Source organism: Centrocercus urophasianus, unplaced genomic scaffold (genome assembly GCF_019232065.1).
Source record: "Centrocercus urophasianus isolate 14NV4802_14NV808 unplaced genomic scaffold, USGS_Curo_1.0 seq_10, whole genome shotgun sequence".
In the NCBI taxonomy this organism is placed as follows: domain Eukaryota; kingdom Metazoa; phylum Chordata; class Aves; order Galliformes; family Phasianidae; genus Centrocercus; species Centrocercus urophasianus.
In genome coordinates this window covers 93673238-93812189 of record NW_024884142.1, presented here as the reverse complement: position 1 = coordinate 93812189, position 138952 = coordinate 93673238, and the positions used below count along the sequence as shown (strand labels likewise).

General features: G+C 45.5%; 2 protein-coding genes across 4 annotated transcripts; both read right to left on the bottom strand.

Annotated features, from left to right (window-relative positions):
• Nucleotides 1-9465: 9465 nt before the first annotated feature.
• LOC122155787 (calpain-13-like) lies at nt 9466-44211 on the bottom strand. 3 transcript variants are annotated; one of them, XM_042810002.1, is made up of 22 exons: nt 44111-44208; nt 41254-41502; nt 38078-38147; nt 37127-37245; nt 34487-34620; nt 32726-32900; nt 31694-31762; nt 30613-30698; nt 29906-29980; nt 28915-29081; nt 27512-27657; nt 25175-25335; nt 23534-23570; nt 22108-22170; nt 21067-21124; nt 20545-20612; nt 19054-19122; nt 18016-18094; nt 16056-16172; nt 13199-13254; nt 12250-12301; nt 9466-10339 (listed from the first exon to the last, which is right to left on the bottom strand). In XM_042810002.1, exons 2-21 carry the CDS (start codon nt 41488-41490, stop codon nt 12275-12277), a joined length of 2013 nt encoding a protein of 670 aa, XP_042665936.1. In that variant the 5' UTR covers nt 41491-41502; nt 44111-44208; the 3' UTR covers nt 9466-10339; nt 12250-12274. The 3 variants fall into 3 exon arrangements, with proteins under 3 accessions (XP_042665936.1, XP_042665928.1, XP_042665944.1); XM_042809994.1 differs by having other exon boundaries at nt 27512-27660; nt 44111-44206; XM_042810010.1 differs by lacking the exon at nt 16056-16172 and having other exon boundaries at nt 27512-27660; nt 44111-44211.
• Nucleotides 44212-66987: 22776 nt separating this feature from the next.
• Nucleotides 66988-131308, bottom strand: GALNT14 (polypeptide N-acetylgalactosaminyltransferase 14). The gene is made up of 15 exons (XM_042820718.1): nt 131180-131308; nt 108855-109024; nt 96299-96397; nt 88530-88597; nt 86748-86813; nt 84733-84854; nt 80653-80740; nt 79920-80004; nt 78997-79100; nt 76518-76644; nt 74531-74623; nt 73214-73297; nt 72186-72330; nt 68555-68674; nt 66988-67980 (listed from the first exon to the last, which is right to left on the bottom strand). The coding sequence occupies exons 1-15, from the start codon at nt 131306-131308 to the stop codon at nt 67819-67821; spliced, it is 1662 nt and encodes a 553-aa protein (XP_042676652.1). The 3' UTR covers nt 66988-67818.
• Nucleotides 131309-138952: the final 7644 nt, after the last annotated feature.

Sequence of the window (138952 nt, the reverse complement as noted above, 5' to 3'; positions counted from 1 at the left end):
AATTTAAATAAATTCCCCTTCCTTCTCAGTAATCAAAATGTTTCTCCCCTAAGAGCCCCTTGATTAATCGATCTCGCAACTGACAAATCGAGGCTGGGAATTCAAAATCCAATTGAAATGGAGGAAAACAACATTATGCACCATCTGATGCAGTCAGCGATGTCACAGAATGAAATGACTGCAGAAAAATAAGGCCTTGTGCTGGAGGAGCCGTCATTAAGATGTGGCGAGGGTATTATTAAGTAAAAGAACATTGATTTTGTTTGAAGGATTTGGCCGTCCATGTTAAATATCATCTCAGTAATGTGAGCTCAGTAGTTGCTTGAAATGTCAGACTGATTTGGCTACATCTGTTTGCTGGGGCTGCTGCCGGAAAATGGAAATGAAATTTTTTTTCTTTATCAGCCATTGGTCTGCATTAGCAACTCGATTGGCTTCACCCATTTGGGGCTGAATTAGCATATGAGCTCACTGCAGGGAATCTAGGTGTGCCAGGAACGCTGGTGTCTATCAAACATGTGTGATGGTAACAAGATGAGTATTTTCTGCAGGCAGAAGCAGCCACCACAGCGGGGTATTCCAAAGCCAGGATCCTCTGTGAGCTCTGGGCTTTCATGTGACGTGCACTACGGATCCATAGCCGGTCCAGGTCTTCTGCTGCACGACTACACGCAGTGCTGCTGGCTTCAGCTCCACGTTCCTGCTTTGGGGGAGCACGGAGCCTGCATCTCTGCACCCACGGACACTGCTTCTGTCAGGTACCCAAATGCCAGTGCCCTTGGTACTGAGGGAGGTAGAAACACATCGGTGTTCTGTGTGAGTCCTGCTGAAGGCAGCCCTTGGCTGGGGCAGCCTACGAGGCCACCCGTCACTGCTGGGGACGTCTGTCTGTGTCTCTGGGAGAGGTGCTCAGCCCTGCCACCAGCTCAACCTGCCAAGAGGAAAGCAGCAGCCATGTCCCAGCCTGGGCAGGGGTTGGGACCGGGTGGGCTGTTGCGTCCCTACCAACTCAAGCCATTCTATGATATTTTCTACAGAAAAAAAAAAAAAAAAAAGAAATAGGAGAAGAAAATGGAAAGAGGATAATTCTGTGTTTGTTGGGTGAGCCTGGTAGCCACAGAGCACAAAGGGGAAAATATACATGGAAAGCAAAACACAGAAGCTTTTGTGTGATGCCAGCAACTTTTCTTTCCTTTTCTGAGAAAGGAGCTGTGTGAATGTGAGGTGTGAGATTCTGCTCTTTTAAATGGCTGAGTCAAACACTATCTCAATTACAAAGAGCAGTGCAGGAACATGAAGGACACAGAATGACTGTGTTTTGTCATTCCTCCTGCAGACTCAACACGTGTAGCGAGCGGGAAGGAGGGAAAAGATTGTGAGAGAATTTGGACAGGATTTGGATAGCAGTTTTCAAATGAAATTTAAAGGTGGTTCTTGGGCTCAAATGCAGGGTGCTGCTCCAAGCATGAGCAGACTGGCAAACGATCTGCCTTTTTCCACTTAATATTACTTCTAGGGATGTGTTTACCACATAAGCAGAAAGAATTACAAATGTTATACTGGGTACATTGTCAAAATACCAAGAGAGCAATGGCTGGAATTTATAGATTTTCTTAACCTAAGGATTTTCTTCTCTATAACTGACCACTGATGCTATTTTTTATTTTGCAAATGAGCAGTAGTCCGTGTGGCAAAAGCCAAATGTGGAGGAGGATCCTAAGGAGTGGTTGTTGGCCACAGTGACTGTTTTCCTTAGGGGTTTGGCGACCACTGGAGATGGACCACTAGCATCCCTAGCCGAGTGCTGCAATATGGGGTTGGTTTGGAGCTTTGCTGCCCTTGCATTCACTCCCCCTCGCAAGCTTCCCCAGATGCTGCCCTTCCTTCCAAGCAGCAAAGGGCGAAGGACGCTGCCACCCTCCACACTCCCCTTTGAGGCCACGTTCTGCTGTCCTGGCATGTGCGCATTGCCTCCACCGCCGCCCTCCGTTGAGCTGTGCACTGAATGATGATGAAGTGACATCGTCATGGCAACACGTGTTGACTTCCCCGTTGCATAGCAACCTGATGCAGGCTGATGTAAGAGGTGTGCTTGTTTCCTCTGCTGGCTGCGCTCCTTTGATGTGTCTACGAGATTCGGGCTTGTTTTAGTCTATTTTCTTTCATTTTCTGGACATGTTGTGACATCAGCGTGATGCTGTGTGTGTGCACAGAGGAAAAGAGATAAAACTTATCTCCTTCAAACGTCCTCCTTGGGGCACTAAGATACACAGCTCGTTTTCAGAGGCTCAATAGTATTCAATCTTGTCATTGTTTTGTGCAATATAGACTCGAGGAGACCGGAAGACACCGTTAAGTGATTTTGTCTCCAGCTTCCCTCTTGATTTTGCATAATCTTTTCCAAATGCCCAATATCTTTGCGTGTGGGGCAGGTCTGCTTTTCATGGTATCACAGCTCAGTGCCACAGTGAAGCTGCAGGTCTGATTTTTGTGCATTGTCGGCTGGGTTTGCTGTTTCATGGGGCATCTGCAGTGAAGGAAGACTACTAAATCTTTGTTTACAGTCATCAGATTGAATTTTTGCACCCGACAGGAAATGATAGAAATCTGCAATGTCCTTCTTGTTGTAGGCTGTGTTTCTTTATACTGAAGCAGAAGAAAGTTTGTCCGTGTAGATCAATGGAAGATGGAGAAGCACTTCTGGTAAGGTCACGCGTGGCCCAGGGAGAGAATTAGAATATCCTGAGTTGGATCACCGAGCCCAACTCCTGAAGCAGCAGGTTGTGAGACAGTCTGGAAGGGGAAAGGGCAACATGCCCTTGTAGACCAGACTCTGCTTTAGGGTACCATAGACGTAGGGCACCATGGGAATGCCAGGACCTCCTCTGTCAGGCACCTCAACTCAGAGAGGGGTGAAAGTGGAGATAAGGGCCTCCTGCATACAGATCTGTGCCAATATCTTCTTGTACTATGTGAGGTGGTAAGACTGGGCACCTGGGGATGGCACCTGTGCCATCATTCATGAGCAGGTATTGCCCTAACTGGTTTTGGAGAGAGACTGCTTAGCATGGGAACCTGCTGGTGTCCATTAAGGGGAAAAAGTCCCCACCCCTGTTGGAAAATCTGTGTATGCCCTGATAACTCCAAGATCTAAATTCTGATCACGGTAAATACACAGTAAATAAATTTAAAAAATGCTGTCAGGTTTCATCAGTGTGCCATCACCAGTGCTGTAATGTAGTGGTTTCAGAGTCAAAGCACACCTGTAACCAAATTTTCCTATCATCAGGTCCAGGAGATGTAGATGCAGAAATCTGAAAGGAGAAATTGATCATTTATTGTGCCAAAGACAGACTGAATCTCTGTATACATCACTCCTCAAATGTGTGGGGTGTTATTTAGTGATGGCAGCCTCCAAACAGCTCTTCCACATGACTGATGGCAACAGAAAATCATCTGTCACTGCTTGGCTTCAGGCTCTTCCAGCAAAACCATGTGTTTGTCAAAGAAGAAAAATACTTTGACAAAATCTGTGGGAGGCTGTGAGTGCTCAAACCCAAAAAAGTTATTGTTGGCTTTTGACATGTGCTTGGGAGAGGCAGTGGCAGCCTTTAAAAGACCTCTTCAGTGTCACAGAGATGACTAACTGGCTAGCACAGCTCTCCCACCTCTCACCCCATGCCCTTCACCCCTCCTCTGTAACGAGCAGAGAATCTCTCTCATTTCTTCTCTCAAAGTTCTTCTACCTCTGTAGGGGCATTAACAAATTGCATTTATGATTTCTTTCCTGTCCCATCCCAATCCATTTGGCCTTGTCATTTCTTGGAGGAACACAAATAGTTGTTAAGTATCCCTTTGTTTTCACACTTATTCCTGGGAACTAAATCTCAGCTCTGAACAGAGGAACGCGTGGACGCGTGGCACATCGTTCTGCTCACAGCCTTGGTGCTGCTGTCAGATGAGATGAACAATCAAAGCCCCACAGAGGTGGGAGCGCTGACCTTGCTTGCAACAGCTCTTCTGCTGACTACTGTGCTTGGATGGACCACTTATTCTTGTCTGTCTGATTGCTTTGCTTTGCAGCCCATTCACAGGAAAACGGGGAGCACTGGGTCTGCTTCCCGACCAGGAGTGAAAACAGCCATGCTGGTGGATGATGCTTGCTGTTTACTTTTCAGGGAATGCAATTGCTGCTTTTTTTTTTCCATCAAAGACTGAGACTACCACTCTGTTTATAGATTGATCTGTTTGCTTCAGTTTTGTCTCCTTTGATTGATTTTCTGGAAGAAAATTCAGACATGAGTGGTTTGGTGGAGAAGAATGCTCTCCCATGCGTTTGGCACTACGCTTGTCCAGGAAACAAAGGAAAATGATTTTTTTTCTGAGCAACTCCATGTCGTTGCAGCCTTTTTGGCTGCAGGCAAAAATGTTCTGTGACTTTCATACTGGGGCTTTCATTGTACTTCCCAGTGCACAAATGAGGCAGCAGGAAAAGCATCTGGGTGATGTAAGACTGAGCAGTCAATCTGCCAAGAGAGACAATTGCCTGTGTTATATATCTCTGTGGACAGGTATTGTCTGACCAACTCCTGGACAGATCTGCTGGAGAGATCTCCAACCAGTCTAGTATGGCCTTCACTGAATGCTGGAGAGGTCTTTCTAATATTCAGTTTCTATCTTTCTTCAAACAGTTGGCATCTTTTCTAATCCCAGCTCAACCTATCTTTCCCCATCAGTCATGTTTGGAAGAGCCACAGTTATTCTCATTGCCCTGCAATGGGCAGCACAATAGGACCCTGCCCTGGCTCCTACATCTTCTCTTGGTCCAGGGAAGCCCATGGCCCTTTGCTGGGCTCCTGGCTCTACACTGAGCACCACAGCCAAGGTATCACGTTCCAGGTGCTCCCAAGAGGATTTCACCTCATGCAGGTTTCAGGATGGGGACCACACTGGGCTCCAGCATTTTGCAGCACCGTGATGCTCTGGTGGCTGCCTCTCACAGCTCCGAGGGCAGGGCTGGTGTCAGGGCAGATGCTGTGTGGGCTGTTATGGCTCAGAGATGCAACAGCTGTCAGAGATGTGTCATGCTGCAAGAGGAAATAAGGAAATAAAAGCCCAATACCAAAGACAAAAACAAGCGGTAGCACTTTGCCTCCAAAGTCGCTCATTCCAACCGTGCTTGAGAACTGCCTCTGCATAACATGTAGTGCTATATTTGTCTGCGAGGCAGGAAGAGAGGGAGAGAAAATATTTTTCCATCGAGGTCATTCTTGCTCACTTTTTCCTCTAAGAAAACCAACATGCTCCCTCACCCTTGCTGTTGCCCACCATGCTGCAGGCTCACAGCCCTGGGTTCTCCTTGATAACAGCAGACAGAGTCTTCAGAGCTCCAGTTTTCACATCTCTTTGCAATTTCTGTCCCAGTAGTCATTTCTACCCCCACATCAATCCCTCTTACACCTCCAACCTCACTCCCATCTGAAAGTCCAAGCAAGAAGAGGCAGCGAGAAGCCTCTGCCTGTGGCCAGTTCCCCATGGTCCAGAGCAGTTGTAAGGGAAATGCATCAAAAAGGCTGTGCTGAAAAGAAAAATGGACTGAAGTAGGAACATGAAAATGATGTATATTGAGCAGACTTCAGCTGGAACACCTCTTCTTCCCCTGCCCAGGGAGATGTCTGATCCCACAACGAAAGAGTTTGTCTAACACTATCCTTGAAACACCTTTAATGTTTTAGTGTAGGCAAGGTTGGTTTTTCCTATAGGGGAATCACAGGATCACAAAACTGGGCTTCAACTCTTTCATTTGCTTGTTTTTGGCTTGAAATTACCCCCACAGCTGGAAGACTTTAGTATTACCATAGGAAAAACTAAATGGAACTACTGACATTTCTAATTCCCTGGGTACCAAACTCAAAAATGCAAAACGGCAGCTGTGCAATTCAAGGAGAGCTGTTGTGTCTTTCTTGCCGGGTTGTGGCTGTCAGAAATGAAGATTACTTCATTTGAAGAGCCTTTAAGCTGTGCTTGAAACAAAGCAGGAAGAGCTGGCAACCTGCAAGTGCTGCTGATGGCTTCCTGCGCTGAGAAAGGGGCAGCACAGAGGAGCTGTGGGAATGAGCTCCCTACAAGGCACTTGTTTGCAGAGCCCGCTCATTGGCCAGTTTTCACAGAATCACAGAGTCATTAAGGTTGGAAAGGACCACTAAGATCATCATGTCCAACCACCAACCCATCCCTACCATGCCCACTGACCATGTCCCTCAGTGCCACATCTCCATGGTTCTTGAACACCTCCGGGATGGAGTCACACTCCATCGCTTTTCATGGATTTACCAAGTGGAGACAAATGAGGTGCCAGAATTCTGCTTCCTTATCTGAATTTCTTCATGCAGCAAAGCATGTAAAAAAACTGTAAAACTGTAATCTCTATTTCCAAGTGTAAGAATGTTATTATGTTTATTGTCTATTTCATAGAATGGTTTGAGTTGGAAGAGACCCTTAAAGGCCATGTGGTCCAACTGCCCTGCAGTAAGCAGGGACACCCACAGCTCCATCAGGTGCTCAGAGCCCCATGCAGCCTTACATTGGATGTCTCCAAGGATGGGGCATCCACCACCTCTCTGCGCAGCCTGTGCGGTGCCTCACCACTCTTTAGTGTAAAAATCTTTTTCCCTATACCCAACCTCGATGTCCCCTCTTTTACTTTGAAACCATTTCCCCTTTTCCTATCACAGCAGACCCCACTGTAGAGCATGCCCTCTTCTTTCTTCTAGCCACATGTTAGATACGTTGACAGGCTGCTCTCAGGCCTGCCCGTACCCTTCCCTTCTCCAGGCTGCACAGCCCCAGCTCTCTCAGCCTGTCCTCACAGGGAGGTGTTCCATCCCTTGGCCCATTTTTGTGGCCCTCTTCTGGACACACTCCAAAAGAATACAAGATGGTGAGAGGAGAGGAAGTTCCCACAGTGGATAAAGGTTGTGATTCAGCTCCCTTTCCTGAAGAAAAGGGGGCAAGATGTTACATGAGCGCCTTGTAGGTATGATGCTGGTGTTGCAGCAAGCAGATGGTTCCTGCTGATGCCACATTGGCTCTATTGAAGTGGAGTGGGATGAGACAGCTGGGACACAAGCATCCCTGGACCCCCCCCCCCCCCGCCCCCCCCACCCCCCCCCCCTCCCCCCCCCCAGTCCTGCAGATTTGGTCCCTTCCTGCATATGCAGCTGTAAGTGGATTCAGCAGGATTGGTAGGGATTTGGGGAGAGGCAGATTAGAGGGCTAGCTGTGGGCAAATGCAATTATGGGAAAGTAGTTCATTGACTAGAATTACATGCCCCCACCCCAACACAGAATTATACCCAGGATTTGAGCAAATTTAGGATAAACAGACATTGAACACGAGATGTGGAAATTACAAAGGATCTGGAGAGAAGCCAGTGCCTGCTGCTGAAGGAACAGTCCTAATATTCTTGTCATCAACCAGAGCCTTTGCATGGACCCTGCCCTGGGCCAGACTGCCCTTCTCCATGGGCAAAAGCCAAAGCCCCTCCTCCCCTTTCAGCTCTTCAGTCTCTTTTCCTTTGCTCAAGTGAAGTTCCAGGTGGTGGAGGCCCACAGAATGCCACCACTGACAGCAAGTACCTCACCCAGGTGTGTCAGGCTGAGATTGCCACACTTCTATCAGAAAGCTGCAGTCTTGACTCTAAGAGCCATGAAGCCACTATTGTCTTAATTATGTGTCACCTCTGCGTGTATTTTATCTGAAATATTGAATCATCCTTTGGTCATATTTCTGGCAAGCTGGATAAGCCAGCAAACTGAACACCCAGACATCCAGTCTGCAAGGGTAGCACACAAGGTTCTTTGAGCGATGCTGAGAAGCCAATGGGCCTGAACTACAGATGATTTCCTATTATTCCACCACTAACCACCAAGCTGTCGTCATTTTGGGAAACTCCAACCATCCTGTGTAACCTGCTGGTCAGCTTCTCTGCTCAGTGCAGTATGAGATCCTCTGCTTCCTCCTCTGTAGCTTCAGCAGCATCTGCTCTCCTCACTCTTGTCATGCTGATGGCAGAACATGAGCCGGTATTTAAACAGGGAAGGAAGAATCTAGCATTGCCACATCAAGCTGCGAATTGGGTTTGTTTCCAAACTGCCATTTAAGCCATTAAAAAAGCCTCAAAGGGAAGAGAGGTGTTGAGAAAAGCGCTACATCAAATGCTTTTACTCCTAAAAGGTACCTGAGAGGTGGTGGAGCCCCCAGGTTTGTCCTCAGCTGAAGCTTTTCAGCTCTTTTCTCCACACCCCGCATCCCGAGGTCCACCTGCTGGATGCTCCACGGAACGGCTCGGCTCTGCTGCTTCGGAGAGCCTCGAAACGAGTCCGCAGATCAAGCGTGCCACCTGCAGCCCGCGTCTGGGACTGCGGGAGGCTCTGCTGCTGCGCCTACAGCAGGGGTGGGCAAGCAGCCCCTTCCTTAAGTAGCCCCTTCCTTCTCAGCTAAACTGTCGGTGCTTAAACTTCCCGGAGGTGAGAACAGGAGAAACGGGTTTTTAAGAGGAATTGAAGAGACTGAATGAGAGATATTTCCCTAATAATTGAGTCGTTAAAACACACCTCTTAAATTACAAATTAAAATGAGGTAAGGCTCATGGGTGTGCTGCCCTATCAAGAGTGCAGAGGGTTTACTGCTGTGCTCTTTCTCAAGGGTTCTTCTCCAACCCATCCATTTCACAAGTGAAAGGGAGAAAAAGTTTCATTCAGGTGCTTTGGCCGAGCGGCTCCAACTGGCTGAAGCTCTGAATGTCTTTGGTTGTGGGGTTTTGCCCAGGAAGACAGTGAGGAGTTTGCCTGTTTCTCCAAGGAGTGGATCATAGAATCATTGAGGCTGGAAAGGATCTCTAAGATCACAATGTCCATCCCTACTAACTGTGCCCCTCCCTGGTTGAGCCTAGGCCTTTCTAAAGGCTCTCCGGTCGTTCAGTCAAAATTAAACGGGGGTTTCAGCAATCCTGCCCTTCTCTTACTCTTTTTTTGCTCTGCTATTGACTTAGAGAAATAAAGAACTCTTCTACACCTCAGTTCCCCCACCAAGACAACAACAGAACCAATTCACCCACAAAGTATCTTGAAAGCCACGAATGCCTAATGGCAGTGATTTCTGGTTAGTGGTATGGCAGAAACGCATTATTATACTGAAATATCCACATGCTCGTGCTTAACATCTCACACAAAATCACCATCTCAGTCCATTCATCAGGTAAATTATGCAATTTATGAGCAACTCTTGAATGCTGCTAATACAGGTCACTGGGAATGTGGCCACTGTTGGCCCAGCAGCACTGCAGGCACGTCCTGGAGAGCCTGCATGGACAGCAAACTGCGTCTTGAGCTGTTCCCAACAGCACGACCTCCCCCCCATCCCCCAAAGCTGTAACAAATGAAACTGCACCAGAAATACAGAAGTGATTTTTCCAGATGTGATTTAATGGAAACTGAATTCCTTTATCCCATACTCTGAACTTTGGCTTTAGAAAGTGTCTGCTATCTATGAAGAAGTGTCTGCAACGTTGTGCTTCCACCTCCGGGCAGCAGAGATGAGTGAGTGCTGACATCTGCCTTCTCTAGCACTTGCTTCTATTAAACGGACATTAAGAGAGGGCTGGAGCTGTGGCCTGCTGTATGCCTTGAGGTACAGATGTTCACAGGAAGATGCCTTCATCCCCTGAACGGTCAAACAGTTCCTCCCAAAGAGATCCCCATCTCCTTTCCCAAACGCATTCCTTTTAAACACATATTGCTATTTGCACAGCAGTCTTTCTTCTCACACAACCAGCTTGGTTTCAGAGGTGTTTCTGTGTCAGCTTGGCATGTGGTGAATAGCACTGAATCTAATATATGGCATATTAAACAAGGAAATGCTATTTCCTAAAGTGGATGGCTATGTTCTTTGTTTAATGAGCATCAGCCTCACGTGGAAGTTAGTCTCATGTGGAAGGGAGCCGGGTAGGTGCCCTGAAACTGTAGCATATAACATTTCCTCAGGGTGCTACAAAAGGTGATACCCCCACCACTAAAAAAAAAATGCCAGGCTGGCCCCAGTAGATGAGTAGAATGGAACATCAGATCACTTTTATCATCGTGCTTAAAGAATGGAGGTGAAGTTTCTGTGCAGGTTACTGAGAAGTTACAGACATTTTTCAGTTTTAAGTACCGTGACATGTAAGCAAATAAGAAAACTCAGCTTCATGCCTGCAGCGTTTGTTTTTTCTAGAGCCCCATGGATGGCTGTTAATGGGATAACCTGGAGGTGCCTCATACCAAATTGGAGAAAAGCCACCTGAAAGAGAGGTAAAGAGACTTGCTCAGAACACAGACATCTGGAGGTCAGGCTTTGGAAATCATTGAGGCTATTTTGCACATCAGAATTTTGCAACACAATCCGTGTGTTCTTCCACACTACTCATGATTTGTCTGGCTGTAGTTTGAAGAGTTTCTGTCCTCTGAGGGGCCCATGCTGTTGCTGCCCAACCACCATTTGCAAGCAAGTGGGGAACTGCTGAAGTGAAAGCTTACAAACACCCTACAGGCAAAATTTCATTCAAAACTGGTAAGTGAAAATTATGATTAATGATCTATTTGCAGAAGTTATGATCGGTTTATGAATGATTCATGAAAGGAGAAAAGGAGACTAAATAGACTATGAATATCATTTGCAGGCAGTAATTTAAGCAACTTAATCCCCAAAGTGAGATCCTTCTAGTCTCATATTTACCTAATAACACCATGTGGTGCAAGGGGTGGGTGCTGTGTTGTTAATAACCTGCTTCTACACAGCATGAATACACCAAAATACAGCTTTGTTGTGACAAAGGGAAGGTGTGCTGTCCGAGGCAAGTCTGCAAAGGGCAAACCTTCAGGTAAATAACTACAAACACACTTGGAAGGGTGAAAGCATCACAGTGTTGAGCAGTGAGGCCCAGCTCCTGCAGCAGCTGAGCACAGCAGCTGCAATTAGCAGCCAAGTCAGGGGAGCAGCTGGGCATGAACACTGTTCTGGAGCCAAGGGTGAAAGGCACAGAGCCTTGGGTCTGAATCCACCTCTCTGTCTCCCTGGGATTGGGATTTATTATCTATTTTCCCTTCTAACTTCTCATTGAAGCTGGCATTCAATGTCAACTGCCTTCAGAAACAGGACGTGAGATACCAGACGTTCTGTTTATGTATTATTTATGATCACAAAATCTGTCTATAGAAAGCCTCACATGGATGCAGTCTCTGAATTCCAATGAAGACCCTGAGTTTGGTTTTGTTTTTTTTTTTTTCCACTCAGATTTTGAACAGGGTTGATAAGGCAAGCCTGTGACTTTGCCCAAAGGTGCACAGTGAGTTTCTGGGTCCAATCTCAGCACATCAGCCGGGCACTTCTGGTTCTTCACCATGTCCTTTCTCTAAGGATCGGTTATCAACTCTGTTCTCTCCTCAGCGCCAGCTGTTTGGAACCAGCACTAATGCCTTAGCACTGCAACTGGGAACAGCTGCATCCCAGTGGATTAACCAAAGTAGGAGGCTGAGGTGGTTTATTAATGGGACAAGTTTTGTAGGAAAGGTACAGTCCTTCTCTAGAACCAATTAGCAAAGCCGGGAGATTTAAGTAAACTTTGGGGGCACTTAATGCTTCTCTCCAGGCCTGGCATGGAGGTAGCAAGCATCGAATGAAACACAAGGTGGGGATTGTTGTTCAAAAGTAAGCTAAATTATGTAATGCAGTTAAAAATGGGCTATCAAACTGACAAAAAGATCACATCTCCACCCTCTAGTTGGTTTTAAATTTGCCACTTCTAGGTCACATGTGCAGGAGTAGTTTCACACCTCAGAGGCAGACAAAAAAGCTAAGTTCTATTAATTGATCTACTGTAAATGTGTCACCTCACGTGGAGAGAGGGCGAGTGGCAAACTGAGCCACTGGCAGTCTGAGCACCCTGTAGTGCCATCAGCAATTCCCCAAGGAAAAAATGCCAGAAGTCCAGTTGCTGTCCATTTCCCTTTGCAGCCCTCAGATGCCATTGCAGTCCCTTTCCCTCACACTGCAGCACCCCCACACTGCAGCTCTCACCTTTTTTCTTCCTTTCTAATCCAACCATAGCCCAGGGTGAGCTGTCTGTAAAGCCCTCCAACTCGTGTTCCCTATGGCCAATGTAAGGGCACCTACCCCTTCTCTGTTTGTACAGTACTAAGGAGATTTCTCACCAGCACGTCGAGCTCTGACAACTCTTCAGGTGTACATGACAAGAGTCAGCCACTGGAAAAAGGAAAAGGCATATTTAGATAGTGATGTTGCACTAAGTCTTCAGCCTTGTGTCTCAGTACCTTCAGGCTGGGACTCAGTCACTGTGGTCCTTTTGTCCTGCACAGAACAGTTAAGGAGTTTTGAAGCTGTCTTTTTCTCTTACTACAATTCAGACCCAGAAACACCTTCCATATGTTACTTTCCATGATAAATTACTGCAGCAGCTGCAGTGGGAGCAATTGCTGGGAAAGGATGGCACCTGCATGGCTGCAAGCAGAAGAGGTAGCAGGCTCCAGGAATGTGGTGATCCTTTTAATAAAAGCTTTTAAACACTGTTTTGTCAGAAAAAAAATAGCTTCCAGACTGATAAAATACAGCTCTCAGGCACATCAGTATGGAGCACAGCAGGATTTTTGCTTCAGATTGGCTCAATGAAAAGCTCAATATATCCCCATTCTAGGCTGTGCTTTGTAAGACAAACAGCAACAGCAAGCACTTGTCTGCTCTTTCTTTCATAAAAACAAGCTGTTTTGCAGTCCAGAACTAACAGATGGGGCAGTATGAAATGAGGGTATGGATTTTTTTTGTTTGTTTTTGTCACTTCCTCAAAGGCACAATAAGTAACATTTCCACCAGTGACACAAGTGGCAGCGCACGGGAAGGGACAGTGTTTTAGATAGGGATGGCCACCACTGAGCTGTCCTCATACTAGTAAGGCTGTGTGAGTAGAGATCCCTAGGTAATATCTCTTGAGGACCATTATGCACACCCAGCCAGGTAAAACCCACACTGCAGCAAAGCTCCTGGCAACACCCACAGCACTGACACAGCACCCTTGGCATCGTCATCCTGCTAACTTAACTCTATGGTCCTGCTGTGGAGCTGGGGAGAAGGAAGGAGCATCCTTACCTCCATCACCGTCATCAAAACTTGTGGTCCACCTTTGGCTAAGTTTTGAAACGCATCTAGGAGTAGAACAAAGAAAAGCTTTTTACAGGAGAAGGAAGCAAGAATGCAACACAAGCCGCAAAATAAGCCCTGGAGCAGAGCTGTGGTCCCCGTGTTGGAGCGCTGTGCCTCACTCAGGTGTCCACATGCACTGTGCTGCCTGGCCACATCGTATTTCTGTGCTGGGCACCCCCTGTGCCTCAGCCCTAGCATCACAGCAAGTAAAGCATCCCAACTGCACATCCAGAGTTAAGCAAAAATATAGGAACAGGAGCGCTCCACGTGACTGCTTCCATCTCCTCCCCTGATTTGTTTCAGTGGTTCCTCCTGCCTGAAGGATGACGGAGAACAGCAGACTAATGAAACATCTTCCCCCAGGGAAACTTGCCTTGGTCCTTTTCTATCCTCCCTTTCAGTGAGTGATTACAGTGTGCCCTGAGGAAAATGATTCTCTTGATGTCATTAGTATGCCTTACGAGGTTTTTCCAGGGAATAGAAATGCAGATGCTGCTGTTATTCATCTCGAGTTTGAAATTAACGTTGCTTAACATTTTCTGACAGAACCCTTTGCCATCAGAAAATTTGAATTCATTCAAACACTGATATTCTAAAAGCACGTTTCTATTTCAGCTTGTCTAGAAGCAGCGCTAGCAAACCTAAGTGTTTGGATGAAACAAAAACACGGCATTATGAGCTCCTATTTATTTCGAAATTACTTTTCTCCTAGAAATGTGCTGCTATAGACAGTAATGAAAAGTTAAAACAAATCTAAGTTTGTCTGTCCTTGAATGAAACATTGCTCTAGGAGCCTGTTTCAAAACCTACCCAGCTTTAGAGAAATAGAAGGCTGCTGGGAGAGCATAGGAATAGGGCACAAGGCCCCACTGCTCATCAGCCCCTTAGGACAAGGTTTCCTGGGCTCACAGGCAACCAAGAGCTACCTATATGACCCAGAGCAGAGAGCAGGGAGGGAGGAAAACCAACATAATGAAGAACAGCCACCCTATACTGCTTTGAAGAAAGTGCATAGAACAAAGAAATGCCCGCATTGCACCCAGCTCCTTAGCAAGGCTGCATTTGCAGGCCAGCTTATGTTCAGCAGTCTTTCTAGGAAAAAAACACAGTGCTGAAGTTGCCTCCTCTGAGCAGAAGTGCCCCTTTACTGCTTCATTACCTCCAGTTAAATAGAATTTGCAAAGAAGCTGTTGCTTTTGGTTTGGGTCTCATCTCTGGCGATCCTGAAAGGATGAGTAATGATTCAGTGAGACAGATTTGTCTCCACTGCTGCATTCACATCCCCATAAAGGTGGAATGTCTCTTCTTTCCACTTGGCTCAACATCCATTCCACTTGGCTCCTGTATGCACTCCTCTAAAAATCTTACAGTGAATTGAAAAGATTGGGAAATGCATTACACATTAAACCCTCTGTAAAGCAGTAACTGAAAGGCTCAAAGAACATCTTTAGACACTCATTACAGGAGGCACTGAAATTTTTAAAGATTCTTGTCCAAATGGATTTAAAGGAGTTGTCTTTACGCTGGCACTTAAAATTTAAAAGGACATTTTTTATGATGAAAAAATTGCTATGCTACTGCATTAGGCATAAGAATTCCCATCCATGGTAAGTGACATAATCACAGAAATAAAGATATCTAAAAGTTGTGGTTTTAGTGAAAGTATTAAGATCTGGACCTGCTCTATCTGAGCTGCTTCTGTGTTCTGCTGAAATGGAATTTTAGGCAGCCTCATCACCCAGGCAGATCTGCTGACAACTGGCGATTCCTAAAACATCAGTGCTAAAACATGGGCAAAAAATAACCCCCCAACTCCACGTGCTGCTGAAACACAGCTTGTTCCAAAGACGAACCAAATTGCTGTAGCAGTGTTCTAGCATGTGGGCTACAATTGCTGGATTTCTTTAACTACTGCTATTTCCAGTCAAAATGCTTATAATTATAGCAGTAAAAACTATGCTTTTATAAAACAGAATTAGGCACTTTCGTTTACAGTCACTCCCTTCCTTGCCAGACAATACAAGGACACAACAGAGGAAACGCATTTGTTTTCCCACTGAAAGGGTCTCACGCCTTCTCCTTACCAAAACTTTGGAAGAACTGTGCAGAAGACAGAGGGAATATCTCTCCAGTTAAAGAAATAGAAATAAAAAAGAGAGAGAAAGCCTTCCATTTCATAGGAGTCTCATAGGAGACTGTATGGCTCTCCACAGCTGCCTGACAGGAGGTCGTAGGAAGGTGGGAGTTGGGCTCTTCTCCCAGGTAAGAGTGATATGATGAGAGATAGTGGCCTCAACAGGGGAGGTTCAGGTTGGGTATTAGGAACAAATTTGTCTCAGAAAGAGCAGTGAAGTACTGGAACATGGGCTGCCCAGGGTGGTGGTGGAGTTCAAGGACCATGGAGATATGGCTCTGAGGGATGTGGTCTGGAGTGGTCACAGGCATGGGCTGATGGTTGGACTAGATGATCTTAGAGGTCTTTCCAACCTTAACGGACATGAGTTCACTGGACATGAGTGAACACAGTCTCCCTCCTGTGGTACGGGCAGTGCCACCCTGGAGGAAGATCTAATGCAGAACAGGATGCTCAAGCTTTTGTGAAAAGCCACCAGTGCAGGAAAATTAGTCTGTCTTAGTGCATGGGAGCTCTCAGGATAAGCCTAAGTCCAAAGGGACATCTGGGCCTAGATTTTTACCCCATGCAGTTCCATAAGCCTGTACTGTGGTGTCTGGCAGTTTTTCCCTTGCCTCCTTCTGTCAGCCTGGCTTCGCAGGCACCCTGTGATAAAGCTCCAGGACTCACAGGTCATGGTTTCAAGGCGCATCATGCAGCTCACGAAGTCAGCAAAGCCCATTCTCCTGTACACATCGCCGTAGCGCAGGGCCATCAGGTGCAGGATCTGCTCATTGACGGGCAGTCCTGTGGGGGAGAGCAGAAGGACAGCACTGGGGATCACTGCAGGGTGACAGACTGGCCCTGCTGGCCTCGTGCTCTTACAGATAAACCCTCCTCCTTGTCAGACTGGGTGCCCTCTGGTCCCCCACACAGCAGCATGCCTTCTCCCAGCTGTGGGAAGAAGAGCTGGGGCAGGGTAGTAGAGAATCCAAGCCCTTCTCATCACATGAGCTGTGGTTATTGCAGAATTACAGATTCTAGTCTTACTTTGCACTTTTCGCTTTTATTTTCTCTAATAAATGATGATTTTCTTTTCTATGGTGCATAACTGCTGCAGTCTGAGCGCAGCACTCACAATACCACCGGCGTTTTCTGCTAAGCAGGAATAGGACCTACTGCTATTATGCAGTACAGCATGCCCAGGATTCCTAATTTTTACATTTTCTCTTATATCAGAAAATGGTGAAAGGTGCATTTCGTTTCTTATTAGCTGATTATTCAGTATTTGTGTCACAGTCTATTTGGATGGAAATTGGTATTCAACTGAATGAACAAAAGTTGCCTATTAGAATGATTCTTTTATAAGTTAAATAAAACTACCCTAAATATGCTGGCTACCTAAGACATGATTTAAATATTTTTTGCTCTAAAAGCTGATTTACTAAATAAAAGAGAAATGTTATGCACTGATAGCTTCAGGCTAACGCATTCTTTGTGACTCCAGAAAGTCTCATTTGCTCATCCCCAGTTTTCAGCAGCTCAATGGCAAGTGAAGTGCCTTTCTCCCTTTTACCAACCAATTCTAGACTTACTGGTTTTAAATGAATTCATAATGAAGCCAAATTAGTTTGAAAAGAAGGGAATGGTTTCTCTACAGCTTTTTGGGGAGAGATGCAACTATTGGAGATGGGTTAGCACGATGACAAACCCTGTTTGCACAAGCCTACCAGGAGAAGGTCTCCAGCAGGAATCTCACACACAATGTGCAATAGTTATGTAATGGAAATACATTTATGCTTAGCCCTTCCAATAGCTGCACCATTTTAGCTGCTGCTTCACCCAGTTCACGCTGTAGCAGAAGTGGCCTGGCAGCTTCTTCACTGCCATTTGGCACATTAGCACTGCACTGCTCAGGTTATGCAGATGCTCTGCTTACCTCTCAGCAACAAAAAAGTTACACACCTGTTCTGAGCTGATGATTCCCATCAACAGTTCTTCTTCACCGTGTTCCTCCCAGAGACAGCACCCACTCCAAGCTCCAGGTATACAAATGGGAGTTTCACTACTTTACGATTACCAGCAGGTTTGCTATCTGTGAGCTATATTTCATGCACAAAGTCTCTGGAGAGATAACCCAGCAATAATGCCTCCTTTGTGCAAAGGGACACTATGCACTCACTGCAAGTTTCAGCATTCGTGTAGCCAATAGAGGTCAGTGCAAACTAAATAAATGCCTGTCACTGTGGCTTTCCATAATAGACTTAGTTACTGCCTCCCTGAGAAACTGCAGGAATTGGATTATATGCAAGCTCCTCGCTCCTTTCCCTGGCTGTGTGTTTTGTCTATGACTTAGAGAAACCCTGCAGCCTGTGCTTCTCTGCATCTCTGCTGTTTCCCTTGCTGTGATTCAAAGGGTGGATGCTCCTGTATGGGAGGGGGCAGGTGGGCACAGCGCCATGCAGCAAAGAAAAGGTTTCTGTGCAAAATGAGCTTTCTGTCTCAGTGCCCTGAAACAATGCAGTGTTCTGAGCAGAGCTGTGATCCAACTGGCACTTTTGTGCATTCCAAACTGCTTTACTCCTAAAGCCCTTTATTTTTTTCATCCTTTTCTGCAGGGACAGGAGCTGCTCAGCACACCTGGACATACCTGCTGTCTGTATTGCACTCTTCAGTTCAGATACATCAAGAAATCCAGAACGATTTCTGTCTTCTCTCTTGAAGAGATCCTGAAAAACAGCAGAAAAGCAGCTTTTAGGCCTTCATCACTGCTCTTCAAAGGTATTGCTACATCTAATTAGGTAGGATGCTTCCCTTCCTTAATAAATTCACTGCAAGGAAGTCAACAGATAAGATAGGGTGACCATGACAGGACAGACCATTTCCAGAAGGCTCAGTCACTATATTATACCATAAAAAATTCCACTTTGGGGTGGGTTAAAGCCTTTTTGCTCACTTTCCTGGTTTATGTGCACAGACAACAGGAATACTCATACTTCCACTGACAAAAACACATTGTCTGTAATACATTAAATCTGCCAGGAGTCCCTGTGTCCCAGAATGTCATCTTTCCCAACAAACCTGAGGTGCTGTCAGTGGGAAGGCACTGCTGCTTAGCAGGGAATCGGCACCCCACTGTCCTAGGTGGCCACGGACTGTCTTGAGAGGGACAGAACAAAGCACAGTCTGCCCATCTCGGAGGCTTCAAGGAATCTTCCCCTTCTGCAGTAAGACTGGAGGAAGAAGGACCTGACTCAGGGAAGCTGCCTGAACTTAGGTGAGGCCCTAAATACCAAGCTGGCATCCACGCTGTTTCCGAATCTAATGCTTTTCTCAGAGCAGAGACTTTAAGAAAAAAAAAAAAAAGAAAAAAAAAAAAAAAAAAAGGCTTTAAAAAGTGTACCCAGCAGTGGCCACAGATTTGCATCAAATCCTGAGACTAACTGGCCTTCCTACATTTTCCCATTTCAGAAAGCCCCTGATTGCTCGCTTACAGCATTTCACACGCTCCTGCTTCCTGCCCTCAGCCTTTGCATGAGTGGATGGAAATCTGACCTACTAAAGATGCAATCTTGGCAACATCTACTTTGGTATTGCAGTGTCTGCACCTTGGTGATAAAAAAAAAACAAAACAAAACAAAACAGGAGTATGGTTGTAGCAGAGAAGAGAGAGAGCAACCCCATATACCATGTACTTGGTGACATTTCGCCAGAGGCTCCCAAACTCCTGCAGCGTGAGTTGTCCATTTGAATTGAGCTGTGCATTTAGTTAAGAATCAAGCAGTAAATGAGCTAAACCTGGTGATGCCTTCATTGCTGAGGATGCTGCCTTCATGTAAAGGGAGCCTTAAGATGCAGCCTTTTCTGTTTGTTGCTTTGTGTTCAGAAGATCTTTTCTGGTCCCGGTTACGCTCAGAGTTAAATATGCCTTTTCTGGCAATTTGTGCAGCTGCTCATATCTATGCTCACAAACAACAAAAGGTTTCTATTTCTATGGTGTCTTTAACCACAAGGGTTCCTGAGGCAATCTCTGCAGCTGACATTGGGCCCTTGAGCACAGCAGCCACTGAGGAGGAGCAGAACCTCATGCTCCAGCCCACATGTGCTCTTGTGCATGGGACAGCATGAGATCAGCTCTGGCTGGATCCTTCTGGGAGAAGAGGCAGTGAAGGAGCCAAGAACACACAGAGCTGATGCTGATGCCTGTTCTTAGAAGCCACTGCAAGCAAGAAAACACTTCACTACAAGCTACATGAGCCCACAAGTGAAACCTGACTGAAAAAAAGCTGCTATCATTTTTGCAGGCCAGGATAGGTCACACTGTATGTGGGCTGTATGCAGCCCAGAGAATGAAAATCCACCTTGAATCAAAGGAGAGCAGTGGCTTTGTCAGCCAGGTGCTTGCACGTGCCATGCATTCACAGTGCCCACTTAGCCTAGCAGTTGCTTTGGAAAGGGGGGAAACTTCTTTTGCTTGCAAGATGGAGAAACCTGGAAAGAGAGGGATTGCACAGCACTTTTATTCATTCCCTGTCAGCTTCTAAAAATCTGAAAATGTCTCAAAATTATTGCAAGGCATGGAAGGAAAGAGATGGCGAGCCAGCAAATGGGAGAAAACACACAAGGGAGGATTTATGTTTTCATCAAGGAGTCTTCTTGTTCTACAATGGCCGGCAATGTATTTCCAGCATTGTTAACAATAAAATGACTGTGGATCCAACTAAATAGGAAAGGCACATTGGGAAGGATGAATGGCCTGCCAGTCTCGGACACATGGCTGTGAGTGGGCAGAGACAGTGTTTTCCCTTACCGCAGCTCTGCTGGCAAGCTCTGAGAGCTGACATTCCGGGTTTCTGTGGCCGCACCAACCTGTGCCTGGGGCCTGCATCTGAGAGTGAAGCTTAGCAAAGCCTTGGGCCCCACAGAATAGAAAATGAGACCAAAGGAATTTGTTGCTGGCAGAAGGTATGAATGTACAGGTTGACTCTCACCTTTCAGCAGAGATGCTCCCAGAGCCAGGCCATGCATAGCAAAGTCCTGCATATAGGCTGTGGCAGCTATTTACTGAGGAATATGGCTAATCTTTGCAGGTTCTCACACTGGGACGCTCAGCTCAGCCATAACTCAAGGCAAGGATGAGCAACACTGGGGAACTTTATTGCTTTTGCTGAAAGGATACATCCATCAGAGCTAAAATGGCTCGACATGAATCAAAGCTGAACTCTCCTCCCAGGCTGGTCATTTCATCTGCAAGGATTGACATAACAGACAGAATCAGCAAAAGCAAACCCTACATTCAGACCACCACTGGGGGGGAAGGACACCAGTCTGAAGGCATGTAAAACTACACAGCCCCAGATCTAGCTTAAAGTTCTCAGGCAGCAACAAGAGGTGAGGTCCACTGAAGGAGTGTGATCCTTCTTGAAAACCTCCACTACTTCTTTTCCCATTTGGTGCTCACAGGTGGCTGTTCTGCACTGTCTTGACCCATCTACTCACCCTCCTGGAAGCAGAAGGCTCTTGGGATAAGGATCAGTGAAATAGCAGTGATGAGGAAGGCTGTCCCAGTACTGAACTGGGAGGGGAAGTGTGTATATAGACACACACACACACACGCACATACATACATAATACATACAGATATTACTGAATCTTCTAATTTACACTAAGAATAGGGAAGCACCAGAGGCAAAAACCTTACCTTGCAGGACCATGTCATTAAGAAGTTGTTGCAACTGCAAAGCATCAATAGCTGAGCCCTAATGCAGAATAAAGAGAGGTCTGTGAGAGCAAAGTTTACTCCTGCCTCACTTTTGCCCCAAATACCTTTATTCATGCACCATGGCAACTAAGAAGGACCTCTATCAGATGGATGCATGACCGTGCCTGCACAGAAGCATGCCACAGCCCTACTTGCTGCTGGGCCATTCTCTGTCCTTCCCTGTGAGGGTCTGCAGGGCAGCCACAGGTTCCATTGCCATGGAGTGTTTTCAGTGGTGATGGGAGCAGTTACTCCTTTCATCCACATTCTCTTCACCAAACCCTCAGCAACTGCCTGCTCCTCTCTGAGCCACCCAAACCATCAGCAAACCAGAATGCCTCCCTGCCTGAAACACCGCCAGGGCTTTCAGCAGGGCAGCCCTGTTCATTTTCACCTCAGTGCGCTGATACAACTATTAACTGCAAGAGATCCATTGTGCAAAAATTTTCAGCACTGATATGTATATATTTTTTTGTTCTCCTAAGTCAAGCAGTTTTGTTATAATGGTTTATTAAGCCATTAAACGCATCTCCTGTGAATGCACACAGTTTGGCTCAGAAAAAGCAGGAATCAATTACTCAAACACTCACTGATGTTTGGTTTCCAGCTGCTGCAAAAGCAAATGGAAAATGATGCTGATGAGAGGAGGGAATACCCAAAGCTTTCTAATTGCTTTCTGTACATAAACAAACCAAAGCCAAAAAAAGTACACATGCAAGTCCAACATCTCCAATCCTCCTCTGAAATATGGGGATAGCCAATCTGTCCCAGCTAAATTCCTGTTTTTCTGAGGGGTTTGGGCAAGTAAATCAATACCATTTTCAGGGTGCCTCTTTAAGGATGAAGCTACATTTCCAAAAGAACATTTTAATAAATGGGTCAAGTATGACCACTGGAGATTAGTTTTCTTTTTGCAAGTCCACGTGCCTTTTTTATATATATGTATTATTTTTTTTCAGCAAGATGCTTTAGACAGCGTACCTGCTTTGCATATTTTAGGAAGATAGCCTTATAGGAGCTGTCCTGTTTCTGTCTTGGTACATCCTGGATCAAATAAGAAATGCACACATAAATAATTCAGTTACAAAACAATTGGAAGAAGCAGTCTGCAGATCAAACAATGCTTCAGAGAGGGCTGGAGAATCAACAGTAGAAATTCAGTTTTAACATCCCTAAAATGGACTAGGAGTAAGAAAGCTACTGCAGTGAAGGAAGAAACATTGTTAGGATGCTATCACTTAGCACAGCTGGGAGGGAGCTTGGGGAAAACAACTTTAACATCTTGGAGTGGAATTCAGCAAGTCAATACATGAGAATACAAATACCAGGACTGATCCTTATTGATGGCCTTTGGTTGAAACCACTGGCTCAGAGCATGGAAGATGCACCAGGAAGGGCATGTACCAAGAGAATAGAACAAGGTGTTGACTTTTCCCTTCTCTCTTACCCCAGTGCAGGCTTGACAGTATCTGAACAACTGCAGCTCTCTATGGAGCCAGTATGGAGAAATATCCTTAACTTCATAAAGTTTCAAAAAAAAAAAATTGAGCTTAATCCCTAATGCCTTCCGTTTTATTCATACTAGTGAAGTCCAACTGCCTGAATAAGATCAGAAACTGTGGGTACCATAATTTGTCAAAGTCAAAACATTGGCTAATGACAACAGCCAAGTAAACTGACAGCTTGTCGGTGGGAAGAGATAATAAGCCACCATTTATGTTACCTCTCTAATGGGGCTTAATTGCAGGCTGGCAAATGAATCACAAGGGAAGGACTCCATTTCCCATTCTCATGGAGCACCGTTGGCTTCATCAACCCACATAGAGTTTACACTGCTGTAAATAACAGCCTGCTCAGTGGCAGGGGTTTGCAAATGACCACTGAGGCAGCAGCATGGACTGGACCAGCTCTGGCAATGTGCACAGTTTACAGGAAGGAAGTCCAGCAATAGATTACAGAACCATAGAATCACCACTCTCACTGAGAAGAATTTTTTTCTAATATCCAGTGGTATCTGGATGGTAACTGGGCTGGACAGGCTGAAATGTGGGTTGAACTTGAGGTGCACCCAGATTTAAAGTGCAGTTTCCCTTACATCTGTGAAGATACCTAGGCGAAACACTGCAGAAATCTGCTTTGTGTCTCACCTCAATGAACTCCTGTTCTTTATACAATGCAAACACTAAGAGAAGCCATTCCTCTGGGGAGAGCGTGCACAACTCTGCTCTCAGCTGTGAAGTTTTTTGAAAAATGGCTATACTGAGCTGTGGAGTTTCAATCAGTTTCTCCCTCTCTCCTCCTTGCACACATACCCATTTTACAGACACTGCAGGAATCAACTGTCTTTGAAATGCTTCCCCCCCTGCTTATCACACCGGTATCAGTAGCAGTTTTCCAGGACTCTTACCATTGGCAGCATTGGGTTGAGCTGAGAGTTTGCGTTCCTAGAAAAGAGTTGAGTCACATCACACTGGGAGAAAATGTGCCTTTCCAAGAGCACTGTTCTGCAGGCACTGCAGGAGGTAGGCAGCGACCAGTTTGTTTGCCCAGCCTACAGCCCAGCACTCACATCTCCTGGTCTGCCCCAGCTCAGCCAGTTCTGTTGTGCTGGTCGCAGACCTCCCTGTGCAACTAAATATGAGCAGACCAAGTGCGTGCTCTGGGGCTGTTGCCCTCCCTCATCTGGGCCTGCGGGCAGCAGCAGAGAAAGGATAACTGGACTCATGCAGAGCATGTCAGGACTAATCTCCCCACACAGAAGCCAGGGCTGTCCTTCCTTGAGCCACGCAAAAAAGCTTAATAGTCAGGGATAAACATAGCATCCAGGCTATAAAAAGGCAACATTGATTTGGAGATCATCATTCCTTTTGAGGCTCACTTAGTAGCAGTTAACATTTAACACTGAAGGTGTGCTTTCAGTAGAGAAATCAGGTAAGCCAGTTGTCTATGACAAAGCTTGCGTGGCCTCACAAGGAAGTACCTGTCCCCAGACAGTGAGCACAGAGCCCAGCTAGTGCCCTCTGATCACATGGCGCTGATGCTCCCTTCTCCTTGAACAAACCTTAATGCTGTGGGTGCTGCAAGACCCATGGGAAGGGCATGCCCATGCATTGCCTAGCTTAGTAAGGTAAGGGTCACAAGCTCTTCTGGAAAGAGCTACATCCAAGGGCTGAACCTTCTTGTGCATGAATCATCACACTGAAAGCAGACTAGCCTGTGGCACAGACTACTCATGTTTGTTGTCCATAACTAAGGAGTTGCCTTATTTGGTTCTGAGCCATTTTAACTGAAAGGCCAAAACCTAGAGAACAATCTCATTATGAAGATATGGACTTGTGACATAAGAGCTGCAGTCATCTATACTGCAGAACTTACTGAAGGAAAGGCATTGCACATCTGATCCCTAAGGGTTATTTGGTAATGCTGAGCTGTAGGGTTTGCTCTTTAAATAAAGCACACCCAGATATTTATACGCAAATGCAACAGAAGCTGCCTTTGCAGGAACTGTGATATACTATTTTTCTACCATGCTTATTCTTCACGACCCCTGTCTTACTGAGGGGAGCCCTGTTGACCTGTGTATTTGATGACTAGTTGAAGGGTTCCAAGTCTTCCAATGCTTTTTGCTTCATTGCCAACAACCTGATCCATGCAGGGTCCAGCTGGCACAACATACAAAACTGCATAGTGGCTGCTAGGAAAAAGAAGCTTGCAGTCCTTCTTCTATTAAAGAGAGATTTCTTTGCAGGCTGGCAGGGCATATTCCACAATTATTGCTCATCGTATTGCTCTTCGTACCAAAGCTAGGATCCTTGATGGCTACTGCTGAGCTATTGCCCTATATTGCCCTGGCAATGGCCACCTATGCATCTGGCAGTACACAAACGATCCCCCTTAACATGGTCCTTAACACTCAGCTGTGCTGTCCCAGCACATTTATAGAGTACATTGCAAGCAAATTGCTACATCAGTTGTCTCAACATTAAATTGTTAAATCCTGGCATACAGCAAATCTGGGGCCTATACGGAGTACTTGTCATTATCTTACTCATTGTAGTCTTGATTCTTTACAAAAATTCGTAAGACAAATTCAAATTCTCGGTCCTCTGTTGTAGCAGGAATGACAGCATAAGTTCCTGGGCTCAAATTAAAGCAGCTGCTCACATCTCGTGTAAGGGAGAAAACTTGTTTCAGAACTTTGGAGTTCTCCTAAAAGAAAAACAAAGCTGGTTATCTCACCTTCCATGCCAGGAATCAAAGTAAATCAGTAAGCGTACCCAGAGCAGCCTTATGCTCCCACTGCTCTCTGGATCTACGCTGCCTCTGATATGCCTTAACCTTCCCAGAGGCATGGAAGACTTGACCAGGAGACAAACTTTGTCCAAGCACACATCAATAATACAAAAAGTTGGAAGAAGTGGGTAAAAAAGGAAAATAAGAAAATATATTTCAGTGAAGAGAACTTCAATTAACAGTAAGGATGCCCTTACTAAAACCTTCCTGAGACCTAGCATAACCCAGGGAATTCACTAAGCATCTCACTTTCATGACAATGCTTTAAGGATCACAACTCAAACCTTCCAGCAAGTGTCACAAGGAAACAGAACGTTCTCATCTTTCTTCTATTATTCCAGTATGTTTGCTGAGATGAAACTAATATTATGCAACAGCTATTATTATGATGACATGTAAAGATAGCATAATAAAAAACCCTTACTAAACACATTCCCCCAAATACTTCAGCATGTATAAATTCCATTTAGAATGGTTGTACAGCGTGGCAGGGTTATTTATGAGCCATGCCTTTGGGAGAAAAATAGCATAAAACTGCTATTCTGGGAGGGAGAAAAAAGATGACTACTGTTACAGAGGGCTGGGAGGTATGCAGACTGCCAAATATTATGGGTCAGATATTGAGCAGATAGAAATGGGCAGCACTGTGAAGAAATAAATGGCACAATCCTTTTTTACTTTTGTGTCTCATTCTACATTCCTTCTGGTAAAAAGCAGAAGCAGATTAATATCTCAAAGAAGTCAAAACTGGTGTGAGATAAGAATCAGACTCTATACACTGCTCAGCTCTAACACACAACATTAAACTTCCCTCACAGCTATGTATTAGTTCTCCACATCAATACCTAATTAAAGGCTTCATAGAGCTATCAGCTACATCCATTCTGGCTTGCATCTTTGCCTGTGCTGCATTCCCCTCTCATCCTGCCAGTGGATGACACCCTTACCAATGACAGTGTGATGCGCCTCAAATGATACCGAACAGCGAATAATGCTGATGATGAATAATGGAAGTAAAAGCAGTTGAGGGGGAAGAATGAACCACATGAATCTTAGCAATTGCACTTTCCTTTTGAAAAGAGCCCCCTCTTAAACTTTTTACATGAAGATGCCACTTCCGACTACTCTCAGGCACTGAGAGTAGACACTGTGAATAATCTGAGGGAGTACAGCACTAAGGTCATCTTTCCTTCATTACCAAGGTGTTCCACAGAAATCCTATTGCCCCGGCGATCAGCTGCTCTGACTTTGCCCTTCATCTCCTGCATGGGAGCATCTTGGAGCCAAAGTCAACTTCAGCCTGAGGCGAGCCATGGGCTGACACCTTACAGAGGTCACATCAGCCAGAAGTGACACACATCAAATTTCATCTGACCTTGAGAACAAAACAAAATGAAAACAGTCCAAACCTTTTGCCTGGACAGCTTCCTGATTAAACAGAAACCTCTTTCCAGTGGTCTATAGAACTATGCCATGACAACCCACCCAAGGTCCTTTTTATCAAAATGAGTGACTAATCAAGATGGGCGTGCACCAAACTAGCGCACGCAGGGATCTCCATGTCTGGTGACTGTTGGGGGACAGCTGATGAGGGTGCTGGAAGGACTGGGTTTCCCATTTACCAGGAGTGGCAGATCTAGTTGAGCAGCATGGCTGGTCTCTTGGCACCCTGAGGGCTGACAGATCCACACAGAGGATGCCCTTGAGTACAGATAGTGAGTTCCAGGCACTGAAGAAAACCCTCCCCAGCCTTCCTGTAGGCTCCCTTCAGGTATTAGAAAACCTCTATAAGGTCCACCTGGAATTTTCTCTTCTCTAGACTGAAAAGCCCCAACTCTTTCAGCCTGTCCTTGTAGGGGAGTTTCTCCAGCCCTCTGTTCAACTTTGTGGCCCTCCTCTGGACCTGCTCCAACAGCTCCACATCCTTCTTGTGTTGGGTCTGTCTTAATATGGAAGACATCCAGAAACTTGCTCCAAATAGATTTCTCTCCAAAAGACAGTCCAAAGACAATTAAATCCTTCATTTACATGTGCAGGTATAATAAGCCATGTAGCAAACAACAAGATCTACATAATATCTAACTGTGCTTACCGTGGTGATAAAAAAGCCAATCTTCAATGTTTGTGCATCCTGCATACCCTCTGCATTTTTTTGTATGAGTGAAATGACCACATTGTAGGATCTGGGGTCATAATTTGTTACTTTGAAGAAATACTGAGGGTTCTTTGAAACTGCACCTGCTGAGGAAGCGTTATTAGATTAGCAATAGCCACTTAGATATCCCAGTAGTAGCCTCTTGTGTTAGATCATGCTTATGAAGACTCAGAAGAGCTAATTACTTCTCCAAAACGCTTTTGATGCAACAAAGCACTGTAGTCCCTTTATTAGCAGGGGTTGAGGAATCTAGAGTTAAACTAATTGCCCATTAATCATTTTAGAAATCTCTGGCAAAGTCATAAATGTCAGGCAGATTTCTCACCCACCCATCTCTGTTTCACCTACATGGCACACTTTCCCCAGGCAGGAAAGCAGTGATTTTCAATCCCCTGGCTGACCCTGTGGCTGAGCTGAAAAAGTACTGCGTTTTGGAGACCATAAGCACATAAATGAAAAACACAAAATGATCCAAAGATATCCTCCTCTTCCTACCTATTACTGTTTGTGATGCAGAAGACAGTCCTGAGGGCCAGAACAAAAAGTCCAAAGGTTTAATAAATAAGAAGCATCCCTGACAAGACGTGAAACTGGAGGAAAAGGTCTGAGGTGTCAGCATCTGCTTAAGTCAGCCTAGACATGAAGCCATGTTTTGAGAGGCCTTGAAAGTTTCTCCAGACCAGTCCTCTGCCTCTCCTCACATGACATGTCTTCCAGCCCTGTTACCAGCTTCGTTGCCTTCCTCTGGGCTCTTTCAAGGACCTTAACATCCCTTCTGTATTGTGGAGTCCAGAACTGCACACAGCATTCAAAGTGAGGCTGCACCAGCACTAAGGGGAGAATCGCCTCTTTTGATCAGATGGTTATGCTGTGCTTCAGGCTCTCCAGTAAAATGCACGGTTTTATCTGGTCAAAAGACCTTGTTCAAATTGAGCTTTGCAGCACAATTCTTTCATTCCATATCCATTTAATTGCAGAGTACCTCTTTCTCTGGGGGACCGGTCACATATTTGCCAGACCAGACTTTCTGATGAGGTCCCCTGTAGCACCTACTTCAACAGGCTGAAAGAACATAGACAAGCACATTTTGATTTTAGGCAGCCTAGAATCTCTAAATCACAAGCCCTCTTCTCTTTTTTTTTTTTTTTTCCCCCCCCAACTCAGCAGCCAGTGCCACTGCTTTCTATCTGTTTCCCTAGCTGATAGGTGCTGTAATGAGAAAGAGCAGGCATTAACAACTACCAATCGATATTTCTGCTAACTGGTGCTCACGGCGAATGTTTCAGTGTAAGCCCTGGTGTAGAGGAGAGGATTGGGTGACTGCAAGTAGCATTTATTACCAGAGGACCAGTCATTCCTGCCAGTAGCAAGCAATGGGCTCCACAGGTTGATGTATCTGTCCACAGACCATCCTGTGTGGTGCTGATCTCCAAAGTCCAGAAACGTTGGGGTGCAGTTACAAACACACAGCCAGGAAAACTGCTCCCGAAAGTTTTCATAGGACATCCTGCAAAGGAGAAAGGCACACCTTTCAGTCTGAGACACCAGTTGGATATTCCTGTTCAACCCCTCAGTGTCTTCAAAACAGGGTTACACAGCAGTGGCACAGGGTGCAGACAAGCTTGGCTGACACTTAGCAGTACAAGTTAGCTCTCAGAGCATTTAGGATGACCCAAATGCACGTAGAGCCCCAGCAAAATTAAAGGGCATGTTCAGTAGTGCCTTGATGGAGTCCTGCTATCCCCAGCACATCCCTGCCATAGTGCCTTGTACTATCCCACTGCAGTGTCCTGTCCTGCCTTCCATGCTTTGCTCAAGCCTGCAGTGTCCATCCCACACCCATTTGTTGTTCATTCCTGTTTTCCTCAGGGAAAGGGTGCACTTTCTGAAGAATAAGAGCTTTTATAGAGAATAGCTAATCCATGGCTAACTGGATCTGAGAGTAACCAGAGGCTTTGAAAAGCCACAAGCACCTGCAGAGCAGTCAGGTGCACGAGCCCTAGGAGCTCAACTACTTATTCCTCTGAGCAGTCTGAAGTTCAAGCTAGTCACTTGGAGAGAGTGACAAAATCACTAGGTCTCACGAAGCTGGATTTTCACTACTACTACTTCTTTTTTTCCCATCAGCTTGTTGCATAGTATTGGCCAGTTTCACTTCTTCAAGCCTTGTTTCCTCTGATACCATTGCAACAATTTGCTGTTTGCCCACAACTAACACAGGCGTGCTTTGAACCATTACTAAGATAGAGAAAAGAAATGCCCAAATGACCCTTCTTTTACAATGAACACACAGAGAAAGCCTGATAGACAAAAGGATCAGTTGGGAAATACCAGAATTCTCCATCATTTTTCTTTCTGTAGAGCTCTTCCTTAATTTCAGGCTCCACATAGTCCCATTCTGGAGAGCTGCAAACAGGAACAAACAGCTGTGAGAGGTACAAGTTTCCATCTTTCCAGCCAGTCTATTCCTCTACCCAGTTCATCAAGTTGAGAGGGATGAAGAGGGGTAAGATAACTGCACATGGGAACAGATTTGTGTTAATATGCTCATAACCAAGACTAGCAAATAGGGCATCTTTGCTCTGCTTAGGGTTACCCACCCTTGAATGGGAAATCCTGCGTCTGCCCCCTGCCCCTAATGCTTCTCAGTGCTGACAGCACGTCAATGTGCAGAGGGCACATTAGCCAGTCGGATGTATTGTTTCTAAGCAGCATGTTTATAATTAAGGGAGGATTGTACTTTCTGTTGAATGCAAAATAAACATAATCAATAACTCAATCTATGCAGCTTACCCACTGAGAAAAATGCACACATCAACAAAAAGGTATACCTGAGCTAGGCTTAGCAATGAGTACCTATGAAAGCAATGCTTCATGAGTTTTCTCAGCTGGATTTCTTTGCAACTGGAATCAAGGCTATTAGGCTTCTTGATTTAGAAGCGTTTGTTTCATTACAATGGGTGTGAGGTAGAGATACTTTTAAAATTAGCCTATACAAGAGTGATTTGCCTTAGGAGATGGAAGTTTTGAGGCCATACCCATCACTCCAGGGCCCCTTCCACTCCCCATGGCCCCATGGATTCCAGACTCTGATGATATGTTCCCAGTGGTTCTTGAATCGTATCTGTAAAGATGGAAAAAAAAGCAAAACAAATCTCAGTCACAGCTTTTCATAAGCGTGATATTCAGTGATAATATGGGAAATAAAATACATCTGTACTATGGAAGCCTGGCTTAACTGCAGCTAAAAAGACAGTGCCTTTTCCTGCTAGTAAAGGAGTGATGATGGAGAGGCCCTTGCTTTCCCAAGGACAGCAAATAGCAGAAAGTTGACACAGAAATGGCAGCCTTGCTGCCGTGCCACAACTTCAACAGCTCTGGGAAAGTCCAATGCGAGTTCTGCACATCTAACACTGTGTCCTAGCAAAGACTCTGGGAGAGGAGGCCACTTGACTGCATCGTGCGAATGTTGACAGTCAGCATGGAGAGGTGATGATAAATAAAACCTGTCTCTCTGTTTCTACAATATCATGGCTTCCATATCTTGAGTTTCTGGTGTCACTGTTTGAAGACAGAAGAAACACACCTTCAGAGTGAAAATGAAATGGCAGAAGTGGAAAGGAGAAGTATACTTTTGCTTCTGGCCTCCTTACGCACACTGACAGTGCTGGAAAAAAAAATGCCACGACACTCTCTTCCCATATGCAAAGATCCAACGGCCTGGGCAATCTCCTGACCACATCCCTGCAGCACATGGGATGCCTTGACTCACTGTAAATGAGACATACGTTTTCTCCTTTCTGCACATATCATGAGCAGCAGGAAGCTAGAAGAGACCGCTCCTTTCTCCAACAGGATTTGGAATCTAGTCCCAACCAGGGGAGGGCCAGCCAGAAACTTCTCATCAGGAAAAATTACAGGATTCTGATGCCCTCTTCTCATTGTGCTAGAACATCTGTATCTCCCAAAATTTGAACTAAATACTTTCAGAAATCTCTCCTAATGGTGGAGAGTTAATTACAATTACTCAGAATGGAACAGCAGTATGGCTGCCTTCCACATCCCTGTGGTGGACAACCAGTATGAGACTGCTAGGCAGGAACAACTCCACAATCTCACCTTCACGGCTCCTGTGACAGTGTATGCATGACCTTGCACAATCCCATTCCTTAATACTGTGTTTCTCATCTGCAAAAGAGTGAAAATACAGCTTATATCTCTCTGCCATACTGCAAAGGAATGGTCGTTGCCTCCCAGAACTGGCATGGGAGAAAGAGACTCAGTTTTAATTTCAGCATTATCTGAGATGTACCAGCTCCAAAGAAACGTGACTGCAGCTATGAGCTGTTCAGGAAATATAACAGAAGTACACGTCTTCCCACAGTTGAAAATTTTTAATGGTACAGAGCTGGTGCAACTACAACATGATGTGAATTGGGCTGCTAGGAGGATGAGAGCCTCAACATCTCACTACAGCCCAATGTTATGCACCTGACCTGAGGGGTCTGTCTTTCACCAGCTTGCAATAGCCAAGCTTTCTGTCCTGACAAACCAGACAATACAGAAGCAATGGAACATGCCTTGCAGTTTTCCTTGACATGCTGTATAAGCCCTTGTCAAGTCTTTTAATGAAAGTACTTAATACATCACAAAATATTTTCCAGCTTCACAGCATTAATATCAGTGGCCTGCAAATCATGACATGATAACAGTATCCCCTTACAGAAGACAGGAACATTTTGGCTTTTCTAGAATCAGTCACAAAGCTATAAGACCAAAATCAGCCCTGCTGCAGGAAGATAGCACTCAGTCACGGTGGAATTAGCTAGGAGACACACAAAGCTCAGAGACAGCTGAGTAATTGATTCTATCAAGGTCAAAATGGGAAGAAGGCCCCTCAGAGAGGGATGTGAGTCTTCCTTCCATCCACAACTGTTATCCACATCCGCATTCAAACCATCTACATCTACCCAAAAGCCTTTACGTTCCACATTGCATAACCTTATTTACTTTCTGCTGCCAAGATCTCACCAGGCATCCATGAGCTGTGGCCATGAAACAGAGTGATTATGGATGTCCTTTTTTCACTCAAATGAGTAAACTTGCTGCAAACATAGCAAACCAAGATGTGCTTCTGGCCTTGTGACTCACCCGGCCTGAGGTGCTACATCCCATCAGACACTGAGATTTGCTAGCAGCTTTCAGTATATCCTCCAGATCAGGAGGGGGGTCCTTTAATGAGAACTGCATTTGGACTCCACCTGTGAAGTCTACTAAAGCATCAGAAATGTAGCCCCCGTGCAAGTTCTGGTAGGAGCCCTGCAGCCTGAGAACAGAAAAAATTTCAGTAGTCCTCACACCATGGTTTTATTAAACAGTGGACAATGATGGCTTCTGAAATGAACACAGGTACTGAGACAGTGAAAATGGGAGAGCCAGAGACGTTAGGGCCAGGTCATGAGGTCAGGTAATGAAAGGCAACACGACTGAAATAAATACCCAGACAAACACATATCCTCTGGGATGAATGAGGCAGGGGGACTTCCTTCAGTGTATTCACCCAGACCTGGAGCACCTGTCTGGAGTCATTATGGATAGTGGGAAATACGTAAGGTGCATCTTGTGCCAACAGACACGCTTTAGGGGGATGAGTTGAGTCTCATCCTCAAGTATTCAGTTTCTTTCTTCTGAACCAGAAGGGAGCCAAACACGATTAGTTTAAATGGTTGCTTCAGCTAAATGAAGGTGAGCTGTTAATTCCTACGTAATACTTTGTCATGGCTCTTCACAGAAACAACCAGAATTCCTTTTGCAATTGGAAAATAGAGGTCACTTCTCTGTATTTCCAATGCAAAACAGAAAAAAGTTTTCAACACTGTTCCCAAATTACTCTGCTAGAGTGCAAGAGGGCAATAATTTAACGTTGTCAACACAGTTCTTCTGTCTTTATCATGCGCTTTTTATAGAGGCAGCAAATAAGCTGGAACACGTTGTATTTAGAAGAGGTAGATCATGCTGTTAAAGCTCACTACGCACACTGTATTTAATGTACATAATCAAATGAAGTCTGTGGCTAACTGTATTTTGAAGAATTGTCCCTGTCCTCCACGGATGAAAAGAATTAGTCACGGGCACTGGGGAGAAGCTTCTCAAGTGGGAATCTCATAAAGAGCATCTCCTGCAAATTTAATTTAGTAGAGGTTTGCTTTGCTTTGTAAATAAAATCTTATGCAGCAAACTGCTACCAGCTCCTCTGAAATATCTCAGGGCAAAAAAAGAATCCTGTTCTTGAGTTACTCAGATGCTGCTTTAGCATTTGCTGATTCTCAACCGGATTTGCTGAAATAATTAGCTCTCATTACCAGTTTGTACTTCACAACAGTTTGTTCCAGGAAACGTCTGCCAAGCCCCAGCCCTTCAGACTTCACTCTAGCATGGGAATTTCTCTTCAGAGTATTTAATAACAGGCAGCATTACAAATGCTAAAGAATAACATCCTGATCTCATTGTCTCCACCCAACATCTGCATGGTCTCTTGGTGACTACAGAGGTAATCCCTGCACAGTCTGCAGTTTTAAACAGAAAAATATAGAAAGGAACACAGAAGTGAAGAAGTTTGCTTAAAATAATGAAGGGAAGCATAACCCCTTTGTGTAGCTAGTCATTATCTTCTTCATTTTACTTCTCAGACACTAACATCCCAGAGTTGGATAGAGTACATTTAGGTCCTCAGCACGAGACCTACATCTCCAGGTTATATTGATCCTGTGCTTGCACACAGCCAGTTTCTTACAAAAGCACAGGACAACACGCACAGCTGTGAGCCTCAGTTTCTCCCTTTGTGATCTCTGTAAAGCAGGGGGTGAAGCCACCCCATAAAGCACTCAGCACTGGGTAGGAGAACTGACTTACTTGGCATATGCTTTTTCCAACAAGGATGGCCAGAATTCATTTGATGTTCGAGGGTGTACAGACAGGTAATTCCCATTTAGGAAAGGCAGCCGGTCATCTATCACTACATCCACCCAGTCTCCAAATTGCCAGAACTGAAGGGGAAAAAAAAAAAAAAAAAAGGGAAAGAAAAGAATGAGCCCTTTTTAAGAGCTTATATTCATGCCAAGCAACTGCCAAGCAACTGTCTCCTGAAGCAGCACAGGAATTAATCTAAAGCATGGATACGTGCATATTCTCTCCCAAACTACTTCAGGCTAATGGTCTAACTTGTGGACCAAGCTACCACGTGACTGTATTTCCCATGGCAGAGGATATCATTTGGAAACAAACAGTCCTGCAGTCAGTGGGAGGAAAAGATTCAATATGGGAAATATGCTAATATTATTGGGTGACAGCAGGAGCTTCAGTTGATAAACAATTGAGCAGACAGTTTGGTGAGCCTCACACTTGGATTTCCCTTGCAACACAGCCTTGTCCAGAGAGTCTCTGTCAAGATCAGGTCCCTAGATTTTCCTTTCTCCATATTTCAATTAAGACTCAGATATGTGCAGTTGTGCAGAGGGACAGTGTAGTGACTAAAGATCGTTTTGAGGTGTTATCCATCTCCTCGATAGATGAGGAGGATGCAGGTAGTGGACAGAGCAGATGTTTCCAGCTGATGGAACCCTTTAATGGAGAAGGCTGGAAAGGATGTCCGTGGGGATGGCCTAAAGGAGCCATTTCCAGAGTCATTAGCAGATTAATGTACCTTAGCATGATTCACAGTCATAAGAGGCCAAGTTCTTATTTGCAGTAATGCTAAGGCCTCCAGTGGAAGTATGCCAGCAATAGATTTAGTCTACCATTTTATTTCACCAGCTTTGGCCAGTGAAAAATCTCAAAGTGAGCTGTTCTTTTAGAAAAGGACAAGACCAGATCAGGTCAGATTCCCATTTTAAGTTGATGCACTCTGCCATAAGCCCTTGGAGTCCCTGAGGAATATTTTTGTTTCTTTTCCCAGGCTGAACAAGGAGTACCTTGCTCACATGTGGCAGACCCTGCCTCAGAGGTATCAGTTTATGTAGCAGAAAAAGGGATTCCTGTAAAAACACAAGACTAACTTAATCCACGTAGGTCCTTTAAGTTTTTGGAGGTTACGTGGAGCCTGACGTCCCAGTTGCATAGTTTACATAGCTCTTTAAACATCCCTGGTGAAATAAAATCATTGTAAGTATTCTCTAGACAAAAATGCTATTCATCTTAACTACTGCTGATGAAAAGCTTAACACCCTTAATTCTTGCTGATGAGCAGCCGGCACTGTGGAGGAAGCCTGGAGCAACCCCTCGTACTGCTGAGAGGCAATGCACTCCAGACCCAGAAAGGAAAACATTATTCTAATACAAAAATTGGAGCTTATATGATTTGTCTTGAGATTCTTCACTGAACTGAGGTCTGGTGGCTTTGCCTGTGGATGGCAGTAAAACGTCTGTGATGGAGTAATTGAAAGACATTGCCGAGAAGTCATTTCCATTCCCAGTAGCTTTCTCAGGGGTTTATCACTTGAGGAAAGCCAGAAACAGTTGTATTGATTTGCAGATGAGATGTCAGGAAAAACATTTTCAAATACAAAAGGTATTTATATTGCTTAAGATTTAAGGATTGTTCCTAACTAATCCTTTCAGAGCTCTCATGAGAGAAAATTTAGCTTGCATCTTTTTCATTTAAGTGGTCTAGAATCCCTTCAGCTGGGTTGCCTCACATAATGCACCTCTGCATGTTGGAAAAGGGCCAAGGCAGGAACATCTGATATTCAGAGGAGCAAAGGAGCAGAAATTTATCCTGCCTATGAGATAATCTTCCTGGTGCTGATCCATGAGAGCTCCAAGGGGTAAAAGAAGTGTCACTGCCAGAGCTCTTTGTGTATAGCAAAACAGACTTCTGAAAAAAGGAAAATGATGAGTGGCCAAGTAATATACAGATTCTCTCTAGTTCCCATTTAGCTTTCAGAGCTTAATGGTATGGCAAATGCTTCTAATCCCATAAGATATTTGATTGACTCAGATGCAAGCAAGCAGGGCCTGACAGTCACTCACATCTCCCTGTCTCTTACCTGAGAGATTCAGAGGATATCAAGAGTTGGTAGGAAGTGAAATTTACTACAGGACTTTGCTCCTCTCTCTGAATCCGTTCCTCTGACCTGTCTCCCAGGATTTGCAATTTCAAGTAAATACTACCCAGCTAATAGGGAAAGTTGAAACATACTGGAAAACAGAAAATGAGTCCAAGTAGATAAAAACCATAAGTGCACTGACAGCCACAACAAATCAAAGCAGAAACCAGAACATCATCTAGACTATCTGTGTACACAGATCCATCCAAACAACTGGTACCTATACCTCTGGAGTGGGGACAAGTCATAACTTTCAGAAAGAGCTTCAAATTCCCAGGAGTTTGATTGTACCACCTGGAAAAGGAAGACCCACTAGAAAATTTGGGATTTACCACAGAGTTCTTAATTGGTTCTCAGAACAAAAGCACTCGAGGATGTTGAGATTTTCGGATCCCCAAATAATCCAACCAGCCAAGCCTGAGCAGTACAAATATGGCAGATTACTTACCCGAAAATGGAAAATCCCAGCATAATCACTCTGGAATCCTTGGTCCTTTGGTAAAACATTTTCCAAAAATCGCTTCTGCATTGTCAGGGAGCCCAGGGCAGCCAGCATCCAGCAGTCACCTCGAGGAAGGGAAAAATCCAGACCATTCAGTAAGTTATTCACTGTTGCAGACAATAACTGGCTCATCAGAAGAATAGACTTAGACATCTAAGAAGCAGCTTATTAACAGAACCCAGTATTCTTCTGTCTTCCTTCTGTTCTTCAAAAACATTGAAAAGCAACCTAGCATTCACCAGTAATGCCCCATGAGAGCCCTGATGCCACTTAACAATCCTTGGCTACTTTCATACTTATCTTTTGTGGTCATGTTGAGATCTGCAGTCTAGAAAGTACCATAGAAAACCTTCACAGCTCCCAGTGAGGTGAGAAAAAGGAAGACAGCTCTTACAGTACGGGAGCTGCTCTCAAAGACAAAGATGATTATAAGCTGGAAGGAAAAGATGGAACTGATATAAGATGTAGACACACATCTGTCTGAGTAGTGTAGAAGATGGACAGAAGTATTATAGGAAAAGAAAAAAACACAAAACAGTAAGAGTGACCAGATGGAGATGTTAGGATGAAATACATATCAGAGCTGTACCTACTTACTCAATAATTATATTTAACCCTTGTATTCAAAGTTTCTACCTGGACTTATTTAGACCTTGTCCTTATATAGAGAGAGAGGGTGCCATATATGCTAAAGTAGCAGGGATTAGAGCTCCTGCATTTGGTAATCCTGTTAAATATCTCCAATAAATTGCACGCAGACTTGCAGCAGTCTGGAGTGAACTACACTGTTTACCGAAGTTACCATGATTCATGCCTTCCCACCAAGAACTCAGAATCACAAAGCAAGCACAGGTTATTGTTCCCTGTCAATCTTTTCCAAAACAGGAATAAGCTTACCTATTTCTCCTTGAATAATATCAAATCTGCTAACTCCATCCATTACAAAAAAGGGGTTTCTCAGAAGCTCCTGAAAGAAAGAAAATGCCAAGAGAAGTGTAGGGACCCAGCCTCTGCCAACCACAAGTTCCTGCCCCTTTCTGAGTCCCTAACTGGCTTCTCATTTGGGTTTGTCCAATGCTACAAACACCTTTCAGAGGGCTCTGTGCCCAGCTGTCAAACCATAAAGTTTTCATGGAATTGGATTCCTAGTGAGGTGGTGAATTCCCCATGGCTGTCAGTGATCAAGAGGCGTTTGGATCACAGAATCACAGAATTGTAGGGGTTGGAAGGGACCTCCAGAGATCTTCGAGTCCAACCCCCCTGCCAAAGCAGATAATGTCCTCATTAACATGCTTTAACTTTTGGTTAGCCCCGAGGCGGTCAGGCGGCTGGACCTAATGACATCTGTATGTCCCTTTCATCTCAACCGTTCTTCTATTCTAGTCTACTCTATGTTTGTGATGGGAGCAGCACTTTAGAAACCTAGCCCTTTTCCAGCAGAAGGAAAGGGAGGAAAGGAAGTCTCCAATTAGCTCCTCATTCTTCCAAGGAAATACAGTGGGCATAAAGCATCAGGAACTACTGGCTGTTATTGAAAGCATAGCTATGTGCCTAGTTACTTTGCACATTGGTATGCAGACTTCACAATCCATTAGCACTCAAATTGCATGATAAACACAGGAGCTAGATTTACGTTTCTTGAAAGTTTGCTGTGTTTCACAAGAAACCATTATGAGGCTTTGTAGTATTTTCCCCTGGGTTCTTCCATTTCTGTGTTTGGTACACTACCTGTATAATAGAATGCTGTATAGATCCTGCTTAGCACTAGTAGCTAAATTAGCAGAAGCCTAAGACTGATGAACTTTTACACATCTGCAAGTAAGGAGGGCTACAGAGCCAGCTCCAACTGGAAAATAAGAAATTAAGAAAAACTGCATTGACAGACCACAGCCATCAGCAGTCATAAATCCTGCAGACAGGAGAAAACAGCTCACCTAGAGACAATGAATGGAACCAATCCAAAGCAGAAAGACTTCCAGATATTGGTACTATTGGACTGCCAGGTGAGGGCTTGGGAATGTAGAGTGTAAGGGCAAAACTGCCTAGGGATTTCTTTGCTTGCAGTCCTTCCTCAGAAACACCCAGCTTGAGCTGTTGCTGTAACTTTAACTCTGAAGAAGATATATTTTTGTTTGTGGCTTATTAGTGTCCTGGAAGCGAAGAATAATAAAAAGATTGGTGTTGTTTGGAAGCTAAACTGTCGTCGCAGCTAGACAAATCTTAATTCAGCAACACTGCTGTGCCTGTTACAGCATTGCTCTGGATTAAGAGGCAAAGCCGCTACCGCTGTTCTCCATGCTGAGGGAATTTCCTAGCTCTGTGCTGAGGATGAATCAGGCTACACTGATGTTGCACACCCGAATCCACAGGAAACCTCCACAGAGTAGCCAGCACAGAAGTGAATCAGTCAGACTAACAAGGGAAGGAAGAACAAGGAATGTGCAGCGCTGGCTCAGACCAAAGGTCTGCCCGTTGCAATGCTGTCTGATAGGGTGGTGAAAAGTAAGCTCTGCTGCTCCTCCTGCATACATCCATATATATTCCATCCACTGGGGGTCAAAGGACTTTCTTGTCTCGAGGCTCTATCAACAGTTAGATGTGAAAAAACAGGCTATTCTTAAGGGGTTTTGCCTGCACCACCAGAACTCAATTTCTTGCTTTGCAGCAGGATAACTCAATTCCCGTTCACATCTTTTCAGCACAAATACCTCAGTGCCTTCAAAACCTGCCCCAACTCTCTGTCGCAGCTGGGACAGAGGTGCTTGGACTGCACAGAAGGGAGCCCACCAGCCTGAGAGGAAAGCCCTGCTGGAGAACAGCCATCACTGGAGGCAGAAACCCATTCAGATTGCACCTGCAACTCCTTTGTGTGGTTCAGCCTAAAACACAATGGCAACTACAAACAAAGGAGGTAAATAGGGGACAAACCTCAAGACTTTGAAAGGAGAAATACTGAACAGGATATAAGGGAGCCTCACATTTCCATAGTTTGCTTAAGGCAGCTTACACGACTATGTACATTTGTTTTCTCTATTTTTATTTCTTTGTATTTGATAGGTGTTTCTGCATTCCTCCCCCATGCCATTAAAGCTAAGTTTTTAGGTTAACTCCAAGCTACCATCTGCTTTATTGTCTGAATAGAAGTTGTCTGTTTCTCCCCTCTGGCTACAGATAAGCCAAGACTGATGCAGCAGGAACTGCAGCTCAGCTTAGCTGTGTGCAAAGATCCTAATTCCAAAACCCTTTTTTTTTTTTTAACGGCTCGGTTCTGTTTATTCAGTTTCTGTGTTCAGATTTCTTTAATGTTGATGCTGTTTCCGGGAAATCTCTGGGAATTAAAGAAAGTGTCAATAAACAAAGCATCACCCAAAGAAGTGTAGAATTAGGATAAGCATTCTGTTCCTGAAATACCTGCACCTACTTTGCAAAGGGCAGAGGAGGAGGAGAGGTCAAATGTGAGAAAGCCCTTCTGCAAAATGACTGTATCAAATAATGAAACTTCTATGACTTAAATAAGTAGTGAGTCCCACAAGACAAGCATTGTCTGAAATTTTACTGTTTTCCCCAATATGTTTTAGATACTAAGTGCAGTAGCAGATGTTCCACAAGTCTTCACTAAGGGACGATTAATGCTTGAAGCACCACATGCAAAAATCTCTACCATGAGGGCTTGGTGTTGAAAAACAGGTCTGGAGCAATTCCCATCTAATGGAAAGCCACAGCTACTGCACAGTTAGGAAAAGGGACATTTCAGATGACTGACCTACCCCTCCAGGAACTCCCATCCCAAATCAGCTCACTTTTCAGGTCGAAACAGATGTTTACAGCATCCCTCTCCTTGCTCCCCTGGTCTGCAAAAGGCAGTTCACACACTAGACATGGCAGAAGAAGATACTGTCAATAGGTCAACTTCCTCCCACATGTCCCACAACAAAGGATGCCTTCTTTCAGTGCTGCATGCCCAGTGTTCCCCTTGGGTTACATTTCCCTGCTTAGCACAGACCTCAAGATGAAGGCATCAGCACTCACATCCAGCAGCAGTTACACGAAACACTTTGGCTAGCAAAACTCACCCTTGGCCTCTTCCACATTATGTGCTGCAGCTCATCCTTTGGGAGCAGGTTAGGACCAATGGAGCTGATATCAGCAGGGAAGGTGTCATCCTTGAACAACAGACCTTGGCTCAGACACAGGGATCGCAGGTGCTCAAAGTCCTGATTATTAAATTTCCTCAGGTTCTGGAGGCCTCCTGTTGTCCCTGCTGTTTGCATGCCTTGCTCCAACCTCAGAGCTGAGCTGAGATTGAGCATTGTGCCCCTTTCCTGTGAAGGAGGAGGGACACAGACAGCCATTAGCTATCCAATCTGAAGTGGTGCCCTGAAGTATGAACCCCTCTTTTTTAAAATGCTTCAACTTATACAATTCACAAGGCAAGGTACAATTCGCTTAGGAGAAGGCATTTATTCATATATATGGTGAAATTCTACACCAGCCAGATTTAACAGTTAGCACTGGAAAATCTACCACATGCCGTGGGCGAGGCATCCTCCTCCTTTAATTAACTTTGCTGTGCTAATATCTAGCCTGCTGTTTAGCTTCACTTTCAAGTCACTGGATGCCATTGCTTTAAAAATTTCTTTTAGTAGGTAAAAAGTCTTTCCTATCAAGCAAATAGATTGCTGGATCTGGAGCAAAAGGCTCCAATAAGAGCTAAGCCTTGGATTTCTTGAGCCCAGAACAGCCCCAGTGTAGGTATGACCCAGGCACTTTGCCCCACATTTAGTGCTACCACCCATCTCGGTGCTTCAAGTCCCTTGGCTATCTTGCATTGTAACTACAGCACAGAAAAACAAGGAGATTTTGTGTTCTATTATCTTAATTAAAAGCCCCACCAAAAAAAAAAAAAAAAAAAAAAAAAAAGAGAGAGAGAAAAAGAAGAAAAAAAAATAATTCCTATAGATTTCAGAAATCACCCTTAGCCAACAAGATGAGAGAACATTCCCCTTGGGCTTGCAGTTTTTAATACAATGGAAATAAATCTCATGTAATGTACCATAACATGACAAGGGAATGGCTTCTTCTTAACAAATACTCATTTGAAACTGTGCCCAAGCCCCATGCATGCGAAGATCTATTTCTTGCAACAGTGTTCCAGCAAAACTGATTACTAATTCCAAAACTCAAATTAAAACTAACAGAGCTTGAAGGCTGGAGCTGACACGCGCTCCCTCTCTTCTGACAAAGAACACGAGCTTTTAGCGCATGTCTGTGTGCGTTTAATTACGTTGCTTAACATATCCGAAATAATTTGGCAACCAGATTGAAGAAAATAATACGTTTAACTACTTCTGGTCTTCCAAGAATCACTTTGTTGGTGTTTGAGCGTACATGTGCACAGAGACACAAGCTCTGTCTCTGATGGGGTCAGTGCTCCCCAGCTAGCACTGTGCCCCCACTTGGCCACCCCTTTCAGAGCAGCCCTGGCCATATGTCCTCTTCACTTGGCTCCCAGAGGTGCAACAGAGACAGGGAGATCACAACAGCTTTTAAAACAGAATGTTGCCTGCCTGGCTGGGGAGAACCTTACAGTTAGTGAACTCTGAGGCAGAAAGGCTACAAAGGGACAAAACTGTAATGGAATGCTTGGCCTTTGGACTGTTCCCAGTCGTGAGACATGTGGAGGGCGGAAACTGACTGGGTAACCCCAAGCACCCACTGTTTTCTGCATTAAACAACTTAAAAGCCACCAGCAAAGGATAAGTCTCTTCACTCTCCTGGATTCATTCACAAAAGATGTCAAACCACTGTTATAATCAGATACTCAGCGGTGGCAAATGCTACTGACAGCTAATTATACTTTGCACAAAGATTTATGTCAGAGTACACGCATTATTTCCTTCAGTGGCTTCTGATAGTTTTCACTGAGTAGGAAGTGGAAATAAGCAATTAGCTTCATCACTGAGCTATCCACCTTCTCCTCTCCATCCACTTTGTTCAGAACATTTCTGATACATGTTGGCTCGGCTGGGTTTCTGTACTTTAAGATTGCTGTATTTGCATTCAAGAACGAAGAAGAATCCCAGGAAGGCTAAAAGGCCATCAGCCGTTCTTCTCCTGTTCCCTCTCAAGCACACCAAAACGTCAGTGTATAATTTAATCTCACACAGTATTCGATACATGCTACAGTAATGCAAGCCCTCTTTTCCTGTAAGACCCTGTCACTCATGTACCTGGAGTACTGTAAAAACTGCGAGGAATCAGTTCCAAAATGGCCTTATAATGAAGGAAAGTGGGAGTTCATTAGCTCTCCTTGCACTCAGGGAAAAACAAATGAGAGCATGCTGGATCTCGGCAGACTGCCCTCAGTGACAGCCAACTGTACAGGAAGAGCAGGGACCTGAACTTGGGTGTCCCAAACCCTCCGACAGACAGACAACATACAGCATAAAAAAGCCATGAGCACCACCCCACCTCCCCCAGAAAATTCAAGCCCAAAGCTAGGCACTTTGGCAACCCTCCTAGAGATTGCTTTCCCTGTAGTATCTGATACAACCTTCTGTTCCAACTAGTCTATGAAGTACTTCTTTCTGGCTATTTATTTTCCTACATAGCATAAGGACATTCCAGTTACCTTTTTTTCTGCCTCATTTAGCAGCAGCACACAGTAACCATAGAGTCCTCCTCCTCTGAGGATCTCTGCTCCCACCTGATCTGATTACTTCTGACAACTTGCTGTTTTACTGTTAGGCATTTTGTAGGATGGCAAATTTTTTTCTTTCCCTCCATGCAACATTAAAGACAGGGACTCTAATTTATTCTGTCTCCCCAAGACGAATCCTTCTCAGTGTTACTGTGGTACTTTCCAGCACTACTCCTTGCGTTTTGCCTGCTTTATCTCACACTAAGTAAAATAGCAAAGTGATGTTTTACCTGCAGTGCCTCCAGTGGAACCCTTCAGCCAAATCCAAGAAGGCGACAGATGGGCTGCTGTTATCCTAGTGCTCCTTTATAGGGCAGCTTTTGCCCTGCCCTTAGCAAACACAATCAGGTTGAATTCAAGTTCAAGGCCAAAACCAAACAATACGACGCAGGTGTTTCATACAGATACCATATGTATACACACACAAATGCATTTCTTCTGCCAGACACAGTTAAATCTCTGTATGTATAAAAGTTGATAGTCTAGTTTCCCACGGCTTACTGTGGTTTCAGATGCAGCCATTTTTACAGGAAAACAAGATTCATTTGCATACACGACAATTCCAGGCTATCCTTCTCGTACCAGGAAATGCAGCAGTGACACTGGGCATAGGTTGGGAGGACTCACCAAGAAACACGCTATCAGAGCTGAGGGTGATGATATGTGGAGCCCAGAGTCGAACTCCAGGATCCAACTCAGGATATTCTATGATCCTATGAATTATGTGGGAAGAGGGAATGTTCTTCATTTTGGGAAGGTGAAACAGAACCTAAACAAGCCCAAAAGCAGTGGGAATGGCATGCAGAATATCCTCTGAGATGCAGTGCTTGGCAGCAATTCTAAATGTATTCCTACATCCTATAAACCCATTTTTGAAGAAAAAGCCTGTGACATCCTGGTAGACAGCATGTTAAAAGTGAGCCAGCAACGTATTCTTGCAGTAAAGAAAGCCAAGTGCATCCTGAGCTACATGAGCTGGCGCATAGCCAGGGATCAAGGGGATCCTTACCCACTGCACAGCCCTTTTGTGTCCATTCCTGCAGTAACATGTCCAGTTTGGTGCTACCCAATATAAGACTGGCCCTGAAAGCACTGTAAATCCAGCAGAAGCTCACCGGAATGGTCAGAGTGCAGGAGCACATGGCATCAGAAGAGAGGCTAAAAGTTAAGCTGTTCAACTGGGAGAAAGAAACCTCATTGCAGTCAGCTCTCCACAAAGGGCTCCCAAGAAACCAGACTCTTCTTAAAGGGGCAGCAGAAGAGCTGAGAAATGACACCAGCAACAGCAAAGGAAACAACACGTGATAAGAAAGAAACAAAACAAAACAAAACAACTTTGGGATGGTTCAGCCCTGGAAAAGCTGCATGAGGAGGCTGGAGCATCTCCAACCCACGGAGACATTCAGGTAGATGAGGCCATCAGCAATATCTTCCAAATCAGACCTGATTTTGAGCAGAGATGGGACTTGAAGGTCCCTTCTCACATGAATATCCCTCTGTTTCTTCTTCTGAAGCTACAGCTGATGCAATAGCAATGAGACTGGCTTCGGGTCTGCTTGGTTACCTCCACAAGGAACATAACAGTCCACAGTGGCTGCGAAGGCCACCTAAGGGCCTGCACGATTAGCTCACTGCAAGCACTGTGTTAAGGCATAGCTGAGCCAGCAAGCCCAGGTAATGGCCCAGGTGTATGCACAGCAGGTTAGATAATAAAACCAAGAAATTACCCTCTCTTTTTCAAGCTACCACCACCAATTTGTCAAGAGCAGTTCCTCTGCAGGGAATGTTCCCAAAGCTTAGCTTGGGGCTTAACAGCAAAACATATCAGTATATCATTCCTTCCATAACAACGTCTTGAGTTCAGAAATGCCTTCTGCTTGGACTGCAGTCTCTTTGGGCTGGGATGCCAGCACTTCCTGTAGCAGCTGGTCCACAGGAGCTTGGGAAAAGGAGAAGATGAAAACACTCATGTAAAAGGCTGCACAGCCTCTTCATCAATGCTTCATCAAGGTCTGTGGGTCTCCAGGCTTGGATTTTAAACGCTGGGCACTGCATCCTGCTTACTTTCATTTTAGGACTCTCATTTCCACGCGAGAGTTCAGCATTCAGCATATTCCAGCAGGAAATGCATCTGTGTAGATCAGAATAAAACTGCTCCTGAGAGTGCAGCTTCACTTTCCCTTTAAGAGCTGCTTTCCACAACAACATAAATAAAAGCTGATTGCAACAGAAGCAGAGTGTGAAGATTCTTTTAGTTGCAGGAAACAAGCTTGGGGTGATAAATGCTGGTGTTGCCAGCTCATCTGACATCACTTGCACTGCTAATTGCCTCCTCTCTGGGGAAGCAGCAGGTATGTTCCCCTCCAGGTATGGTGCTTTATTGTCTGGAACCGCTATCTCTGCTTAAATGGTGGATTAACATGATTTAAGAAATATTCATTGCAAAGTTGATTAGAAAGCACCATCACCAAGCTGGCAGGGGGTTTCAGTTATTGCAGCATGGCACCGATTTGAGAGTGTCAGCTTTCCCGCAGAAGGCTGTATTGATGTGTCCATTCTCACAGTGGCTTCAGAGGAAGAGATCCAGAAGGCACAGAGATTTCTGCATGGCAATAAGCCTTTAGATTAGTTGCTCTCCTCCCAAGTGTTTGTGCAGTCCTGCAATAAAATACAGGCATTTGACTGAAAAGCACAGGGCTGTGTGCTGGGAGAGGAGGGGTGTTTTCTGCCAGTGCTACCCTGTTTGATTCTGGCAGATGCAACATTGTGCTGACTTAAGGTTTGCTCTTGCAGAGCAGGGCTGTTAATCCACCTCACGGTGGCTGTGCAGCTTACTCCATGCATGAGCAGAAGATGGTGAGAGAAACTGGAAACTCAAAGTGCTTCTATATGGACAGTTACTACCCCAGGGCTGCTCAACACACACACACACACACACACACACACACACACTCCATGGCCTCAGTGTCCTTCTTGTAGCGAGGAGCTCAAACTGAATACAGCACTAAAGGTGCAGCCTCACCAAAGCTGAGTACAGAGGGCTGATCACCTCCCTGCTCCTCTGGCTGCTCTATTTCTGACACAACCCAGGATGCCATTGGCCTTCTTGCTCACCTGGGCACACTACTAGCTCACGTTCAGCCAGCTGTCAGCTAACACCCCTAGGTCCTTACTCTCCATGTAGCTTTCCAGCCACTCTGCCCCAAGCATGTACCAATGCCTGGGGTTGTCGTGACCAAAGCACCTGGCCCATGGCCTTCTCAAAGCTCATACAATTGCCCTCAGCCCAGCAATCCAACTTAGCCACATCCCTCTGTAGGGCCTCCCTACCCACAGGCAGATCAACACTTCCTCCCAACTTGGTGCCATCTGCAAATTCACTGAGGGTGCACTTAAAATATTATTCGCAGCCTCTCTGAATCTCTGTGTTTTCTGTCGTCTTTCCAAGGGGAAAAAAAGAACAGAATAACTTTGCCCAAGTAATCCTGGAAGCGTTAAGGAAAGCAGCTCTCCTCACACCACCCACACAGCTTACATACTGAAGGTTTGGTTGCTGTCTTCTGCAACACTTCAGACATATGTTTTCAATTCCCATTTCCATTGTTTTTACCCCATGAAGATCACATTTGTTTTTGCAGAAGTGCTCCTAATTGACTCCATGGTAAATAAAAAGGAGACAGGAGGTATTTCCAGGTATTTCCAACTACTTCTTTTTCCTTCAACACTTTGCATTTGTTGCACTCACTTTGATCAGGTGTTCTGCTGCTTCTGTCTGATGGGACTAATGGAAAAATCAATCAGTTTCTTTTATTCATTCAAATAATTTTGTATATTAGTCAAATGTTATCATAATTTGCTTCTCCTAGCTAGAAGGCTAGGAAAAATATTATTTATAGAAGATCTTGTTCACTTCTCCCCATTCACAAGCACAAGCTTTTAGAACTGTAAAATTATCAGTTAAATCATAATTACCAACTTCTGCATCTTCTTATACCCAGCCCTCACCCACAAGCTGCCCCTTAGTGGAAATTAGCCATGAGCTGCATTATTTTTCCATATTTTTCATATTCACAGATGAATCATTTTGCTTATAAATGAAGTACAACTGCTGCTGAAGTGAAATGTGGTAGCTGTATACCAGTACACAACGAATCGGCACAGTACCACTGCCACTTGGGGAGGGGGATTTGGTGTCAAAAGCCTCTCTCTCTGGAGCCATGTTTTCAGGAGAAACATCCATTGACTTGGGAAGTACAGTAGGAGTTCTTGAAGAATGAAAATAACAAACAAAGAAACAGAAAACAAGCAGCCTGCTACAAATTCTGATGTTAGCTCTACAATTGGTTAGATAATTCCTAGTGGACTGTTCTTCCTTCAGAAAATGCCAGTCTGTCAAGCACAAAAGCCACTACCGATGAGTTTTCACCACGAGCAAGGCAAAATACATTTCCTTAACACCACCAGGCTCCAGTTTGATTTTGGAATGGTCTCATTTTTTGGTTTATGGAAAAAAAAACCACATCACTTTATCATTATTATGCAACAGATTCAACGTTTTGCAGTGTAAAAATCTGTTAGAACCAGACCTTTGTGGAGGGCCATCAACATGAAGTTCTTGTTTCCAGCAGCACATTAGCCCTTATTGGGCAGTTCTGCATCCAGCCCTTCTAAAAGCCCTGTTGGCATCAGATAATGTGTTCTACACTTTGTTTGTGTCTTGGTGTGAACTGACTGCAATGGTTTCTGAAAAACAAACAAATGTGAAACATTTCTGCCACGCTCTAATGAAAAATCCTTGATCTACAGATAATAAACAGATAGCTCACTAGAGGCTTTGTGGTTCACAGTCTTTGCCTCAAGTCTTTGCTGATGAGATGGGCATATTGCACAGCAGAGCTCCTTCTTACTTGGCACCTTGCCATCTGTCATGTCAGCAAGGACGTGCTGTCTGCATTTTAGGTAGGCAACTTGCTGTTTACCATTCCTCCTTGCTCCCACAAGAAATCCCATGCCTGCAGATAGAGAAGGCTGCAATTTGAGGAGAGCCAGATAGCCGTCCCTGTATTCTGTGTTCTTCAGCAAACACCCCAAACCCGACATTGTGCTTAGTATCCAAACCAGAGCAGGAGAAAGGGAGGGAGCTAGAGCTAACCGGGGGAAAATCTTAATACTGTCAACCCTGAAATTAAGACCATGATGTGTCTGGAAGTCAGACATACAGTCATTTCCTTGTTCTGCTGCTACTACAACCTTCTGAAAATGAAGGAGTGCTTGCTTTGGACCTGCTTTCACTAAAGACCTATTGAGCCTTCAAGAACAATCTTGGCCGTGAAAAGAGCCACCTCATGACTTTCTTAACAACATGATGACTTTCAGCATCATAGGGTTGGGCAGTCTTAAAAATAAACAAATAAATATTACTGGCCTGGGTATAGTCACACTTTCTCATCTGGCTACAAAGTCATAAGGATATCTCTGAGCTTACTCATCTGATACTAAAAAAAAAACAAGATCCCACCCACAAAAAAGGCAACTCTACTTATTCTTCATAGAATCACAGAATGGCTTGGGTTGGAGGGATCCTAAAGTCCACCCAGCCCCAACCCTAACCATGGGCAGGGCTGCCCCCCACCAGCTCAGGCTGGCCAGAGCCCATCCAACCTGGCCTTGGGCACCTCCAGGGATGGGGCACCACAGCTCTGGGCAGCAGTGCAGGGCCTCACCACCCTTTGAGTAAAGACTTTCTTTGCTGAATTTTCCCTCTGCTCAGTAGCTTTACTTCAGATCAAAACAATGGAGAATTTCACCCCTTATCTGAAATTCAAAAGGAAAAGGGAAAAAAAGCTCCAGAAAAGTGGGTTCCTCTAGCAAAATAAACAGGGTTTTTAATTTTGTTTTTTGTTTTTATTTTTTTGGCTGAGGGCTTTGAAAAGGAAAGGTTTGTGTGTTCACTCTTATTTTCCAGCCTGTTGCCACACGCCTGGTTGACGTGCCAGTTCCCATGCCAGCTCATTACTGAAACGCCTTTCCTGCACACTACATGCAAGAGCGGCTTTGGAGCAGCTCCAGCTCCGAGCTCTTTTTTTCAGGTCAAAAGCCTCTTCTTAGAGCTGTGCAGCATACTTTGATAACACAGGTCTGCACTCTTGGCTCTGCTCTATCAGCAAAGAACAATGAGGACTGGTACTGTATCCGAGTTATTAATTAAATACCTTAAATAAATAGATAAGCCATTTAACTAGGGCTCAGCACGATAGATAAGCCATTTAACTAGGGCTTAATGCATGTAAAGAGAACAGGATTCCACTACAGAGAACAACGTATGGTCCCTAGTGAACACTTCTGATACTTTTCATTGACATTTCAACTGATTCTCCTTCTTGGTTACCTATATTACGTAGTGGATTAAGGAAACTCACCACAGATTACATTGATCTTTTCCAACCTAACCATTGTATTTCTAAACACCCACTTCCTCTCTGTGAAGGAGAATGGGGAGGACTAAAGCCTATTAAAGTCACAGTCAAGCATGTGGGTAAGTCAGAAATAGAAACAGGGTGAAAATACAGTACACTGATATAAAAGAGGGCTGAAGATGGAGCAAGAGCTGGGTGAGGAGCCGTTCCTCACAGCCCAACCTGAGGAGAAGGCCTTATTTCTCCCACTTGTCTCATTTCTGCCAGCTACTCTAATGCTAGTAAGCCACGCAGAGATGCAGAAAGGGAACGAATATGGAGCAGAACTCAACAAAGCAGTTATTCTCACTCTCCAATGGAAAAGAAGAGGCAGCTCCATCACAGCACTTCCCAGGGTCAAATCAAGGACAAACTTACTACAGTGGACCAAAAAAGTTTTGAACCAAAGAGTTTCCTCCCTGGAGCCAGAAAGCTGAGATACTGTATTTAGATGCCAACTGGTGCTGAGATCTGTACGTGTTGTCAGGTTTTATTCCTTAATGTGGGATGAGACCATAAGGCAATACTGATCTCCTCATTTACTGCATCGAAGAGGAAACTCTGTATAGGCATGTGTGATGTACTGAAAGGGAGACTAAGCTATTTCTCTCCCACAGCCTGTATTCCAGTTGCTGTGCTTGTTGCAGGCCTCTGTCGTCATTAGCTGGAGAATCAAAATATAATATACTAGACCCAATATATCCTAGTGAGTAACAGAGAAAGGTACTGGGGAGAAAATACTGCAGGCTGTGATGGATTGAATTCCTGAAACAAAGAATTACCTTCCCCTTCTCTCCTCCCTTTCCATATTCCTGCCAAAGCACTGGGGATGTTCCTATTAACCGTACAACAGAGAGCATTGCAGCATCACACAAGTCAAGAAGATGGGTTTCATACTGAATAACCAGACTGCCACAGAGAAAGAAGAGACTTTGCTAGGAGAAACATATTGAAAGTGATATAGTACAGCAAGCCCATCCTGCAGTTTATTTGGGGCTGCAGGCTTCTATTTATTATGTGTGTACTGTACCTCATGCAATAAGACTTTGATCCCTGAGTAGAGCTTCTAGGTACTCTGTAATCCAAACAGTAATAACAAATAATTACTCCATGTCAGAGTGATGAATGATTAAGAACATTTACTGTGTTTTAACAATCAGGTATGTAAGAAACACAGGGAAATTGCAGAACTGTTAATCTTTAATTGTTTGTTTTTTGTTTTTTGGGGTTTTTTTTGCTTTTCTTTTTTTATTAAACTGAGCTGGCTTAATAAATCTCTAGGAATTTCATTAATGTTTGCAGCTCTGAGGAGAAAAGCCAAGTCATTATCATAAAAAATGCTTTATGCAGATTTCTATGTACTTTGTTGTACTTGCTGTGTTATCAGGCCTGCAAAACATGCCTCAGAGCTACAGTGCAGGTATACCGTCATATTTATTCACTTATTTCTACTTTCCCTACTTTCAAGCATGCACCCTTTGCCCTTTTTGCCACTGGTGGTGGTTTGGAGGTGAGTTAGACACTGTAATGGCATTCATCAGTGAGCAATAAGTGAAAAGCAGAGAGCAATGACTGTTCCCCACCAGTTGACACCTTTGCTTTGCCAGGAGTTTGAGCTGCGTGCTTCATGCCTGTTGTGCATTTGTGCTCCACAAAGCGACAAAAAGAGAGAATTTTGCCAGAGGAAACATTCACAGAGAGACTATTTAAAGTGAAATTGGAAACCATTTTGCTGGAAAATGAATTCCAATCTATGTATCAAGAGTCCGCCTCAAATATCTGCAAGTTTTGCTTCTCTAATCAGGGAGGAGTGCGAGGCCTGGATTTCCAAACAAAACCATGCGCAACTGCCTCTGCTCCTCAGGATCTAACCCAAAGGCCACAAACGTGGCTAATTCAACAACTCCAGTGGACCTTGAAGAACATCTCTGGGGTGACACAGAGGCTAGTGTGCCTGGGGCCAAACCTCATGCAAGCACCAAGCCTTCATCCCTGCTATTGAATACAACAGGAGACATCAGGGGCCTAAGTCTGTTCCTAATGCAAAGTAACAAGGCACAGTTTGAGCCCACACCACAAAGCTTTCTCCCCATCCCCACCTCAAAAAGGCATTTTGATCCAGGCTGCCAGGGTACAGGCAAACTATCATCTGGTAAATAATAATGTTTCTTCACTAACCAGGAAAAAGGATCTTTTTGGATAGGTCAACTTCTGTTTCAGACCCCAAGAAAGCCCAAAATGCCTGAAAGTTTCCCCATTTGCTTTCTTCAACCATACAAATAAAAACCTACTGAGAAGGGCTTTGTTGGCTTAACTACTACTGGGCTCTAACGCAGCATCTCTCAGTCTCAGAGCCATGGAGGTTGGAAGGGACCTCTGGGGAAGGCAGGGGTTGGACTTATTGATCCTTGTGTTCCCTTCCAAGTAAGGGTATTCTATGATTAAGTCCATATTAACAAGTCTAGCACAAGTTGTCTCCCTGCCAGCCTGGCATTGCTTTTTCCACTTTCTCTACTTCCGTCTGACTCCTCCCTAATGCCTGCCTTCCCTCTTGTATCTGTGCAAAGCCACAGAATCATAACATCCTTGAAGTTGGAAAAGACCATCAAGATCACCAAGTCCTATGTCCAACTGAGTCCCAGCACTAAACCATTTAGCTCTATATCCAAGCATCTCTTCCATGCCTTCAGGCATGGAAGACTCTACTACTTCCCTAGGCAGCCCACTGCAATGCTTGACCACTTCTCTGTGAATAAATTTTTCCTAATACCTAATCTAAGCCTCCCCTGGCACAGTGAGACCATTTCCTCACATCTAATCTCTTATTACTTGAGAAAAGAGGGCACTCACCTCACTACAACCTCCTTTCAGGCAGTTGTAGAGAGCAATGAGGTCTTTCCTCAGCCTCTTCTCCTGACTAAACAGCCCAGACCCATCAGCCTATCTTTACAAGTCATCTTTTCCAGTCCCTTAACCAGCGCACTGCTCTTGTCTCCATATACTCAAGCAACTCAATATCTTCCTTCCAGTGAGGGGTCCCAAAACGAACACACTACTCAAGATGTGGTGTCACCAGTGCCAATTACAGAGGGACAACCGCCTCCCTGCTCCTGCTTACTGCACTGTTGCTGATACAAGCCAGGATGCTTTTCTGGCCACCTGAGCACACTGCTGGCTCATGTTCAGCCAGCTGTATCAAAAGTGCTCAAAGAGCAAATATTTGCTAAGACTGGGTCCACTGAGTCTACCTGCTTATTATTATCAGGTGTTGTGTTCCTCCTCTACAGCATCCATATTATCGTGTCTGGTTGTCACGAAAGCACAGAGAAGTCAACAGGTTTTGCTGTGAACCTTTACTGTAGGTATCAAAGACTAAGCTCTGTTCCCAAGAAGGAACTACTGCAAAACTCAGAAAGCCTCATTAGCACTGAAATCAAATGCCAGGCTTGAGCTTGAGAGTGGATTTGACTCACACACAGATCTGTTTAACCTTAATACAGTAAAACACTTGACAAATACCTCCAAGCAGCCTTGTGGCCGTGCCCTGCTCTCTAGCTTATGGGACATATTGCCCCAAAGTCACACCAGCACATGAGATTTCACTATAAGCTCTGAATTCCTTTCTTGCAAATAACCAGGCATTTCCCATTGATTTTGCTATCCCTTTCCTCAGTGAGTAAGAGGACGTAACACCCAGAGTCTACGAGTATTTGTTGCAATGGCAACAGCAGGACAATTCAGGAAGTATCCTGGTTTGAAAGACAGGTGAATGGGAAAAAGCTTGTTTTTTTCCAGGTTCAGGCTACTTTCCCATTACTTTTCTACAAATATACTTCTAAATAATTTTACTGGAAGGAATACATTCAGAAATAGCATTCTGGACTAACCTTGCAGTTACAGAAAACAGACTTATCACTGTGTAATAATGAATTTCTACAACTTTGAGGGAAAAAAAAGAAAAATCACACAGTTTTCCTGCACAAACAGACCATGTTCTACCCAGTGCTGTGTCTGGTCTGTTAGCCTGCTAACCAGATGCAGAAAACTTCAGCAGTAATGGTACTTACTGAAAAAGGCATCAATCTCAAAACAAATCATCCCACTCCATCCAATTAATTTTCTGGGAAAAGCAAAGAAATAACGTAACAGATGCCAATGACTTGGTGTAGGACAATTCTGCAAGATATTCAGATATAGATGGGCAGTGAGCGAATTAAAAAACTACCTGTGTGATAAGAAGCTGAAGAAAAGTCTATTGCTACAGTTTGACAATAAGCAGCCCACAAATGTTTCTTCCTAATTTTGGATTGTATTCTTCAGGCACAGGCCAACTACCAAGGATTTTAATGACTTCTTATTTTCAGTAGCACAAAACATTTACAGGTCAAACTTGTTTCAGTCAGAAAATGGAAGCATATTGAGTGGCTTAATGCATTTGGACCAGCTAATCAATGCATCAGCACAACTAAGATTTTGAATCTCAAATACCTTCCTCGGAGCTGCTCATGGACTGAAAAATTCATAAATCAGAAACGAGTAATGGCTGTATTCAGCAAATAATTTCAGACAGCAAATACAGCGGAGAAGCACTCAATCTGTCTGTAGGAAGATCAGAAATGATGCAACATGACTTTGGCTGTCCTCTGGGGAATGATTTGTGCTCATGAGAAACCCCAGCTATTTGTCTCTCAAGACGTCAGCCCTGAGCAGCTGTGTAAGCCTGGTCCAATCCAAACTGCTAAGAGTCATAGCAGTCATAGCAGTTGCCCTACAGAAACATACTTGAGAAAAGGCAAAATAGCATGAAGACACAGAGGGGTGAGGAAAGTGTGTGGAACAGGTCTGCAAACAGTGAGGAGGGGAAAAGGCTGCAGGTGCAAAAGCAGAGATTGCCCTGCATCCCTTGGGAAGGGAACCACAATGGAGCAAAGAGGAAAGAGTAGGAGGCAGGAGCAGCAGAGAGGAGCAGCTATGGGCCCACCACAACACCCCTCTTGGCACCCCATGACATTTCAGCGCCCCCAGCACAGAACTGACCCATAAACACAAGGCAGCTCTGCCTCCCAAACACATGCCAAAATGAACTTGCTTTCTTCCCTGCACTGGTCCAATTAAAATGAAAATAACCTGTCACTTGCTGCTGGCACATCAGCCCCAGCCAGTGGACCAGTTCAGGCCTTACTGTCAGATGCTCTCTGGTTAGTTGAGTTCTACTTTGCTGACTTCTTGTTGCTGTTGCTCCTGTTTTGTTCATGGCTTTGCTGCACTGAGTTCTGCTCGTCTCCCAAGGAGATAACACACTGCAGTCAGTGAATGCCACGGACAGAGCATTTTCACTGGAGTCCAATGTCTTCTCCAGCATTTATCACTTCAGTAGCCTAATGAAGGTGAGATGTAATTAGAAAGGCATCAACTGGACTATAGAGTTTGTTTTGCAATTACCTGTACAGCGGGTAACCACTGACACAGAACAGCACCTTCTCCAAAGCTGGCAAGACGTAGCATAAATGTTCATCATTGGATGACTTAAAGTGACCCTATGCCGCGTTCTGTAATTGCTGCCTTTCTTCCTAAGCACTTGAAAGCAAACACAAAATGATTGAGCTCGTCCCAAGGCAGCTTTTCCAACCAATGGAGATGGTTTGTATCTATGCAACTAAGCCCATATAACTGTCACCTTAATATCTTTCCCACTTGCACGGTGATCAGCAGTGATTTCGCTTGAGTGATTTTTGTCTGTGTAAGCAACCTCAAATGAATGTAACAATAATAAGAAATCCCAGCAGAGCAATTGCCATTGCAAAAAAATAATAATAATACTAAAAATCTCCAAAGCACACACAGAGCATTTTTGATTACACACACACAAAAAGAAAAACAAAATGACTGAGAGTTAAAAGCCATTTCTGAAGTCTCATTTCTTCTGCTCATACTCAAAATCAGCATTTGTATTTAGGGTAAAGTTATTTTAGGCAGTTGCCAGGATGGCTGACCCTTATTTAAGGCTGAATGTCTGAAGGCACAAAGAACACTGTTACTAGATAATGACCTCCTGCTGCTAAATACACACCATGGTTTATTGCTTGATAGACATCATGCAGTAACGATAGCTAATGGTGCTGTTAAAAGACAGCTTAATGCTGACTAGAAGAGAAGGTTCATTCAGAAGCCTCCTGAGCCCAAGCACCACAATACAAAACATGACGCTCTCTTAAAGATCCCAGATTGCTGCCAGGTGCCAGAGAGTAGTTTTAATTTGTTTAATCCCTGACTTCTAGCCAGATTAGCAATTACTTCCAAGAAACAAGACCATTCTTCAGCAGGATGAAAGCATGGACTTTGGTATCTGGCTAACATCATGAATGTACTCCAGTCTAGGTAGCTTTCAATAACCTGTTGTACTTGCATCCTTCTGACATATCCTAAGATGGATTTTAGTTTCGTGCAGAAGACTGACAAGAGGTAACACTGAAAACTGTACCTCAGAAAGTCAGAAACAGAGAAGATGCAGTCTCCAGACATAAAAGTTCGGGCTTTGCTCAGGCTTGCTGTAAAGTAAAAAGGATCTTGTGCCAGAATGAATGAGATGCTTCCATTTGGTTCATCACAATAGTCTTCCCAAGTTCTTACAAAGCCAAGGCCAGCACCCATGACTAGACCAGCATGTTCAGCTTCCCATATGCAGATGCAGCACTGATGAATTTCACCACTTCCAAGTGAGACTTACTGACATCTCATGAGCGGACATGGTGACATCTGAATTCAGACTATGGCGCTCCTTAAATTTCAGTATTGGAGATCCAATTCTCGCTTCCCTGTACCTTGTGTAGGAGTCCCAACTGCATGAAGAGGACATGAACAAGGAATATTTCAGAGAAGTGGGGTTTTGTTTTTTGTTGTTGTTGTTTGGTTGTTTTTTTTTTTTTTACATTTCCCTTGCAGGATTTTAGGTGCCATCAAAGAATTAAGTTTAGGTTCTCTCTTCCTCTTGGTTAGTTGAACACAGTTACCTGTTATCCTCTAATCTTTCCTCTTAATCTTCCTACTTACACTGAAATAGATAGTGCCATTTGGAGATAGCATATTTTATTTCCTATACAGACATCTCATAAGAAAGGCAATACAGATTGCCCCTACAGGTGATAGCTTGTCTGCAGAAGTGAGAGTTTGCTGTAATGCCATATGATGACAGTGAAGGCTCAGTGAAAGCAATGTTGTTAATTGCAGCAATGAAACAGTTACGATATAATTAATGTAAAAATCATGCATGGCTAAAACCAAAGGTATTTTTAATTCCTGTTAAGATGATATCAAATCTGCTGTTATGATGTGATAATGGCTACAGGGAATCCAGGGAACAGTGACAGGCTGTTGAGTGATGGGAGGACCTAATGGGAATGGCAAGGAAACAGAAAAGGACTTTAACAGGACAAATTGAGCACTACAAATACAGAAAACCGAAAGAAGTTGTGCTATAGGAAAACCGTATCAGTAGCAGATCTTATGCCTCACAGAGCCTGTTGCAAGGACTGGCATCAGCTTTCAGCACAGTAAAGTGGATATTCAATGTTTCCCCGTTCCAAATACACAACAAGAAACAAGAATAGAAAAGTCAACTCGTTCATTTTATTTTTGATAAAGAGCAACTTCTGGTGAAGAGTAAGATTTAAGACGTTCGTAAACTTTGCTTAACCTACATTTTGCATTGCCAGTTTAGTGTATTAACAAATGTCTAACTTGAGAGATTAAAGAAACAAATTGAAATTGATATTATTGATAGTTAGGAAATCTGTATAATATTGAAGAAACTTCAGAAATATGGTATTCCTAGATTTAAAAACTAATTTTAAAAAAGGGCTGAGAGGCAAATAAGTAAATGTAGTCTGTCATACCTGCTCCATGGCTGCCTCAGCTCTCAGCTTATTCTGTAGCTTGGCTTCTAAATGTCAAAAATCTGTCTTGTCATATTTCAAGCTTTCTTTCATCAGGGCAGTTATAAGTACACGCTAAAAATACGCTGAGAAAATCTGTTGATTTTTTTGTGTGATGCTCAAAGTCAATTTTGTCAGCCCACGAATGCAGACAGCCACATCAATCAGACAGCCATGCCCAGTAACTCTTCCCCATACCCAGAACAAAAGACTGTTACCATGATTGCCATTGCAATGCACAGCAATAGCAGAACTGCAAAACCAATTCATAGGGTTGTATGGGTGTGCCACAGGCCAAGAGGGTTGTGTGTTCATTGGACCTACAAAAATACTTCGGTTTTGCAAAACTGCACTGAAGACATGGCCAGTCCACAAGCCTTCCCCACAAATCCAGCTTGAAATACTGCTATGCTGAGTACTGATCTTCTAGATCTACATTATTTATGCTTCCTGTAGGGTAACTTAATGTAGTGATAAATGAAACCGTGTTGCTTGCTGTGTATTAACATATGATTTACTGATTGGTCTTCTTATAGAGATAGACTGCAGTCTCAAGGAAAAAGGAAGAAATGAGCAGTCTCTAGACTAAAAATACAGAGTACACTTTAGAAGACAGTCTGTGTTTCTAGCACAGTTTTATTGAACGTTTTTCATACCCTGGCCCATGGGCTACCTCTTTTAACCAATCTCTCTGTTCTGTACTCAGAATCCTGTCTCTAGTTTCTTATCAGGTCACTAAGGTGGAACCACTGGGGAGCTTTATGATTCGAACTAACTATGCAGTATACAACTTCATCCTCCATCACTTCAGTGTTTTTGGTTTATTTGTCTCTGCCTAAACACAGAAAGTCCTGCGGTCCAGCAAAATGGACCCAGAATTTGCATTCATGCAAGCACGCAACATTACAGCCATCTGACGTAATGGACATACCTTGTTTGGTGTCCAAAGAGGAGTAATGGTTTTCCATTTAGATTCTGTTTAATAATAAATAGACTCCTGACATTGTTAAATGATAGCCTGCTCATAATAAACCCCATGCTGATCCGCTTGTTTGTTGAAGTGAGTAATTCATCTTCCTGGGCTGCTAAAACATTAGCTGGGATTGTAGAGACAACATGAATCAGACACAACCAACATGTCCCCTGTTGGTTTGCTCATTTCCTCTCAGAGAGAGACCAGAGAGACTTCTCTTCAAATTACAGATCTTGTCATTAATTGATTTCATTATTAATTGCTCTTAAGGCTTGGTGGGCCACATACATAAGAAACACACATGGACTTCCACTCGTGCACTTCTCCCAGGCTACGTGGTACCAAGCTGTAATCCCTTTGTGTTACTGAATGAAGTGCCTCTGGCCACACTGAATCCACCACAACAAGCTGAGTAATATAATTTTTGCTTTTGATTTTCTATCAGAAAGAAGGCTGGAGAGGGGGGTGATGAAGGATCATGTTATCCTCAAATCTAATTATGATCTCAGTAGCTCCCGAGGATTTGGTTTATGAAGTGGCTCATAAATTCGTTATCATTACATCCATGAATACCCATTGGTCTTGTGCACTCATAAGGGCTTGTTTGAGTAGTTTTAAATTAGTTTATAATACAAATAGATTTCAGGATGCTCCTGACAGCCAAGCACCGTGGAAAGAGCAGCCTCCATGGAATAACTGCCTCAACAGATCTGACTTCTCACTCCATCAGAGCATCACTGAGAGGAAATAGGCTCTCACCAGCTCTGCTGAGGCTGACATGTGTTTCCCCTGAAGCAGTCTCATCACATCAGGAAGGTATAACAGACACGGCATGTGCACAGCTTACCTCCAGGAATCCTGGAATCCTCCAAAAGTTTTTACCAGAAGCCCAGGAAGACCCTGAGAACCTTGCAGGCACCCTGCACATCTCCCCGGGCCCCAGCACAGCTGTGAACAGAGCAGTGCACATTTGAACACATGGAACACAAGATTTAGAAAACAGAGCTTTTAACTCACCATTGCCTCACATCAAAATAACTGAGGGCTGGCCAGATCACTTAGCAAGCAGACTCTTCACCTACATCCATCCATTCACCTGCAGCTGCTGCCATTGTTACTTGCCACAGAAAGCTGAAATCAGGTTAAGGTCACATTCCCTTTCCTTTCCCAGTCCAATTACTACAGTCCAGTGGTCACACAGCACCCACGAAACATGCAGTCTTGACACAGCTGAGGTTGGCAGCACTGTGCTGAGGGAACAAAGGGAGTGATACTACACAGGAGTTTTACTGCAAATGCACTCCTATCTCCAGCACCAAAGTACCATCCTAAGGCCTGCTACATTTTGAATACCTAAAAATTGGATGTTACTAGATACCAGTACACTATTGCACCAGCAGGTACTATTACAAAAGGCAAAGTGGCCTGGGGGCAGTTACTGTGGTGTTTTCTTCCTTGCTGCTTTTCCCTCTAAAACATACATTCAATTTCACTGCTCTCTGTAGGTTAACTGCCAGAGAACCTAAACCAAGGTGGCTGGAATACTGTTTCAAAATGGAAGGCTCTAAGGGTGGAAGAATCTATACAAAAAGAATGGGCTCTAAGGACAGAATTATTAGCTCATGGCAAGAGGAAGGGAGAAGACATACAAGATACTAAGTCTAGCCAAGAGAGAAAAGCAGGGTACACCTGCAATTCTCCAAAGACAACACTTACCATCAGGTGGAATCTCACAGACCAACTCCCTGCTTCCTCCTGAGAGCACTAGGAGCAGGCTAGCATCTAACTCACAAAGCAAGCCCCTCAAAGCAGTCAGAGCTGCTTCACTTACCTTAGCAGAATGCTCTGGGTTACACTACCAGGCCTCGTGAGTCTCTGTAATGTCTTTGGGAAATAAGATACACCTATCCTGAATCAGAACAGATAGGCTTATCTGATTTCCAAGCCAACTCACAGTTGAGTAGAGATTAGATTGGCTGTAAGAAATTCTTGTTATTGTGCAACTTGTTATTCATGGTAGGGTGAAAATGGCTTCAAAGGTGATCTTATGTACTCTGAAGGATATCTTCTTATATCTAATGTACTTTATACAAACCAAATTGGTTTTTGCTTCAAGCATCTCTCTGCAGAAGAAAATCAATTTCAAGTTGCAGCAGCTGTGATCTTTCAAGCTAAAGATCCATTGCAAACTTACTAAGTGTTTGGCAGTGCAAAACTGCAGAGACATGACAAGTAATGCCCATGTCAATGTATGCACTGTGTCCAAATCAAGGTTTGACCTCCAAGATATGTAGCAATCCTCTGCCACTCCAACAATGTTCCTAACAGAAATGAAAATACGGTGTAAGCAGATACACAATTTGTTTTAACCCTTACAACATTCTAGGGCAGCAATTTTAAGCCACTGGATCAGTTGTCCTTGAAAATAAAAAACCCTCTAAGTGCAGAATGCTGACCCAAGGCACCTACCAGGCCTTCCTCATCCCCAGGAGTAGGTGATTTCATGCTCAGATGATTTGTGACATCCTTCATTACTCCATAGACTAACATGGCCTGCTGCAGCAGGTCTCACAGCTCCACAACTCGCTGTGCATCTTCTGAACTCACCATGTTTGCCCTCTAGCTGCTCTTGTGTCTACAGACCACCTGCAGGTGCCTCCCATCAGTGCCAAACCTGCTGTTCACCCCAGCTTGTTCACAGCCTTTCTAACTCCACTCTCCAAGGACTGCTAAGGAGGTGAACGCAACTTTAGGAGAGGATCAGGAGCACTTTCTACAGAAAATAGGCTGGATGTTCACGGGGGAGATCCAGAAATTGTCAACAGAATCACAGTTTATGAAAACTGCTTGAAGTACTTCTAGCACAGGCTTATCTAAAAACATTTCAAATGCAACAACAGCATTACGCTACCAGGATGATGACCACCAGTAAAATGGGCTCAGGCAACTTCTCCAAAGCGATGAGAAGGAATGGGACTGGATATCTCTCCTGCAGAGACACGCAAAAAGTGATATGGGTTGTTGTGTGTCTCCATGGTGACAGCTAGCTTGCACCCTGTAGTGCACGTTCAGTGCACTATACAAACACAGCCACTCTGCAGGACCACTGCAGAGTCACGTGCACTCTCTTTTTAATAAGAGAATCGAGGATTGAGGGGACTTTGCTGTGGTGCTCTGTTACAAACCGTGGCGCAGCACTGAGTCTCTGGGGCTGGATGTGCAGCTCACTCAGACAAAGCACAGCCACTCTGGCCCATGGCTGGATCACGTTCCCAATTTGTAGACAACCATACCTGAGTGCTAAGGTGCCCTGTGTACTCTGAGCATTGCAACAGAGACATCTGCTACCCTACTGCAACGCAACCATTTTTTTGTACACTTCTCTTAGAAATATGCTTAAACTCATTTCTACTTGACTCCCACACAGTCCTGATTTTGCCATATCCTTTTATTACATGCATCAAGTTGCATGTAAGCTTTCAATCCTCTTGTTGCCTTTTTTTCCTCCAGGATGGGTTGGTTGGTTTCACAAGCAAGTTTAACTCTGTACACTGGCAAAGTATTGCCTATGCACTACTTCAACATAAATCACAGAAAAATCAGTCACTGCAGTCAGGCTTTTATTCTTTCAGGGTCCTTAGGCACTTCCAGTGAGGAATGGGACAGTGGACATTTGCGGAACATCGGTAAGCCTGGAATAGTTCTACTGGATTTGAGCCCTTACATCTCAAAGTAAGCTGGCCACTCATACCAGACTTCCTTAAACTCTTCGGCCGCTTAAAGCAACCACATCATATTACAACTGGGGCTGGGCTGACCATTCGAATGAATTAACTTAGCCTGAAAATTAATGACCTACATTTTCTTCTACCACAAATATTCATTATTAGCAGATTACAATCTGCTTGATTTTTGCTTCCTTTACTGCCTTACAAAAATCCAAGCCCACAGCTGTTCACTACAGCTTTTGAGATGTGAAGCTTGAGCAGCACAGGTCCTACTGCACAGCTGTAGTCAGAGTCACATGAAGGAGACAAGTCTACAGACTTGGGTCACCTAGTACAGCCAAGGGCTCCACCCCATTTCTCACTTGCTCCAATTACCTTGAGGAAGGAGAGAATCAGATGGGCAAAAGTGACAAAAACGTGTGAGTTAAGATAAATATAGCTTAATTATTGAAGGAAAAGGGGAAAAACAAAACAAAACAGGTAATGCAAAGGCGACCAATCACTTGACACCTGCAGAAATAAAGCCCAGCCAGTTTCTACTTTGGAAAATTGTCTTCCCAGTTCTTTCCAGTTTTATTGCTGTCTGTAACATTATGGTAGGGGATATCCCTTGAGTCAGTTTAGGGCAGTCCCAGCTGTGTCCCCACCCAACCTCCTGCCCATCCCAGCCTCCTCCCTGGAACAGCAGTGAGACCAAGAATGCCCTGAGGCAGTGCAAGCACAGCAATCACAGAAACATTGCTGCCTGTTATCGACATTGCTTTGGTCACTACAACACAGCACTGTACAGGCTGCTGTGATGAAAATTAACTTCACTCCCACCAGATTCTGTACAGACAGATAAAAAAGATAATAGGGCTGTCAGTCCATTGCTAGCCCAGTACTGCTACTGCTATGCATGGCAAAAACTAATACGTAGATATCTCTCTGTTCAAAACATTCAGCCTTCAACAAAAGTTTGAGAAATTGAGGTGGGAGAAGGAATCCAAGTCACTCCAAGAAGCAGTGGAAGGGTTCAGCGCTCAGGACTTCAAGCACAGTCCTCCAAGCCTTCATTCACTGGCCCCACTTTCCTGTTGCCACATTATGTGATCAAAGACGTCTGAATTCATTTTCCTTCTCTTTACTACTGAATTATTTCACCGTTATGTTTTAAGACATTAATGCTTTATGTTGTTATTTTATGGTACTTTGCTGGCACGGAGAGAGGATGAGTACAAAGTATCTGGAAATCAGATCAACGACAAGGTAGGATATGTAAGACCACCCCAGCCCAACGACGACTATGTAGATTTGATCCCACTGGAAGATGGATCGTCTCTGGGAAGGGAAGTCTAGGGTGCTTTGTGTTGTGTTTGCATAACCTCACTGGGCTCTTAGAAAGGCAGTGGTAGTTCCAGCCCTGAGTTTCCTGTTCTGTTTTTCCCAAGGGTTTTCCTCGAGGTAGAAGAAGTGACTCATAAGAGCTTGTGATAATAAAAAAGAACAAAGCATTTCACAAAGCCTAACATCCAGGATTAGAACCATGTTTCCTACTTTATCTCACGTTGGTTCAAGTAAATGCAACATGTTACCAAAAGCATTACCACCAAATGACATTAGGGATAAAAAGGCATCACGGTGTGATAATAAATGTCTAGGGAGTGAACAAATATAAAGCAAAAACATTCATCTGTCTCCAGTGTGTTTTAATAAGTTTTTTAATAAGTTAAATAAACTAAAAGGGTGAGTTAGATTTCAGCAGCAGTTAATCTTTCCCCTGACACAATGCAGGGTCTCTTTTTAGGGAAGCTAAGCAGAAGATTTGCTAAATGCCATATTGTGGCTAATCTGGGAGCCTGCCAGTTCATTGCCTGCTTATATTAAGTTTCCCAGGTGATACTCCAGGCTTCTCTGGAAACCTTTCTGATCCATAGGGCTAATTTCATTTCCTAGAGCATAAAACATGTTATATTCTAAGGTTATGGCCAACAGATGTGTAAGACTATCACCTGCAGCTCCCTGGGTCTAGTGTTAACCAAACAGTGCAGCTCTTACTGGTAGGAGATATTGTGCCTGATGTCACCTTCTCCACTGCTTGCCTTCCACTATCACATAGAACTTATCACCATAATGCAGTTTTAGAATAGAAGGGGTCATAGACTCATAGAATCATAGAATATCTTGGGTTGGAAAGAACCTCAAGGATCATTAATCTCCAACCACCCCTGCCACAGGCAGGGCCACCAACCTCCCCATTTAATACTAGACCAGGCTGCCCAGGGCCCCATCCAACCTGGCCTTGAACACCTCCAAGGATGGGGCATCCACAACCTCTCTGGGCAGCTTGTTCCAGCACCTCACCACTCTCTCTGTAAAGAATTTCCCCCTGATATCCAACCTAAATCTTCCCTCCTTCAATTCAAAACCATTTCCCCTATTTATTATCTACTCTTTCAACTATTTGAAAGGGGTTTAGTATAGCATTCAGGTTTCACAAAATGTGAGATAGTTCAAATAGTTTCTTCCTGGAACATATCCCTGCAGCATGGGTCTGAGTGTTCAAGCATGCTAGTCTAGTAACGTAGCTGTTTCTGCTGAGGCAAAAAGGAGCATTACCTGTTTAGACAGTTTTGGCTGTCAGCTGGGGTGTTTCTGTCCCATGTGTACAATCATAAAACTAGACAGGTCAAAGCTTTGCGTCAGGCTGTACCCACAGGGTGCTGGACTTCAAAACTGAAGCCATACAGTTCAGCTAAAGCTGGGTCAGCTGCAAGGCAGCAAGCAGCATTTTGGCATCAGCAGCTTGGCGAACCCAGGCTGCAGGCCTGCACAGGTGTGAACACATTAAGCTGCAAGCTCTTGGAAAGTGCTTCTCCTTGCAACTGCGAGATGGGGAATTATTACAGCTTGGCTGTCACCACCAGTGTGAAAAGTAGGTGTGATATTTCCTGGTTCAATTAAGTAGGAACCCTCGTGGAATGAGTCCATTCCATTTTAAGTGCTTCCCCTTTCCTTTGCAAATTGGTGACACGGAAACAATGCAATCTACTACTGTGAAATGACAGCTTACTCCAGCCCTTCCGTTACAGAAGCCCTTGAGGCTCACACCAAGGGAGCTTGATTAGGTTAGTAATCACTGCAGCACATAAAAAGCACTTATACCCTGAGACACGTTGTAAATAAAGACTTACGCTGGTTCTGCCCTTAAAGCTAGAGAGATTTAAGAAATATGGCTTTTTTCCAGTGCTGAGGGAGGAGAAACTGAGGCAGTAAAATCCTGAAAGCCAGCAATTATTCAAGAGGGGATGCTGAAGGCACTTGAGGGCTCAAAGCTTGCGATATTTTACCCAGAGTTTGTAGCATGGGACCAAAGGACAGGATTTTCATTAAACCCAAGAGCTCTTAGGGGCACAAACTGTATTTTTCTCAAGTGATGCTGACAGTCCTATGCAAATTCTCTCCAAGAGCTGTTTCCACACAAGGGCTGCGTGTGCTGTTGGTGCTTCACTGCCCACCTCCTGCTGCTGTGAGGGATCAGCAGGTTTTCTCATAGTGGGGAGGCCCTTTCTGAGGTCTTCAGTACTTTTCTCCTTTGGCAGTCCCAGCACTTAACATGACCACTAGTTAATAACTTATCTAATCACTCATTTATCAAAACCCGAAGAAATAATCTCTGCCAAATCATTTCAGTTGAAAGAACTGGGGTGAGAGTTACTTTGTGATCCAGGGCTCTCTGCTCACAGGTACAACTGTGAGAGCCCTAAATCCTTTCTTCTCTACTTTACATCTGGTGCTATGAGATATCTAAGAAACAAAACCAGGTAATTCCTTCACCTGTCCCTTCTTTCTCTGAGCAATCTCTAGTTTTAGTTGCCCCCTCCATTCTTTTGGCAGTAGGACATCACAGGAGTTCCTTCCAATACAGACAGGAAATTGGGAAACATAAATATGACACAATTACCTTAAATTACCAAAAATTACCAAATATTTTTATGGAAGAAGACTTAAAATTTGACTTATTCCAGACATGAAGCAGCGAGAGATACATAGTGAGATAATAGGGGAGTTTCAATAACTGAGGTTCACCCATGGCCTTCAGAGAGCAGGAATAATTCTGCTCCCAGCTTCACAGTGGTTTGTATACTTTCATCTCACACACACTGAACCCTCTGTTTGCTTGGACTTTGGAGATTCAGTCACCCCAGTTAGCACAGAGTTAGGACAACTCTGCTACCTGCTAGTTTGCTCCTGGCCGTAGCCACAAATGACTGTCCTGTGCGTGCCTATACATATCCGTGAATCAAATGCACATCTGAATGTACAACACAGCTCCACTCAGACTGCTATCAGAAGACAAACTCAATCACAGCAATAAAAAGTGCAAGATAACTCAACATTTTCCACTTGTTCCCAAGTGACATATTTTAGCAGCCCTTGACGCATCCCTCCTCATGCACTTGTCTCACTCCCCAAAGCTATGAAGATGCTTGTGTTGCTGAGTCCAAGTCTCCTTTGGGTATCCAAGGCTCTTCTATCTGTTATTCCAGTGAGATTAATAAATACTATACACACTGAACTTCGGCAGGGCCCATCCCAGGGGCCCCAGTGTCCCTCTAAAACATGTCATTTTGGTTTCTTGCCATCCCTTTTGGAACACATGATTGCCAACAGACCAATAACACCTACGTGCCTTGCAATCAACATCTGTTCTTCAACCTGCAGCACCGTGCTTTTATTTGATCGATTCCTCTCCTGACCCATAATACATAAGGCTCCCCAGTGGTTTTGCATTTGAGCTCTATCTGGTGCATATCGGCTGTGTGTAGCAAGTCTCGGCACCCAGCCCAGCTGGGTAAGTTCTCAAGCAGGTCAAGACATCACCATGTCCCAGCGCTGACTCATGGCTGTGCTCTCACAAGGGTTGATGACGAGTTCTTTGGTGCTCTCGTTCGTGTCCCCAATGGTCTCAGTGTCCAAACAGAAGCGTGAAGCTATGTGCTCAAGGTGTGACCCAACTTTACCCCATTGCTGCTGAAAAACACAAGAGAGGAGAAACAGAGGTAAATAAATTTCCTCCTCCTCAATACGCTTTTATTATGCTGCTCAGCATCCAGAGACACTTGTCACTAAGACTTTTTGGCCTGACACAGGGAAGCACAGGTCTGCCCAGCCTATGCCAAGCAGATGACATGCTGAGCCCTTCTCCCATCTGAAGCACTCATTTAAGCTCAGCCTCTGCTTGGTGTTAGAAAGATAATGTATTGCTAATGGCTTTTTCTCCAGGTCACTGGTTCAAATGCCAGCTCAATGATTAACTGCAGAGAAACGTTAGCCTATTCTGGCTGACTGACAGCCCATGTGGACTAAATTGCCAGTTTCAGTTTGACTTCTGCAGATAAGTATCCAGATCACCACCTGCACTAATAGACATCCTTATCAACGCACTCATTTAAGAGGTAAAGGGCTGAACAGGGTAAAGTCTGTGCCCCCAGACTGACTGTACTTCCCTGAAGTCAGAGCATATCACAGTGATTTGATGTGCAGTGATATTATGCTGCAAGAAAGGGAGCTTCAAAGAAAATAGGGGGTCAGTGAAAGGGCTCACCTGCTTGTTGTCACTTTCTTTGCAAGGTGACAGGAGCACTGGGGAGCCAGGGAACAGGGTATACACAGACAAGCACAGCTGCTGCTGACGGACTTGGTGGTTGTATGTGTACGTCCACTCCTGCAAAGAGAGATAAGAGAGAAAGGAGATGAGAAATCAAGGTTGACTGTTGGAGTTCTTCAACCTGGAAAGCAAACACTATGGCCTGGATCCTGCCCCTTCTGAAACCGATCAGAAAACTCATTGGCTTCAAGAGGCACCAGGAATTGTCACTAGGGATGCTCCAAGTCTCTCTAAATCTGCAGCTGTCACTGGCAGATTGCTGTACCAAAGCAAATGTCCCTGAAAGTGGCTAGAAGAAAACTTTTCACAAGGTAAAGATAGGCAGAACTGGGCTGCAGTTAGGATTAGGTTATTCCTGGAAGCTGAGAGATCCCTTTCCCTGATGTTCACAGCAAGGTAAGCAACACTCCTATATGCCTGTAGCATTTTGTACAAATCAAGATAGTTCAGTTATTAAACATGTAGTAAGCAGGAGAGGGTTTGACCACCAGGAAACTATCACAGATTGCTTTATCACCATTTCTAGTTTAATTGTTGATTATGTTTAATAAATTCTTCAGGCTAACTTCATAAGATCTTGTTTTTCTCATTCACCTGCAACAAGACTGAACTCCAAATGTTTGCAAGCACTGATTTGCTATGACTTTTGAACTTCATTCTCTGACTTCAAAACAGACAGTACAGTACAGTAATTCCTTTAATACAAATCACACTTCATTCAGGTCCTTAGCCACTTAGAAGGGAAAACATATTCTTGCACAGCAGACTCAGATCTACAGGGACTTCACACTGTCCTCCTTGCATCCAATGCTTCTTAGCCTACTTCTCCCCACCAGCTAATAGAAATTGAGCCTGTCTTTCTGAACAGCCTGCCCACAGGTTTCTCAGCAAGAGCTGCCCAAGATTTCCACACAGAACAAGCATTCATTTTCAGAGCTACATTTTGCAACTCTAGGGCCTTCTGGCAACAACTTCTTCTTTGTCAGATGGAACAGAGTTCTCCTGATCCTACAGAGAAGGCGTTCCAGACATCCCAACTGTGCACACTGTCATTCTGGGAAATTGTGCCAAATTAGTCCTGCATCTGTGAAGAACCAAGCCTTACGGGGTGAATTCCACCACCTGCTCTTGGCACCCATGTTACTACAATCTGCTTTGAAAACTATTTTACATTTTTAACCAATTGCTCATAGTTTAGTTCAGAACAGGGCCTGATAGCACACCTGTGGTTGTGAGGCTCTTCAGCATCAGCAAACAACTGGTGTCTGTGTTGGATACCTCAGATAATTCAAGGAGTGGATTCCCTGGCCTCTATAACCTTGCTTCAGGGACATCTCACAGAGAAGCGCTTCTCCCAGAGGTTCTCCACACTTAATTCCAGGTCAGGCACTGCCCATGCCATCCCACTGCTCATCTTGCCTCAAGGAAGCATCATCTGCTCATTCAACAAGGCTCCATGGGACACACGGATGGTTTAAACACTCCTCCTAAGTTCTTCATTCTAAGAAGCTGGGCCTATGAAGCTAGATATGTGCATCAGCTCAGCAACTGACATTGGATCTCCCACCCCTGCCCCCAGGATGTCTCGCTACTCTTTTACCTAAACTGACAGATTTCCACAAAACTCTTCTATTTTGACAGAATGGCTTTTTATGGAAGCGAGTCCTGCTGAAAATGTTCTATCCACTTCTAATCACGTCTTGTCACTTTTCAGCCCAAAATGAAAGCCAGAGAAAATAATGCTTAAAATTAAGAAAGTCTGGGGAAAAAAAAAAAAAAGAAAAAAAAAATAGAAAAAAAAAAAGACACTCAAATGCTGCAGAATGCATTAAAAACTTTGAGTTAAAATACAGGCAAGTGGCCATGCACATTTTTATCTCACCCCATCTCTTCCATTATTTCTGCCAGTCAGGATGAAAAATACTGCTTTTTTCCCCCCATCAGAAACTACAGTATCTTCTAAACTCTGCCCCACTGAGTGCTCAGCAGTAAGAGTGGCAGAGCCTCTCTGTTGTGGTCAAGAGGGCAGCCCCACAGTCTTCCTAAGAACAGAACTGTTTAAGGAGTTAACATGGCCCCAGGAGTGCAGGCCAGGCTGCAGAGATGCCAGCACGGTTGCGAGCTGACCACTGACACAGGGAAACAGACAGAAGAGGTGAAACTGAGACCAATGTTTTCTGCCCTCTCAAAGACAAAGCGGCTTTTGCTGAAGTGGTGGCAGAGCAAGGAGTAAGAGGATGCACTGGGAAAGCTGAGCTACCAGCTGCACATTGCAGCCAGCAATTCTCCGCAGCCTCAGCTAACTAACCCACATCTGAGGCATGCGACTCTTTTTCAAGGCTTTAGTGTCATTCGAGCAGGCACCTGTCACTGCTATTCTGCATCATTCAGAAACAAGGAAATTATTTTAAAATGTGACCTTTGGCTTGGCATGGCAGCCCCCAGGCCTAGCAAGAAGCAGCTCGATGCGAGCCCAGAGAAAACACCTTTTTCTTTTTTTTCCTTCAGCAAAGTTGCCCCTGCAAAACGTGATGACCTGCTCTCATTAGTCTGCTCCTCTTGCTGAAGGAATTAGAGACATACAGTTAAGTGGAAGCGAGCACACCACTGCACATTCAACTACTTCGTGGCACCCCCAAAGAAGCAAGTGATTGTTATCCTCCCTGCTTTATAAATGGGAACAATGAGAGAATGCTCTGACATGCCCCAAATCACAGTGGGAGCCTGAAGCAAATGCAGATTTTGAAGCCACGTCCTCAGGGTCCCACTCCAGTGACTCCACTGCAAGGCACACGTGCCTGCTCTCGGCTCTAACACTTCCTAGAATATGGTTTGGAGAATGCATGCTGATTCACACTGCTTTTTCTTGTCTCAGTGAGACTGAAAAAAAACAAGATCATCCTCATTAAATTCTCAATAGTTTAATGGGCAATCTAACATTGAGAGAACACAGACTATGAAGTTATAAATACCATTGCAATTCAGTGCATTTTGAAAGAAATTAGGCTGAAAGATGAGAGGAAATTATAGTTCTCTTTGTCTTCCTCTGATCTCTGCAGATGGGCAGCAGCATGATCTCAGCTCAGGCTAGCAGAAATAGGTGGTCCAGCCTATACTGGGGTTTCTGCCCCAATCCCTGCTGCTGCCCACGGCCACCAGCAAAGCGAGGTGGATTACCAAGGTTGAATGGCACCTCTCAGCAAAGGCAGCAGGGTAAATCCAACTGAGGGATTTAGTAAACTGAGGGAATCACCTTGGATCTGCTGCCACAGAATGACCAAATTGTAGGGGTCGGAAGGGATCTCTAGAGATCATCAAGTCCAAGCCCCCTGCTAAAGCAGGTATGCACTGTCTCAAGGGACAGTGACAAGCAAGGTCCCAGCTCTGATCAACCCTCTCATGCTCTACCTCAAAGACTGCCTATCCAAATGGCCAGCAAAAAATGTAGGAGGAAAGTAGTTCCCTCTTCTTCTGTGTAGACAATTGAGACACAAAGAGATTAAATGACTGCCCCACCTCCTGCAGGAAGCCCGTAGCTCCACAGAGCCTGACTCTCCAGCCTTCTTACCTGTGCTGTTGCTGCTGTGCCTTTGCTGGTGATACAAGGATTTAAGCTCAGGATGGGTAGCTCTTGGTCTTCAGATTTGTGTGACTCCAAGCAGCTCTGCCTTTGCCTGATCATCCCAGTCTGATATAGCAGTTCCTCGGGAATCCTGTGGGAACAGTGTGAAAAACAACGGCCCTACTCCTTCTGGCAAGTAGTGTGCTCCAAGGGAATGGGATGAAGAAGTTGTTGCCATACCATTCACCTTCAGATAAGGACTTGTGAGATCTGTTTCAGCAAGAAACTACCACAAGTAGTACATGGCCAGGGACACTGCAGAAGCAGCATTCAGGGATGGATGATCAGCCTTTGACAGGGGAATAATAAATAACTGTGCAAGGCAAACAGAGGAGCAAGGAATGGACTGTAAGCAGGCTAACGGTCAGCTTTCAGCCTACAGGACTGGGAAACTGTATAAAAAATGACTGCACAGTGCTGGCATTCCTTTTCAATGCTGCCACGCAGTGCCACACTTGGCAAAAAAGCCAGAAAACAGCAGTTAAATCATTCTCACACTGTAAGTGTGTACTCAGTCACTGCATCAGCAGGTCCCTGGAGGCAGCTCCAGAGATTGCGCACCCTTTCTATGTCACTCCTGGCAGTGACTGCAAGACTGGGTGCAATCGTTTCTGGACTATTTTGCAGCTGAGGAAGTGTATATTAATGAAAGCATCAGGCTAAGAGTAAGCCAGAATCACCCAAATACATGTTATCAACTCCTGGCACTGAGAGTCTGATAACAGCAAGATCCTGCACCACGGAAATCCATAGCTAAGACTGCTTATGGAAAGCAGGATCACAAACAAAATACATTACATCATGAACAGGCGGTGTTGAAAATGAAGACAAAATTCAGCATGCCCTCCTGCAAAGCCCAAGGGAGGAGGTGGGGTGCCAGTGTCTGGGCAAGAGGGAGATGTGGGACTGGAAGGAAGGAGAACTTTCTGGGTCGGCAGGAATGGGGCTTCCTGGTGGAGATCAGGCATTCATACCGAAGTTCAGGGTAAACGTTCTCCAGGTACCACTTGAAGCTGTGGCATTTCAGCCTCTTCCGCAGCTCCACTCTGCTCTGAATGCTGTGAAGGTACAATGAAGATCATGAGGGTGAAACCCAAGGCCCCCCAAAATCCAACAGATATGCACAAGCAGCAAACACAAGAGCATCAGCAGCGCTATTTCCTGCTGTCCTCTGCATGATATCTGTCTCTTTGGAGATCTCACATGGTAAAGTGCCACGATGACATACTGCCATTTTAACAAGGAGCCTGGAGTTCAGGCAATGAAAAAGTCTATAGAAAAGCACAGCTATTTAAAAAATGATTAGAAACCAATGTATATTATCTATTATATGCAATGAAAGCATTAATTTAATATAGCAATGTGCTAGGAAGTTAATATATGCTATTATAAATTACTCTTAGTTTATAGAACTACAGAAGGCCTTGATTCACAGAAGCACTTAAATACAGCTTTCAGTCACTAGAAGTTAATCACATGGCAATATAATTCTTATGTTAATCAAGGTTAAACTTCTGCTGCTGAAGTATCATACTGCAGAGCAGCGTTTCTCAAACATCAGCTCCTCTTTGGGCCAGCTGAAGCTGGTATGGAGCTGGTATGACTTCCAGTCCTTCCTTTAGTATAGTTTGTCTTTCCTGCACCTTCATGTGAGAGCTGTTACTTCATCCCATGCTGAAGGATGGGAAGAGGATACAAATTCAGAGGAAATAGGTTAATCTCTGGGATTGCAATTTATTTAGCATGGAAATGGAAGAGTAGCCAGAATGAATTTTAGTTTGGATTTGTACTCTGCTGTGATCCAAAGGAAATCTTCTAAAGAAAGAGAGAGTATAAGAAAATGAGAAACAAACACAAATACATACACATTTCCTGATATGGAGATGTTTCTGACAGTTCAAAGGATGAATGGCAAACTCCCTAAATATAAAGCACTCACTCCTTTCCAATAACACCTTGCCACGTCCAAAATCTGATTATTTTCTTGCATTTCAACTGCTAGCAAGACCTCTGGACTTTCTCCCAAACTCTGCTGTGGGATCTGAAGTACTTGTACCCACACCAAGGGCAGGACATGGGCAGAGGAAGTTTCCCTTATCATAACTTGGTTCTCTCATCGAGATACACTAGTACCACATATGACCCGTTTATAACTTTCATTCACTCTGCTCATTAGCTTCTGCCTACCATTAGTATTTAATTCAGCGTTAATTTTGTTAAACAACAAAATTAACAGAAGCAACGCGGCAGGTTTCCTGCAGCAGGGTGATGGCAGCAGGGAGGACACTTACTTTCCATATGGCCTCCCCTGGGCCGCGGGCCGGGCAGCATAGTAGTACTGCTTGAACTCATCCATCCACACCTCTGCAGTGCGCTTGGTGTTTCTGAAGGAGGCAATGAAAGACAGCTGATGCCAAGGAAGCCTCTGAGGTGATGCCCACACTTTCTAAAAGGCTCAGCTCTTCCAAGATGCTCTCCTCCCAACCCCAATTTTGTCTATGGCTTTACACAAACCACCTGTGTCCTGCCCTCACTACCAGAGAAGTTCCCCGTCCTACCCATTTCTCCAAGCACCAACCCTAAGTTGCCACATCTTGGGTGAGGAATTCACCATCTCAGGCTTCGCTGGATGTCTTGCATCCATCACACCCAGAAGTGTGCTTTCTCTTAAGCCCCATCTCCCAGGCAGGCAGGCTCGAGGTTGTATTTTGTGAATGGGATTGAGCTCTGGAAACCAGCACGAGACATGCCAAAGATTGAAAGTAAATATTTCATTTGTGTCATTCCTGTAAGAACTCTCCTGCTTTTTTAGTTAACATCTCTGTTTAATCGAAAATACCACGGAGCATCATGGAGTTACCAGAAGCTGCTTCTCCACTCAGTCCACATATTTCTGCATTAAGTTTGAGTCTGAGATATCAGAAGGTTAACCACAACTCAGCTTTGAAATCCTGTGGATACATTTCTGCAGACTGCTTTTCAACCCCTTGCTGATCCACGGTGCTTCCCGTTTTCCTGCAGTAGTTTAAGTGCTCTTGTCCAAAAGATGGTTGTCAAGTGCCTACATTTGGATCTCGCATTCTGCATAACTCAGGATATTTTTGCCTGCCTTCCTGAGCTCAGAATGTTTTACAGGAAACATGGGAACAAACACCAAGACTTGCTTGGTGTTGATTCAGGCCCACCCAAAGCTCACATCCAGCCTTATCTGCAAGAGTCTTCTTTCACAACTAAAACAAGAGTATCCCTTGGTGACCCAGATTTGTGCCCTTCTCCTACCCTGTGCCTCTCAGTCTGTGCCTCTCTGTCTTTCTGAAGGGAGGTGGCAGGGTTATCTCAGCACGCTCAACTGTCCCCATCCTGCCCCAAACACTGCTGGAAATGTTGTATTAGGTGTAACTGGGAGGTGTTGATTTCACTCTTCCCACATTGCTGTCATAAGCAACGCATGGGTGAGCTGCAGAGGGATCGGGTCAGTGGCAACCCTGCTGCAACACCCTAAGTCCTCATAAATCCTGTTGGCTCAGTGAAATACCAGGAAACTGACTCTAACAGGAACACCTGGTGTCTAAGTTCATACAAGAGCAGTTTGTCTGGGAAACAACTCTGCATTATGTCTGAGTGCCTCTGATGTTTTACTCTGTCCTTTACTTAAGGAACAGCTTTCATCCTTGAGCTCCAAAAGAGGAGGAAATCCTTCCCATCTTAAGCAACTGCTCCCTTCACCTGCTCCCTCCTGGATTTTAATCCACCTCAGCCATTATTTCATCACTGGATTCAGTCCCTGTTCCTGGGTGTGAGAGCAGGTCTCCTTCAGCTGGGAGGTGCAGCCCATCGCGCTCCTACTCAATCTGTCTGCTCCTTGCTGAGGCACCGGGAGCCATATTTTCTGTTTCAGCTAAGTCACGCTCAGCCTCAGGCTAAGGTCACTGGGTACTGACAGATATGGTTGACAGCCTGCTTTCAGGGCATTATAAATGTTTTCTTATGACCTTAGTGTCTAAAACATTTGCTGTTGCGGTAGCTAGGGCTGAGAGAGCTGCAGAGCCTGTCCCTTCTTTTTTGTGGTGATGAAAGGAACCGCGTCGGTGTCCTACTTCTGTCATATTCTCAACACTCTAGAAATCCTAAGGGAGACAGTTGTACCAGCTCACTATGGCTCAGGAGATTCCTGCCCATGGGTATTTTGCATTTTTTCAATCTAGCTTTCCTCCCCACCTCCCTGCAAGGCAGCAGCTTATTATTCCCACAAAAATGAAGCAAACCCCAAGCACCCACTTGATGTATGTATTGGCATTCCCCTCTGGAAAGACATATGGATGTTTCTTCCGGAAGACATGTCCAACACGGCTGCAGGGGATGATTTCCAGGCTACCTCCACACATCCACACACGGAAGGAGATTTCTACAAGAGAGGCAGCTTCAGCATTTTGTGTTTCTGTCATAGAATTGTCAAAACTGGAAAAGACCACTAAGATCATCACGTCCAACAGCTGACCCACTCCCACCGTGCCCACTGACCACATCCCTCAGTGCCACATCTCCACAGTTCTTGGACACCTCCACGGATGGTGACTCCACCACCTTCCTGGGCAGCCTCTGCCAATGATTTACCACTCTTTTTGAGAAGAAATCTTTCCTAACGTCGAACCTGAACCTCCCCTGGCACAACTTGAGGTCATACCCTCTTGCCTTAAAGCAGTCTGAATATGGTGTTACCTCTCATTTCATCCTCTGCCATATTAAACAGGTAAATCAACTACCATAGGGGCTTTCATAGGCTCAACTCTTGTAAAAGTGTACTTTAAAGCTTCTTGCAATCTGTTTGAAGTTCACACACTCAAAATCTGTTTGCAGCACAGAGCTATCACAGTAAGGAGTCCCTTTACATATAGCCCTGTTCACACTGGAGAACCATCCTGCAGTTTTGCACTCCCACAATGACCTCTGTACTGCCCACATTAGTGCAACTTCCTTTCATGGGACTGCTAATATTACTGGAGAGGCATGAATTCTGTGCATTAATGATGACAGCAGTGGGTCATTATCTTTATGACTCTAAGGCTGGTTGTACAAAGTGAACAGCTCTGAGCATCCATCACCTGCCCCCAAAAGAGCAGGATCTTACCTTGCCTAGCACATATACTAATGTTGCGGATCAACAAGATGCACACATTTGCAGGAGCTGAGGTCAGTGACAAGGATTATTCCAAAAATCTGGAAAAATTATCAGTATGGGTAAGATCTTCTGGTGCCCCCAAGCTGCTCCCTGGCTGTTCAGTGCGGCCCGGTTAGAGGACAGCTTGCTTGTGGCATGATTCATGATCAACACCAAAAGTTACAGGGCTCCTGGCAGGGAGCTGGATGAGATCCCAGTTGCAAGGTGGCACAGCCAGCAGAACGGCTGCTCTACAGGGTCTGTCTGGTCCCAGCAGCTGGGAAGCTATGAATCCGCAGCTGTATCATCAGACAGTCATACTTAAAACCAGCACAAAGAAATGAAATAAAGGCTTCTGCAGCTCTGTATGTCCTGTTTTGTGATCTGTTGGTAGTAGAGAGCTAAACAGAAAAAGTGCCTGCTCCAAAGCCACGAACTCCTTTTCACCACATGGTGCCACATAGGATGAGCGATAAGCATGCATGAGGAGCTGCTGGGATTGAGATTCCTGGAGAGAACTGCTGTTCCTGGAGCTGGCTGCTGTTGGAGACCAGCAACAAGCAGAGTTGTGTAGCAGGTCAGAGGCAGCACATCTTTACATCTACAGTTCCCTTCTTGGATACTATTTTTGGGCTATTGAACCAACGAGGAAGGCAGGAGGGCTGCAGTCAGTCCCTGCTTGGTTCCTTGGAGGAGCAGATGCTTTGGGTCAAACCAGTGCCAACACACCCACTCACAGAGAGAAAGGATGAGGAAGAGCAAAACGACTGAGCAATGAGATATAAATAAATAAAATATGCTGGAGCAAAAAGGTGTGTGAAGCAAACAACAGTGCCAGGCAGAGGGTGGGATACTGCAAAGCAGCAGCATCTGTTCCCTTGGATGGCTGACAGCACTGCTATATGTGTTAAGAAAGAAGATTTTGCCTTCCTTGCTAGCTGTACTCCCCAGAGGTGTGAGCTATTAAAGCCAGATTTGGATCTGCCTCTCTGACATCAAGTGTCTCCTCCTCTTCTCAGAGGCAGTCTATTGCTCTGATCTGCAGCATTGCTGCAGCTGCAAAGTGAGAACAGTCTGGCCTGATGAAGCTCTTAGCAATCCAGGATAAGGAGACATGATACCTGACACCAATCTGCATTGTGCCCTTAAAGTTACTGGTGCAGGCACTCTGCAAATTTAGGGAGGCACCGATGCCTCGATTCATGGCTTTGAAGTGCTATCTATCATCAGACATCAGAATAAGACACATCTTAGCTTTATTTTTGAGAAAATAGGATCAGGAAGAAACAGGGAAGTATGTGTGGTGTGCTCTCATTTGCTGGTAGCACTAAAGCTGAGAACTCTGTTGTTCAGGATATTTCCCTATAGAAAATCAAAGGATCATGGAAGGCAGAGAGTCCTACGCCCCAAGCAACTCCTCATTGCCCACCGTTCATGGTTGTAGATCTCTTACCCATCTGAGACTGCAAGCCACGAATGTAAGTGAGGGAAACCATGCAGAGCACTCAAAGCAAAGCCCTAACTAATGTCATGTCTACCTGGCATGACTCTGGAAATAGAACCAATCTTGCAAGGGTGGGAGGAAGAAGGGTGACTCACCAAAGTTCTCCCCGCCCCAGATGTCCATGGCGTTGTCATACTTCCCCAGGTGGTTGAACCAGGCTTTATCAATCACAAACAGCCCCCCAGCAATGATGGGAGTCCTGCAGGGTCAGGGAAGCAAGAGAAGTGCCTAGATGTGCAGAAGAAGCTCTTCCTTTAGCCTCTTCTTCCATCATCAGCTAACTGTGTACTTCCTTCTTACCAAATGAGAACAGTAAACCTCAAAAAGCATCAAAGCCTTTCTTTCAGCTGCCTCAGTATTTTGCTGTCAATCATAAATTGCCTGGCATTTAATGACTGGCTAATGCATCCATCAGCACAACTCCTACAAGCCTGAAGTTCACAGCCCTGATTGCAGGCTTCAGCATCAGAAATGCACTTAACGCTTGGTGGGTTATTCACATGATGGTACTCTCACAGGATTTTTTTTTGCCTGCAGCCAGCCCATTAAGAGCACAATTCCAGAGGGGAGGGCAGGACAGAGCCAGCTCAGAAGGGCTTTTTAAAAGCCACTGCTAGCTGTTTGGTCTGTGTTTCAAAACAGGTCTATTTTTTACTCTTTGGATGAGCTAAGAAAAGCTGTGCTGAGATGGCACAGGGGAGGAGGGGAGAGCAGACCCAGAAGAGACTTGATCTTTGCTGGGACAAGTCTCATCCTCATGTGCTCATCTCATGGGACACAGGCACTCAGGATGCCTCAGTGCAGGCTGCTGCACCGAGGAAGTCTCTGCAGTACCCTGCATGAGTGCAAGCAGAGCTTTGCACTCCTATGAGCTTCCTGGAGCCCTGAGCACCCCAGCTCCAGATCTCCCCTCTACCATACACCATAACACTTCACAGCTGGGGATATAGGCAAAAGGGCTCCGTTTGGGATGAGGTGCCTGTCCTGACCCACATTCCACTTTCCCCTCTTGACTTACTTAATGGGTTTGGTAGGATCAAGTCGTTTGGCTTTCTGCTCTGGGGAAAGCTGCTCCCATTTGAAATGCAGGCTCCAGTCAAAACCTAAAACCAGTGCAGAGAAATACCTTAGGGAAATTAGAAATGGGCATGGACTAGGAAGCAATTCAATCCATTAGGCTACAGAATCCATGTTGGATGAAATTTTTTTCACTTTTAAATGTCTCAAGCCAATGGAGATAGAGCTCTTGGGAAAGGAGTCCAATGACTAATGTATTTTATACTACATCTGAAAGAGAAACAACACTTTGCATTACAATTGCAAAGTCAAGCACATGAAAAGCAGGAAAAGCCAGAATTAAATCTGCTGTTGAAACCTTGCTCTTAGAAGGCATCCTTGTCCCCCAATGCACACAGATGCACACTGTCATGGATACTGCATGCTACAAATAGCACAAGCATACTAATAAGTGCTACAGTTGCATCCTCTGTTTTTTGCCTAGAAATCCCCCATTTCTTCAGCATCTGGGCTTACAGTGCTGCAAAGGGTGGTTTTGAAATGACCCTTTATCCTGCCTGATTACTTTTTCCACTATAGCAAACAATAATCCTCACGCCATCTCTAAGCCAGCCTGAAAATGGCACAGGGAGCACTGAAGAGTGCAGATACACCTTGAGCAGGATAGCTGAAACCCACAGCACAGCTCAGAGCCACGCTTATACTATGGGACATGGCCCGTGGTGCTCACTCACCGCCTCTGAGATCTGAGGAAGCTGCCACATAGGCAAAAGTATCCAAGTTGATGATGTCAATAACAGGGCTGACCACCCGTGTGGGGTCCTGGAAAGCAGAAACAAAAGGACCTGTGACTTCAGATCACACCATTCAGCAAGTGGCCAATGGGTGGCCCAGTCTCTCGGATCCACCAAGCAGATGGAAACTTCAGTGGTAATTTTGGTGGTTTGGTGGCTTGTTATGGACATGTGCCCATCACTGCCTCCTCCACAGTCACAACAATTCAAGCCACGACTGAATGGTAGCAGAGGAGCTTCAGGGCAAGTCACCAAGAGAAGGTGAGCAGGTGGGCAGCTGGGCAGAGCAAAGCCTCTGCAGGATGCAAACCCCTACCTGCCTTTTGCACATTCATTGGTGTATTCCCCTCTCACCTCCCTCAAGTACACTTCACTGAATTTCAAAAGTCAGGTAACAAATGGGCATTTGAAATGAGGAAAAAACCCCACAACTGGCCAAGCAGCATAACCACACTGTGTAATCACAGGAAATTGTTGAATGCACAAATTAAGGGGATATAGTTGTAGTTTTGCCAGAGATGCGAAAGGGTTAAAACAACAACAACAACAACACAGAAACAACTGCAAGTTATTTTAAATAGTTGGTGGTGATTTAATTAGCATCTTCTTATGGGCAAAGAACTTATACAAACAGTTACAAACAAAAACAGCTACAGGAGGAAGACTGACAGCTTTGGCTGCTCTCTTATCTCCCTTTTCCTTTTCAAAAATCCCAAACTCCAATTATACCTCAAACTTCAAGCTCTCACCCTCACCAGATCAAAACATTTTTCACAGCTATGCAGAGGAAAGCATCTGAGCACGCATACCCTTGCTCTCACTCTCTGAAAAAGCTTTGTTTTAGAAAATGCTCCTAACAGAAAGCACTCGAGTGCAGCTAGAAGAAGCTAGAAGAAGGAACCGAATGCTACAAGCTGTGCTGGGGACTTAGAATCATAGACTGTGAATGACAGAATGGCTTGGGTTGGAAGGGACATTAAAGCCCATCCAGCCCCAATGCCCTGTCATGGGCAGGGCTGCCCCCACCAGCTCAGGCTGCCCAGGACCCATCCAACCTGGCCAACCTGTACAAGGCAAACAACCCACCAAAGCAGCGAAGTTTGCTGCACCCACACGTTGTGTGAAGGAGCTCCAGCCCAGAGACAAGCCACTCACACAAGAGCAATGAAACCATCAGAGCTTTTCTAGTTGTCCTTGTCCACCCATGTGGACACCAACACAGGCCATGGTGTGGAGGAACAAAGAGTTGTCCCCACCCCAGCAAGGACACTGCCCATCTTGCTGGTTCTTGGCCAGCACACTGCTCAGCCAAAACCCCTTCATTGCAGGCATACTGTGGCACTGCTCAGCACACCCTTTGTGTTGGTTGAAGGCAGGGTAAGGCTTTAAACAAAGACAATGGAAGCAGAATAGCAATTACTGTATGCACAGCACTGGGAATGGATTGTATCTGGTCATTTAAAAACTGCACCTCAAGCAACTTACTAGTGAGCACTTCTAATGAGCCCACATTCACTCCCAGTTTCAGTTCCACTCCTGCTCATTACGTGACACAGCTTCTTACAGGAAAATCCCCTTTACCTTCTGACTGCCTAAAATACTGCAAAGGTTTGACTTTCAGCCCTGTCCATGACTCACTTTCCCTGCCATATAACGAGGACATTTATATTTGCTCACATTCCATGAAGGTGTCTCTGATCCTCAAACAAAAAGCACTGTGTGCTCAGGAGCACAGTGCTGCTGCTGTTATTTACGTGGGGCTGAACACCAGATCTTAATATAGGTAGCTCCAACCTTCTGGTTTTCACTTGCTCTACAATTTAGGATTGCTGCCATACCAGAACGTGCTAATATCCACAACATTCAAATCTTCAATTCTCTTTCATGTGAAACTCTCAAAAATGTAAAAATGCATTTCTTCAGTGTATATTTCAAACAAAAAACATTATGAAACTAAACAAACAGCACAAAACTCTAAAAACTTCCTTAAAATAAAGTAACATGTTTTAACAGTAGAGGACAATAGAGGACAATGACTACAGCTTGTCTTGCAACTCTGTGGCAGCCACCCATTCCTTCCAATGGTCAACAAAAAGAGCGAGGAGAGAGGGTAAGGTAGGTAAGATTGCCCCTCATCTGCCTCCTCTACCCTAGGAGAGCACCAACTTGTAGGAGCTGGAAGTGGGAGGTCACCATTCACTGCTTCATCCTACCAGTGTTAACGAATCCGGTTTTGAGGTATGCTCATTGATTCATACCATAAAAATACTGTAGTCTCAATAATTATAGCCTTAGCCATGCTATTCAGTTGAAATGTGACGTTAATGGCTTCAGATATATTTGTTCCCTAAGTAAAAACAAAAGAGATGTGCCCACACACTCACAGTCATACACTCACAAACATGTTTTTGCAAAAGAGCCACAGCTGCTGTGGTTTCTTTGGACATGCACCATCCTGGGCACAGACCCACACACCTCTGAAGCAGGAACATGCCTGCACCTTTGCCCACTCCGACCCTTTCACTAGCTCTTGGGCCTTCTCTCTTCTCTTTGCATGAGAAAGAAAAAGCAAAGCAACTCGCAGGGTGACTGGTGATGGGAGAGCATTGGCTCAAGGTGGTTTCTACTGTCTTACTTGAAACTCCAGAGCCAAACTGACTCATCCTACCTGTGACATGGTAAGAAAATGCTCCTGTAAGAAGGATAATCCTCATCGCAGCAGGGACCTGTCTCTTGGGCACAGCCTGAAGGTGGCAGCAGTAACATGTCATACAGCCCATGGATCACTATGTAACCCTGATGGCCAGGACAGGTGCAGGGGGGTTGGGCAGGAGGAAAGCAAGGACCTGTTGCCCTCATCCTGCTGCATCTACAAGCAATTAAAAAGCAAACAAGCAGGACTAAACGGAAGCAAAGCACCCTTTCAGAAATACTTTCCATGCTGGCTGTCAGATGTAATGGCACCACTGCTACTACGGTACATCAAAATCCCTGTAAAGAAGTTGCAACGGTATCTAGATTCATCCACCCCACAAAGCCGCATCAGAAAGCTGGTTTTCAAGTTGGGTTTCACAGCTCATGCTATTGAAATTCCACAGGAGTTGTGGCCAATAACACAAAAATGCCATTTTCACTCCATTACTATTTACCAGCAGCACGATGGGACAGCCTTCTAACTGAGGTTGGGACCCATTCTATGCTGAGGGTGCCAGCAACACCAACAACCTTTGCCCAACGATAGGCCCTAACCTGCTGCTGTTCAGATTTCTCCAGAAGCCAGTGCCTTGGCTTCCTTCCTTGCTGCATCCTTTTACTCCTCAGCTGCCCCTATATCAACACCATTCACTAACTGTAAAATTACTGAGTAGCTAATACTAGCAATAAGGAGCAAGAGATGGAATAGCAATGGAGGAACAAGGCACAGCAAAGTGACATGACCATCCATCCATGCCACAGCTAGAGGTTTTCTCACACCCTGCCATGCCCCAGGCTGCCGGCACAGGGCTCGTGCTGACTCGAGTGACAAGGCACCACTGAGCCTCCTCATGCACATCCAGCTAGCGCTGCTGACTGGGTGAAAGGCGAGTGTCATTGTCTGCTCTGAAATCAGCAGAATTTAAATCCTATTAAATCAATTTATTAGTGCTTAATTTGCATGAAATTAAATTCGGCCCCTATTCAAGGAGCCGTCACTCCTTTAAATCATTGGCATTGAGCATTTTTACATAAGCCTAATTAAAAACCCTGCTGGATCCCAGTGCAGCAATTCCCCTTTCAAGGCGCAATCCATGCTTGTGAAGTCACAGAACTACTGCCCAGGAGACACCCCATCCCACCTGACCACACACACTCCCAAAGACACAAAAAAGACCTGAAAAGGTTACTTGGCACTCCAAAAACTCCTTGTTTTCTTATTAAATGCCTTCACACAGTTGGACAAAGTTGGGTGGTAATGGCCAGTAGGAGAGAAGAGGGGATGAACATCCCCTAAGGGTGATTCTGGTCCCTTGGGACACTCACCTCTTTGATCCTCTGCAACAGTGGGAGCAGCCAGTCCTTATTCACCTCACAGTGACTGTCCAGGAAGGTCAGGACTCCTGCTTGAGCCACATCTGCCCCTTGAATGCGGGACCGGATCAGACCTGTTCAGGGACACACCACATCAGCTTCCTCCAAGTTGGCTGGGCAGTATCCTCACATAGCTTTCTGGAGGCTCCTTACACACCCCCAAGGGCTTTGACCCATCTAAATCCCATTCAGATAAAATATGGTTCAGGTTCATCACTGCCTTTCCAGCACCACAAGCCGTGCCAGCCATTTCCCAGTGTCACCAAAGCAAATAAAAAGTTCCACTTGCATCAATAATTTATAGCATTCATGCCAAACCTTAAATGTGTAACTGTCTCCACTGTTCCAGGGCAAAACAGAACTTGAAATGCTTCAGAATGTCTTCAGAAGACAGAAGGGAACCTAAAGTCTTTCCCTTACTCATCACCAGCGCACACCTGGTGAGACCAATTCCACAGTAGAACCATGGTTTCCAGTGCTCCTAATCCCTGTGTTAAACCCCCTACACAGCTCTTAGTGAGGAGATGAGGGTGGGACCTTTTGAGGCCTCTCTTGCACCTCTCTTTGATTACCTATTTGGGAATTGCTAACCTGCAGCTCAATGGGAACATCTTTTCTGCTGAGAAAAGAGGATCTGCTCTCCAGGTGCTAAAAACCTTGGCTCAACAGGACCCTGATGGTGAATGCATGGTCCTTAGGAGCTGGACTGCTAAATGAGTTTGAGAGGAAAGAACGAATAGAAGAGGGAGATCAGAAAGCCCATTATTGCCCATATGAATTTCAGACTGGTCTCTTTGGCAAGATCACTGTTAGTGAAGACACTCTACAGGAAACCCATTTAGTAATATAGAAATCAGTTGGCTTTCCATCGCTTCTCCTGCCATGCAGCCAGTTCTCAAGTGAGCTGCAATGGAAGGGGATGATCCACTGACAAACATAAGGACATATGGGGTGTTCGAGGGGAGAAAGGCGTCTTGATGAAGGAGAAACAGGGGCAATGTAAGGTGAGACAGCAGCAAATAGAAAGAGATGGGGGTTGCCAGGGGGGCACACCTTTGGGCCTTATGGAAGGTCACTGACTTTCATATTAAAATTCCGTGTAGGAAAAGGACCAAGGAACAGTCTTTGAGTAGGAGGAAGAGGGGCAGAGATAACAAAACCTGGAACAATCCCATGTCTGCCCAGGTCAGCTCCTGCAATACAGTTTGTCCCCACAGTGCTCTCTGCTGTGTGGATTCTGAGATCTTGTAGGTAGACACTGCATCCACCCTGTGCCTTCATAAATACTGGTGGGGTCCTGAAGGAGACAGCTTCAACGATGAGCAGGTTCAAGAAAGCCCTTCAGGCTGTGTTCACAAATCCTGACTAGGTTGTGCAGTGCTAATACCTCCAGCTCCATCCAGTGCTGAGGAAGACCATGTAAGCATATGAGCATGTACCCAAATCACAGAGGAGAGGAAGATGGGAAGGAGAAGCAGACTCAAAAGGTTGCAAGAAGTAGCCCAGTAAGGCATACATCCATCCTCCACACAGCCCTTTTTAATCTTTAAAATATAATTAATTACTTTTTTTTTTTCTTTTTTTTTTTTTAATTCCTGCAGAAGCAGCAGGAGCAGTTCTCATCTCTTTCATTAGTGCAAACATCTTTAAAAAGAAGACTGGAGGCTTTGTTTTGCCTGTTCTAATTTTCTGGGTAATAAGCTATAGCTGAGCTATCTCAGATATCTTAATAGACCCTTTTTTTTTTTTTTTTTTTTTTTTCAGGGACAGGGGGGTAAAATCCATACCAATTCCCAGCCCTCTCTCATGTCTCTTATTATCAGTGCTTTTCCCTGTGTGCTCCATCCACTGGAATAGCTGCCTTCTCTTCCCACCCGCTCCATCACTTTCTCATCTCCCAAAGCCTGGGTTCCTCACCCAGGCCAGGATGACCAGGGTGAGTCGGGGTTCAGGATGTTGGCCCTTACCTTCACGCTGTCTGTTCCGCAGGCATTTCACCTTGGGTAGTTTGGCCAACAAGCGGCAGTCATCAGCTTTGGAAACACAGAGGGAAGCAACATCACCCATCAGCACTCGGGTGGTAACAAAAATGGCCCCAACACCCTGAGCAGCAGCTCCAGCAACAGCCCCAAGACCATCCAGACCTGAGGTCCTGTGATCCCATTTGCAGCTGCCTTCATTGCTCCTTGGCTGACTTTCCATCAGCATGGGAGAGGAAGACTGAGCACTACTTGGGCTGAGTACATGGGCAGGAACACCCAGCTCAGCACTCTGAACTCACACCCCATGCATGCACCTCCAAACACATTTTTCCTACTCCAACAATCTTTTATTTGCAGATACATCCACCACAACTTATACATGGAGCTGAGGTTATCTGCATGCAGCAAAAGAATAAAGGCAGCAGAAGTTTGGTACATACATACAATGGAAACTTGATGGGGATAGTGGGAACTCACATGCATGTGCCATCTGCAGGTTGAACAACTGTGTTGCAGTGAACAAAAGGCCGAAGAGTTGGACACCATGACCTTTGTGGATCCCCTCCAACTCAGAATATTCTGAGGCTGACAGTGGTGAGAAATAAGTCACCACTGGGCATGAGATAAAAGCACCTGTTGCTTGGAGAGGATTGCAGGGAAAACTGACCATGTGTTTATATCATATTATGCAAATGCATACGTTTTATGTAAATGTATGCAAAACATATACTAGGAGGCTCAGACTATCACAGGAAAGAAGGGGCCAGATGCAAGACAGCTGAGAAGAGCTGATTTCATGCAGCAAAAAGTTCCCAGACTTGCCCAGCTCAGCCTCCAATCTGCTGGAGTGGCTCTCAAACTCACCACAGCCCTGCTGGCCACTGTTTTGCTGATTCCCAGGCAAGGCATCAATGCCAGAGATAGACGGCCAGTAAGTAGTCTGTTGTGAAATCTATTCCTAACATCCTACAAGGTGGTACCGATTTAGCCACAGTTCACTCAATCAACATGTAATGCCTTATCCTTTTCATGCCTAAGACTTTTTTTTCTTTGGGCGCTTACTTTGCAGCTGGGTCTTCCATTTGCTCATTGCACCATCAAGTTCTTTAGCTGAAGACAACCAGGGTCATTCCCTGAGAGCTCACGGCTTCAGCTATGGACGTCTGCTGGAGATCGGACCTATTGATTTCACCGGAGTCACCCTATTAACCAGCAGGAAGCAGCAAGAGGATGTGGGCTGTGTCATATACAGCACTATAGGTGAGGCATTTCAGAAATTGGTAGCTCATGAAGAAAATCCTATTCCACTGTTTACGGCAGTGAAAATCAATCAGGAGCTTCTGGCCATCTACAAAAATGTGTGCAGAGTATATGCTAGGGGGCCAAATAGTCGTGGGAAAGATGGAGGGAGCAGATGCATGCCCAAGTGCCAGTGGTATGAGCCCAAAATTGCTCCTGGCTGCAGCTGAAAGCCAGATCAATCATACCTTCAGCACAATACAGCTAGGTATGGATCAGATTCACAACTACTAGGCATAAAAATGATTTGTCATGTGCTTTTCCTGTATTATTATCCTTAGAACAAATTTGATCATGCAGAATTTGAATTTTCCACATAGCTATGCAGACGTGGGGCAACAGGATTTCCTACCCGCACCTACAGAGCTTTACATTTCCTTTCTTCCCAACAAACTCTCTCAGCAAAAATCTGGACCTCACACCACCCCTTTCAGCTGGGCAGCCCACTTCTAACAGGGAGTCACTTACGATCGTCGCTGAAGTCGTCCACCAGTATGATTTCATGGATGAGGTGCACTGGGGTGCGGTTCATCACACTAAAAGACAGAGAGAGAAAATCTTTGGCAGCGTTTGACCAACTCATCAGCCCAGAAGATGGCAAAGAAAAGCTTGGGAACCAGTCTTTGCAAAAGAATGGCCAGGCTTGTGTTTCTAGAAAGAGTATATAAGAGAAGACCCAGAAACTGGTCTCTCCTTCAGTAACCTGCGTTGCCAAGCTATCAGCTGCCTGCAGCCTAATCCAACAGCTAAGCATCTGATATTCTTGGGAAGTAGATGGGATTCACCCTTATCACCATGGTGAGCAAAAGAGAGCAGCCCAGAACACCTGGAGGAAGAGGCTTCATATACATGCATGTTGCACCAAATTCCCTTTCTGTCATTTTCACATCTCTAATTGGGTAAATGACATGGCGTCCAATGCCAGCCAGGACAACACAGAGAAAATAGCCCAGCTAAAAACATCATGACACAGCTCACAGCCATGGCAGGGCAATCGTTTTTATCACCGACCTAGTGGTGCTTCAAGGGTTGCAGAGAGGATAAGAACAGAGTTGTAGCCCTCCAGCTCCTTGAAAGAAAAGCTGGAAGATGTAGTCTACAGGTCCCTCCACATGTACAATCACTGCAAGGTGTATCTGAAAGCTACAACCTCCCTTAATTATATCAAGGTGGTTTTTTGGGGATTATCATTAAAATTACTGGACCTGATCTTCCCCTGTCAAGCACAGCACAGAAGTCAGCAGAACTATACATATGTAAAATCCTACTGCTATCAAGGGTTAAGGCTGAGCTCTTGAAGCACTGCTCTCTGGGCTTCCCAAAATCTCTTAAATGCTGTGTCTGGACACTAGTAACACCAGACACTGCCACATGAAAACTCTGATCAACAGGTTTCCCCAGTTTTTCAGGCTCCCAAACCCCCAGCAAAAAGCTGGAAAATCTGGAAAACTGTGTTCCTATTCCAGACCTCTGGGGAGTGCTGCAGAAGGCAGGAAACACAGGGACCTTGGTGGTCTCACAGCACTGGACACCTGAAAACGTTCATCAAAAGGACTGCATGGTGCCATATGGTATGGGACATCCCCATGGATGTCTGGGGCAGCTGTCCTATTTCTGTCCCCTCCCATCTCCTTGAGCCCCCAGCTCTTCATTGACAGAGCAGTAGGAGAAATTGGGAAGTCCTTGACTTTGTGCAAGCATGCAAGCACAGCTCAGCGACAACTGCAACATCCGTGCGTATCAAAATTGTTTTTCTCCTAAGCCTCAAACACAGCATCACACCAGCCACTATGAAGAAAATTAACCCTATCTCAGCCAAAACCAGGACAACCTCCAAGCCCAGAACTACTTTCCCTGCAGTGACTATGGAAACATATTCTCAGCCTCATCCAGTTTCAGGACCTGGACAAAAGCCATAGTTTTCAAAGAATCATAGAATCATTAAGGTTGGAAAAGACCTCTAAGATCATCTAGTCCAACCATCAATGCATCGCCACCACGTCCACTAATTCCCACGCTTCAGACATTTCTCTCATTAAGGTTGGAGGGGGGGAAAGAAAGCTAGGGCACACAGAGCCAGTTAGACCTGCTGTTCCCACCTGTCAAGTATGTTTTAATTATTATTATTAATAGGTTTGTTATTTAAAAAAAAAAAAAAATATATATATATATATATATCCCCATATGTGACAGCTGAATTCAGCAAATTACCACAGCTGAGAGTCAGCAAGGGAGAGACAGGAGAGCAATATCACGCTCAGTGGAATATTTAACAAGCGCTGATTGCCTGGAAAGCTAACTTGGTGAAACCCGCAGGAAAAAAAATAGCAGCCTTGTAAAAAAGCCAGCAAACAGCCTGCTGAGAGTGGAAGTGGGGAGGAGTGAGTAGCGTGAATATCCAAAGCCTGCATCCACCCAGCCTCCTATGCAGCTTTGGCTACCAGAAGTGCAACGTGGGGCTGAACTCTACAGGCAGGTGATGTCTGTAAGGATAAGTCAGTGAAAGCCACTACACTGGGCTGTATTTGCAGATCTGAGCACTTAGTAGTGTTTGGTGCACTGGAAAAATTACCCCAGGGCACCCATTTATGAAAGAAGAACCAGAAGGGACAGCTTTCAAGGAGTGCCTGCAGTGCCAGCAGCCTGGGACAAACCCTGTTCTTCAGGTTGCCACCCCATACATTGGAGAGGGTGCCCCTAATGCTGTGCACAACACCTTCAGCAGTGGTGGTCACCGCTTTATCCTGTCTGGGCATCTTCTGCTCACCTTGGGGCTCCCTGCCCAAAACTAAGTTCTCACGTGCTTCAGGTTTCACAGCTGAAGGCTTTGCCGTTGACCACCCCCTGCTTTTATTTTTCATGCAGTCTCCATAAAGGGTGCCACAGGTGTGGTGGAATCTCTTCCAGTTAACTGCAGCTATCTAAAATTTGGGACTCCAGCAAGTTTACCACTTAGTCATGGAGCACATCTTCCAAGCATGGATCACCCCAACTTAAGTTAGTCAACTAGAAGCCTCTGTTTTCCCTGTGTGATTAACCCTGTTCAGTTGATTTGGAGGAGTGACACCATCCTAAAGCCCAACTAAGAAAGTTCTGAAGAGTGTGTTCCAGAGATCTATCACAGCTTTAAGGGACCTGATGTTCACTGATTTTTGTGGGCTTTGGACTCATTACCACCCTTGCCAGTATGTCCAAAGCCACCTGGCAAGCCCCAAATGGCTTTCCAGCAAAGCCAAATTCACATCTCCATCACATTTTCTACCTTCTTCAGGAAGAACTGGAAAACAGAGACACTGAATCCTTCACATTTTTGACATTAGGGGAATTTTTTAAGGACAGTCTACAAAGCATTTTTAAAAATCTAATACCCGCTTTTCTACTTCATGGAGCTTTGCTTAGCTTTGATTTTGTTGTTGTTATTCTATATTTTTATCTTCCTTTGTGTGTGTGTGTGTGTGCGTGTGTGTGTGTGTACTTTCTTTTTCTTTTGCATTTATATGGGTAAAATCCCAAGACAATATTATAGTGCTTTGAAGTCCTTCCATTATTTATGGATTTTCTTCTCCCTGAAATCAAACGTAGGTAGATTTGCTGCAGTGATGGACATATTCTAGCAAATCAAAATAGCTTTTAAGTTCTGTGGAGCTCAAGAGCACAATACTTTCTTTCTTAAACCACTCTCAATACAAAAAAAAATCACGGCTTCTAGTGCTTAAGCTTATTCAACTCATTAAGAATGGATTCTCTGCTGAATTATCTTGCAAAGTTAGTATGGAAATGTTCTTTGTTTCAGTGGATTGAGCAGATATTATGCAGCTGTAACCATGCAGAATTTCACACTAAGTTTTCACAAATCCAGTTCTACTCCTCAGCATCTTATAGAATCATAGAATGGCTTGGTTGGAAAGGATTTCAAAGACCATCCAGTTCCAACACAGGCAGTTCCACAGGCAGAGTGGCCAACCACTAAAACAGGCACACCAGCTCAAGCTGGCGAGGCTCCATCCAACCTGGTCATGAACATCTCCAGGGCTGGGGCATGCACATGCACATCTGGCCAGCCCATGCCAACACCTCATCGCTCTCTCAGTAAAAAATTTCCCCAACATTTTGTTCAGATCCTTTCCAGTCTGCCTAAAGACAAGCATCAGATCTAAGAACTCCCATTTCAAACATCTACCCATGCAAATCTCATCCCGACTCATAAAAAGTGTTTTCACAGAGCAGTTCAAACTCTCTGACAGAAGGTTGGCATTTTTTTTTCTTTTTTGGTCACCCAAAACACTAGTTGCTTTGCAGAGGTGGCTTGTGGACATTAACCTCTGAACCTGTTAATTCTCTCCATGGCAACACAGTGGGACTTAGGGAAAAATAAAAAGAGAAGGGAGAAGGACAGAGAGAAAGCCTTTGGGAGTAAAATTGAGCCCTGGAGGGACCAAAGGTCACAATTATCAAAATCAGGATGAGAGCAAGGAGAGGAAACGCTCACCAAAATGAACTGCTTCAATAAATGAAAATGACTAATTATGGAGGTAGAGAGACATCACACCAAGAATAACCATAATGAGCTTTGATTACACTGCAGCTCTCACATTTTATTCTTTCAAATACCCACCACACTCTTTGAAATTCAAGAGTTCTCTTATGTTAACATCAAAAGGTAAAAGTGCTCTTGGCACTGTGTACTTAGTCACTGTGAGAGATGATTAGCAAATTAAAAAAAAAAAAAAAAAAGTCCAGGGCTTAAGCAAAATAAATAAATAAATAAATAAATAAATAAAATACCCCAAAGTGCTAATTATACAGTTTCTGAGCAACACCTGGCTTGTTTTTGCTCCTTTAATCAGCCTCACTTCAGTTATGGCACAGAATCTGTACAGTGCTACATGCTGTTGGAGGAAGAAGGTGTTGGCACTGCTATTTCCCTGTTCTGAGAGCACTGGAATGCAGGCAAGGTATCTGCACGTGAGCAGGAGTGAGGTGTTGGTTGTGCAGAGCATCACCCTTCTTTCTTGAAAGCACCAGGAAAGTGACAGGTGTAATATTCTACCCTCTAATTAGGGATCTAAATATTGGATGTGGTATTCACAGCACTCGCACTGGGACGCCTGCCAAAGGACATGCTTTGGTTTGTCAGCAACAAGGTAAATAATGAAGCCTCCCTGTTCCTGCTCTGAGGTCTCCAGCTGCAAATCTGAGGAATAAATATATGAATAAATCAATCTCCTCAGTGGAGAAGGGTGGAGAGAGAAGGAGAAAAAGACACTGAAATTATCCCTAAAAGGGGTCTCTTATGGCTGCTTCTTCCCCTCATTCCTCCTGGGGTTTACACATGCAGTCCCATTCCATGCTACTGACGAGTCACCACCTTTATTGCAATAAGCCTCAGAGCTGGACACAAGTGAAATTGAACACAGATGCAAAATAAGAGACTTACTCGAGGTCACTACAAAAGTGAGCAGCTCCAATAAGAACCCAGCAGTAGTTTCCACAAATGTGAAGAACCATTTTGCTATTCACCATCTCTTTCCCTCTGGACAGTTCTCTTCTGTGTTATGATACTCAGTCCTTACTACCTGGGCACTTTCAGGTATAGCAAGCATAGCTGCATACACATTCACAGATGCTGACAACATCATTTGCAGAGATTTGGGCATACCATTAGCTTAGCTTTTGTTGTTTTTTTTTTCTCATTCTTCCAACTGGCAAATGGCCAGAGAAAGGATCACAAAACCTTTAATTAATCCATTATTCCACACAGCCTGCTGGCTTTTCTCAGCAGTTTGGATGACGCAAATGGCTCATCAGCAAAGTGTAGCAAACGCCTGTGACGTGTCTGGTGTAAGGGCTGCTGCAGAGGCTGCATGCTGGCATCTCTGCGTCATGGGCTAGAGCATTGCCATCTCTATCAGGAGCCAAGTGCAACCACAGAACCTGGTATGCACCTCAGCCTCAGTGCATGTGGGGCTTTTGGGATCGCAAGTGAACACGGCAGGGCTGAAATCTCGGCAAACAAGAGCTACCCCTATGTATCTACATGACCTTAGAGCCTACAGCTTGTTGCTATAGGAATAGCACCATCCTTCCTCTTATATACACGGTCCTGTGAGAAGTGCTCCCTGGTGCCCTGGTTTGGACAAGCCCAACGATCACCCTCTGCACAATTCCTTCCTCCTGCAACTGAGGTTAATAGGCAGCGTTCATTCTGCAGCAGAGGGGGAAACTTAACTCACTCAGGAAACCAGGTGTGTAATTGCAAATCTTCCACCAGCTTCCAACAATCACCTCTCCGTTCCTCACCTGCCACCTGGGTTATATCAAGAGTGCAGCATGGAGATGTAGTGATGAGAATGGGGACAATGGCTGCATGCAGAGATTGGCAGTGTTTTGAGGTACTTGGTCACAAACTGTTCCAAAAGGCATGAAGCAGCTACAGGAGGACATGGTTTGTTTGTCTGGCCAATGGAAAATGATCCATGCTGTTACAGCCACCATGGGATGGAGTTATCTGGAAGACCTAATTAAACTAAGCATTTGCTTCTACAGATCAGTCAGAAGGCACAGCAAATGAACTCACAGAGGATGAAGAGGCAGATGAACTCTCAGCTGGGTCCAACCACAGGCAGAGAGATGGTAATACAAGCACAGTCATGGCCAGAGGGGAGCAAGGCAGGAGCCATGTCACAAGGAAGACTTGCTACTAAGGGCTGGAGGGATCACAGCAAACCCCAGAGTGCTGTTTCCAGAAAGAAAACAGGAAAACTTGTTGCTGGAAGGTCATCTCCAAACCACAGGAATTAGGAGAAAAAGTGCTATTTCCTAAAGGTCAGCTCATGAGTGCACAGCATGGCAACTACAGAGAGGCAGAGGGAACCAGGCATAATGTCTAACATCTCGCATGTGGCAGAATCATTCCTGATCATAATTGCCAGCAGAGTGAAGTGCCAAGGTATGGGAGAGATGAGACTGAAGTCTGTCCCCACACTTCCCACGTTATAGATGCTCTAGAGGACTGTGCTTGACTTTGCTTTGCCATCCCTGTTACAGTGGAGTCTGGAAGATGATAGCCCCAAGCAGGGCACTGTAAATGTAAAAGAAAAGGTTCAGCATGAAGGACTTGGTACATAATATGAAGTGTCAGTGCTGTGCACACCCAAAATCCAGTCACCCTAGACAGAGAAAGCAGTAATAGGTTATTAAGTGTGAATTGAAGGAGATGGGATTGGGCAGAAAACCATAAAGCAAAGCAGGAATTCAATTTTAGGACTGTCAAACTCATCTGTGGCATGGAGTGCACCCACCTGAGAATGGATGCTGCTTCTAGAGGAGTGCTCATTCAGGATGTGACGGTGAACACGTCAGGGCTGAAATCTTGGCAAACAAGAGCTACCCCTATGTATCTACACAACCTTAGAGCCTACAGCTTGTTGCTAACCAAGTCTTCACTATGTGAGCATGGAACATAGCTGTGAAATGTTTATTATTGTCAGACAGCAGAGAACTTTCCTTAAAAGAAGATACCAGCTGAGACCTGGACACAGGCCTCTCAAAGGTGTGATGGACACATTTCATTATATATTCCCTCAAGTGCAGCAAGGCACATGCTGGGATTAAACACTGATTTTTAAATTCTGCAGTGAAAATGAAGCCTTTGTCTCTAACTGACTACAGCAAAATCCAGCCAAGAACAAACCGACAAATTAAAGAATGGCCACGTTCCCAGAGCATTCCAAAGTGCACCCAGAAGAGAACAGAAACTATCCTTGAAAATCTTGTCTGCATGTGTACTATGAGAGCTTCTCAATTAGTAAAGCCTTTCTGGCATTGGATGGCTCAGTGGAGAAGCTCAAGCAGCAATACCAGAGCAGATTTGCAGAATGATGACCACCCCTAGGCAACAGGGACAGCACAGAGCTGAGCACTGGTACCCAGCTGCATTTAAAACTGTTATTCCAGGCTCTGTAATAATCTTTTGCTTCTCCTCTCAGACAGCCCAGTACTAGACCGGAAAAGCAAGCACAGCTACTTGCTTCCCGAGCCCCTCTCTGTAAAACCTACTTCTCAGAGACCAAATTTCATGCTAATTTCCCCTGGTAATTGTGCTCATAGCTGGTGGGTCTATTCACTTTGCTGCAGTGAGTGCTGGCACATTCTGCCTTTCTTCACAGAAAGCTCAAGCCTACTCACCCTTTCTAAAAGCATTTACGACTATGCTTCAGGAGACAGAGAGCTCTTACCTCCGAATGGTCCTCAGCAGAGTAGACCTGGCCTCATTGTGGAAGGTGATGACTATGCTGGTGGGAGGGAGATCCTGGCGGTAGCGCAGAGTTGTACACCTATGGAGAGAAAGAGGAAAAGGGCTGAAGGTGCTGAAAAAGGCTCAGGTGCTGAAATCCAAGGTGGGACGTCATGAACACAAGAAGAGCAGAGTGTTCTCCAGCACGCACTAACTCAGTTGTTGCTTTCTTATTGTTCCACTCAAAACGCTTTCCAAATCCTGCCTTCGCTTGACCTAGCCATATTTCTCATGACTACACAATCACCAACCTCCCAAAAAATCATCATTCATCCAATTATAATGCAATGTCCATCCTCAAAGCACCCCAAAGGTGCACGCCCACACTGCATGCAGGAGAAGCGTTGATAACATTGCTCCATGTGGCAACACCCTCGTCCATCAAAGCTACATCTCAGAGAAGCAAAATATGTTTCTGAATTACTAACCAGCACCAGGCCATGCCCTTCTGTATCAGAAATAGTGCAGTCATAGGAACTAAGGAGTTGATCATTCCTCTGTACTTGGCACTGGTGAGGCTGCACCTCAAGTGCTGTGTTCAATTTGGGCCCCTCACTGCAAGAAAGACATCAAGATGCTGGAGTGTGTCTAGAGAAGGGCACTATAGCTGGTGAAGGGTCTGGAGCACAAGCATTATACGGAACAGCTGATAGAATGGGATTGTTCAGTCTAGAGAAGAGGAGGCTCAGGAGACACCTTATTGACCTCTACAATGACCTGAAATGAGGCTGTGGTGAGGTGGGGTTGGCCTCTTCTCCCACATAACAGTGACAGGACAAGAAATAATAGCCTCAGGTTGTGCCAGGGGAGGTTCAGGTTGGATATTAGGAATAAATTGTTCTCAAAAAGAATGGTGAGACAGTGGCACAGGTTGCCAAGGAGTCACCATCCTTGGAAATGTTCAAGAAACATGGAGATGTGACAGTGAGGGACACAGTCAGTGGGCATGGTGGGGAAGGGTTGGCAGTTGGACTTGACCTTAGTGGCCTTTTCCAATCTTAATGATTCTAAGCTACTCATCTCATTGACCCCTTGCATCGTTCAGTAATGCACTGCAGCTGAGTTTTCCCAACCTGACATCACAAGAAGCAAACTGCTCTTGCTGCTCTGTGCACAGGAGAGGCTCTCACTTGCTCTGCAGAGCTGTGGTGACAGACGGCACCAGTCGCTCTCCGTGTGCTATTTATACACAATTATCTCCCAGCTGTTTTGAGCTGTGTGTCCTTCCACTCACTTCCAGCACGAGGCGGGGGAGTCTGCGTAGCTAACAAGGGAAGCTATTTCAGGAGAAGAGCAAGAGAGGGTGGAAAATACCGAGCCATCAATACGTTACTACATTAGTTAAGAAGCTAATAAATAATGCTCCAGGGTATGTATCAGCCACTCATGGGAGAGCTGGGGATATTGCACACCAGCTGAGCCCGTAGCGATGTGCTGAGAGCTCCCTGTGCAAGGCAACTTGTCTTTAAAACTCCAGATCTGTTTGTGCTGTGTCAGCCCAATTAGACCTCATGCACGCAGAAAGCACTCAAACTTCATTCACGAGCACATCCAAAGCTTGGTCACCAGCTCTATGGCTCGCCCCTAACTTCTGTTCAATGAGGCTTGTAACATCCCAAAGATGGGATGGATGACTGCGCTGCCATTACTGCGTAGGCAATGGCCACTGCTGCTTCCACACCCCGCATTACACGACATTTGTTTCCTCCCATTGGCCCTCTTCCTGCATCTCACCCCCCCCATTTTAACAACAGCTACACATTCCGGCTCCTGAGAAAGCAGATTTCAGCTTAAGTGGTTTTTTGGCACTTGCTTGGGTAATAAAAACCACAGCTTGGAAAAGCATTAAATCCACCATGTCCAGGATTATTTTGTGTGACAATTACATCTGGGGTAATTTCAATTTAATACCTCACTGCAAGTGCAAATTGCAGTATGCAGCCCTAAAATTGCTGTAATAATGAAAATAAACCTGCTAAGAACTGCCTGTGCTACCTCAGGCTGTCACTGGATAAATGTTTTGTGCTGCTTATGGTATTTCATAGGTCACCCAACTGCCAACAAGAAAAAAAAAGAAGCATAAAACCCCACCCACAATATTTTCAGGAAACAAAGACAGAAAGTTTGAAAGATTTTTTTTTTAAGATTGTTCCTTAAAAAACTAAATAACCCCACGAAAAATGTAATAACCTTGCAGTGTGATGAACTTACAGGCTGAAGTCATTTAAAATTGAATTTTAAAGTCTTGCAGCAGGACTGGGGAGCAGTGTTAGCACTGCAAGTGCTAGCAGGGATGTGCAGCAGCCTGCAAGGTGGGAGCTGTAGTTGCTCAGTGAAGCTGGAGGGGCTCTAACCACCCAAGAGAGAGCATCCACACACACAGACTGTTCTGCCTTTATCCCAGAAGCCAAGAAGTTGAGCTTTCATTTAACGCTAAGTTTCACTTTTCTGAGGTTTATTTCCCATTCCAATTTGAAATAATTTCAAAATTGAAGTTGTTACATCCCAGGAGCTGCAACGACCTCTTGCAAAATCCCAAACTTGGGCATTGCTACAGCTGAGGGCACCTCAGCACCTCACAGACCTTCAAAGACACTGTTTGAAGACATTTCTCTTAGATTGTTTAGACCCTCCTGCTCCTGACCAAGTTATCAAACACTCGCATAGACTCAATGCACAGCCAACTCTGCATACCTAGAGGTTTTCCTGAGGGGAAACACATCAACTTCCAGAGCATTTCAACCCATTTTGCGTTTAAATTGGCTCATAGTGCCCCTCAGCACACCAAAGCCTGTCTTGGAAACACAGAGCAAGCAGCCCAGTGATAACAGCATGACTGGAGACCAACTCTGCATCTAAGCCTTTCTTGGTCCATTCATTTGGAGCGTGCTTTTTCCTTGACACTTGCCATCCACTTCCAACGTGTTCTCTACATATTTGTTTTGAGCAGCAGATGAACTACACATGGTGCAACCCCCCCTTTTCTCCTTGAAAATGTGTAGGAGAATGGTCTAGCCAGCATGCACCTCAGACTGTTTGGGTTTGCCTCCACACTGCAGCCATGGGGCTCACATCAACCCTCTTATATCAACCCAGAGCCCTGACATCTCAAATAAGATGCATTCACATATACATTTGTACCTTACCAAAAGGATGGGAGCCCTTCTGGAAGTCAGTAGCAGTCCATAAGTGAAGAATAAAGCCAAGAAGAGCTTTCTCTTGTTATATTTTTATCATGAAAACTAGCTCAGCACTCTGTAGGCTTGTTGTGTTCACTGTAACTGTGTTCACACAGGGGGGGGGTCAGCGCTGCCTTCTTCAGGACATGTCATCCCCATAACTATTTTTGGTTCTTCTTGAAAATCCCCAGTCAAACAGACCACTAAGGATGCAAAAAGTTTGAGCAAGGGTGAGAACGCACAGTACAACCTGCAATGAATATTCAGTAGTGGTTAACATCAGAGCTGACAAGGAATTATTTGGTATGTGTTAACTAGATGCAGAGGGATAATACTAAGGAAGACCATCAGGAAAACACTGCCAGTGTCTCAAACCAGTTTGGGCTGTAGAGTAAATTCCCAGAACACGTACTACCAAACCACCAGCACTAGCAGGGAATCAGAGCTGCCTGAATGGTCATCACTCACACTGCCTCCAGGAAGTTCCAAAAGATACTGGAGTTCAACTCAAAGAGCAGGTTGGCCAAGGAGGAGATGTTCTTATGTAGCTTCTGGCAGTTGCAGCAGTGTTATATTTAGCTGGTGCACACTTAGTATTTCTTTTAAGTTGCTCCCTCTTTTGGTTTTCTTCCTTTCCTTCCTACTTTTTCTTCCTTCCTTCCCTTTCTCTCTTTCTTTTCCCTGATAGATGGATAATAAAATAATTAATCCAACAGCTACATTTGAAGAAAGGGAGAAAAGCAAGAAGGAAAAAAAAGCCTTCTGTGCACATGATGTGCTGCTTGCTTGTGAACCGACAGACAAGATGATGCATTAATAATTTATTAACAATTCACTGGATTTTATTCTTTGGAAAAGGGGAGGAGAATAAAAAGAATCTACTCAAATGGAAGGAGAGAATAATATAGCTGCATTGAAAACCAAGTTAAATAAGATTGTACATCTTGATTTTCAAAGAAGCTCATGAATATTTCGGGATTCTTGGGCCCTCCACACTGACTCAGGGCCTATATGGTTTCTCCAACTGATTGTGATTTAACCTGGCTCAGCATCATACAGCCAGTTACTTACTTTCCTCTCCATACAGGAGGATGGGGGAAAAAAAAATGGGAAAAAAAAACAACTCGTGAGCTGAGATAAGGACAGCTATTAATAAGAAAGCAAGAAAAGGAAAGAGAAACAATCAAAAATCAACAACAACAGAAAGAATAAACAAAGCAAGTGATGAACAATACAACTCCCACCACTATCTGACTGATGCCCAGTTGGTCCCTGAGCAATGGCAGCCTCCCTAGCCAACTCCCTTCATGTTATTGCTCAGCATGATGCCACAGGGTTGGGGACATTCCTGGGCCAGTCTGGGTCAGCTGTCATGGTTCTGTTCCCTTCCAGCTCCTTGTGCACCCCAACCCCCTTACTGACAGTGTAGCATGAGAAGTTGGGAAGTCCCTGACTTAATGCAAGCACCGCAGGTAGTGAGGGTGCTTTTGATGCTTTTGATGGAGTAGCACTTTATAGTTCTGGTTAGCTGGGGAAAAAAGAAAGAATTTGCTTGCAGCCTAAACTATCAACCGTAGCCAACCTCAGAGAATTAGTTCCATTGCTTGCTAATACCCAACTTCGATTTCAGTCTAGGTAAACATATCAGGTCAATAGAAACACTGCGACAAGCATGAAAGTTAAAACAAACAACTTTATTCTGTCAAAATTGCTCAGAGCAAGCTATCAAAGTAATCAATGGCACATAATAATTATAAGGCAAGTAGTCAATACGTTATAGCAGTCAAAGGAAGAGGGAGGCTCTAGCAGGGAGTGATCAATGGCAGCCTGGGAGCACCAAAGCACTTGGTGATGAAGCAATATCCATCCTCTGAAATCACTCGTGGGCCCTGCTATGGTTTAGGGCATGCTTTCTCTTTCCTCCAAAAATATAGGATCTTTTCTCTGCCTCATAAGGATGGAGGCTTCTGGAGGTCAAGGAGGAGACACTGTGTTCCATAGAGGAATGGGTGCTAAAAACCCACCCACTGGGAGTCACCAGAAGCCACCACCACCTCCTGCCATTAAAAGGTCCCCAGGGCCTCCCAGCCCTCCCCAGTGCAACACAGCTGTACTTTGCTTCTCCACTGACATCTCCTGCAGATGTTGGGGACCCAGCATGCATCACAGCATTGCTTCTGCTCCACTGCATCATTTGTTCCCTAGAAATCCAACACATTCTTTTTATCTGATTTTAGAAATTGCTTGCCTTTAAATACAGCCTGTCATTTTTAGATGACTAAGAGCGTCAAAAACATTTGAGATCTAAATGATTTCTCTGGGTGAGAAAAACAGATCAGTTAGGCCTTACATCTTCCTGAATTTTTACTGTCAGATTCTCTAAGAGCTTCACTTTTGGTTTAGCCTGAAATTGCTAACTCCTGTTTTTAATTTTTCTTAAAAAATCAACCAAGCAAAACACCATTACTCAGCTAACCTGGCCAACTCCTGTCCACTGACATAGTCCCCAAACTGACAACATAGCCATAACCCAAGCAAGATGAGCTGAACAGATCTGACCAGCCCCTGCTCTGCCTCCACGCAGAGCTTCAGCGTCTTGGATGAAAGCAGTGGCACTTGTGTTGATCTGCTGCTCACATCCTCACATCAAAATGCAGTGGTTCTTCCTCAGGGCACAGCTACTGGCAGGTCACTGGCTTTTATTAAATTCCCAGCTGTCTTCATCCTCCTTCTACCCACCTTCTGCTCCCATCATGACACACAGAGAGATCGCTGCACACAGGCAGATTCCTGGAGATGAGCTTTTATCTCTGGGTGAATGTGTCACAGAAGTGGATCTAATTAACTAGGGCTCTGTTGTTGAAAAAGGTTAATATTTTATCATGTCTTCTGTCTGGAGGAATAATTAGCCTTGGCAGTACCAGCTCATCCATTTCCTGAGGGCCTGAGTGAGAGATAAGAGGCTGGAAAGACAGGTGGCACTGATGGATGGATGACCACTACCTCAAGTTTGGGCTGACAGCACATCTAAGCCGCAGCTGCTTTTCAGCACTAACTCACAGGGGAATATTAACATGGGAAAAACTCTGCTTCAAAGGCTGTACATCTTCTGCTCTTCCTAGTCTGTGCCCTTAGTGACAGGGGGCACTTTAGAATGAGGCAATGGGATTCAACCAAGAGCCTATCAGCACCAGCTCCAGCACTTTGTCTGTGGGCTCTACAGCTGGGGTTGTGCTGGGGCAGCCTCCTTGATCCCCAGCATCTGCACAAGAAAATCCCCAGTCCACTGCATGCCCAGCTGTCCTCATCAAAGGATTCAGTGCACATCATCTCCCCACAAGGCTGCTAAGAAGAGCAGAGAGGCAAACTTCATTTTTTCACCTTTCTTGAATGAATGGAGAAATTGAAAAAGAACAAAGGAAGAATTGCTTTCGATCAACCCAGAAGTATTTTGTGCACGTTTTCTTGGCAAAATATAATAGCGGTGGGGGAGGGTATGGAATTTCCAAAGCAAAATCAAAGCTGCCTCATGGGGAAATAAGACAAAAATAACCTCGGTGAAGAAAATCTATCACTTGGGGAAGGGGCAGAAGCTGCTTTCATCTGTTTTGCTCAGCAGTTTTTGGCAAGCAAAATACTAGTCCAAATAAATTAAAGGTGCCTCCTCCACTCTTCTCAGGAGAATGTCTGTCCCTTGTTAACACCCTTTGTATCCAGCAAAGCAATGCAGGGCTGGCACAGGGGACAACTTGAATGAACATAAGGCGTAGGAGATGTGAAATCCATGTTATAACCCAGTGTTGGCTAGGTCAGCCCAGAATCTCCTCTCTGCCAGGACCTGGGCTCTGTAAGCAGGGGTCTGCAGGGCCTGGCAGGCTCTGCTGATCCCCCACATCCTACAGAAAGCTTTTAGCCAAGAACATGCAGCTCAGGAGCAGTTTCTCCTTGCTGTACAGACAGGAGCCATAATTCACTCTCCCAGCACAGCTCTTTCCTGTACTTTCCGATATGACTAGCTTTGCCCTCCAGAAGAAATGAGTAACAGCCCCTTAAGCAGCACATCCTCATGCATTCAGAACATTCGCCTGTATATTTCCATCAGATCCTTACACAGCCTATCTCACTTCTGAACTCCTTCCCAAGGGTCACCCTCATCCTTTTCGCTTAGGAGAAAGAAAAAGAAGGGGAGAAATAGGACTTCAAATCCACAACTGCAGAATAATCATCATTTGCCATTTCCCTACAGTATCTGTGATCAATTCATAACCAACCCTGTCCCTTAACTGCCCCTGCTGCAGCATCTTATCCCAGTAACATTTCTGCTTAAAGCTATCTCAGGGGAGATAGAACTTCTCAATGCTTAAGCCCACTAAATCACATTTTATATAGCCCCTTCTCAACACTTCTTTCCACTAAATGGAAAAAAAAAAAAAAAAAAAAAAGCTTCAAAAATGATATAAAGTAAAAATAGCTATTTGAAAAAGATGATTGCATTCATTGAGTTTTGTCCCCTAAAGCCATCAGCCTGTCTCAGAAACCATCAGGTCTCCTCCACCAGACAGCAAAAACAGGGCAGGAAGAGTCACAGATGCTGTCACACATACTGGTGAGGCCACAGCCATTGCCAAGATGAGAGCCTGGACACATAACCAGCTCTTGGCCAAGACTGCATGCTTCCAGCCCAAATCACAGCCCACATGTCCCCAAGGAGACCCATCAGTTGTTCCCACACCTGGGTGAGACAGCAGCAGAAGATAAGTCTTTAACCTCCAGTACTTCAAAGCACTTCACTCAAGGCTTGATGCTGAGTAATTTTGCTATACCAACATAAAAGTGTTTTCAGGAAGCCTGCATGTCCCTGAGCAGGTTTTGATCTCTTTGATACCAGTGTGAAACCGAATAATCTCCCTCTGATGCCAGTGGGGCTTGCCTAGATTACAACTGTCTCAAAGGTGATTAAGCCCAGGATGCTATTTAGGGATGCTGCTCACAAACTGCTTCCCTTTTGTGGAGCACCTCCAGGCCAGATCCAACAGAAGCAGGAGAATGGGAAATTTAGCTAAAATTAATATTTTCCCCCTTTTAATGCAGCATCACAGAGTGGAGACAAGGACGTTACGTTGAGTTTGCTTGAGCCTTGTCTACAGCAGAGCCTGAGCAGTTGTTGCGGTGCAGTGCAGTCACTGCACGGCAGGCAGTGAGGACAGGAAGCTTTATCAAGAGTGCTTTGATGTGTATCACCTCCTCCTCTCATTTAAATGCACTGACTGTGAGTGACTGCAGTGTCTGCATGATAGGACAGACGTGGGTAATGTAAGGCTGGCTACTCGAGCAACTTCAAAGCCCGTTACACAAATCAGAGGCAGCTACAAATTACATGTGCTGCAGTCAAGGTTTTTAAATTGTGTTGCAAAACAGTGATCCACACGACAGGCAGGAGACCTAGAGGTCACAGTGGTTTCTGCAACAGCAAAGAAACCTGGTCCGATTTCATAGCCAGGAGGCTGATCTGCGGTTTTCTTCCAAGCCGAATTATTTTACGATTTTATGAAGTGCTTATTTCTGATTAATAGCAAGGAAGGCCTGTGCTGCCCTCTTTGCTTAGCTGCCAACAACTGCAAATCTCAATATTCTCAGCGTTCTGGCTTTGGACATCATAAGTGATAGCTAATAAAGAACCACAAAAGCAGGAAGACAGCCATACCCCTTTGCATCCAGACACATCCAGATTGGAGTTAAAGAGCTTCAGGCACATGCTAGCTACTCAGCTGCTTTTCAGGTCTTCAGTTCAGGTACCAATGAGGACAGCAGAGCAGGGCACAACCCCACCTCTATCCTGTCAGCCAGGAAATGCAGGTGCAAAGGCACAACACAGGTCTTTATCTGTGCTCTAAAACAAGCCAAGCGAGAAACATAGAGGCATTTCTGTACTCTCCAGATTATGTTCAGATTCTGGGGATTAAAAAGACAAGACACACCTATATCCCTGCACGGGGAACTGCACTTCTAACTGATGAGAATCAAAGGAAATGCTGGGTCATCTCAACATGGTTTTGGACTAGTGGGCAGCAAGGTTGGAGGAAAACAGGGCAATGTGAGAAGTGCAAGGAGAGCTTAGAAAGATTAAATCAAAGGCCATGCCATCAAAAACAAGAAAATCTTACGGCATGCGTTGTTGCAAGCAAAGGGAATATGACAGACTGCAAGATAAGATTTTTATGGTGGGCAAGTCCATGTGATCAAGTTTATGGCTGTGAGAACACGCTCCATGTCAGCAGATGATGCTATGTCCAATCTCCAAACCTGCCAGCATGCCTGCAAGGCTCTCTTCTCAACCACAGCTCGATTTGAGCAGCTGCTTGCTTTTTCTCAGACATGCACATATGCACACAAATATACCCCCTCCAGCAGTTGTAAAATTCAAGCTCAGCCAGGAAGATATGGCCTCTCATAAAACACTTGGGACTCAGGCAGCTTCAGAAATTCAGAGGATTATTGCCTTGTGCCAGAATTGAGCAGGGCTCCGTCTTTGTCCTCCATGCTCTGTCAGCTCAAGACAACACTACAGAACCTGTATTGGAGCTGCAGAAGTAGAAGCAGGGGGAATAGAATAAAACAGGCAGTAGGGGATGCCTGAGGCTGGCTGACATCCTTTGTACACTTAAACACATTGCAGTTGTTAGCAAAGTCTGCTGGAAGTTCTTACATCTCCAGAACACTGCTGCAACACCTGTTGATCTTGTCCCCAGTTTTATCTATCTGCTTCACTTCAACAGTGAGCAGAAATCCCTGCTCAGGCTAGTTCTTCTGCTTCAGATAAGGCACACTCTCTGTCAACTTCCAAAACTAGCCATGCTGAAATGAGCCATGCTGAAAAGCTAAGATACGCTCCCTATGCATGGCACTGCTGCCCAGAGCTGTGGTGCCCCATCCCTGGAGGTGCCCAAGGCCAGGTTGGATGGGCCTTGGGCAGCCTGAGCTGGTGGGGGCAGCCCTGCCCACAGTGGGGTTTACAGTCGGGGGGGGCTTTAGGGTCCCTTCTGACCCAAGTCATTCTGTAATTATACGATGGCAACTCAACTGCTGCTAAAGGTAAGAAGTGGCATCGAGGTATCCCAAGCAGCCTGTGACCACAACAGCTAAAGAGATCAGCCACCTACCCCAGCAACAAGCAATGCTCATGCACAGCTCAGACGTACAACCTGCACCTGGGCTCAAGCTGCTGTTGTGAGCATGGGACTTTCTTAGTCTTGACTCTTGGTGGGGATGGGATAACCATCACAGGATGCTGCATTGCCCTTCCCTTGGGAAAGCCATCCCTTCATGTGGTCCAAGAGCTTGCTTGGTGCATAACCAGGAATGCAATTAAAGCAAAACCTGAAAACCTGGTGTGAGAGCAGAGCATTCTGTTTTGGGCACCAACACTTGGCTGAGAGACTGTAGGAGACCTGCTCACCCCAAGGACGTGCTTTAGAGGTGAACAAGTGTCCCTAAGGCCTCCTGCCCCTCACATGAGCCTCTTTGGGGATGGCAGCTGGGAGCCCCTTGGCATGGCTCTTTGCACAGCGATGCACTGGAGCAAGGCACATTGTAGGATGCAGCTCCCCTCATGAACAGCTGAAGCACCAGCTGCAACAGCTCCTCAATCACATGTGTTCTGAGTAAACATTTTCTTCTATGTGGGATGTTTTGCACTCTGCATTTCCATCTTCCCCCAGGCCACCACGCCAGGACCTTTCCCTCTTCCTCCATCAGCCTTTTTTGCACCCATGTCTCCCAGATCTCCAGCAGCCATTTCCTCTGTAACTGCTCTCTACCCCTTGGCTAATCGTACAACATCTACAGCACCACTCAGATGTATTCAAGAAATCAGAATCCATTTACTGCATTAAAGAAACTGGAAACAAATGCAATTAGCACCAGCCCCTCCCACATGCTGTGCCCTCACTTTTTTCTTAACTTTTCTTTCCACATGCCTGGGAACAAGGTGGCTGTCACCACAGCTGGGGTGCAGCCAGGGGGCAACTGAGTCTACCTTCTTTCTTAGTAGGGCAGATGGTTAATAACCTTGGGGTTAATTCTCTCCAGGAATAGCACGCTCACTCTCTGATCTACTCTAATAAGTGTCCATCAAGGCTGTTAGCCCCATTCTGGAGAAAGGAGCTTCTACTCCTTACTATGAAAAAGGGCTAGGAAAACAAATAGTATTAATAAATAAATAAGTAAGCACTATTGACTATTATAGGGCTGGAGAGCTGTTGTCATTTCAGCATTTCAACCAAAGTGCTGAAGAGAATTTTTGGGTGCCAAAGGATATGTTTTTACCACCATGCTGGGTTATTTCTTTCAGCAGCTCCAATAAGTTCTTACCTCTCCCGTTCACTCCACAATAGACTCTTACAGCCCCCCATGAACTCCTCCCTCTGTAGAGAAAAACAGTTGCTGAGCAGCTGTTCCATCCATTTGCACAATCTCAGGGCCTCCTTCACAAGACAAGAGTTCCCAGCACCAGCAAAGGCTATGCCCATCACAGTGATGTGCTCCTGCACACCCACTGCTGCAGCTATATATCGCACAAACTTATCCTGCTTTTCTGGAGAGAAAAAAAAAGTTTTTTCTTTCTCTTCTTATGATCTTGGAATAATGCATTTACATGGGAAGTAATGTTTTTAATTGATAGATTCAGGATTACTACACCTGACAATAAATCAATTTAAGTGAAATATTTGATTTTAAGAATACAACCCAGCCAGAACAAAACCCAGTCTAAAAGCCCAGATCCCCCTCTAACATCCTCAAATCAAGGAAGCAGAACACTACTATCTGCCCATATAACAAGATTTCTTGAAGGAGATGAGGAAAATACAGAAGACTGAATAACATTGCCATTGCCACTTCTCCTGATTTCTCTGTGAATCCTAGGATGCCCTTAAATCATAGGCTCATAGAGCTATTATGGTTGGAAAAGACCTCTCATATCACCTACTCCAACCATCCACCTACCATCAATATCACTCAATCACCACGTCCCTCAGTGCCACATCTCCATGGTTCTTGAGCACCTCCAGGGACGGTGACTCCACCACCTCCCTGTGCAGCCTCTGCCACCGCCTCACTGTTCTTTCTGCGAAGAGTTTTCTTAATACTCAATGTGAATCTTCTGTATGCAACCTAAGGCCACTACTTCACATCCTAGGGGCAAGCGCGTCTCCTTGCTGCGCACACCTCTCCGTGCCCCTGCCCTAACCCCCCCAGCAGAGCTGTGGTCCCCCCGCAGTGCCTGGCATCCCAGGGGAGGGAGGGCATTGTGGGCAGAACCTGTGGTGGCGGGTGTCACGGACGGCACGGTCACTGGGCATCCTCTCGCTCTCCCGCTGGTTAAAGGCATGGAGCCGGTACGGGTCCTCTCCGCCCTTCCACTTCCGAGCGCTCAGGTATCTCCGCTCTTCAAACTGATCCCACAGGTCGTCCCAGTCCGCCTCGGAGCCCTGCGCGCACAAAGTCAGCCCCATTAGAGACAGGAAGGAGCACCCGGCCCCGCTCCAGAGGTTGGGCAGCCCCGAGCCAGGCGTCGCTGGAAGATGCTAACAGTGAGCCTAGTTAAGCCTTTGTTTTTTGTTGGTTCTTTTTTTCTTTGTTTCTTTTCTTGTTTTCTTTTCCCCTGCAGTCCTGTAGCGACGTGTTAAAGAGAATTTGGTCTTTGGAGTTTGAAATGATTAATTTCTAACCAAACACCCCCACCACTGGTGGGTCCCGCTCTCTAGCAGCATGGTCTCAGCAAAAGCAGACAGACGCAAAGACCTGCAGCCCTGCCACGCCATGCCCTCCTGGGGTGCCAAGCAAAAAGGACAGAGAAGCTTCTTTGGCACCAGGCCAGCGAGTGCAAGACAGTGCTGATAAGATCGCATCATTCCAGCAGCACAGGCTCTTTGATCTCAACATGCAATGCAGAGAGATTCAAACATTTACAGATGGCTCAGCCCCTAAGAAAATTGTGATCTTATCCAATAATTGATCTTTACTCCTTTTTTTTTTTTCTTTTTTTCCCCCCTCTTTTTTTTCTTTTTTTTTTTTTTTTTTTCTGTTAACACCATCTCAAAGGAGATTTTGCCTGCTAATAGTGAAAACGAAGCTTTTGAGACGGGTGATTTTTATCCTGTAATTGATTTTACTCACATGCGACAGTGCGCTCACTGTGTTAACAGGACAGGGAGGAGGGAGCCCCAGCTGCTGCTCATCAGCCAACCACCAGCACTGCTGCAGCACATCCCCAGAGCACAGTACCCAACAAGCACCCCACTTCAAGGGACTCTCCCCCAACTCGTGGTAGAGCGGGGCTACAGGGCCTTGTAGGTATGGGGTAGTTATTCCCCTGTAGCTTGACCTCACAGCTGTATTTGGAGTTCCTCCAGAATTTATCCTGCTGCATGACACAAAGAAAGCCCTGAACTACCAGCTGGATCAGGAGAAAGCCCTCAAAGACTGGGAGAGAGTTATTAAAATGATCAGGTCACCGCACCCAGCAGGTTTACGAGCAGAGGAATGTACGTAAACCATCTGTAGGTTTTCAGGAGGACCAATGTAGACGGGGTGTAAATATTGTTGATGTTTTTTCTGAGGCATCTTGCAAAACATGATTTACTGCCGCGTAAAAGATGAGGGAAAAGCAAGCCGATTGCACCAAAGGTCCACCAAAGCCCTCGAGTTTATAAAGATTTCCCCTGGGAGGACTTGCTCTGTTAAAACAACTGCCACCTAAATTTTAATGGTAGAAAGAAAAGCAGAACCAGTTTTTTTAAAAAAAGAAATCAAACTTGATTTGAGAAATGGATTTTAAAAGTGGTCACAGAGCACTTAAGGCCGTTAGATGTCTCTCTATATATTTAAATGCCAATTAAATCCAATTGGCTTAGAGCAGCTGGACACACACCATTCAGGAAAGGCTCCAACAAGCTCGAGTGAGAAGGCTGCTGTGGGTCAGGAAAATGCTGTTTGCTAGCTATCCCCAGCCCAGCTGCACACTTGGAGCATCTCTGTGGTGAACACCCAATACCCCTGCAACATTTCCTCCTGAAACTCGCCAGCCCACTTTGATTCATCTGCTTCACCCACCTAGAGACAGGACATCAGTTCTGGGTCACTGGATGAGGTCTTAATTGTAATATTTCCCTCACATATTATCACCTCTTCCTTGCTCTAGAGTCCTGTCTTAGGAATTACTTAACTGATGTGCAGAAATCTGAACTTAATTTATTGTGATCTAACTCACTTTAGAAGCCAAATTGCCCTGCACTAGAAAAGAATTAAGTCAATACTCTTCTTGCCTTTCTATCTTCCACAGCGCTCCTCTCCCTAAGCTTCAAATTCATTTTCTCTCATGTACAAGTAATAAATTTTCATTGTTTTTCCTTGGAATTAGGTAATTTCTCTTTTAGCACTGCAATTTAATGGCTAGTATTAATTATAGGAAACACTCAGTGCTTAAAGAGTTTGAGAGACTGAATGAATCCACAGGAAAGAGTAGAAAAAGATATCAAAAAAATGAGTAGCTCTGGCCACAAGTGCTATGAAGCTCACTCTCTCCTCCATGCTGCACCCTGCAATGCCTCTGTTGCATTTTCTTACCCACTGCAGAGAACATCAACTGCATCCCATCATGTGGCAGGGATGCTCCCAAGCGAGAATCAGGGAGAACTTTCTCCTGTCAAAAATACCCCCAAATCCCAACAACAGCAAATAAGAGGTCAAACAACAAACCAAGATCAAGCACAGGGGTGATTTTCCACTTCAATGGCACTGGGTGCAAAGGTGTATTTTGTCATCTCCTGCTTAAATAATGGATCAGGAACAAAAGAAGGGGCAGTGGTGCTGTGGAGGAATAGCAGGTCATTAGCTGCTAAGAATACAATCTTCTGGCAACCATTAGTGCTTTGTTTATGTGGATTTCCCTGAATATGACATATTAATGGCATAATAACTGTGTGATTACAGTAAACCAGGGATCACTGGAGAAGGAAGGAGGGACAAGCATCCTTGGCTGCTTAGGGCATGAGGCATACTCCAGAATAGTTCTGCCCCCAGATACGGGCTGAAGGTTTGCAAAATGAACTGTCCTGTCCAGAGCAGGGAGCTTGGAGAGTTAATAAGGAAATACATATGGAAAAAAAAAAACCATCCACTGAAAATCACTACATAGATCATTCCTGAGCTGAAAGCAGTTGGGAGAGCAGGAAAGGCATTCCATCTAGCCCAGGTGGGTGCCAAGGAGGAAAGGTAGTGGGCAGCAGGAACTAAAAGTGGCTCCTGATTCAGTCCATTGCGATGTTTACTGGCTTAAAATAGAGAACATAAGCCTTTGCTAAAATAAAAGTTGTTTTTGTTTTGGCTCCATTTAGACTCACACAAGCAGGACAGGCACAAGGCACAGGGTTTCACACAGGCATTCTGTGCTTGCTCTCCATCTTGGGGTCTGGCTCAGTCACTTGGAGAGCTGGGAGCACGAGCAGAAACAAGGCATGTCGTTGCACTGTGACACGATCATAAACATCAGCACATCAACAGAGAGCCTTGCTCTCTGAGGAGCTGCAGCCTCTCTTCCTTAGGTAGGATCACGCCTCCCCAACCCCTCACCAAGTGTTCATCTCTGAGGCTTTCCTGGGACTTGGGCATTAATAAAAAGGAGGACAGGAGAAATTTAAAAATACATCAGCCTAGCAGCAGCTCCAGTAAACAAGGGAAAACTCCTCTCCATTTGGTGCAAGCAGCCTCTAGGGATCCCGATATCCTGAGGCATGTCACTCCAGTCCACAACAATTCGAACTCTGTGTGTGCTGCTGCTCAGGGACACCAAAGAAAGAGGGTAATCCTTTGGCAGGAATTGCAGCCAGGCATTACACAAATGAGATTTAAACATCATGCCAAAGCGCTGGGCCCCTGTGAACGGAAGGCTTGATTATAGGGCTGCTGCTGTCCAAGGCGCTAATGCCATCTGAAGGGATTATGTATAACACTTCAAACAGAGTAGGGCTCATCCTTCCCTGTGCCCTGGTGCCCAAGCAGGCACTAAGAGGGACAGCAGCCCCAGCAGGAGAAAGCAGCAGGGCATCACGCTGCCTCCCCATCTCCCCGAACATCCCAATGGGACTTGCTCAAATGCAGGGTGGGACCGCACATGGGGCACTTGAAAAAGCTGAGCATCAAGGTGCAAGTCACACTTTGGGATATATTTTTTTCTGTGCTCTAGTCCATATTCTGATAGCCCCATCCCAACCTGCAGCGACAGGCACGGCTACAAGGCCACACTCTGCCTCATGTGGTGGTCCCAGAAGTGGGCTGTGCATCACCTGAGACCAGGCTTTGTGCCCACAGTGCCGTTCTGGGGAGATCCAGGTACTGTGCAGCAGCTGGGGGACTGGCACAGGACCCACCCCTCCTTCTGCTTTCCCTCCTATAAGCAATCCGAGCCCTTCAGTACAAAGTTAGCCAACTGCAGGCATTTGTATGAGCCCACAGAAGTCACTGTTTAAACGCTTAACTCTTAAGCGCTCGCTTAAGCACCTCTTTGGCTCAGGGCCTTCTTCATCAGCTTTGTGCTGACACCAAACACGTGCCAGAAAGGGAGGCAGCTCTGATCCCAGGCTGTCACCTGCCCTTCACAGCCTTCTGCCCTGTGAAGACTTCAGCTCCAACTCCTCAGTTTGAGGGCTGTGACACTTGCTGAAGTACCTGGGCACAGGTACACCTTGGTGGGCACAGCTCCATGGGGTAGACCCTGAAGGGTTATCTCAGGTGAGGATGCAGAGCAGTGCCAAGGACCTCCCATCGCTTGGAGGTGATTCAGTATCTCTCAGCAGAGCTGAGACCATTCAGGCTGGGGGAAGAAAAAAACTAAATATCAGATCAAATATTAATACAGATACCTAATTAAGACAAAGCATTTTTCTAGCAAAGTCTGTCCTCTGACTTGAGTCCCTAGAGAATCTCTAATCATTCATCACTGAGCTTGCTGCAAGTGACCTTTTCCTGCCTGTGCCTGGTCTCTCTCACACACACAGCTGTCTTCAAAAGACAGAGCACTGCCTCCTTTTGCCAGCTCAGCAGGAGCACGAGTCCCTGAGGACCTTCCAGTAAGTGTCCCACTTACCCACGACCCTGAAGCCAGGGCCATGTTGTCATTACCCTTGCTGGAAAATGGCCATAGCAAAGGACTTGGCCTTCGAGAACTTAAGTCTGTAAGCACTGCCTGGATGGAAATATTCCTGTTGTGGGTCTTGACCTGGATTTCCAATGCCTCAGTGTCCCCATGCTCATCTGGGCATAGAGTAGGCTGCTGGCCATTGATATGGCACAAGGAGCCATTCCAGAGCTGAGGCAGCTGGACCGTGTTTAGGTAGATCACAGCTAGGACCAGCACTCTGTGCATTTTCCATTTGTATCCTCAATAAATGATGCACAGGGTTCACAACACCCTTCAGGAGCTTGTATTTGCCGACCTCACCAGCCAAAGATGAAGGCGCAAAGAGCTGCCAGAGGATTATTGATGCAGTTTCCAGTAAGGGGACCAAAGCTTTAATTTTAAACGGATGGCTAGGGCTGCCACCAACATGGGGAATTTATTTGCAAATCAGGAGACTCTAAGTTGCAGGAAGATAAAAATGACAGATTCATTTATTTCATGAAAGGCCAGATTTTGTTTCCAGGGCTTTGCTAAGGAGAAAGGTCTCATCGCGTGTTCATGAACCAGCACTTGGGTACCAGCAGTGGTGCCAGGTTAAAACATACCCCCATGTCCTGCAGGCAGCCTGGGCCTGAGCTTCACGTGTGAACAGTGCTCCTTGTCTGTCATCCTCTTGTTTCCATGGGGCAGAGACAATGCATTGCACACCAGATCACAAGAAGTCCCTCTGTAAAAAAATCTGTCTACCTCTGTAATTTCCAGCATGATGGAAACAGATCGTTCTTCCTCTCTGTGATGATAGAGAAGAATGCTTTTGCCTTTCTCCACTCTTCTCTCTTAGACCTTTCTAGCAGGCACAAACTTCTGGTCTTATTGGAAGAAAGCAATCTTTTCCTGCCCTGTTTTCATTCAGTTATGAACGTTCTATCTCCTGTATTTCCCCATTCTCCATTAGATCTTCACTTATACATCACCCAGAAGGAGCCTCCCATAAGAATGTCTCTCATATCTCTCCCTTCAAAGAGCAGAAACCCAATGTCTTCTTATCCATTGCATCCCCCACTATGCATGAGGCATGAGGGTTCACAGATGCAATTGGTATTTGCTTTGCCTTTGCCAAAACCATGCTAAGATGTCGACTCTTCTTCCAGTCTTTAGCAACATGCAGTAGAGCTGCAAGAACAGAGCTTCCACTTCTCTGTCTGTCTCTCCTAAACCCAAGGTTCATACTGCTGACCTCTGGAAGCAACACACAGCTATTGACTCCCTTGAGTTCCCAGTCCAAAAGATGCTCTTCATCCCCTACCGCTCCCCAGAATCAGGTGTGCACATGCAGCTGTAGAGAAGCACTTTACTGCACAAAGATCAGACTTTAATTTGTTAAAATAATAAATTAGTTCACAGGCTAGCCTGACACATGAAGACAAATCCTGTATAATTAAAAAGGAAAGGAAGCCGATTATATGCTCCTGGAGAATATTGCTGCCTGCTTCTGTTTTATTTATACGTTACACTGTATAACGAGCTGAATATTTAGGAGGTCAGCACAAACCAAGCTGCTGACTGGAGAAAAGAGAATACCCAGCTCTGTCTGTGCCTGAAGGCACACAGTAGGAAGGAGAGGATTTTCAGTCGTCTCCCTCTGTCTGCTGCTCCCTCAAGACCCCTCAGGTCTGCTTGGCTCAATTGCTCATTCTAAACTATGTGCGCCTGGGCAGAGACTTTCTCAATAAGCTTTTCCCCCGGTCTCATGTCTGCAGCCCTATTTCATCCCATCCCTCTCCCAGTGGGGTTTGTGCTTTCCCAGCTCTTGTGGCTGGTACTGTTCCCATCACTAAGCTGATTTTTTTTTTTCTTCCTAATTTTAATAAAACCACATCCTCCAGAACAGAGCACTTCCAGGCAATGCCACAACCCACCCAGAAAGGATGAGCTAGGTCAGTCCTTATCACCCCCTGCCTGCTGGCACCTGTGAACTCTTACTAAGGGGTCTGCCAGCAGCAATTAGGAAAAATGAACTTGGGGCAGGTCCTCCCTCAGGCTCAGACAGAAATCACTGTGGGATGCTGGGGGGCAGCACTGCTAAGAGAGGCTGTTTGCACTCTGCCTGTTCAATCATCCTGCAGTCTTGGTCCAGCTTTCATTCCTCTCTCTGCCACAGGTTTGAGAATGTGTTGCAAAGGGCTCACATCACCACTACGCTGCAAAACGTTGCAGATCTGTGAGCTGCCTCCAGCTACAATGCACATAGCAGCTGTGTACTGCCCAAGGCTGTCTCAGTGTCTCTATCCTGCCCTGCTGTGACAGAGGGCTGCTCAAATTCCATGGTCCCCCATCTCTCCCCAGAGCAGCCCTGCCTCACAGCCAGCTGCTGCAGACACTCACCCAAACAACATCTCACCACAGACAAGTCTGATTTCAGCACAGAAATCTGCCCTTGACTCTAGAAGTTTTTCCCAGTGTGATCTCCCTTGGATGGACCTCTGCCCATCCTCAAGGAGAGCATAGCATCCAGGCATCCCCACTGGAATACACAACAAGACCAGTATAACAACCGAGGATGAGATTTGGGATACCTGTCATTGCTGCAAAGAATCTGATACCTACCTGTCCTCCCACAGCCCTGGGCAAATGATGCATACAGCACTCTCTCCAAGACAGGAGAGGGAAAGCTGGATATTACATAGTGGGGGGAGATAGAAAGCAGGAAAGCCCTAGGGTGGTCCTTCAAAGGTCAGCAGCAATTACACAGTGCTTTAATTGGGAAAGAAAGGAAAGTAGCATCCACCCTTAGTCCTCCACCCCGTCTTGGCATCATCAGAAGTCAAAGGCATTTGGGAACAGTGCAGACCCATGGGCTGTAAGTAGGGTAGCAAAAAGGAGATGCTGCAGAAGCAGGCGACATTTGTTTTTCTTGTGAGCCATTTCAGGGGATAACGGGAGCTGCTTCCCAGCCATGAAGGTCAAAGCAGTCTTCCCATGCTTCAGCAAGAATGGCAGCTGATTTAGTATTTAGGAGCCCACAGCTGCACTCATTCTCCAGCTGAGCTTTACTCTTCTTTCTGCATAAATGCCAAAGGTCAGAGCAGGAAAGGGAGGGCAAAGAAGCCAGCAGCTCCTATACTGCTCTGAAATGACCCCTATCAAGAGCCCCTGTGCCTGCTCTGGGAAAGGATCTTGCTGCTCACATGCTTGGCATTTGTGACCCAGTGTGGCCTCTTCACAGCAGCAAAGGCAGTGGTAATCCATCCAGTAATTGCTTCCATGGCGATCTTCACACAGCTTTAGATACTAATGCTGCTGTCTTTCCCCTTCCAAACCACACAGCAATGAAGGGTGATTGGTGGCAGCCACATGTGAAGCATCATTGCCAGATAAGGGAAAGTGCCTGCAAGGGAGGGAAAGCTTAGCCTCTATTTTACCTGGTTTTATTCTGACAGGGTGGGGAGGGAAAGAGGAGATTAGAGAAGATATATTCAAGCAAAATAAAATAATTGCAAATGCACAAAGCACTTATATGCATTGCGTTCACTGTCCTCAGCAAACTGACAGAAAGTCCCACATCTCTGCCAGCTAATTGCTTTTGAGGAGCAGTTTTACCAGATGGGCACCCAAGGCAGAACCACCTCCACCTGAGCCACTGCTCAGCAAGAAATGCTGTCAATCAAAGCTCTTGCACTCAATTCCCAGCTCTGGACAAGCCCCAAAGTCCCCTGAGCTGAGCTCAGTTTCCATGTCCCTACTATTAACTCCTCTGAGCACCATCCTGCTGAGTAATTCCCAGCCTCTCCCCTCTTCTCATCTTTGGAAAATCCTATACTGGGATTAACCCAAATTTTGAGCTGAGTCACAGACATTTTGCACAGAAGCAAGTGTTTCTGTAACCTGTGTTGGGTACAGAGCCAATCCTTGACATGCAAGCAGAAGCAGATGGAGCTCAGGTCGCTGCCACCATGCTGCAGGACACTCATATCATCACCCAGAGCCCATCCTCCCCAGAACTCTCCTCAAGGAGAAATTGGATATAAAACATTTGTGACAGCAAGAACTGATCTAAACCTTTGATTCTTGGGTACCTGCTGCCAGAATGTTTGCAAGATCCTGGAGCTGGCAGTAATGTGAGTGACAGCACCAGAGATACAGAGGCATAATTTAGAGCATGTGTGTCAGGCTAACCTTCATCCATCTCAGCTCAGTAATAGGGTAAAAAATACCCTGGCTATTGAGGAATGCATCATAGCAAGGTACTGTGAACTAGAAAATAAATAAGCCTGGTCAGAAAGGACTGCAGGGAAGGAAGAGTGCCAAGGGCTGCAAAGGGAGAACCTCAGACATGCCAGCGCCATGCAGAAGGGCCAGTCCAGGGGCTGGCAGCAGGAACCAAAGCTTGTATTGATGCCTGAGAAACATTTTAGGATAGACTTGCCCCAAAAGTGCACCTTGAGGCCAGTGAAAACCATCTGCCATAACCTGCACCTGATATAGACAGTTTCTGCAGTGAAAAGTGGAAGTCCTTCAAGTGCTGTTTTATGACACACATAAGCCATCCTGCCTACCTTAGAGAAGGAAGCAAAGAGAAGAAAAAAAAACAAACAAACAGGTAATTAATACAATAATAAACAACCTGACATAAATAACTTGACAGCAAGGTATTTCATGAAACAAATATACAAAGCATTTTGCCATACTCTGCCTCTCCTTGCTCCAGGGCTGGGCATTGCATGGATGCCAAGGGACAATGCCAAGCTCAGCAGTGGCAGGGGGTGACCCAAAGAGGTTTGGCTGCCTTACAGCCTCCTCTACAAGTGTAAAATCATCCCTGCAGGGAGGGAGGAGATGGTGCTGGGAAAATCACAGCTTATACTGGAGCAAAGGCTCCCTTTTAGCGTAGCAAAAACATCTCCTTGTCTAGAGTGACAAGACTGGAAAGGATTTTCCTTCCAGAAAAATGAAGGAGAAACAATGAGTATGGATGCAGTAGATGCACACCAAACTGGAGGCCAGCAGAATTGCCTTCTTTGCTCATTCCTCTTCTCCCAGCCTTTGCCTTGTCCCTTCACCAACACTCTTCAGCTCTGCTCCAGCACCAGAACATCCCCTGCTTCACCAATTCTCTGACACAAAGTACAGAGCATCTTCTAGCTTTCCTCCTTTTTTATGCATGCTGGCAACATCTGAATGCGATCAATAGTTCTGCACATATCTAGAGGCCAAAGGAAAAAAAGAAAAAAAAAAAACACTCCAAACCAAAAAATAAGCCTACTGCTGAGTTACGTGGTGCAGCAGACTCCAAACACCTCCAAAAAGCATGGGGATCTGGACAGAAACCAGCAAGCAGACACTGAGCTTTGTTGTTATTACTGAAACAAATATCCCCAGTCTGGCACCGACTCTCTCTCACAGACACACAATACTCTGCAATAAGGAACACGGGATTCTGTAGAAATCAATCAAGAAAATGTAGCTTTGATGGGCAGATACTGCTTGGCTGATATGGGACCAAGCCTCCACCCTTGGCCTCGTCCCAGCCCTACACGCTGCATATTGGGAAGGGCAGCACCTGAGCCAAAGCACCGAGCGGGCACACAAGTGGCTGTGGGAGTCCCACCACAGCCTGCAGCAGATGTTTCTGCCCACACCAACACAGATGTCTGGGGCAAGGCACCAGAAATAGCCTGCTACACAAACCAAGACTTTTCCTCCCACACAGAGAGAGAGCTGTAACGCAGAGCCGCCGAGTACAGCTGAGCGTTTGAGTGCATCCCTCTTTTTTGCAGTGGAAGGAATAACATCTTGACAGAAATAAAAACTGTGACAGTGCATTGTGCCAGCTCAGCTGGGAGCTGTCAAACATCTGTATTGTGGAGCCTTCCTTCTCTTGGTCTGCCAGCAACCTCTGTGTCTGCTCTAAAGCAGGAGCAGTAACGCTCACTCAGAGTCATGTGAAAATTATATTTGCAAAGCGCTCGAAGGCTCAGCAATGAGAGAGGGTTCACCATGCATTTCTCCTCACTGACCCTATCCTCTGCCTCCCGACTGCAGAAAGAGAAGCAGGATTTCAGCAAAATCCTCGTGATCCTAAAATACGAATGCAAGGTGCTAAAGTCAACCAACAGAGCAGGAACAAGGCACATCAGGACAATACATTCCCCAAATTGAGAAGGGAAAAACAAAACCCAGCGTGGAGGTGGGAAATGCCACATCCTGCAGCACACCTGAGCCAGCAAGCCGCCTTTGGTTCGGCTCTTACCCTCTGCCCAGCACCCCAATGAAGATGAGAAGCACAGCTGGAGAACAGCTGGCCAAACCTCACAGACTGGGATGAGCTCCACCGCCAGGACAAACCACCACCCCCTTATCTCCTGAGACACAAGTGGCAATGATGAATAGAGGGAATTAAATTCTTCTTCATGATTTGATAGAATGCTTTGAAGAGCTGGCAGAACCAGAGACAGCAGTGAAAGCACGAGGGACATCACAGGTGAGCAAGCATTCCGAAGCAGCAGGAGAATCACAGAATTGTCAGTGTTGGGAACATGAAGAAGGCAACCAGGACATTTATGAAGAGCTCTGCAAGGCTCATTTTAAAACATTCCCTTTGCCAGTGCAAATTAATATTTGAGCAAAAAATATTACAGAAAAAGTCAGTTGACTCATGAAGAGCAAATACATTAAATATAGAAATCAAGTAATCGATGTGCAAAAGAAAAGGGATTTCAGTCCTGCTCTGAGCACAGCTCTTGTTGCAGCCTTACACAGGAGTCACCACGTTGCTTTAAGCCCTGAAGCAGGGGCAGCAGATGGCAAAGCTTCTCCTTGCTCCCCAGCCATGCTGCTCTGCAGCAAGGAGTGGGGCTGGCACAGGGAGCTGCCCCAGCACTGCTGCAAGCTGAGTCTTGGAGTCTTTACACTGGCTCTAGTTATTCAATGAAGGACTGACTGTAGGAATAGGAGGAGAAAATTATCCCACGCACAGCCTGATGTTTTTCTCCACATGCTGCTTGTTAGCCTGGCAAACAAATAGCGATGCCATAAATTGCTCTGAATGTTTGCTATGGTTGTTCATTTGGAATGTTCCTTTACCTCCCTTGAAACACAGCTTTTTTTGGTTTGCCTCCCATGATTACAAAGCAATGAGATGGGGAGGACTGATGCTCCCAACCTGAGCATCCCCAGTAGAACACATGCTGCATCCACAGTGAGCACAAACCTCAGCAAGAAAGGAGAGATCGCACCTCCAACTCTACTTAGCAGCTATGAGACAGGCAGAAATTTAGGCTACAGATGTCACGGCCGTGATGTTACTGCCGCAAGCCAGGTCCTGCCACTAAAAGTTGCGTTCACCCACCCCAAATGCAGCTCCTGAACTCCTCCAGACTCCTAAATCACACAAGGCAGTAAGGGCAAACCAAAAACACCAGCAAGCTGATTCTGGAGGATTTTGGTGATCCCCAAGCAGAGCACTGAGTGTCTAGAGACTGTCTATTGAGCTGAGGGAAAAGCAACACAGCTCCTAGCAGGGTTCAGCCCATACTTTCCACTGAAGCTTCAATGGAAAAAGTCAGTGGGAAATTCCCAAAAGAGAAAGGCACGTTTCCAGAGACTGTGAGATTTCATATTATTTTGCCTGTTCTAAAAGGTCAGATAAAGCATCATGGATTTTCTCCTCCCAGGCAGACACCAACATCTCAGCTGATAAAGCCCCAGAAGCCACAGGATGCCCCTGTGCTCCCCAAGGCACATCAGCTGCTGCACCTCCCATGGTGACTCTGTCCAATCACACACCAAATTTGCACATATATTGGCCCTTAATACTAGCAGAAGTCTTAACCCACCATTTTTATTCCTTGTTTCAGTGAGAGAGGCTTTGTTTTGTTTTTAGTCACAGCGTCCTCACACGCTACAAAAACAAATGTAACAGCGTCATGTTGCGGGAGTCAAAATTGGAAAGTACAACTGCCTATCAGTGAAAATCAAAGCAGCTTCACTGCCAAAATGGAGCGAAACGCAAAAGTAAGCTTAGATAGAGAGGAGAAAAAGTGGAAATAGCATTAGCAGCATACTTTAATTCATCATAATCTGAGCGAGACCGGTAATGACACTGGAAGGTGAGCCACGCGCTGCCCACTGAGACTGAGATATTCATGAGAGCAGCTGGCTGTCAGCTGCTGCCTCTGCACAAACATAACGAGTGTAGGGCCTCTGCACCCCATCCCCGTGTCCCTGTGGCAGCTGGGGTTGGGCAGTCGGTGGAAGAAGATGCTCCACCCTTCACCTGGCCAGGAATTGCTTTTTGAAAAGCAAGCACAAAACCTCAGCTCCAAGGCAGTATTTGGAGTGGGTTGGGTGTTTTTTTTTTTTCTTTTCTTTTTTTCTTTAATGAAAGCATTGTACGAAAATGATCAGCTCTATTTAACAGGCTGTTGAGACATAATAATGTCATCTTCTGCTATCCTGGCTTCTAATGATTTTATTAATCCAATAGCTGGAAGGAGATGTACTCAGCAATTCTGCTCTGTGCAGTTGTATTCTGCTCAAATACAGGTAGGAAGTGTGTCTGAACAGCAACGGGTAAGAGGATATTGAACGCCCATCTTTTCAGCCAGATATTGGCTGGAAATTGAGTTGCAGTGCCGTTTACTGTGACTGAAACCAACCGGATTTGATTCTCCCTTCCCAGAGAGCGCAGGCTCTTGAGAACCGCAAAGCTCAGCTTTGGGGTTCCCTCTTCTCCACACAGCAAAATCGCCACCAGGAACAAATTTCCATGGGGCTTACAATGATCCAGACCAGAAATTGAGACAGACAGGGAAACAGCACAGCTGTGCCCTTTGCACATCTGAGGTGATCTGTCTCGCCTCTGGCAGCTGGAGGTCTCCAGGCAGATGTTGCAGCTCCTGCTCAGACAGACCCAGGGAGATGTGGCAGGTCTTCAGGGGCACCCCTTGCGATGCCCAATTCACAGGATGCAATTTGGTCTTATCCTCCATCAGTTGTCCATCAAATTGCGCTGCCAAGGGCACAGAGACACTTGTGGTAACACTGCTGCTCACCTCTGACACTAGATGCCCACTGCACCAGTTGGCTACAAGCAAATTCCTTGCAACTGATGCCTACTCCCAGTGTTTACTACTGAGAGATCCTTCTTTGCCATGAGACTTTTTTTTTTTTTTGCCACTCATTTGCCTTCTCTCCTAAAACCTGGGTCCTCATTGGGAACATGATTATAAGCACCCACTACTCTCAGTTTCCCAACAAGCAGCACCGCAGTGTGAGCAGCTCTGAACTCAGGGAGCCTCCTACCTGCACTCAGCCAGGTGTTTCCCCACACTGCACTCTCTAACCAAACCTGACTGGAGTGATTAACCAAGAGGTTCCTTAATGATCCCTTCATCAGGGCTTACTTCATCCAGACCCCTTGTAGGAAAGACAGCGAAGAAAGGCACTTGTGGAGATGTCAGACTTCTGTGGGGTGGGTGCAGTAGGGAAAGGATGCTCCCCAAAGCAACACCAAGCAGAGCTTGCTTGCAGGGAGCAAATGGGGAGCAGCACATGTAATCTGGGCTGGACTGGGCACTTTTATGATAGTCTACTGCTGGTTCAGCCCAAAAAGCTTTATCAAGCCATCACTCCCCACATACTGCTCTGCCACGTGTGCCTGGCTCAGCACCCTGATTTGCAGCAGATACAGCCTAGGCCTGACCCCAAGCACCAAAAGAATTACGTGCAGCTTCCTTGTATAACTTGTTCTCTATGGCATGTCCTCAGAGCCCCTCCAAGTGTCCTTGCCATCTGAAAAGAGGAGATGCTGTGTGCGACAGCACCATAGGTTTGTTAACCTGACCCCCGTCCAACTCCTTTTCTTCACAGCAAACATGCTCTCAACCTGTCTGCAAGGGGTTTGTCTCCTATCTCGTGTCATGGTTCTGAACCCTTTCCCTGCACATTTTTTTTCCTGAAAAAAAAAAACAACCTCTGTCATTTGAGATACCCAGGAAAAAAAAAGGAGATGGGCAAAAGAGAGAGATTTAATGCTGCCTTTAAATCTCCTGGCTGGAGGGGCTTCCCATGCTATGCAGTCTAGCATTGGCAATTTAATCATCAGCGTAATACTTCTGCAAACAGCAGCAGACAGCAGAGCCCGCAGGAGCAAACGGTCTCTCTAACAGCATGAATATTACAGGCACTTAACAGCCCTTGTAATCTCGCTGTGGCTCCCATGCAAGAGCACAGGCAGGCAGCACGGCCGCAGGCACGAACCCTGGCCACCAGGTGATAAAGCTTCACGGGGTTCCCTAATGCAGCATCTAAAATCAGCCCAAGTGAGGAGAAAATGAGTGTGGAAATGCTGAAACCTTCAACAGATTCATTTCCATATCCCTGCACCTGTGACACACATGAGAAGGATTTGGGGTGGGCATTTCTGGGCACTGTATAAATACAAATGCTTCTCAGAAAAAAATATTGTGCTTTTCAGCTTAAATGTTAGCCTGTTTTCAAAGAAAAAATCCATAACTAACCTTTATTCTTTAACATTTTTACTTTGTAGTTGGATGAGTATCATCCTGAAAAATTTCCCACAGGAAAAGTAAAGCCTATGGCTTCAAAGGAGAGTTTCTGGAAATGGGGAGGAAAGTGGGAGCTTCTCTGCTTTATCTTTTCTGATACAGCAAAGGTTGCCAGCTCTTCCAAGATGGGAACAGCATGGAATCATAGAATCATTAAGGTTGGAAAACACCACTAAGATCATCATGCCAATGTCTGACCCATCCCCACTGACCACATCCCTTAGTGCCACCTCTCCACAGTTCTTGAACGTGTCCAGAGATAGTGACTCCAGCACCTCCCTGGGCAGCCTGTGCCAATGCCTCACTGCTCTTTCTGAGAAAAAATGTTTCCTAATATCAGCTGTGAGATGACTCACACACAGTTTGGCTGGCCTCATGTTTGCTTGCCCAGGTCTCATCCCCACCTTAGTCTCAGTAAAGCTTGTGCTGTAGAGAAAGGAAATAAATCATTGGCATCTTGCTCACACCTTTAATTACTTAGCTGATATTGATATAACACTAATTGAAGCAGAATAATCTTTTCTCTCAAATAAGTGTGCTCACACAGGCATGACTGAGATTAAACGACGTACATTACACTTGGATTAGTTCATTTCCAGCTGACGCAGAGACAGACCCCTGTGCTGAACCCATGGGTGCTGCCATACAGCCTGCTGCCCCTGGACAGCAACCACAGCCTACACACACAGGGCTGCTCAAAAAGCCAAGGGGCTTCTGGAGCAGGTGTAGAAAACAAGGGAAAGAATAAGTTGGTTTACTTCTGATAGGAAATCCTGGTGACCTTTCTAGATATCAGTCCTTCTCCGAGTCTTGGGGCAACGACTGGGCAGTAAAAGCCTCTCCATTGAGTTCAGATATTTTAGTTTTGCCCCAGGAATATCAGCAAACTTGGCAAAATGAGAAGCCTTAAGCCCTATTCTGCACAAATGTGCAATGCACAAGATCAGACCTGTGAAGACTCTGCAGATTTCAGGCTGTTTGTAGACTTGATTGTCCTACGGCTTCAAGTTGTGTCCAAACTCTCCATGTATCACCTCCACAAAGGGGATGCATGCTCTTATTTACCCAGGAAACTGTGCAAGTGCAATTATTATTGCCTATAGAGCTCTCAGCTACCAGAGCATTGAGCAGCCTGCACGGAAGTGAATAATGCTGTATGTACCTCAGTAATGGGATCTAGGGTCAGCAGGGAGAGGTAAGGAGAAAAATAAGAGAAAAACACAGTGGGCATTGCAAACACAGCAGCTCATGCCCACTCCTTCCTCACCACTATGCAGGGGAGTGTAAAAGGAAAATTTGTCTTGCTTATTCCATAGGAGAAACTAAACCACGTTGTCTTGTATTGCATATACTCCACAAGCACACAGCAATTGTCATCCCAAAGCACCCCAAGTTACCAATCAGGCAGAGTAGAGTGCCCTGAATCAGAGGGAAAAATGCTTAAAAACCAAACAACAAAACAATGTTTTAATAACAAGGACTGGCACAAGCCATGAGCACACTCTTTGATCCCAATGTTTTCTCCCTTGTACCCAATCACAATTAAGGAAAATTAAATGTATAAAAGTGAGAAGGTCTGTACAAATCATTCTCAGCACGAGGGGGCTGCAGTCAGTGCTTGCCCTGCTGAACATGCCTTCCTCTTACTTGCAAGCCATGCACCTCAATAATATGCTATGAGGTGTGTTTGTAACTGTCTGATGCCAGCAGTGGTCCTTGAGGAGGAAATGATGTGTGCCTAAATGCAGACAAAGCCATTCAGAAAGCTGGGACAAAGCAGCCTTGCTCTCCTCAGTGGGGTCAAATTACATCATTTGGATGTATTCCTTCAGCAGTTTCAAAAAATAATAATCGTGCGTCTCTATTTCCTTTGCTTTGCAAACAATATTTAGAGAATAAAAGATGATTTCAGAGTCCATTTGTTTCGCAGCACATAAGCCCTGCTCTCCTCGTATCGCTTCCCAGTCAGGTTTACTGCTGGCATCACCATCAAAAAACTGAGGAGGTAAAGACTTAAAGCCCTCAGTCACTTTCTAATAGAATCCAAAGGAGGGCAATGGAGATGAAGAAGGATGCAGATGAGGCCTCATGGCAGCTGCAGCTCAATACAGGGAGTGGAGGGCAGCGCTGAGCTCTGCTCTCTGGGGTCAGTGATAGGGCCCGAGGGGATGGCATGGAGCTGTGCCACAGGAGGGTCGGGGCTTATGGACAGGGTGGCAGCCATGTGGCTCATCTGGGAATGCACACAGGGAGCAGAGCAGTGCTGATTTCGAGACGGGCCTGACGATCTCCTTGGCTCACACTTCCTACAGCACCAACTCCTGCTGAGACAAGGAGGGTGGGAAATCAATTTAATTGCAGCTTAGTAAGCAACTGTGCTAAGTGTCACTGGCAAAATCGGAGCCTTTCACTGTGAGAGAAAGGGGAGAATGCTGCTTTTTTATTGCACAAGAAAGTGAATTGAGAGCAAGCCCGTGTGACAGTCATCTGGCCCTCACGTCTTCCTTTAAACAGGAGGAAGGCAGCAAGAAGCAAACAGCCAGTGCCAGAGCTGCTCCAATTAACAGTCAATCCAGTGCACCCTTTGTTGTTGCACTACACATAATTACTACTTCATGTAAACATCTTTCTTAACCAGATCTGACTTTCACTTTCTCCCCAGATGCATCCTTGTAATGGGCTTCATTTGCTGGGCTGCCTTGTGCAGGGAGCTGGCTATGGCAGCATTTCTCACAGTTGCAGTACGTTGCTTTTGCATCTCTATGACTTCTCCCAGACTTGCTTTTCCACTGGCAACGTTAGCAGAGCTCGCACCCAGTCACGCAGAAGCACCACGCTGGCATTCCATGGACTGCCTGATGCCAATTCCAATATCATCCGCAGAACTCCTATGTGCAGTTGCACACAAGCCTATAGGGAAGGCTGGTGTGTTTTAAGAGCGAGCTTAAATGATGAAAAAGAGTGGGGCCCAGCACCTCGTGTGCTGGCTGCTCCAGAACTGCTCAGGCACGCCAACCTCAGGCCACTGCTTCCCTCAACAAATGGGCCAGTTCCATCCTGTTGATTTCCCTGGGTCTGTACAATTGTGCTATTTGCAACTCTGCTGCTCCCAGAATGATGCTCCTCCTTTTGTATGCCTGCAAAAGTAGCTCAGCACACCAGCCCTGCTGTACTCTGCCCTAAACTTTAACTACTGAGCTTGCGGAGGAAAGGCAAACCTCTTGTCCCAGTGCTGTGGCGTGCCCATGGACTCAGCATTGCCATCTATAACTCTGGCCCAGCAGGCTTAGCTCCACTTACCTGCAGAAAGGCACAGAATGAACAACACACTTGGAACCAAAGAGATGCCTGGGAAGAGCAGGAGATGCACACCCTGCCAGAACAGTCCCTGGGCCCTGATTATATCCAAATAAATCAGGAGGATACTCTTATCATGGAAAGGATTTCATCCCATTTGTTCCTTATATTGCATGCGTTGCTCTACAAATGTTTCAAATGCACTCCTGAACCCACAGCGCTCCTTGCAATGTCCTTTAGATGCTCTCATTAACCTTGTCACCCTCAGATGATGCCATATCTTCTCTTAGCTTCATAGTTCTCCTGATGCTGATCCCCTCCCGCATCAATCCTAATTTAAAGCCCTCTCATCACTCTCCCCAGCTTACGTGTCAAGAGATGTTTCCCCGATTAAGACAGGTGTCCAGTAAATCTCTCATCTCAAAGACCCTCCTATGGTCATAAAGCCTAAAATTCTGGAGCAGACTCCAGTCCTGGAGGCAGGCATTGATGACCTGAGCTTTCCTGCTCCTTTCCCTGCCTCTCCCCATGATGGGGGTTTATGAGGAAAACACTGCTCTGAGTCCTTTAGGCTTCCTAATGTTTTTAACCAGCCACGTGGTCAAGCCAGCAGGGCCCAACTCTTATGTAGAGCTAAAAAATTAACAGGGTTTTCATTGCCAGTAAAAAAAATTAGTTATCATTTATTGTTCCTTTACACTTCAGAGTGTGCTTATGCCCAGACAGCACAACTTTCCTCTTCTGCTCCTCTCTGGACCTACACAAACCACCAACTGAGCCCACTGAGCACAAACTTCTCTGTTCCACCTTGTTTCTCATGACAGATTTGGCACTGCAATCCCTTAATGGCTAAGATATGAATTTTTGCAGCGTAAAGTTATTTTAATCTGTTAAGTGGCTCCGCTGCTATAAAACTGAAAGGGATTTAGTATCTGGAGACTGTCAGCTAAGCTCCAGGTGCTGAATCTTTCTCGATGGCAATGATGCAGAAGGAAATGCAGGCTGCTACAAAGCATACAAACACAAGCATCCTTTTGCATGGAGACCAAATCCCACAGGGTGCTGAGCACCCTGAGCACTTGGAGCAGGCGGTGAGGGGGCAGCACTGCTCCTGCCCTGGGAGCCATCCCCATGCTGCATTGGAGCAGAGTCAGGAAGGAGCTGTTGCACTGCAAACATCGAGGTGAGCCACATGCATCTTGTTAGGTCACCTGTTCAATAGAAGAAACTTTTCATCCATAGCCTTTCTGCAACAACCCAGCCTGCAAATGACCTGCTTTGAGCTCTCAGCTGTGCTTCAGCCATCCATCAGTTGGAGCAACCAAGTCGGCATGCATGAGACAATGGCAGGGCTCTGATACAAAGCTGAGCAGACTCTCCCTGCAGAGGAGGCAAGTTGACCGAGGGGCTGCCACCTGCACCCTCAGCTGCCACCTGCACCCCCAGGGCTGCTCCAGCCCTGCACAGCCACTGGCAGGAGCTGGCACGTGGGTGAAATACCACTGCTCCACATACACGTATCAGTTTGAGAATGTCTTTGTAATTAATTCCATGTATCAGCTCCTCTCATTATTTCTTAATGCAATTAAATTATTAATTTGTCTTTTTTTATTTTCTCCTTTTTTCTTCTTTGCCCCCCGGGCCCCCCTCCTTTCCAAAGCAAAGCAGAGCAAAGGGTCTGGGTGAGCATGGGCTCAGGGTTCCCACTTCCCTGCAGACCCATTTGGCAAGAGAGCTGAGTTCTCAATGAGAGCCTGGAGGGCACCAACCCCAGTTCACTTCTCTGGTTTCCAGTGCATCCAGCCAGCACACCACTGGGGCGGGGAGACAGATAACAGTACTATAAGAACAGGAAGAATTTGTCCTATGAACAGCTTCTCTGCAACAAGCTCCATGATCCTAAATGGAGCCCACGGCGCTGGATGTGAGCCTAACAAGGAGGGAACAAAGGTTAAACCCACACCAGGGTGGTGTATGGTGGTCACACAGCTGCAGAACGGGCTGCACTGGGAAAGGAGATGGAGGAACTGCTGCTGTCCTGGCGTCAGAGCGAGCCCAACTCCAAGGGGTTAACCAAGGTGGCACTGCATCCCTGCAGGCAGCAGCACATCACTCATGCCACTCCAAAGCAGTTCCCAACGCCAAAAATGTAATGCATGACAAAAATGAAAATCTGTGCTCTATCAATCTCAAGGGGATGCAACTGTTTTGATGGAAAATTCAGAGGAAATAAAGGAGAGGCAATTCTAGCAGTCAAATTACCGGAGTTACGGCAACTTGGCACTTGCAGCTTCAGAATCTGGAGGGCTGAAGTTTGCTCTGTTGGATGATGGGACCAGGCTGGCCCAAACGGTGGGGTGCAGTGAATGGGAGGGGGTTCTGCCAGGAGCCCCTCTATTCTGCAATACAGAGCAATGGCACAGCCAGGGCTGGGGCTGAGCCAAAAGCTCATGTGAAGGAGAAGGCAGCAGCTCCCTTCAACAGGGCAGGTTTTATTTTTCAGGTTTTTAAGAAAATTTTTCCAACAGAAACCTATTTACATAAAAGCATGGTTACGGTTAAGGGAGCTTTCCAGTTCAGTGACTTATTACCTTCCCTTGCTTAAATAAATAAATGTACCTACATATAACTATTTTTCAGCCCAAATGTGCACAGATTCATTCCCCTCCGCTGGGGCAAAGATTTTTGAAAGCTTGAAAAACCCACTCCATCAGTTTTATTTCCAAAAAAAACCCCCGAAATAACACGAAGAACCAATCACTCCTTTACATGAATAAAAATCAAACCAAGCTTTATGAGCTCAATTTTTTTCCCCCTAGTAAAGCCATCAGTTCACAGCTTCAGAGATGACACACGTAGGAAGAATGGTGAGGATGCAGGCAGAGCACAGCTGCCTGGGGGGAGAAAGGAGGGGAACGGGGGGTTCACACCCCTGCTGCAATAAGCAGCCACCTCAGCAGACCTTCAGTTCGCTTATCCAGCCTAACCCCCATTCACTTCCTCGAGATGTACAGTAGTATCGCCAAGAGCGGGAGCCGATCCAGGTGCTTTCCAAAGTTAGCCCCGCTCCCTGCCCAGCCAACTCGCAGCCGTCATCAAAGCAGCGCCCCGGGAGCCCTGCAGCCTCCCTGCCTTCCGCACCACTCGGGCAGCGGGGCTCCTCGGTTTCCCTCTTTGAGCTGGGTCTGATGCCCCGTGCGTTTCTCCTGCGCTGTCGCTGGAAGGTGCGCACCGAGACTCGGCAGCGTGAGAGCGCCGAGATGCTGAGACGCGGACGCCTCCCGAACGCGAATCACACCGGTGCAAACAGAAACAACGGTAGCAAACACAAAATGACCACAAGTACCACCGAGGCTGTAGATGCTCGGCTCCCAGGCGGGCACGGCGCTGCCCATCCCGTGGTTCCCTCCCATTCAGCGCTGCGCCCGGAGGTGCCTTGTGTCGGAGGCAGCCTGCGTGCCCCATCTCAGCAGCAAAGTCGGGCTCGGCAGCGGCACAGCGGGGATTTCCCTCTGCTCAGAGCATCAGTTCCCCGCCGGAGGAGAGACTCCGGCAGTGGGCACGGAGCTAAACTTTCCACGCAGCGCCCGGTGCCCCCTTACCTCTAGAGTTTGGCCCTCGGGTCCCTCCGCCTCCGGCTTCCTCCTCGCCCCGAAGAAGAGGAGGAGGAGAGCGGCGATCCAGAGCACCCCCAGCACAGACAGCGCCAGGCGGCGGGTCGGGCGCCTCATGGCTGCGGGGGTTGGGGTGACGGGCAGAAAAAGGCAAAAGGGAGGAAAGAGGGGTCTCGACCGTCTGCTTAGGAGCCGGCGATGCGAGTCCCAGGCTGTGAGTGCGCTGCAGGGAAGGGAGAAGGAGGAGAGGAAGGAGGGGAGGGGAGGAAGGGGGAGGAGAAGGGAGAGGCGGCACCAGCACCGCCGTGGGGAGGGAGGGGTGCTGGAGCCGGAGCCGCTCGCCCCTGGATGGGGCTGCGCGGCCCCCCTGCATGGGGAGCGGTCACCTCGGTGTCCCCCCTCGCACACCGGGCCGTTCCCGGCAGCGCTGCCGAGTTGGCCCCCGCCGGAGCCGCGCTCCTCATCCCGGTCCCGGCCCGGGGGTTGGACCGGTGTTTAACAGCACGCACGGGAGACTCAGACATGATGGGAAGATTAATTTATCCAATTGAAACAGCAGGGGGAATTCAGGTAGGTGGAATTTAATTACTGCGTTTGGATGAGAAGATGCGAGTCTCCAGAGCTGTCAAGAGCACTTAGAAAATAAAATCATAATCATCGACACGGAGCGGGGAGGCTGCTGGTGCACCATCAGCCCTGCCCCGGGGGTGCTCCCTGCCGGCCCCATACAGCGCAGACCCAAGTGGAGTACAGACACGTTGCCAAGAGAAATAAAGCATCGTACGGTGCTGGGAAAGAGTTGCCTTGCCCGGGTGTCCCTTCTCACCTACCTGATCCGCTGCTCTTCCACACTGCTGAAAAGCATTGCAGCAGCTGAGCTTTCTCTTGCAGAAGACATTAGCGAATAAATTAACTATCGAAGCAGATGCGAGTCGTTTATGTTGGTACAGAAACTGTAGAACAAACCCCATAAAAGCAGGAACCTGTGCATAAAGTAACATACGGAATTAATTGAAGATAATACGTCAAATGCTGGAAAGTGAGTGAGTGTTGGAGCTGCTGCTGATTTATCAGGACTTGAGGGAATGGTATGGGGCTGTGTCAGTGGGGGGGTTGGGGAGGTGATGGAAAGGCTCTGCCCCAGAGGGCAGTGGGCACAGCCCCAATGCTGGAGTTCAAAGACCTTTAGACAGTGCATTCAGACTTAGGGTCTAGGGTGGTGTTGTGTGAAGTCAGGGTTGGAGTCAATGATCCTTGTGGATCCCATCCAACTGGGATATGCTGGAATTTCCAAGGCTTGAACCCATTACCATGCCCACTAAGCCATGAGACATCTCTGCCCAAGTCTGGGGGGAGCCCGCAGGTGGGAATAGCTGCTGCTCTCTTCCTCAAACTTCTTTGCACTTTCTCCTGAAAGAGCACGTGTGCCACATGCTTACAGCCACCTGATAAACTTCCAGCAGCTGAGGTGCACCAGTGATGGCTCTTCACACAGCTTGGAGTTCTCTCATGTCACATCTACCCCAATTCTTAGGCTGGCTGCTCACATACTTCCCTCTGACCTCTCGGGAGCAGGAATCTCTTTCAAGCCAAGAATACAGAATCATAGGATAGCTTGGGTTAGATCATCTAGTTCCAACCCCAGACCCAGGTGATGGAGATCCAGACCCCAATTGCATCACAGAGTTGGGTGACAAACATCTAGAGCCCAACAGTGCTGGAGATTCAGATCCCAATAGCATCACAGAGTTGTGTGGCAGAGATCCAGACCCAGTGGCATCACAGAGTTGGGTGATGGAAATCCAAGGGCTCATCTCGCCCCAAGCAGAAAGGAGCTGCTGGTGCTTTGCTGGCCCAGATGAGGTGACCCTGGCTGCTTTGTCATGCAGCATTCCCTCCAGCGTGTCTCCCAGACTGCACCCCATGTTAGAAGGCAGAAAAGCTTTTCCAGAGAAAGGCAGCTGGCTGTTTTCATTAAGAGGTGGATTTAAAACCTCATCTTTTCTCTAGTTCAGACTTTCTGGGGAAATTATTATAAAATATAGGAGGAAATACAGAAAATATCAAGAAAATACATTACAAATTAGATTACAGGAAAGATAATAAATAGGCTGACCTGACAAAAATGCAATCAGATAATGGTCTCTTATTACCTTGAGAAACAACTCCCTCTGCTGAGGGAAAGCTTTATTAGCAGGGCTCGGAGTGGTGATGAACAACTCCCTGCACCAGTGCCTGGGAAATGAGTGTCTGTGGAGATACAGCACTGCACAGTGAATGGTAAAGAAAGCTGGGGTTCCTGTGCAGGTGTGGGCACGGAGAAACTGTCAGCTTGTTTCATCATGTCAGTATTGCAGAATTGACACAAAGGGGTCATCTGGTGAGAGCAAAACTTTGGAGTGGAGAAGGACCTTTCCCAGGGACAGCATGGGGTGATGGCTCTTGTGCTCCTGCCTTTAGGTAGAGAGGGGGGGAGGGAAGAGCAGCTTTCCTTGCTATTTCAAGTACAGAGAGTGGATCTGTAAAGCATGACAAGAACATTTTCAGACGTCATCACAGCATCTCTACCAAACAGGCTGGCGCTGCAGTTTTTGCTAGCAATACTCCTGGGCTTGAGCATCCCGTTCACATGTGAGATGCCACCCACAGAGAAAAACACCTTTGCTTTCTGAAAGGATGGGAAATGCTCAGGTTTTCATTCCTGGAAAGCTAAAAAGGGCATAAGCAACAACATTTGAAAAGCGATTAGAGGAAAGGATCAAAATTCACTGCAACTCAAAGTGGTATGGAGGCCCTGCTGGGTAGCACAGCGTCCTGCAGCACAGAGCAACTCCACATGAGGCTTATCCTACACTTCTAGCAGGTAAGTGCCAGGAGAATTCAGTTAAAGTTCTTGGATTGCTGTTGTTTGTTTTTTAATTAAAGAAATAGTATGAGCTTTCTAGTTGTCTGTCCCCTTTGCCCTGTTGAGATGACAGAAGTGTAGCTTGCCCTACACCAGCAACCTAAACTTTCAAAGTTCAAACACGCACTCACCTTCTCCACATGGGAAATGGTATCACCTCTCACTTCACCACTACCATCAAAAAGGGGAGCACAGGAATTCTCGTGGGCTTTCTGCCACCACTGGAGTTGCAAGCAGGTCTTTTTCAGTAATAGTAAAGGACATTTTTTACCTTTTTAATTAAGTCACAAGCATTCTTCTCTAGCACACTTTCCACAATGGCATCTCCAATTAATTAAAGATTTAAGCTGTTCAGGAAAGGCTATGCATAAGATAAATATAAATAAATAAAGAGGGGAGCTGCATTAATAGCATTTGTTAATTGAACTTCTCAAGTCAGCTGCAGGAACACAAGCTGTTCTGCAAATAGAAGGGAAGCAGCGCACTCCACGATGTTCAGCTGCAGCTCCCACCTTCAGCCAAGCTTGTGTGACTCTGATGGATGGAAGGCACAGACACGGCCATAGGGAGCCTGGAGGAGCCCACTCTGTGCAGGGAATTTGTGACAGATGACCATGAGCTCTGGGAGACAATGCTGTGGCATGCAAACACGTGCCCCATCCATCTCTGAGAGAAGCAGAGAACCTTACCAGCAAAGGGACCAACCCCTCTGTTACTCTATGGTTAATCAGTGCTTTTATCCTGCTGCAGAACCATGCCTCTTCAACATGTTCAGGACCATAACTGCAGTTTGGACAGGTGGCATTAATAACAGAATAGAGAACAAGTCAATGATCAGTGATGGAACAGTTAGCCTGAAGGAAGCCTTGTCCTTATGTCACCTTTAATACTTCTGTCTTTATGTGTGCTGGTGTTAAGCAGACTTCAGGGCCAAATCTTGATTTCTGTGACACGTAAGCATGGGCAGATGCCAATCAGAACGCAGGCATCCATTAACACAGCTGGCAGTATGCAGTGCTGCACCAGGCTTTTTGTGGGAAGGAGCATTTTCACAGCTGGATGCCACCTCTTTGTCCTAGAAAGATATACATAGGAAAAAAATCCCTGACTATTAAGCCCTCCTTTCCCCAAGGGATTTAAAGCCAGAAAGAATGAGCCACACACCACCTAACTTCTGTAGATTTCAACCCCATTATTTGTGCAGGAATAGATGTTTTTCCTATACAGAATCATATGCTTTAAGTATAAAGACAGTGACTGCTATTTGATCAGGCCATCTCCTGTTCTCAAAGCAAAACATGCTAACAACTAGCTCCTTATCTCTTTGAAAAATAGGGAAAAGACAGCAGCTACACCGGGCAGAAAGCAGACATAACCCAAAGGTCCTTGCATACTCTGTAGACACACAGTGCTAGGAATGCTGCCCACCTACAGGGGGAACAATCCTGTGCACTGAATGCACTCAGGTGGGTTAAATATCTCATTTCCCATCACCACTGTTGCTGGTTGGAAAGCAAAGCAGTGGCTTGGTTTACCCACTAATTAATTACATGCATTTATTCTGCTGTTAGTGAGCAAGAACAAGTTTGAAGCCCAACAGCATTATTTTCCCTTCCCGATATAACACCTCATTAATGCCTTCAAATATGTTAGAATTTGTCCATGCCAGAGGCTCTTGTTGGACCAGAACAATCGATGCAAACAGAGCAGGTAAATTATCAGTCAGAGTCCTAAGAAGTGGAAATATTTCCATTGGGACACCATAATGACTCCTGCCAAATGGGCATATCAACAGATGGTGGTAGGAGCAAGGGGAAACTCAATGGAGGAGCAAAGCAGACACACAAAGGATGAAATGCATCTTGATTTAACTGCACGGAGCTCTGGACAGCAAGACAGGCTCTGAACAGATCAGGCTGTCCCATGCAGGAGGGATATTTCACTGAAAAAATGGTGTATGGGAGATAATTGAAAGAAACTGTTCCAAAGTTCCAGGCTCTGATCTTTTTGCAGTAATGAGCATGCAAGTAGATGATGCATATGCATGAGAACATAATTAAGAGTGGTAAAACCTGGAAGATTTTCAAATTCCTTAGCAATTACCAACTTAAACACACAAAAAAAATTAAGATAGCCTTATCCCCAAAGGAAAGCTGCTGTTCAGAGTGCCTTGCCTCGTTACAGTCAGCTCGAGCCCAAGCAGCAGGCTACTTGGGGGGGAGGGGGGGCTGCCTCCTGCAGCAGCAGGTCCTCTCCCTGGGATGGAGGCACGATGCTGACATCCTTCTGCTCTTGCTGAGACAACTAAAATGGTCCCCAAATGCTTTATCAGAACAAAAATAGAAAGAGGAGGATGTGCAGTGCTGGTGGCTCGAGCTCCCCTGGTGCTCTGTGGGCCTCTCTGGTGAGGAGCATCCACGGACAGATCGCTACCCTGTGAATGCACATTCACTACATAAATGTGGTAATTATGCTGAAAATTATTTGCGGCAGAAGTGGCAGTAGGGAAATCATTTGCATGAGAAATGGGGATTATTCATGTAAATAAGTGCGTTATTTGTTTACAGAAAAGATCAAGCCTTGCCTAAAGACCTAGAACATGGGTGCATGTAACAGCTCACTCTTGTCTGCTCCTCATGCCCTCTGTCCTTGGCCTTATCACATTTTTCTAGCAGGTATAGCTTTGTTTTTCTCATCACTTCATTTTGCTGGAGCACATGAGCTCTCCTCAGTCCCTCCCCACAGGGCCATGGAGGACCTCTTACCAGGACAGGCCCCAGGAGGGAGCAGCTCAGCTCTTGTTGTAAGCCAAGGGAAACATCCCCAGTTGATCCCAGCTTCCACGAGCAGGCAGCACTGTGGGGCCACACGAGGACTCGTTGCTTCTATTTGCTTCAAATAATTCATTTGTTGTAGATTTACCCCACAGACCTCCAGTGACAACTGGGTTTCTATAAGGTGGGTAGTGATAGGACGAGGGGGAATGGTTTTAAACTGAAACAGGGGAGGTTTAGGTTAGGTATTAGGAGGAAGTTTTTCACACAGAGGGTGGTGATGCACTGGAACAGGTTGCCCAAGGAGGCTGTGGATGCCCCATCCCTGCAGGCATTCAAGGCCAGGCTGGATGTGGCTCTGGGCAGCCTGGTCTGCTGGTTGCTGACCCTGGACACAGCCCACCACACTTCTGCAATTTTATATTTCCAGGCACTGCTCACCATTAAGAAACAAGATGAAGAAGAAATAGGGATTCCTTCCGCTGCACTCAGCAATTTACACTTGCAGTATATGAACTACCTTCTGTTAATTCAGCCCCTACATTCTTTATGTGCCTAGCTACGTGTTAGTTTGATATAGTGTCCCATTCTTTTTGCATTTGATGCAATTAAAGCTCTGCAAAACTCAGCAATTTAAAGTGCTGGAAAGTTGAACATTTGAAAACACTGATCCAGTGTTTCTTCTGCACTGTGCCCTGCCAGGGGCAGAGAGGTGGCCTGACGTAGAAATCGAGCTGTCAGCAATGCTCAGGAATGGGGAATCCCTCAGGTCACGCTGCTCCCAACATGCTCAGGGTTACTTCAGGTAGGAAGCGACTTTGAGCTTGTTCTCTTTTTCCTTTTAAAAGAAATTTAATGACAATGCATCTCGTCAAGTTACAGAGAAGGAGACAACGTAAAATCTCAACAAGCAGCTTCACAGCTGCCAGCCTCCAAGGCAGGGCTGCATATGCCCCATTTCTCACCTGTGAGCTTCAGCTGCTGAGAGCAGAGCTGCTTTCAGGCAGTGAGTGCTTCGTGTCTAGCTGCAGCATATTTTGAGAGAGAAATCCTGCTTTTACCTGAGGAAATAAAGCTCCTTCAGAGCAATGACTTCTTTCATTTTATCTCACAAAATGAGCACCAGCAGTAGATACTGTTCTCACAGCACATCTGCAGGACTGCTCAGCGTTAACCCTTCCTCAACGTGACACAAACATAACACATGAAAAGAAAAAAAGAGGTCCAGCTCAAATATGACTCTTCCTATTGATCACCTTCTGGGTCTTTTGAACCTGAAAATGTAATTCTCACACTTCTATATGGTTAGCTCCAAATATTCCATCCCAGCTAGTCTGGGGAGAAAAGTGAGTTTTTAACTGCATGCTCTTTTAATTGAGAGTTCCTGTGCTAGATTACAGAAGCAAATTCCTGTTGAAAAACTTATTAACCTCAATAGTTGCAGCAAAGTCTGTTTCCATTGTCTCACAAAGCAGCTGAAAATTTGTACAAAAACCCTCTGTCTTCACTGTGACTCTGGAAATTGGGCTCCAAGGACGAAGCTGACTGTCTGGTTACAGCATTATTAGTGATGAAAGGGACACGTAATTCACCCAAGAACCATTTCTATGACTTTCTACCACTTGTTCAACAACAACAACAAAGCAGGGAAATAAGAGCACTCTTTCTGCCCAATATCTGCAGCCACCAACATGACAAGGGAGCACTTTGCAAGCAGTACCAGTCTCTGGCACTGCCAGGCTGGGCAGGATTAGTCAGGATTCTGCAGGGCTTTTTGCCTTTATCTATGGAACATCAGCTTCCTACATTACATAGCTGATCTGAGCAAAACAAAGGTCTGCCCGGATTGGAAAGGAGAGCGATGGAGACATTTGTTTCCCCAGAATAGGTACTGTAACAAATCAATCCTGACTGCACTGATAAATTGAACTTCAAGCTTGGTGATACGGCTTTTCAGGTCTTATCCAGTGTAAGACACAGCAGGAAGGAAAGGTAAAGGCAATCATCAGCATTTCATTCTGTGAGGACCAGAGGAAAAAATAAAATAAAAAAAAAAAAATCCAACATATATTTTTCCCTCTC

Bases quoted from the DNA above. Each gene is read 5' to 3' on its own strand.
- LOC122155787 (XM_042809994.1), bottom strand. From the start codon at position 41,490: ATGCTCAATCTCAGCTCAGCTCTGAGGTTGGAGCAAGGCATGCAAACA. The intron at 25,336-27,511 runs GTAAGCACAGTT...TTTTTCTTTTAG, and splicing joins TTGGCTTTTTTATCACCACG to GAGAACTCCAAAGTTCTGAA. The intron at 18,095-19,053 runs GTATATGGGGTT...GCTGTTTTTCAG, and splicing joins GAAATGTCACCAAGTACATG to GATCTCTTCAAGAGAGAAGA.
- GALNT14 (XM_042820718.1), bottom strand. From the start codon at position 131,308: ATGAGGCGCCCGACCCGCCGCCTGGCGCTGTCTGTGCTGGGGGTGCTC. The intron at 109,025-131,179 runs GTAAGGGGGCAC...TTGTGCGCGCAG, and splicing joins CCGAGGGCCAAACTCTAGAG to GGCTCCGAGGCGGACTGGGA. The intron at 80,741-84,732 runs GTGAGTGTCCCA...TCTGCTTTCCAG, and splicing joins TGTTGCAGAGGATCAAAGAG to GACCCCACACGGGTGGTCAG.